Source organism: Diadema antillarum, unplaced genomic scaffold (assembly GCF_040938485.1).
Source record: "Diadema antillarum isolate AM-2024a unplaced genomic scaffold, OU_Dant_1.0 seq00001002_RagTag, whole genome shotgun sequence".
Classification (NCBI taxonomy): Eukaryota; Metazoa; Echinodermata; class Echinoidea; order Diadematoida; family Diadematidae; genus Diadema; species Diadema antillarum.
In genome coordinates this window covers 31290-175468 of record NW_027271840.1, presented here as the reverse complement: position 1 = coordinate 175468, position 144179 = coordinate 31290, and the positions used below count along the sequence as shown (strand labels likewise).

Here is a 144179-nt window from a genome sequence, read left to right as displayed (position 1 = left end):
ACAGAAAGAGAGAGAGAGAGAGAGAGAGAGAGGGAGAGGGGGGGGGGGGGGATTGTCATGAATAGAAATTCAGCCGTAAAGTATGATTGTTTGATTCATGGAAAAACCTGGCAAAAAAAAAAATCAAAACTTTCAAAACTAATTCAATATGGCAATGAGGGGTTGTCTACAAATCAAAACAAGAATCGTACTTTGATGTTATGTGCTGTTTCTATCGATGATTTTCGTATTCTTTAAACGTAATATCATTTCGAACTTTATATTACAAATTTTGACGCAAGTAAAATGTCATGACTTCGGGTCCGACTCCTCCCCTCACGGTTAAATTAAGTAGAATAATTACAGAAGTAGAGTGCAGCCAAGTCTCTGCGATGTCAATAATTGAAGAAGGGAAATCAACAAGCTAAGGTGAACAAACTAAAATTCCTAGCGCTTCCAAAATTCTTTTTATGATAAATTCCCTACTTGCATGTATGTTATTTCTAGAAGTTGAAGTGTTTTTAAAACTCAAAACAGGATTGTTGCATTAAACCACTTAAATACTACACATAATACGTAAATATATCTTTTCTATAATCATTGGTAGTTGTTTAGTGTGTGTGTGTGTGTGTGTGTGTGTGTGTGCGAGGAAGAAATAAAAACGGAAGTAAGGATGAGGATAAAGATGATGATGATTACAATAAAGATGAGAAAAGAGAGCGAAATAACGAAAATCTTGTGATTCTAATCATCCCTGGGCCACTTTCGTGTTCCCTCATCATGTCTTTTGTCAAGCATATCAGTACTTTAGCAGTGATTGACAGATGAGGTCATAACAGGAATATTGGTTTAGAAGGACGTATCCAAGTAATCTGAAGAAAAATAGAAGAGAGAGAGAGAGGGAGAGAAGAGAGAGAAGAGAGATACAACAGAATCTTATACTTGCTGAACCATCAATGTTCATGTGCTGGTCTAAATTCCACATTTATTAAATCGATATCATAATCATTTTATAAGCACATAAACCGCATTTGAAGAAAAAGATACCCCCCCCCCCCCCACACACACACATAATTATATAAGCAGCAGGCAATGATCACACTCCGATATTGCAAATTGCATTACACGGTAGAAGTGCGTGCAATGCATGATTACAGTTTGAAATAATTTATTCTTGGTACGTGTGAAAGCAGCTTCACTGAAAATGCGAGTATCCCATCAAATTTTGGCAAAATGCCCATCGAGCGCCTGGCTACCTGTTATATCATACCGCGCAAGCTGTAATACCAATACTATGTTAATTGTAAGATCCACAATTCACTAAAAACAACCAATGAGATTCAACTGGCCCTGTCATTGGTTTATTCCTACCCTGGTTTGTGTTGCAAGCAGTCGATTTTGGCTTGTCCTGCAAGCGTTTTGTTCACACTTAATCCAATCATCTTCAGCGCTGAATTTTCAAAGAACTCCTGAATATCATTCAGGATTCGATCGGACAGATGTCTTCAGTTGTGTTTGTGAGTACAGTTCAAGCTTGAGTTTCATGTTCGGTTGACTATTCAAAACTTAACAAAAGTAGGCATCATTCAATGTTTCACCAATCGGAAAAGGAGCAATGAAGACTAGATGTGGACGGAAAGTCAAAAATGTAAGTAGGTATCTGAAGGCCTTAATAGTTTTCTTTCCATGAAACGTGTACATGTAATTAAATATTTCTGCTGTTGTGTCGCGCATGGAGACGGGGTTAGTTTATGTCCAAACATATATTCTAAGTCACTGAACACAATGGATGCCTGTACAAATATTGTTCATACTAATTTCATTTGCATATAATGAGAATTAGGTGTACAACTGTAAGAATTGAAGAAATAATCAATTATTTTTCTTGATTTCAAATTTGAGCAATCAAAGTGTTCAAATCTTTAAAGAACGAATTCATATTGCTCAGTGTCAAAGTGGATTCTTTCTATATTATGTAATGTCTAAAGTCTGCTTATTGAAAAAAAAATCAGGTATTTAAATAGCCATACTATGTTATGACTAAAGTCTGCTTATTGGAAAAAAAATCAGGCATTTGAAAAGCCATTATGCAGGGCTCGACACTAACGGTGGCCCAGTGGCCCAAAAACGCACGTCGGGCCACCAAAATTTCAGAAATGAGGAATTTGGTGGCCTGATCGGGCCACCAAAAAAAGGTCGGATGTTTACCTTTAGGCCATCAAAAATATAAGCTAGTGTGGAGCCCGGCATGCATTATGACAATGTGCCCTATCGAAATAAAGCGGAATAATCACATTAACCAATCGTTTCTATGACAGATTGTATTATGAGCAAACTATATAAAGCATATACTTCTATGTGAAGTGATCTTTTGAATCAGGTCTCCCTAACAAAATATTTTGTGCCTTTGTTTGTAGTTCCTCCTATTTTTTTTTTTTTTTTTTTTGGGGGGGGGGGGGAGTGGTTGGTCCATGAATCCAAAAAATGTGGTGAATTTACGTGTCTTTTGCAATGAGATGTGATGGTATGAAGTATTATGATGAACAAGGAAACACTTGCTATACACAGAAACAAATAACTATTTGGAAGTGTTTTAAATGCAATTATTTGGCAAATTTTGTATCGGGGTTGACATAGTATACCGAGTGCCTTTTGATGAATTGAGTGTCTTCTGTGACAGTTAAGGTAGGAACCATTTTGAGGGTAGAAATACTTGCTATGTATTTTTCCACATCGAGGTGTAGACAGAAATGAATTGTACTCTTTTGACGGTTTCGAAAACGATGAGCATGGCAAATTCTGTAATGTGTAGACATGGTTTACAAAGTGCCTTGAATGTGGAAATCTACATTACAAACGCCTCATCAAAGGCCTGCAAGGAGAGGGGGGGGGGGGCATATCGAAAAAATGTCGAAAGCATATTGTTGTTTCTATGTGCAAACTGGCAAGGTATGCGAGAGTACTATAATCCTGCAATAGAATGATGCTATTAAGCAAATTACACAGTGATTGGTTTTGCAGGTGCCTCACATAGCTAATGCAGAATTTACTATCGCAACAGGCGAGGTATTGTGATATCGCGTTCGCGTATCGCAGAGAAGTATGATGAAAAAATAGCAACATAAACAAAGCAACTTGAAAATATGTATAATATAGGGAAATCTGGTTAGAGCCTCATATCCAAAGTTCAGATTTTAGTCTGCACCGTTGTGACTGTGGCTCTGATTCTTTTCTTCATTGATGTTTCTAATTGGCTGTTGTTAATTGAAAGTTGACAATAAATATATATATTTTTTTTTTGTAACGGGATGACATGGTGTGAAGTATTGTTTATGTGGAAACATACCTGACATACCTGAGTGCTTAGCACTCTCTGTGATTTAATTGTTTTGAAGTCATACAAGCACTTCTGACTTATGAGTGCAGAGAACTATGCTTCTCTTGGTTTATACTCATGAGAACTACTTTTGCTCGGTATTGGAATATAATCTTGTTAAGCGGATGTTTGTTTGGGTTTTTTTTAATAATTTTTATAATTCTTTTATACAAGCAAAGCACTGAGTTAGGTTTCTAAAAGTTTCATTGAATCACAATAGCTTTCAGATTGGGAAGGAAGGTTTATTTAATTCTATCTATTTGTTTTTACGGAGCACCTTGTACACAGGGGCAACGCAGTTTATATTTATTATACTATAAAGTTATAGTACCATAAATATAACTTAATACATGATTTTTTTTAATGTGAATCAATTTGATTAATAATGTTGAAATAAAGTTTAAGGACTTCTGATCTTTCTTCCGATAGAACTTCTCTGTTTACTCGGTATCAAAGGCAATATTGTTAGTGTAAAATAAAACTTTTCTCCCACAAGTTGTGTAAAGAATAGAATATGAATAACGCACACGTTGAAATTTAAAAACTTTGTCCCAAAATCTTTCAAATTTTAGACTTAATGTAACATTTCTATTAAAACGTCTGTCCCTGAATGATAAAATGATTTCACCGCGTCACCAACGAATCATTCACAATGCCAACAATGCACATGACAATCATGCGAAAAACCTAAATACGACACTAGACCCCCCCCCAAAAAAAAAAAAACACAAAAAAAACACAAAAAAACCCCCAAAACAAAAAGGCAGTCATTGAGCGAGAATTTTGCTGTCGATTGTATAATTATTGCGGGGAGAAAGGGTACACGTAACGAGACCGACACCCACGAGCCATACAGCCCACGAGTCATAGAGCCCATGTGTAATACAGCCCACATGTTATACAGCTCACGAGTCATACAGCCCATGAGACGAATTAAGCGCAGTGTTATAACAATATACTGACGAACTCGTGGGCTTTATTTGCCTAGTGTCGAACTCATGAGCTGTATGACTCATGGACATGTTTCCAATGTCAACTCGTGGGCTGTATGAATCTTGGGTGTCGGTCTCGTGGGATGACCCCGGAGAGATTGTGAAATATAATATTTTGTAAGGATCGGGAAATTCTCGTAAACCCTGCAATGTGTGAATGAGAGGAGGGTTTGTTATGTCCTCCCAGTGGTTACCTCCTCTTATCATCCATTTTCACAGACCAATTACGAACTTCATCAGTGTTGTAGCGGTATGTTGAAGACGGTCGCCATCCTGCTGGTTTTGGCAAGTAAGAAAAAGTCTGTGTTTACAGGGGAGATTACGCATATTTGCATTAATTTCTTTTGTGCATTTTTTATGTATCTCCTCTTCCCTGCCCAGCATATTTCATTAATCATAAAATGAATAAAAATCATTTGCTACACTAATCAAAAACCTTCCGTACAACCTCCAGCTCAGTCTATACATCCCTCAAAACTTTCCTAAACCTTACCACATTTTCAATCAATCTAATCAATCAATTAAAAAATCCAATTAGTATATCATTATCATTTTTTATCTACATATTTTCAACAACAAAAATATCATCTTCTATTAAAAAAAAAATCCATACCTTCTCACCAACCTCATCATTACATCATTCCTATCTAAAACCCTATCAATCAAATTAATAAATTCAAAAATATTATCATAAATTATACCTATATACTTTATATATCGATATATATATATATATATATATATATATATATATATACATTACATGCACATAAATAACATTCCAGTGACATGTAAGCGATTAAAAAAAACCCCATATTTATCAACATTACAAAACATAGAAAAAAATATATATATGATTCACTACATCTTTCATCATCATCAGTAATCCATTAGATTTATATCCTGCAGAGACCCGGATGTAGACTGTGAGTACAGGGTGTGATGGTATTGCAACTGAACATGCAACACTGAATTGATGAGGGTTACTTATTTTCATGTCTTGGGGGTACCATAACACAATGCACATGAAATATTCTACAAATCATTTAACAACTGGATGGAATAAGGCACAAAAGAGTTCAGGTAACCGGAAGTTCTTGCTCTGATTGATTTCAATGTCCTTACAGACATTGTTCCAAGTTATCATATAGTTTTGGTTGCACCTAATTTCAGGTTTCTAACATTTTTTGGTGAGATAAGGAGAAACCTCGTATGAAATATGAAAGAGCATGTAATTTCATGGGGAATGTAACGCTTATTGGATGAAAATTGGTTTGGAAATGGCTGAGATATCCAAAACAGAACGATCCTAATAAAGTGGGACCCACACTTTTTTACGATCTCTTTGTTTTACTTTGTTTTGGGATGTTCCAGTCATACCAAACCCGATTTTCATCAAATAAACTTTGAATTCCTCTCAGAGTGGTATGTTCTGTACTATGTCACAAGTGTTTTCTTGGTATCTCGCAAAAATTTAAAAGCCCAATTCTCATCTTCACCAATACTGCAAAGTGTTTTTTTTTTCTCATTCCCTCCCGTTCCTTTCTATGATAATGATATTGCATACATTCATTAAAGCGTATACCTTACCCCCAAAATAGGCATGCTACAGCCTTTATTCTCTCTTGCACTGTCACCTGCACACACGACGCACTGTCACTCGCACACACCTACACTTTATTGTCTACTATACCATGCAGCAGTCAATGGTGCTGCGTGCTGTTTTTTTCCCTTGTTTTAAAGCGCCAAGTCACTATTTTTCTTTTCTGTTTATTTTTTTTTTGTAGCAAAATGTGTTTTGTGTATTACGATTAAGAGTTTTATGAGCACATATATAATTGGTGTTGTATTACATTGGTATCACATATTCAGATAGGGCCTCATCCACGTCAAGCTCTGCTTATGATGACGGTCCCCTGTGTTGATTTCTCCTTTGTTAATAGATACAGTATGCCTTAATATGTTATTTTGATTCATGATTATGCCACTTCAGACTGAATGTTGTTACGCAAATGATTTTTCTTTGTATTGATTTGTATGTATCTGTATCATTTTGTTTTCATTTGCAATTGTATTCGGAGAAAGAAAATGCAGAAATAAACCAAACAAACAAACAAACAAACAATACTGTACCATCCATTTAAGTCAACTCTAGCTTTGGTTATTTTTCCTGCCTGTTTTACAACTCTGTGCATTTTTACCAAATCCTTTTGTTTCGCACTGTTGAACCACACAACACTATCATCGGTAATTATGCTCTGGATTACTGATGTGTAAAAAAGCCAGAGGATTTTTTTTCACTCTCATTGAAGTGCTTCAGTTTCCGAAAAAAGTACAGTCTCTGATTGCATTTCAGAGTCACAACTTTCATTTGTTCTTCCCAGGTTAACTTTCTCATGTAAATTTCAGTGCTTAGATATTTATAGCTTTGTACAATTTCAAAGGGTCCCCATCAAATACAATTGGCAATGTGTGAGGTTCAGAGTCTTTCTTCCTTCTGAAATCAAAGATCATTTCTTTCGTTTTCTTTGAGTTCACTACAAGATGGTTATCTTTGCACCAGTAATCAACAAGTGCAATACGTTCTATGCACCTCCATTCTGTTTGATCAAGCCAACAATCACAGTATCATCAGCATATTTCGGGATGTGCAGTGAGGGATCCTTTGAGATAGAGTCATTTGTATACAAGATGAATAAACTCACCAATGTTTGTTATGAGGTCATAAGACAGAGCATCATTAACTTTTACTTTTTGCATTCTCTCATGAAGAAAATCATATACCCAATATAATATACAAATAAAGGTAAATTTTTGAATTATGGTCAAAAGAAGCAACAGTTTTCTTATCATTCTCTTTATTTTTCTTGACCTTTGATCGCAAATATCTCCATTTAGCAAGTATGGACTTAGGCCTATCGGTTTTTGCGAAAAAAAACTCTTCAAATAAAGAATAAATATGAAAAAATACGTACCTTCCAGACAAGGAAAATTCGGAAACGGACAAGCGATGAATACAATTATCATTAGGGTTTACTGTTTGAGACTCAAATTATTCTTATTGTTTTGAGCTATGTATAATTTCTGGATGCGATATTTCTCACCACCCTCAAACAACAACAGCAACGTGCTAGAATAGACCAATAGAGCTTCCAAGTCTTCATCTTGATTTTGAAGTTGTGGATGTAAATGTAATATTTTACACGATTTACTTAATAAGATGGTTACACTATGCGGTGATGCAAACTGACTGCCATCATAAGATTTTCTCCGAGGTTGTGTTTTCCTTCCGATTACATGTTTTGCATTTGTAACACCTTCACAAAATCCTTAAAACCATCCTTGTCCATTGGCAGCTGCAATGATTTGGGGAAGCTCCTTATCTACTACACGGCCTCGCCAGGGGAAACTAGTTCCGATATCAGGCTTGTCAGACGTCCTAGACCTCGGCGTCGAGAACCCTTGTCGCAATCTCACCGGAAAGAATGGAGAGGTCATAGAAACTTTTCCATACGAGATTCTTCCACCCATCGACGACCCTGACTTTCAGCGACATGTCGCTTGCTTTCCTGCAGAGCTTATTGGTATGAGACGAAAATCAAAGGGTCTTATCTACTGTCAGTGCAACATGATTGTAATACAGGAACTGAATGAGTTGTCTATATCACACGCCGAGAGGATCAAAAGCGTCCTTAAGAAGGATAGTGTCGTAGAATTGTTTCTTCATCTGAAACTTCCATCTGTATAAAATACTCGATACAAAATTATTTTCTTCAATGGCAGGACGGCTCCTTTTTCGTTTCTCAAACAATGTATCTATGAAAGTCACTCATAAAGAATTCGCCCGTATAGAAGATTGAAAAGACGATGCATCCCGGCACTATGCATATCTAATCACTTATCACTTTCAACAGTTACACTGCATTTGCATTTGTTTCACAATAGGTCTACATATTGATAAACCCTACAAAGAGATCTCTAATTTTAACATTAAAAAATGTTTCACGTTTGTTGTCTTTGTCTTTGGTTAAAATTCAAACAAAGATGAGTGCGAAAGCAACCCATGTGAGAATGGTGGAACGTGTCAGGACGCAGTCAACAAGTTCAATTGCTCATGTGCAGCAGGTTATGATGGACCAAACTGTGAAGAAGGTAAGATAATCCTGGCAACGTTTGTTTATCTGGTTCTCTTGGTATTTTCTCCTTGTGCATCTTGCGTGATAAACATATTAAAGGTAGGGAATCCCATTTGCACGCCTTAAATGAAGAGTTGTATAAATACAGTGGTATGTTGAAGAGAGTATCATATTAGAAACTCCCATAAAGTATTGAAAGTGGAAGGTAACATTTAGTACATTTTTTTGACCGTTAGATTTTGAATTGAATTGTTTTCGGGGCTCACCGTAAATTCCAGTACATTACTAGGCTACCTTTGCAGACCCATGTACTGCATGTGTGTCCATCATGTATATTTTGTGAAGAAAGTTCTTCAACACTTACTAACATTTCTATATACATTCTTGCCACGCACTCTATATGTTATTACATCAGCTCTTGTACTTTTAGATTTGTGTTTATAGATCACAAATACAGAAGAATGCAACAAAAAGGCTTAAGTGTGGCTGACACACAGAACTACTGAGAAGTTGAGTTTTGTGCATTATTCAAATTTTAGATAACTGTTGACTTCCAAATTTCTAAGCAGTGGCCTAAGCAAGTCCCCTGAGGTTCATATGTAATGTTTTGCTGCATTTTGGGAGGTCTGTAAAAGGTATCCCCTACCTTTAAGGGATAACATTCTCTATTACTAGTAGAGATGGTTTATTTCACATGATAGTTTTTAACAAACTGTATAGTTTACGCCGTCTACAACATCCATTTTCTCTACGTCTTGTGCGGACCTTTAATTCATTCAACATCTTGAAAATCCTTACTTTGAGCGACAACACGTAATGTATATCTATGACTATCCAAAATGTCTTATATTGCCGTATTGCCCTCTGGATTTCAACGCTGTACCTTCACAATGTGGTAACACATGATTTAAATCTGGAGGTTTATATAGTGAAAATGTATAAAGCTTTCCATAGCTTTGTGTGTTTCGTCGCTCTTTTGCATTACGTTGTTTCAATTTCCGTTTCACTTTTAAACCTTTTCCATTTCCATTTTCTTTGCTGTTTATTTGTGGTGTTTTTTTATTGTTTTACAGATATCGATGAGTGCGAAAGTAGCCCATGTAAGAATGGTGGCACGTGTCGGGACGCAGTCAATATGTACTCTTGCTCTTGTACAGCAGGTTATAATGGATCCAACTGCGCAGAAGGTAAGGTGATCCTGACAACGTGTTATATTTCTTATGTTCTCCGGAGACCTGGTATATTCTCCGTGTGCATTTTGCATAATAACATTGGACCTACTCACTCTTCATAACTGGTAGACACGATTTGCTCGACACAATTAGTGCTTATTGAAAGTAACTGTAGATTTTACGCTTTTAGAACATACCTATACCTATACATCGATGTAGATTTTGATTCATCCAGGTATATGCTAAAAGCATGTAAATTAAATCTGCTCGACTGGACTTACTTGTGAAAATCACGGAGAAAACAGTTTCTTGACTCGTCCGAGTCACTTCTTCAGTTCTGTTTGGCTGGCGAGCATTCACCCGTGGCGGGTGAATGGGCGATGTTACTGCCTTTATTGTCTGTACGTCGAGGAATTTTTCGGATCACTGACTTACCGTGGTTTTGAATAAGACTGACTATGATAAGAAAGTTAACAGTCTCTTGAGCGACAACAGCACCTATGAACGGCTGAAACGAGATCCATCACCAGCCTTCAAGAAGCGAGCACTTGAATGCCTACAACAACAACAACAGGAAAGGGGGGTCACATAGACAAACCACTGTACTACAGTCTCTACCCTAGGGATGACATCCCAGCCTTCTATGGTCTCCCAAAGATCCATAAGACGGATACACCCCTCAGACCCATCGTCAGCAGTATCAATAGTGTCACCTACAACATCGCCATCAAACAACTTACATCCATCTTGAGCCCATTAGTTGGTTTGTCGGACCATCACATCCAGAACTCAGGGGACTTCATCGAGAAAGTGCGGGACATTAAGGTTGAGGAGAATGAGACCATTGCCTCCTTTGATGTGTCCGCACTGTTCACGAGTGTACCTCCTGACAAAGCCATTGAAGTAGTAGGGGGAACGCCTGAGCAGTGACACCAGTTTACATCAAAGGACCAAACTGAGCCCGGAACAAATTTGCCAGCTGTTAGAACTGTGTCTGTCCACAACGTAATTGTGTGTACAATGGTGCCTTCTTCAAACAGAAACATGGCTGTGCCATGGCCTCACCCATATCTCCAGTCCTAGCCAACCTGTACATGAAACACTTTGAAACATCAGCTCTAGACTCATTTAATGGAACAGGGCCCTCCCACTGGTACAGGTACGTTGACGATACATGGGTCAAGATACAATCTACCGAACTGGACAGTTTCTTTCTGCACATTAACAACTGTGGTCTGTTCATTAAGTTCACCGTGGAGAACATCAGGGCAACAGTCTCCCTTTCTTGGATTGCTTGATCACGGTCAACAAGGACGGCACTTTGTGTTTCTTCCGTTTATCGCAAACCCACACACACAGACCAGTACTTGTTGTTTGACTTACACCACCCACTTATTCACAAACTTGGAGTTGTAAGAACTCTGCTTCACAGAGCATCCTACCTCCCTTCCTCTGAAGAGACAAAGGAAAATTAACATCAACACCTACGAACCGTCCTGAAAAACTGCGGTTACAAAAACTGGAGCATTGAGAAAGCCCTTCACCCTCGCAAACGGGACGTCAGAGACAGAGCTTCCAGTAGCACAACCCAGCAACGAGGCAGCGGGGTTTCAGTCCCATACTGCCAAGGACTGTCAGAGAAAAATCCAACGGATTTTCAGACTAGTTCATCCCAAAGACAAAATCCCAAAACACAAAAGGAGCAATGTAATTTACAGGATAAAGTGTCAAGGAAAAGATTGTAAAGAAAAGTACATCGGTGAAACCAAACAACCTCTCCACAAACGTCTCTACCAACATCGTTACGTAGATCCAGCTCAGCTGGGAACGAGTCGGCCGTGTTCACCCACCTGAAGAACACGGGGCAACATTTTGAGGACAAAGATTTCGACATCATTGACAAGGAAACCAGATGGTTTGAAAGAGGACTCCGTGAAGCTGTGTGTGTGTGAATGCGGAAAATCCTTCACTCAACAGGGGAGGGGGACTCCGACACAACCTTTCACCAACATAACAAGTCGGTGATCCGAAAAATTCTTCGACGTACAAACAATAAAGGCAGTATAACATCGCCCATTCACCCTCCACGGGTGAATGCTCGCCAGCCAGACAGAACTGAAGAAGTGACTCGGACGAGTCACGAAACTGTTTTATACCTATACCTATCTTTTTTTTACTCTGTATTGTGGAAACCTTCCCTAGAGACTTCTTTAAATCCCTGCTTGTACTACAACAATTGACGTACATGTATATGTATATATCCATTCTGCAGCAGCTGTAAACACATTTGCGTCTTAACACTGCATCCATTGTCCTATGTGTTGCAACACTTCACCTCCAATTTGATTACATTTACAAAATTTTGAATTCGAAAGTTTGAGAAGGGAAAATGTATACACCTTTTCGTAACTACGTTTAGGCCTTCTTTCGCATTCCGTTGTCTCAATTTCTATTACATTTGTTTAAATGTTATTTATATTTTCTTATTTTTGTCTCCTTTCTGCAGATGTCGATGAGTGTAAAAGTAACCCATGTCAGAATGGTGGAACATGTCAGGACGCAGTCAACATGTACAACTGCTCATGTACAGCAGGGTATGGTGGAACAACTTGCGCAAAAGGTGAGTTGATCGGGGAAACATCTGTTCTGCAGCTTTCCACATTTTTTTTGTTAATGTGCATCTTTATATTAAATCGTGTCCGTGTACTTACCATCAGAGGGCAATTACCCCCCCCCCCCCGCTAAATACTGTACATACTGGTTAGTGGTAAAGTTAGAGTAAAGATTAGGGTTAGGTTTAGGGTTAGGAGTTTGGGTTAGGGTTAAGATTAGGTTCGGGATTAGGATTTGGAATAGGGCCATTGGAAGTGTCCGGGGTAATTACCCAGGGGGTAATTGCCCTAGACCCTTTAATAGAAATAACCTTGTCTCCATTACTGCTATTTGACATCACAGTTTGATACTTCCTTAGATTTTATGCCTTTCCACATTTCATTTATTCAGACATCTTATGTGAGCCTACTCTCTAAATTCTTTAGATTGAGATGAGGGACCAATCCAAAATTAGATTGAAAATCTCAGTCTAATAGATTTAGAAGTCAACCTTTTTTTTTTCGCAATCTAATTTTGGATTGGTCCTTCACCAAATCTATAATAAATATATTGATTTCCAATCTAAGGAATTTATGGAGTACTCTAGACCATTATGAATTCTAGGGAACACACATCAACAAACAACATACACACTCACACACACACACACACACACACTCACCATAAGGCATATTTATAAATACAACTAAGGCTCGACACTATCATCTTTTTTTTTCGTCATATTTCATTTTTTTTTTGGTGGCCCGACAATTAAAATCTAGTGGACCCTATATAATGTCGGAATATGTATCATTGGCTTAATAAAAGAAACCATGATAATCATGTGAAAGTGCAAATTGAGAAAGTGCTTAAAGTACTAGGTTTGTGACGAATAAATTAAAAAGAATAGAATAAAAATTACATGATTTAATAGCATATTCAGATAGTCATGAATCACGATCATTACGTGAATTTCAAAATGGCAGCCATAGCAAACTGAATTTTGACCTTATATCCTTCATAATGTGAGTATTATAGAAGGTTCAAATTTGGTGCATTAAAGTATGCTTGCGACGTCAGACATTCTGATACATGTTTTTCCTGATATTGTGGATCGTTTTGATGCAATTTGTAGTTAAAGTTTGCTTAATCCAACTTAAGTGATTATTACTCCCATACAATGAGCCTATTCATCTATATATATGTTGTGATTTATACACCCTTTTTCTACAAACCAAATCAATGTCGGCATTTATTGGCTCGTTTTTTTTTTTCCAATAGCTCTTCCGAGGATGTTCGCCTCCGACAGGGGAAACAAGCGGATTCTGATGGCTGACCTTGAAAGATTCGAATTCACCGTGTTTATTACTCTAGAGAAAGCGCCGTTCGACGTATCGTACGACATAGCGGACAGGAAGCTTTATTGGTCCAGCGTATCCGGCGTGTGGCGCTCCCGTCTTACGGACACGGCTCCAGAGCATGTTATCCCAAGGAATATTTACGGTAAACAGAGTATTGCACTGTGTAGCTAAAATACACACACAAACATGAACGCACGCACACACACACACACCCCCTCACCCACACCCACAGACACACGCACACACTCTCTATCTCTCTTTCTTTCTCTCTTTCTCTCTAGGACTATACGTCCATGCAAACATTATCAAAATATTCATACAAACACATAGATTAGTTGCCAGCCAGTGACGTTTGTAATTTATCGAATGAGGACATGAAAAGAAAGTTTTAAACCTTTAAAGAAGAAATCCACCCCCAAAAATAAACAAACTTCAAAAGAAAGAGAAAGGTATTCTCTACAGTATGATAACAAACGGACAAGAAATCCCATATTACATATTACATTTTGTACGTAGTTGTAACGTCACATTTTGTTTGTTTGTTTTTTGGAAAATTTCTTGAGCAGCCCTTATGAATATTCAAATCAACGAGTTGATGATGTCATAACCTCACAATTTTTCATGTATATTATATATGAAATCATTTAAAAATGTTATTTTTAGCTAATGCAAGTAAACGCATATTCCCATTTACAGATACATGTATATCAGAGTTAACATTATGTTCTTTTTTATTTTCGGTGGTTTTAAGACATATTCATACACCTGAAATATGAGATTTTTGTCATTTCTGTATCTGAAATGAATAAAAAATTGTGCGAGCATGACATCGTCAACTTGCTAATTTCAATATTCATGAGGACTAGTCAACAAATGTTTTCGAAAAAAAAAATGTGATGTTTCAAAATGTCAGATCTTTTTCCAACTCCCACTCTCACAGTGCAGAATAAACATGGGTGTAATCTATGGTCAACTTTAGTTAATATACAAGCACACATACATGTTCGGGGTGATTTCCTGCCATACCCACCCCTCGTTTTGTATATTTTGTCATCATTTTGTTACTCTCTAAAAAAAAAAATCGAGTGAAAATATTCACTCTTAAAGGAGTGAATACAAAAAAGAGTGAAATTAGAGTGAAATTGGAGTGAATTTTGAGTGAAAATGTTCATTTTCACTCGTTTTAGAGTGACGTCAGGGATCACTCCAAAATCTTCGAGTGATCCCTAACGTCACTCCAAAATTAGTGAAAATGAAAATTTTCACCCAAAATTCACTCCAATTTCATTCTAATTTCACTCTTTTTTGTATTCACTCCTTTAAGAGTGAATATTTTCACTCGATTTTTTTTTAGAGAGTACTTTGTAATATGGAAAAGTGTAAGCAAACCAACATTTATTGAAAATAATCTACGTGTATTTCATGTTAAAAGATTACCATCAGTTGATGAAATTGTGACTAAAGTAATATATCATTCTATTATCTTTTTCACTTTATTTTCTAGAAGAAAGTCGTATCGCTATAACACAATCACCGGGGACGCTTTACCTGTTGAACGGAAACAAGCTCACTAAGATGTCAATCGTCCCAGATGGAGAGGAGACGGACGTATTGACACTCCCTGGCTCTGCATTAGGGTTTGTCCTTCACAACAGGTAAGAATATAACTTCTCTGACCTTAAGCATTAAACATTACACGTTTGAGTGGGTCAACCACGGGTTCATAGATCACTTTTTAACCAGGAAAACATCAATTGCATCTTTTTAGAATTCGAAATAGGCCTTCCTTCATGAACATTACGGGAGTACTAAAATGAGCCTGAAATTAACAAACATAATAAAATTCTTCTTTTTTTTTTAAATTCATTTTTATAAATCGGTGTCATCTTGTTCATTTTCCATTTCTTCAGTTCTTGGTGTTTCCTAGGTGAAGGCATTACTAAAAAAGTGAAGAAATGTAATTACCAATGACACACCTTTTTTAAAGAAAATATCCACTCCAAAATTGTTTTGATTGAATAAAAAAGAGAAATAATTTCCCTACAGAACAGTGCAAAAATTATAAAACTCGGATAAGAAATAAGGAGGTTATGACATTTTGACATTTCAAACATTTTCGGAAAATACTTCTTGACCAGTGGTAATGAATATTCAAATCAGCAAGTTGATGATGTCATACTGTCTGCAGTTAAATCTCACCAAAACCAAGGAGATTGTGTTTGATTTTCGGAAAATGCCCCCACAGCCCAAATTCATAAATATTGGTGGTAGAGATGTTGAGATAGTCAAGAGTTATAAGTACCTGGGGACAACAGTGGACAATAAACTTTCTTGGATTGAAGAGTGCGAATCTGTTATCTTAAAAGCCCGGACTCGTATGTACTTTCTGAGAAAACTGAGATCACTGCACATTGATAGAACTATTCTCAATCTTTTCTACAAATCAGTTGTTGAAAGTATTGTATTGTTTAACTGTGTCATCTGGTTCAGGGTTTGCGGGAAACAAGACTTCAAGAGAATGGAAGCTATAGTGAGACAGGCTAGCAAAATGACTGGGGAAATGTACGACCTTACAAAGGAATGTACAGATCGGATCGTCAATATGGCAGATGGTATTATGTTAAACGAGAATCACCCGCTACATGATTATTTTGAATTCCTACGATCAGGCAAAACACTACGGTCTCTGAATTAATGTACAAATCGATATGCAGATTCCTTTGTTCCATACGCAATCAGGATGTGCAATAACAGCTGCTGATTTTTGCATAAAGTGAAGAGGAGCTGTTGTGTGTATGAAGGCAGGCGGGGGGGGGGGTATTTTTGTGCATAATTAAAAAGACATGGAAGAAATTATGGTTTGTGATTTTTTTAATAAAACAACTTTTAAGTGAATTAAGATTATAAAATGTGTTTTTTAGGAAACATTTTGTTGTTGTTTTATTTTTCAGTTTTTGTTTTGTACGTATATTTGTAACAGTGCATCACAAAATGAACAAAAAGTCGCACGCAGTGAATTTGTGTGAGGACTGAAAATAGGTGAAATGGGTCAACCTAGCCAATCTTGAGTTTCTCATATTTTCTGAAAGAGCAAGTCTTCTTCTACATTATGTTCAAGTTTGGGATCATAAAACAAACTGGAAACTGTGTTTTTAGCACTTTTTGTCAAACGCGTTATTGTAGAACAGTGTGAATAGATGTTTCTAATAGAGTCCACTAAATCCTGCACACACTCTTCACTTTCAACTATAATAACTTTTGAAAGGATAATGCTACTGCTTTGAAAGTTGTCATAAATCATGAACAGAATGTGTTAATAAAGCATGCCTAATTGTTAAGCTTAACATGACAGTCCCTTCAATATTATCGTTCCGGTGGTTGTTGTTGTTGTTGTTTTTTTGTCCCATTCATGACACAGCTAGCGTGGCTTGGAAAAGATTCAGCGCTTGAATAGACTCTTTACTTCAGAGCCTCTTTTCTCAGTTCACACTTTTCCATAGTGTGTGTAGCTTTCTTTCCAACATTTAGATAGGTTAGGAGAGTCCATTTGAATTGAGTTATGCATCATTTTAAAGCTTAGAGTCTGTTCTTTTAGAACTGCTCTTAACTAAAAATCCATGTCTGGCGACTTTTTGTTTGTTTTGTGGTGCAGGGTCACATTTTGTTATGAAATCACCCGATGAGTTCATTTTGTACCTCTGTGTTTAAGCTATTTAAAAAAAAGTGTTTTTATGGTATCTGAAATGAAGTATTAATAGAAATGCATTTTTTATTTGTTTTGGAAATATCCCGTGATCCCTCACAGTATATTGGAAAAAGACACATTTATATTTGATTCATATACGCATTATGTACGGATATTTTTTTTTTTTTTGCAAGTTAACGTGCAATAGTTGTTTGATTGTGCACATCAGGCGTGTCAGGGCATCAGTGAAAGGAAGCAGATTTTAGCTGTGTGTGTATGGGGGGGGGGGGGGGTCGCAAGGAACTATGTGCAATATGTGTTATAATATATGGATTATGATGTTGGGGTGGTCTGTATAAAGTGAGGTGTTTTAGAATTTGTGGTTACTCTCTAAAAAAATCGAGTGAAAATTTTCACTCTAAAAAGAGTGAATACAAAAAAAAAGTGAATTTCGACTGAAATTGGAGTGAATTTTGAGTGAAAATGCTCATTTTCACTCATTTTGGAGTGACGTTAGGGATCACTCGAAGATTTTGGAGTGATCCCTGAGGTCACTCCAAAATGAGTGAAAATGAACATTTTCACTCAAAATCCACTCCAATTTCACTCGAAATTCACTCTTTTTTGTATTCACTCTTTTAAGAGTAAATATTTTCACTCGATTTTTTTTTAGAGAGATACCTTTTGCAGCAGTTGACTCTTCCGTAGTTTTCTGTGTATATATACATATGATTTGTTCCCTCTTTGCTCGTTCAACACATGATGATAGTTTGTGTGCTGTGATGTATGTTTAGTACCCTGTATTTCTTTTTTGAGTATTCATTTGACGTTTTATGTGTAACGTCATTTGTTATTCATATTTTGTCAAAAGTATGTGTTTATGAATGTATGACAAAATCAATTTTCCACGCCATGTTTTTATACATGATTTGGACAATAGAGAAATGAAGTGAAATAAAGTGAAATGAAATACTCTCTCAATTTCTTATCCATTCCATATGGAGAAATGACAAAAATCTCAGATATCAGCTGCATAATTTTGAAACTTGCCTTAAACCCATCCAAAATAACAAAGAGCAAATGTTAACTCAATATATTTTGGCATGGGAATATGACTTTACGTCTATCAGCTAAAAATAACAATTTTCCCGAATTTATTACATAACATACATGAAAAATTCTGAGGGCATGACATCATCAACTTATGTATTTGAATATTCATAAGGACTGGTCAAGATTTTTTTTTTTTGGAGAAGAAGAAGAAATTTGATATTTCGAAATGTCATATCTTCCTGTATTTATTATCCTATTTTTGTCATATTTGCAATTCTAGACTTAATCTGTTTTCTGCATGGATTTCATTTTTATGGAGACAGGCATAGGTAATTGTATTGGAGTCCCGGGGTTTTATTCTCATAACATGATAATATAACCCTTAAAGGGGATGGCTAGTAACCGATCAGTGGGAATCAGTGGGAATGCTGAGGGATGATTGTTCCAATCCTTGTGGGATTTATTTAAGAGTACATTATATATCTACTGTTGTGTGAAAATTATTTGCTTCAGAACGGTCTCATATTCAAGTAAATGTGCAAATTTCCCTTCTTATGCACACACACACCTGTAGACACATGTATACCCACGAATGTTATAAGTTAATTGCATAGCCGTTTTGTTCAGTTCGTCAAGATTTGTTGTCTAGATTCTCTTTTCATTCCCCCTCTCACTCACTTTTTTCTTTCTCTCTCTCTCTCTCTCTCTCTCTCCCTCCCTCCCTCGCTCTTTTATCAAGGGTACTCACTCAGTGAGACAGATTGGGCTATCTATTATTTTATGTATTTACACATTGTGTACTCGTATTTTGGGCAATTTTGTTTGTATTTGCATATCAGTTTGATGAAAATTTTAACAATAACAATGGAATTGCATTTTTGTGTGTATGTGTTTTTGCATTACTTTGATATAATTGTTCGTACTGATTATAAATCCCAATGGTATAAGAATTAGTTATTTTGGATAGGCGATCCGACTACCAAAAAAACCCACAACAATAACTGGTTCCTTATTTTGTCATTAAGTGGTCGAGAAGTTTAATATGCTCGTGGACGCTGCCTAGTACGTGTAGCACACGTCTTTGTTTGTTAAATAAGTTTATGTTAGGTATTGTATACGAGCCCATGGCCTTGTGTACCATCCGCAACGATGTTGATTCTGTGTCATCTGTGTTCATGTTCGTTTCCTTGTTTTGTCTGTGTTTCATGTTTCTCTGCACGCATTTCGGTTTCCTTTCTTCTTTTAGGTCTGCATATCCCCACGTAGCTGCTGAGTTAGGACCAGGCGGGAGGCCAGTTATTAATTCCCGAATGTTTTATATTCTAACCCATGGCTGACACAATAAATTTTGCTTTTAATTCCTTGAATAATGATGAATTCTATAACACAGTAAGGCACTTTGAATCTGATCATGCAAATATGATCTCCAGTTTATATGAAGATTACATATCCGATAAATACAATACCTCAGCACAAGAATTTGAATATAACTTTGACTCAAATGATCCAGTCCAGAGTCCATCGTGTGTTTATTTGACCGAAAATCAGTATAAAAATCGGATCACGAATACAGTTGATGAAACATTTTTGTTAGCTCACTTTAACATACGCAGTATCAATAAAAATTTTGATAAGTTGCGCTTACTCTTAGAAAACCCAGATCATAAATCTTGCTCCATCATAGGGCTAACAGAAACATGGTTGAACTCTAATATCAGTCATTTATTTTCTTTACCTGGATTCGAATTTGTATTTAGAAATAGAAATGAGAGAGTTGGTGGAGGAGTTGGTTTGTACATCTCGAAAAAATTTAAATATATTATACATGAGGAGATTAGTGTTATGAGCGATGTACTCGAATCCCTTTTTATTGAATTGATAAATCCACATGGAAAAAACATTATGATTGGTGTAATTTACAGGCCCCCTCGGTCGAATTTGAATGATTTTTTGACAGTTTTGCAGGATTTAGTACAAAATCCCATGATATCTATTAAAGATACATTTCTGATGGGCGATTTTAATATCGATCTCATGAAATGTAACTCCCAAAACAGTTCAAAAGAATTTATAGAAACATTAATGTCTGCTTCGTTTTTACCATTAATTTCCAAGCCTACCCGTGTCACCAGCCAATCGGCTACCCTCATAGATAACATTTTTTGTAATGTTCTTCCACTTCCTGAGTCTGGTATCGTCCTCTCAGACATCACTGACCATTTTCCTATATTTGCTCAGGTTCCAATTAAACTGAATAAACAAAATAATTATCATAAGCGTCGTAAGATTACTGCAGATAATCTTACAAGTCTCCAAAACAGTTTAAAAGAACTCGATTGGTTTTCTGTATACAACACTACCGATGTCAATTTGTCTTATGATTATTTCATATCTACTCTTACCTCTGAAATCGATAACCATATTCCCCTGCGTAACATAAAAAATAGATATAAGCAAATTCCAAGACTCCCGTGGATAACCCAGTCTATATTACGATCTATAAATAGGAAAAATAATTTGTTTTATAAATATAGATGTAATCCCACTGAAAAAAATAAGAAAAAATATGTTTCATACAAAAACACACTCATCAAATTATTGCGTACGCAGAAGAAATTTTTTTATGTTAATCAGATAAGTAAATATAAAAATGACATTAAAAACACATGGAAAACATTAAAGAATGCTATGAATACACCTAACAATTCATCTAATATTTCTGAAGTTCGGTGGGGCAATGCCTCCAGCAACACTCCCGCTGGCATGGCTGAAATTTTTAATGACTTCTTTTCTTCAATTGGAAAAAATCTTTCTCAAAATATTCCTCTTTCTAGTAAATCTTTTAGTGATTTTTTAGATACACCTAACTCTAAAACTATATTTCTTGACCCAACATATAAAGAAGAAATAATAAAGATTGTTGCCAATTTGAAAGAAGGTAAAAGTCCTGGCCACGACGGAATTGACAACTATTTGATAAAAAACATAATTCCTCAAATAGTGGATCCCTTAGTACATATTATCAACTCATCGCTTGCAACTGGCCATGTGCCAAATAGCATGAAAATTGCGAAAGTAATTCCTATTTATAAGAAAGGGGAGAAGGATGATGTCAATAACTATAGACCCATATCTTTATTATCTTCTATTTCTAAGATTCTTGAAAGAATAGTCTACACCAGGACAGTACGTTTTCTTAAAACCTGCGACATATTTTCAAACTTTCAATTTGGATTCAGGGAAAATCACAGCACAACACACGCACTACTTGCCCTCATCGACAAAGTCACACACGCACTCGACACACGTTCACACACAATAGGTATCTTCTTGGACTTCTCCAAGGCCTTTGACACGATTAACCACGGAATACTTCTCGCCAAACTGTCTCATTATGGAATACGTGGAAAGGCCTTGGAGTGGTTCACGAGTTACCTATCAGAAAGATCCCAATTTGTACATGTCAACGGCTTTGACTCTCAAAGTAAAACAATTGCATGTGGTGTTCCACAAGGGAGTTTATTAGGCCCATTGTTATTCATTATTTATATTAATGATTTTCATAGATCCTCGGAGAAACTATCATTCATATTATTCGCGGATGACTCTAATCTTTTTTTTTCCCACCCTGACCCAAATATCTTAATAAGAACAGTCAATGAAGAATTGATAAAGGTCATACAATGGATATACGCAAACAAATTGTCATTAAATATTCAAAAAACAAAAGTTATGCTTTTTAGTAATTCTTTAGATAGCCTCCCAGGCAATATAACATTTGATACTACTCCCTTAGAAGAAGTTTCTTCTTTTAAATTTCTTGGTGTTTGCGTTGATAACAAGCTTTCATGGAGGAATCATATTGATAACATATGTAAAATTATTTCACGTAACATTGGCGTAATGAATAGATTAAAATATTATCTTCCTTCATCTGCATTATTAACTCTTTATTCTAGTTTGATACTCCCTTATTTAAACTACGGGATTCTTGCTTGGGGTAATACATATCAGATGTTACTTGATAAACTTCTTTTATTGCAAAAGAAAGCGCTTAGAATTGTTTTTAATTTACATACCCGAGAACATACAGATGCTTTGTTTTCTGACCATAAAATATTAAAAGTAAATGATTTGTATGTGTTTCAACTTGGTCAGTTTATGTTTAATTACAACAGTACCTTTTTACCTAAAATATTCCACGATTTATTTCATCGAAACAGTCATGTTCATAACTATCCCACGCGACGATCCGACGAATTCCATCTTCCGTTAATGAGAACCGCACATGCCCAAAATACATTTCTTTATACTGGACCCAGACTTTGGAATAATTTAGATAATAGTTTAAAAGATTCCCCCAAATTTGTCACATTTAAATATAAACTCAGAAAACATTTACTTTCTACTTATAATCTTAGATAATTTAAATTGCTATAATTTATGCTTGAGCTTTCACCTGTCCTGATGTCGCAGCACTTGGCGTGTTCTGTGTGCAGACCTCTCTTCTTTCTTCTCTCCTTTTCCTTTCCTGTCTATTGTTCTTCGTAGACTTGTATTGTTACCGTCTTCTCTCCTCTCGGTACTGTCTCGCGTCCAACAGTGTATATGCGTGTGGGTAATTGAATGTGTGTACGAATGTATTGTCCTTGTCTTATTTTCCCGGTACATGTGGTTCAATGAACAGTGTCCGGGCACTATAGCATTGGTATTCTATATTTTTTTTCCCGACCTGTGTATCTCAAAATAACTACATGTATATTGTTATAGAATAGTATATCATTCACTCATTATTTATCTAGCGATCCACGTCCGACAAGCTTTGCTTTTTAGTGGATCACTATTTTCCATGATCGAATTTACTTTCCGCTCGCCCACGTAGTATTTGTACAGTGTTCCTCTTTATTATTGTACATATATGTTGTTCTATAATTTGTCTCGTATATTACATGAATCTTTTGCAAGCGTTTGAACAATATCAGTTAATGACATGTATACATTGTACTATGTTTTTGATTTTCGTTGATTGGAAATAAACTATGATTGAATTGAATTGAATTGAATTGAATTAATGCCCCGTCACTGACCAGGGACGCTTACCTGGAAACATTAAACTGCACATTACTTGAATATGAGACCATTCTGAAGCAAATAATTTTCACACAAGAATAGATATATAGTGTACTCTTAAATGAATCCCACAAGGATTGGAACAATCATCCTCCAGCATTCCCACTGATTCCCACTGATCAGTTACTAGCCATCCCCTTTAAAAACATCATCAAAATGATATTGCGTATTAGTTTATTTTGGACATTTTTGCTTACAGAAGAAATGGGTCCAGTCTCTTCACACAATAAGTAAAGTGTTCATTAATGTAATGTTTATTAGCTACATCAGTACGATTGCAGATAAATCACCATCTTTTGACACTTCCAACATGCTTGTTTCAACTTTAGGAATGACTTTAAAAAAATAATTTTCCATGATTTTGTTTCAATTTTCCTCTACACGACTTGAATTCTTCACAATACCTAAAAAAACACAAACAAACAAACAAACAACCAAACAAACAAACTAAAAATATTGTGTTAAGTTTGTTTAGCATGTTTCTAAACATATTATGTAATATATTACCAACACATTATGACCCGTTGTATGACGCGCGTCTTAAAGTTTAAAAAACCTGTTTATCATTGTTACAGTGTTGTCTCATACTGATTTCCAAAGGCATAAAACAAACTGTAAAAAGCCAGTAACAAGATAAGACAGTATTGAGAAAATCGGCTGTGAAGTTTATATTCAGCAGGGGTTGTGACGAGGGAGATTTGGCATTTTCAGACTTGAAATACAGATATGTAGTGCACTTTTTTCGTTAAATGTCCGATTTTTGTTTTCTATAAAAAAAGTAAGTGTTGACGTGTTGCCTATATGAAAAGAGCCCGTAGCTTATTGTTCTCAAAAGGTAAGCAGGTTGGAATTCTGGCCATTTTTTTCCAAATCTGTTTTCTGATGAACATCGCAAAAATTAGCCCCCTATTCATGGCAAATCGCTATCAATTAAACGGACCATCTAATTTGCCAATCTTGACAACTTTCTACTGAATCTAGATTTTATTTTTCTCTCTTCATTACAGTCCTGACGGTTTTTAAAAAATAGACACTAAGAAAAACAAACATTTATAATGAAAACATATTATACAAAAACGAGAAGTTCCGGTTGAAATTATGTGATGAAATGTTTGCTTTTAGACTTATAAACCTTTCTTTCTCTCTAACTTATTATTTTTCATATCTATTTCGGCACTGGTACAAGACATATCTGATGATATAGATTCCTGTCACTTCATCCGCGAAACACACTGACCGTATTTGTGAATTTGTGTATGTACTGTACTTTCGTGTTTTTTCTACGTTTTTAGTTCTGTGTACTGGACGAGTTGGTATAACCAACGAATACTGTGCAATAAACTGCAAGACGGAGCTGACTGTTCTCCTCTATACACATCTGGTAACATGTACATCTTTGCCGTGTCCATCGACGAAAGTGGTGAGCAAAAAATTAATGTACAATGAATAGTCAGTGCAGTCATGGTTTTGAATTTTAAAAAAAGGGTCAACTAGTGGAAGAGATGAAACATTGACGACGAGGGGATATGTTTCGATCGATGTTTGATATATGATTCTAACCTTATGCACTGCCATTTTTTTTTTATTGTTATCATCATTGAAACATAGCTATTGCGACGGCCTGAATGTGTCCAATCAACAGCTCGAACGGGCATATTACCAATGTATACGCAAAACTGCCATCAAGCCTATTTCAAGCGCTTGAATAGAATGTGTAAAAAAAGACATACACAATGACTTTCATAGATTTACAAGAAAAAAGTTGGACATTCTTTTTAAAACGTGTATAATGATTCCATCAACAAGGGGAGCTTCAAGCTAGAAAAAAAAAGTAATGTGAACTCATAAAGAAATCTAACAGGTAATTAAAAAAAACCAGCACAGCAGCACCACTGTGTGTACGTCACCGAGCGTACTTGCAGGACTGTGTCCTACAAAATGAACAGTATTCAGGGCAGTGTTGCCAGATGGTGATTTTGGTAAGCAAAAATGGGTGAAATTTGGTGCTTTTTGAAATTGTTTGGTGACAAAATCTTAGCCTGGTAACCAAATCAAAATTTGGTGATTTTTAGTGATGTTTGGTGATTTTGAGACCAATGAAAAAAAAAAACAATAATGACAACGAAAATGCATTTTCCAAAAAGTGTTTCCCTTAAATTACACTGCAATTACCTGTACAACGATAACATGGTGTGTCTTCTGTCGCCCAGCACACACATACACACATACACGTCGAGTATTATCCATGAACGTTGTACGCGTTGTGCGTTATGTGTGTGCGTGACCACGACGTGTAGTGCGATCAAACTGCACCGAGACTCGCACAATGCAATCGTGTAGAGTTCTTGATAATGGTTTATTGACATGATCGGTCATAAACCTGTTTGTGAAGCCACTGCTACACTTCTCAAATTTTGTGATTTTTGATGAATTTTGGTGAGTTTTGACATGCCTTTTGGTGAACTTGTTCTGCTGGGATCTGGCAACGCTGATTCAGGGAAATTATCAATATCATAAAAGACACAACACAACGCTGATATTATTAATGGTTAATACGTATGGGTATCAATAAAATACATCGTTTTGCCATTGAGCATCATATTGTTTTGATGTATCGATTTAGATCAATGAGGAGAGAATATTGTTTTTCTTTTCAGTGCATCAGCTTGAAATGAAACACGTAGAAATACACTCTAAGAACTGTATATTATGCGACCTAGCTTTCCAGTGCTGCGAAAAACATGCTTTGTAGTTAGATCTGCATAATTTTTCCAGCTCTTTGCTGGAGAGAAGTTCTAGTTTATGGATTCAGTGAATAGAACTGCCGATAAGTACTTTCAGAACATTTTGACCATTATGGCTAGAAAACAAACACTTGACACCCCTTAAAGGGGAAATTCATCTCTTTGTATTTATGTTTTTATTGATTTTCATGAGGGAAAATTAGCTTCCCAAAAGATAACGAGCACAAATTACTGTTCGGTACGTCGCTTATCTAATTACATGGGCCCTATATGATCGTATTTTCTTTGAACTTTTACGTATAGAATATACACATTTTCGTAAATTATTTTGTCTTCTCTTTCACTGACAGCTGGTCGACTACTGTATTGTAACAAGTTTGGAATCGGCGCAGCCTACTACACTAACCTGCCGCCAGGGATCCCCCGGCACACTTGGGTACAAGGAGTTGGCATACAGAGTGATGCCACCAACAAGGACCTGAGGGATGTGAACATATTTAACGATACAGTGTACTGGTTGAGGCAGGACGGTGTAGTGGTCACCACAGACTACGCTTCGGACAGTCCGACTTCCGTGCTGTATCCCATAACACAGGATGAACTCGGAGGTACTCAAGTCACTCGCTTGTCGAAAATGGCCATTGTTTATGATGGCCAGCTGTAACCCCCACAATCTCGTCTTTTAGTCACTTTAGACTATACAAAACGAAGCTAAACAAAAGAAAAATATCTAACGAATCTACTAATATTCCAGGAATTCCATATCCTCACAATTGGTGGAAATAATTGTAAATTTTAATCACTGCAGATTCCTAGCTTGCAAAATATTATGTAACACTTCAATGACACTGCGTAATAGCATTATAATGCTATATCGTAATCTTTTCCACGGTATAGCTAGTACGATGTATAATTGTCAATTTGTTCATGTATATTGCTATTGACGTTCATTCCACGAAGGCTGCTATGGGAGATTTTATTCGTTGCTGCGGATTTCAACAGGTTTGATGGCCACCGAGCTTTCGGTACGTCAGTACACCTTCATATACTTACAGTCAAATCTGCCACCTGCCGTATGCCGTATTTGCATATAATGGCGGTTTAAAAAAAGGAAAAAAAAAACAGTATCAATGAGTTATGACTGGACAACTGAGCGGTCATTCCAAAACCATTAGTTACACTGAGTAAAATGCAGAATTCATATGAAGTTGATCATTGAAATGTTAATGTTGCCTATTATCGACTGCTAAACTCACCTCCTCCCACAAAAAAAAGATATAATGATTAGACCTGCTCTTGATGTTTTGTGAGTCATTTTCCACTGAAGAAATAATGCTGCCAGTTGTGGATGTAAAGGGAGTATATGAGTTTAACAAAGACACGTGATTAATGCATTGTTTGTTTCATCAATCGTTTCGATTAGCATAAAAGTATTCAGAGTGAAAAAGGCTGAGTGAATGAACAATCTATGTTGCCCATATATTTCGTTCTCTTGTTTATACGACGAGGAATATAATTGGTACAGATGTTGCACTAGTAATAGTTCTTATTATAGGTCTTGTAGATGAATATTTCACAAGCACCTATCTTTTTTTGTTCACACAAGTTTTGTCGCAATATTGATGAAATTTACTTTCATTATTAAAACGTGCAAAATAAAGATGACAACCATGTAATATTCATAATGCATTATAGCATTAGATACATTAATGTCGGCAAATTAATGTTGATGATTATTATATCATGTATGTGTGTCATAGTTTGTGATATGTAAATATTAGGGTTTTGTGTTTGTTTGTTTTTTCACTAAAAGTAGTATTTGCCTCCATTGTTGAAAAAAAAGAGAAAGCGGTGAATTAAAGTGAAATACAACAGTGTAGTAGATTAGTAGCAAAATATCTAACATCGGATTATAGCGTGTGCAAAATATTTTTTCTGTTTTTTTGTTTGATTGTTTGGTAATAGCCGTGTTGTAGGACTAACGTCGCAGATCACTAAAGCTCGTTACAGACACAGCTTCGACGTGACAAGACCTTTTATGTCAAATTTTGGTGAAATATCACCTATTTCATCAAGATATTGTAAGATGATCATAGAGTCTGTATTGTCAATTGTATATACCGAATTTATTGTATCGCTTTGACTGCATGTTTTGCGCTCTCCTGAACACTTGACATTTTGAGACATGGGGTTTTGTCGCCCCAATAGTTAGACAATTATATGTTCGTGAGTCGAAGAAGAAACAGATATGCTAAAAAGAAGTGTCGTTGATTATTACAGTAACTCGGTTGATGAAATATTTGAATTTTTAATTATTTCTCCCTCACACCTTCTCAAGCATTTATCCTCATGAAGGTGTTTTTTTAATAAGTGAAAGCAAAATTATAAAGATTATTCCTAAGGGATTTGTCTGTAATTGCGGTAAAAAAAAAATCGGTAAAAGTGAGTCTTGGTTATGACTACAAAAGTGACTTGTCATTCCAAAAACATTAGTGACATTGAATAAAATGCAGGACTCACATGAACATGATAATTGAAATGTTTGTGTTGCTTAGTCCATTGCTTAACTCACCCCTCCCCCCCCCCCAAAAAAAAAAAAATAGTAATAATAGACGTGCTCTTGATGTTTCATCAGGCATATGAACAGAATAATGCTATGTACCCCTGTGTCTTCGAATCGTTCGGAACAGTGATCGTACCATAGAAAAAACGAGCCCGTCTACCTAAAGAATATTGAATTTGTCGAGTCACCTCATCACTGTTTGGGCAGGAAAAAGTACTTTCTTCGAGCACTATACGGTGACAAGAACAAAATACAGGTTGTTGATATTATTTTTGTATTCATTTAGTTTTCCACTGAAGAAATAGTGCAGCCTATAGTGGATGTAAAGGGAGTATATGAGTTTCACAAAGACACGTGATTAATGCATTGTTTGTTTCATCAATCGTTTCGATTAGCATAAAAGTATTCAGAGTGAAAAAGGATGAGTGAATGAACAATCTATGTTGCCCATATATTTCGTTCTCTTGTATATACGACGAGGAATATAATTGGTACAAATGTTGCACTAGTAATAGTTCTTATTATAGGTCTTGTAGATGAATATTTCACAAGCACTTATCTTTTTTTGTTCACACAAGTTTTGTTCGCAATATTAATGAAATTTACTTTCATTATTAGAACGTGCAAAATAAAGATGAAAACCATGTAATATTCATAATGCATTATAGCATTAGATACATTCTAAATGTCGGCAAATTAATGTTGATGATTATTATATCATGTATGTGTGTCATTGTTTGTGATATGTAAATATTAGGGTTTTGTGCTTGTTTTTTTTTCACTAAAAGTAGTATTTGCCTCCATTGTTGAAAAAAAAAAGAGAAAGCGGTGAATTAAAGTGAAATACAACAGTGTAGTAAATTAGTAGCAAAATATCTAACATCGGATTAAAGCGTGTGCAAAACATTTTTTCTGGTTTTTTTTTTGTTTGTTTGGTAATAGCCGTGTTGTAGGACTAACGTCGCAGATCACTAAAGCTCGTTACAGACACAGCTTCGACGTGACAAGACCTTTTATGTCAAATTTTGGTGAAATATCACCTTTTTCATCAAGATATTGTAAGATGATCATAGAGTCTGTATTGTCAATTGTATATACCGAATTTATTGTATCGCTTTGGCTGCATGTTTTGCGCTCTCCTGAACACTTGACATTTTGAGACATGGGGTTTTGTCACCCCAATAGTTATACAATTATATGTTCGTGAGTCGAAGAAGAAACAGATATGCTAAAAAGAATTGTTGTTGATTATTACAGTAACTCGGTTGATGAAATATTTGAATTTTTAATAATTTCTCCCTCATACCTTCTCAAGCATTTATCCTCATGAAGGTGTTTTTTTTTTTATAAGTGAAAGCAAAATTATAAAGATTATTCATAAGGGATTTGTCTGTAATTGAGGTAAAAAAAACCCGGTAAAAATGAGTCTTGGTTATGACTACAAAAGTGACTTGTCATTCCAAAAACATTAGTGACATTGAATAAAATGCAGGACTCACACGAACATGATAATTGAAATGTTTGTGTTGCTTAGTCCATTGCTTAACTCACCCCTCCCCCCCCAAAAAAAAAAATAGTAATAATGGACGTGCTCTTGATGTTTCATCAGGCATATGAACAGAATAATACTATGTACCCCTGTGTCTTCGAATCGTTCGGAACAGTGATCGTACCATAGAGAAACGAGCCCGTCTACCTAAAGAATATTGAATTTGTCGAGTCACCTCATCACTGTTTGGGCAGGAAAAAGTACTTTCTTCGAGCACTATACGGTGACAAGAACAAAATACAGGTTGATGATATTATTTTTGTATTCATTTAGTTTTCCACTGAAGAAATAGTGCAGCCTATAGTGGATGTAAAGGGAGTATATGAGTTTCACAAAGACACGTGATTAATGCATTGTTTGTTTCATCAATCGTTTCGATTAGCATAAAAGTATTCACAGTGAAAAAGGATGAGTGAATGAACAATATATGTTGCACATATATTTCGTTCTCATGTATATACGACGAGGAATATAATTGTAACAGATGTTGCACTCGAAATAGTATTCATATAAGTCTTGTAGAATGATGAATATTTCACAAGCACTTATCTTTTTTTTTTGTTCACACAAGTTTTGTCGCAATATTAATGAAACTTACTTTCATTTTTAAAACGTGCAAAATATATATGAAAACTATGTAATATTCATGCTGCATTATAGCATTAGATACATTAATGTCGGCATAATATGTGAATGATTATCATATCATTTATGTGTGTGTATTATTGTTTGTGTTATGTAAATATTAGGGTTTTGTGTTTGTTTTTTCGCTAAAAGTAGTATTTGTCTCCATTATTGGGAAAAAAAAGAGAAAGCGGTGACTTCAAGTGAAATACAACAGTGTAGTAAATTAGTACCAAAATATCTAACATCGGATTATACAATGTGCAGAACATTTTTTCTGTTTTTTTGGTTTTGTTTTTGCTTGCTATTTCATAGCCGTGTTGTAAGACTAACGTTGCAGATCACTAAAGCTCGTTGCAGACACAGCTTCGACGTGACAAGACCTTTTATGTCAAATTTTGGTGAAATATCACCTTTTTAGTCAAGAAATTGTAATATGATCATAAAGTATATGTTGTCAATTGTATATTTATTGTATCGCTTTGGCTGCATGTTTTGCGCTTTCCTGAACACTTGGCATTTTGAGACACGGGGTTATGTCGCCCCAATAGCTATACATGTATGTGTTCATGAGTCTATTGAAAGAAGAAACAGATCTGCTAAAAAAAAAAAAATTGTCATTGATTATTACAGTAACTCGGTTGAGGAAATATTTGATTTTTTAATTATTTCTCCCTCACACCTTCTCAAGCATTTATTCTCATGAACGTGTTTTTTTCTTTCTTAAATGAAACCAAAATGATAAAGACTATTCCTAAAGGGATTTGTTTGTAATTACGGTAAAAAAAAAGATCGGTAATAATGAGTCTTGGTTATAACTACAAAAGTGACTTGTCATTCCAAAAACATTAGTTACATTGAGTAAAATGCAGGACTCACATGAACATGATAATTGAAATGTTTGTGTTGCTTAGTACACTGCTAAACGCACCCCCTTCCCCCTACCTCCCCCCCCCCCTCCAAAAAAAAAAATATATATAGTAATAATAGACGTGCTCTTGATGTTTCATCGGGCATGTGAACAGAATAATACTAAGTACCCCTGTGTCTTTGAATCGTTCGGAACAGTGATCGTACCATCGAGGTGTTCGTTACCATAGAGGTGTTCGTTAAACAAATCCCCTATACCTAGAGGTTCGTTAATCCGAAAATGAAAAAGGGTTTGTTAATCTGAGCATTTGTGGTGTTATTCTGAAGGTTCGCTATTCCGAAGGCTCGTTTATCCGAAAATGAAATAGGGTTCGTTATTCCGAAGGTTCGTTAATCCGAAAATGAAATAGGGTTCGCTATTTCGAAGGTTCGTTGATCCGAAGTGATATAAGGTCCGTAACAAACCTTCGGAACAACGAGCTTTGTTTCATTTTCGGATTAACGAACCTTAGAAATAACGAATCTTATTTCATTTTCGGATTAATGAACCTTCGGAATAACAAACCTCATCACATTTTCGGATTAACGAACCTTCGGAATAACGAATCTTCGGAATAACGAACCTTCGGAATAACGAGCTGTAACCAAATTCGCCCCCCCCCCCCCAAAAAAAAAAAAAAGAGAAGAAAGATGATAGTAATGACAATAGACATGCTCTTGATGTTTTATCAGGCATATGGACAGAATAATACTATGAATACGCTTTTGTCTTTTGAATCGTTAGGAACAGGTTTCGTACCATAGAGAAACGAGCCTTTCTGCCTAAAGAATTTTGAATTTGTCGAGTCACCTCATCACTGTGTAGGAAAAAAAAAATTGTTAGAGCACTATACGGTGGCAATCGTAAGGTTGCTGGTTCATATTGTACAACATATTATTGTAGGAAGAAATTGTGCAGTCAATAATGGGTGCAAAGGGAGTATGAGCAATTCTGTCATCAATCGACTTGCTTAATAAACAATCTGTCAGAATGAAAAAGTCTGATGAGCGAATAATGTTGCACCTTTATTCTGTTTTCGTGTCCGATGAAAACATATTAAAATTGGCACAGATTTTGCACACGAAAAAGTTCTTACTTTAGTTCTTGTACAGTGATGAATATTTTTCAAGCTAATATTTACTATTTTGGTACACACACGTATTGTCGCAATATTTGAAATCTACATTTATTGTTTTAACGTGCAAAATAAATATGGAAAATCTTCATCAAATTAAGTATGATTATAGTATTCATGATGCTTTAACAGAGGGTATACATTAATGTCGGCATAGTATGTTTACAATAGTTATGTATGATATAATATGTATATTACTCTGTGTGTGTGTGTGTGTGTGTGTGTGTGTGTGTGTGTGTGTGTGTGTGTGTGTGTGTTTGTATTTGCGTATGTTATGTGAACGTAAGGGCATTGTGTTTCACGCTGAAAGTTTTATTTGCCTCTTTAATCTAAAGTGACAGACAACAGTGCAGCAAATAATCTGACATCGGATAATAGCATGTGCAGAACATTTTTTTTTTCTAATAGCCGTGTTGTAGGATTAACCAGGGAGGTGGAAGAGAGAGTCCACCTCCCTGGATTAACGTCGCAGCTTCAGTTACGACTGCTCCAATTGCTATGGCGAGGAAACCTAGAAGAAAGAGCGCCCCCTCCGTTGCACAGATCCTCCTCGAGCAGCAGGGGTTGTACGAGCAAGGTATCACCCCTTGCTGTCCACTTACGAATTCGTATTTGCACGACTTTTAATTTATATCCCAACACGAGCTTATACAGCGACGGTCAATTACTGTAGTGTGTCATTCACAGTAGTAAAACCTTTCTATATATAATGCGGGTCGAAGGAAAGAGAAAGAAAAGAGTTTTAAGTTCACAGACGCCTCAATACAGCTGCCTCAATCCAAATACCACGAAGAAAGACGTCTTCTTTCTGGGTGCTGTTCGTTATTCCGAAGGTTTGTTATTCCAAACGTTCGTTATTCCGAAGGTTTGTTATTCCAAACGTTCGTTATTCCGAAGGTTCGTTAATTCGAAACACACAAATTCCCTATACCTAAAGGTTCGTTAATCCGAAAATGAAAAAGGGTTCGTTAATCCGAACATTTGTGGCGTTATTCCGAAGGTTCGCTATTCCGAAGGCTCGTTTATCCGAAAATGAAATAGGGTTCGTTATTCCGAAGGTTTATTAATCCGAAAATGAAATAGGGTTCGCTTTTCCGAAGGTTCGTTGATCCGAAGTGATATGGTCCGTATAACGAACCTTCGGAACAACGAGCTTTGTTTCATTTTCGGATTAACGAACCTTAGAAATAACGAACCTTATTTCATTTTCGGATTAATGAACCTTCGGAATAACAAACCTCATCACATTTTCGGATTAACGAACCTTCGGAATGACGAACTGTAACCCTTCTTTCTTGGATGTGTATCTTATAAGAAGTGCTCCCATTATTTTTGGATTGCTGATTGAAACATTTGCAAAAGAGGATTCTGTATTAGACGTTCACATAAAAGATGGCTATCAATAGGACATTCATGTAATTATTATAGATTCATCGATCACAACATTAATGTGATAAAGATATATACACTCAGCCAAAAAAAAAAAGTAAACACTTTTTTCAAGTTATTTGCCTCCTTGGCTTGATTGATTACTTCAATTTAAGTTGATTAATAGCTTAATTGACTTGAAAGTAAGAATAACAACAGCTTACCCACATTTTTTTCTAGACGGTTCCACTTCCGGGATGTATTAAGAAAAAAGAAAGAAAGAAAAGGAGGGGGCGTATGGCTTCGCACAGATATAATGCGATTTGCGAAAAAAAAAAAGAGAGAAAAAACCGAAGGTGGCACTTTGAGCGTTTGGCAAAAACAAAGAAAGAAAGACAGACAGAAACAAAGAAAGAAACAAGCAAACAAACAAACAAAAAATAAATTCTGAACTCTTCAAGACAAAAGTTATAGACCTCTTTTTTTGAAAGCCGATTTTAGATCCAAATGGAGCTATCCAACATTCTTTTTTTGTGTGTGTGTGTTTAGTTAGAGTAACTCAGAAATGTTGGATTTGGCGCTTGTCGGTTTTTGTGATGAAACTCTTTATATCCTTCTAAATGGTAGCAAAAAATTGACAATATTGGTGATAATTCACCCTGTTTTGAGGGTGCTGAATCTGAATCTAGATGATGCAATCCTTATATATTGCATTGCAGAGAGTTTGAGATAATCAAGGTGGTCGCCAAAATGCTTACCAAAATAGGGCTACTCCCATTTTTTTTTCAATAAATCAGGGAGACAAATTTAGAACAATTAGTAGTTTTACCCTATTTCGAGGGTGCTGAATTCGAATCTGGCTAATGCAACTCTTGCATCCTTGATGGTTCTGAGATGCTCAAGATGACTTCCAAAATGGCTGCCAAGAATTGAAATGCCAATATAAGCATGTTTCGTCATCAATGATGGAAAAATAGAAAGAAATTGATGGTCTTACTCTATTGCGAGGGTGTTAATTGTGATGGATGATGCAAGTCTCGCATCTTTGAAATATTGAGGTTTTCAAGAATCTGCAGCATGATTGCAAAACCCTTTATGTTTTCTTATAAATGGTGGAATATTTAGGTCTTAAGAGAAGAAGGGATTGATCTCACTCAAGGAAAAGTTCCAAATAAATGGAAGATAGCAAAAATCATTCCTCTACATAAAAAGGGTGATAGATTGATGCCAAACAATTACAGACCAATTTCTATTTTATCGTGTTTATCAAAAATTCTTGAAAAGATTATACAAAAACAATTACTTCAACATTTAAGTAGAAATGATATACTCAAAATGGAACAATCCGGATTTCGGCCAAAACATTCAACCTCCACGGCACTGATTAAAGTAACCGATGAATGGTTGAAGTCTTTGGATAACGGATTATACACTGGTGCAGTTTTTGTAGATTTGCAAAAAGCTTTTGATATGATCAACCCTAAATGTCTGCTGCGTAAACTTTTCACAATAGGTATTAACGGCCCCACCCTTAAATGGTTTGAAAATTATTTATCTGACAGAAAAATAGTAACTAGTATAGGAAATTGTACCTCTGAAGAACTGGATATTAAGCTCGGTGTGCCACAGGGATCGATATTGGGTCCATTGTTGTTTATCATATTTATTAACGACTTACCTTCCATATTTGATTCATGTAATGTGCATTTATATGCGGATGACACAGTTATTTATTTTTCTCACAAAGACCCACAAAAAGTACAAACAATATTGAATAAGGAACTATTTGTATTAGATAGTTGGATGTGTAAGAACAAATTGAAAATTAATTATGATAAAACTGTGAGTATGTTAATTGGTAATCGATATATGTTGAAAAGATATAATAGTTTGGATTTCAGTATAAAAGGATATGAAATTAATCAGGTTAAAAGTTTGAAGTATTTAGGATTGTACATTGATGATGAACTCAGATGGGACGTTCATGTAAATTATCTGTGTGAAAAAGTAGGCCGTATGATTTCCTTCCTTCGTCGTTTGACATATTTCATAAACAGAAATTCTTTGAATTTGATATATCGCAATGTTATTCTTCCTCATTTGGATTATGCAAATGTTATTTGGGAGTCTTCTTGTGAAAAGCATATAAATCAATTGCAAAAACTGCAAAATAGAGCAGGAAGAATTATTCTGAAGGTTAATCCTAAATTACATTTTTCTGTCAGGTTAATACATGATATATTACAGTGGGAAATGTTAAAATCCCGTCAAAAGTTTCATGTCGGAGTAATGATTTTCAAGATTTTGAATGATTTAACACCTACCTATTTACACGAAAATATATTTTATTCCCCCAAACCCTACCAATTTCGGTACTATAGCCTCAGCCTTCCAAAACCTCGGGCAAACTTTTGCAAACGTGCATTTTTCTACAGGGGAGCCAAACTATATAACAGCCTTCCTCATGCTGTCCGTGACTGCAAGTCACTGAAGGATTTTAAACGGTCCCTTTTTGAATTGGTTTAATTTCATCTTTGTAAACATATTTATATATATATACTTTTGTCTGATACACGAGAAATTTATCTACACTTTTCAATAAAGCGTACTTTGCCCTGAGATTTTGTATGATTATTGCATTATAAATTTTCATGAGACTATAAATATATTATAATGTTGTATTTATATAATTATGTAATCTTCTATTCTTTTTTTCTTTTCCATAACCCTTTATAACTGGTCCCCATGGAAGACCAGCGGCACCAGAAAAGTGCAGCTGATTATGGGCTATCCAGCCGTTATCTCTCTATATAATCCTACTGTACATTCTATTTCTTCATTTTTTTTTGTATATCGATGATGTGTCACATTATTCATTTGCTTTGTATGTATGCTTCATTTTTATGCATGATGTATCATTTTCCCTGTACCTTATATGTTGTCTTTTATATCTGTATGTATGTTTATGACGGAAATAAAACAAACAAACAAACAAACAAACAATCTCCGGGAAAAAAAAAACCAATATTTCTCATTTTTAGATACAAGTCAGTTGAGCGAATTTGTAATATCAACCAAAAATTAATGGTACGAAAAATGGCCGCATTTGCTGTTTTGACGAGTGACGGAAAGATTATATTACCATCATACTGAACTTACAAAAAAAAAAAAAAGATAGCACTGATAATTTTATTTTGCCAAATTGAACTTGAAAATGGCTTTATGGCCGCCAAATATGGCTCCAAAGTAAATACACGTATTTGGCCAGTGACACGACATTGCTTTGCTCTTGCTGGAGTTACTCCGGTTTTATTTTTCTCCAAGGACTTAGCCAAAGGCTATAGTGTTAGGGTTGTGGGTTTTAGGTTTATTTGATATGACGATTAGGATTTCATTAGTGTTACCGATATGTTCGTGGGTATAATTTATGTTTGGTTTATAGCATGCAGATATTTCATGAGATCATTATTGTCTATAGCTTTTTCGCGCGTTTTTTTTTTCCAACCATTCTCTCTCTCCCTCTCCAGAATATACTATAGATGAATCACGCGTTACCCCTGGGTACCACGTTGTGTAGCGCCACCTCACGTCCACTCGAGGACAGCCGCAGAGAAATGCATGCACTATGTGTGCGTGTACAGTCATTCCCATGCCAGTGCATGTGATACAGCATGCATGGTATGCTGTGCTAGTGTTATAGCGTGTGCTTCCGTGCAGTGCAGTGCAGTCCCTAGTGCGCGCTAACTCCAGCACCAAAATAATTTTCCACCTTTTTGGCACCCAGGGTATAACCTTAAAAAAAAAAAAAATCCAACAAAATGGCTGATTTTATTTGGTACCCCGGGATACCATTTATGTCATCTGGATGGTATATATGAAGAGTTTGCTCGCAAAAACCGATAAGTCCATATTTGCCAAGTGGAGATATTTGCGATTAAAGGTCAAGAAAATAATGAGAACAATATGAAAATTTTTGCTTCTTTTGACCATAACTTCAAAAATGTACCTTCATATGTAGTGACCAATATATCATTTAAAAGGTATTATTGTACTTTATGACAGAGACCGTTCTTCAAAATCTTAAAAAATTGACTTATCGGTTTTTGCGAACAAACTCTTCATAAACATCATTTATATTCATATGATGATATATATACATGATTATAATATATGCCCAAAACATAATCCCTTTTAAATTGCCTGTTGTAACAGTTTCATAAAAGTATATAGCGATCCCTTTCATACACTACATTATGAAAGGGTGCGAGTGAGAATAAGGCGAATTTTCTACTGCATTCCCCTCCGCCTCGTAATTTTTCACTTTATTTTCCGTTCTTTTTTTTTCAATGACATATTTTTAGGATTCGGTCATTTCAAAAGAAATTAGATGGAGTGTTGATTGAAGTATATTGATATAAAACCTACAGTTAGATAAAGGATAACTGTCTATACTAAATCAACACTCCAAGTTGTGGTAACGATATGAGTTTAGGTGTGCGTAATGAGGCGTGCCACGACGGATGGACGAGCCGCAGGCGATTTGTTAGTACCTGAACCGCCCGAAACCGCCCGTCCGCTTTATCACAGTTGTATGCTTTACGTAGAGTATATAATTACGTAAGTTGAAAGAGGTCAAAGGTCAACAAAAGTATATCAAAGTCATTTCTACAACACACAAGTCTCTGGGTAAATTTTTAAAGATACTGTTTACCTTTGGGAGCAGTGAATTTAAAAATGTTTGAGTTATCACATTAGATGCATAATGTGTATACAGGTCAGTTGTTTTACAAAGCATGTACCATATCAAACTTTTGCAATAAAGCCTAAAATAAAAGGAGATATTACTATTTCTCTCACTATTACAACCACAATTGTAGACGGTTTAGTCCGGTCTTATTATAACTTTTGTTCACAGTTTGTATATTCAACAATAAACATTGATCATACTGATTAACTTTGCACAGTTTGTTTCTATCCCTAACTCACATTTCGGAAGTATTTTGAAGCACTAAAGCTGGGTTTTTGTTTTATCTGCAAATGGTAAACGATTATCTTTAATAGGTTTTTAGACAAACGTATATCATGCGGTTATCTATTTTGCATGATTTAGAAAAATGTCGAAATGAGAGTAATAATTATTGTACCTTCCAGGAAACAATAGACCATTAAGCAAGAATCTTCAGTTTCTCTCGACCGGAGCTCGAGCTTAGTGCACTGCAGAGTAGCTTCATTTATAAACCAATCTAAGTTATTCTTTATTAACAATCATGGAATGCGAAGATTCCTTTACACTTTTTTTCTTTGTAATACTTGTGTCATTTTTGTACCTCAACAAAGGCGGAAACACCGGACGAAGAAGTTTGAGCGTGCTTAAACGCGACCCCCCCCCCCCCGAAACAAATATCGTAGAATTTTATGACATAAACCTAAATGAATTTGCCCTGCCCCATACTAGCCATCGCATATTACATAATCAGCTTCTAAAGAAAATTACAAACTCTTTTCCCTTCGCCGTTAGTATTACTGGCTGCCTGCTTGCTGAATTACTATTACTGCATTCTTGTGGCATTAGATACAATGTTGCATAACATGAAATTACCATTTACTTCCTACAGAAATTCTTAGGTGCTGTGCTAGTTCACTTCTCATCATCGTTACAGGACACTGACCTTGTAATGTCCCTTATACCACGATTTAGAAACCGGTTCAATGCTGAACGAGAGTCGATGATAATATTGATGGATTACTGTGTAGCATGGGAACCTACGAGTAGGACAGTCCGTACACAATTTGTATAGATGGTTTTCGTTTAATCAAAATAGAGTAAAAAGATACGAACGGACCGTTTGAAATGACAGACTCATTTTCAAATAGAATTAAGTCTGTTACATATAATATCAAAGATATGTTCTTATGTTGTTATTTTTGTTATTTTCCCCTTTCTCTCATATAATCTTCATTTAATTATTTCTGATTTTCAGCAAAGAGTATATTTTACAGATGTAGGTGTACAAAATATACTTTCATGCAAACAAAAAAAAGGTATATTCTGCATAGTAGGCCTACGTAGAAACATAATTCTAATACGCGATAAATAATGAAGCTTATAATTTTTTATAAGGAGCACGATTTTAAAATGTTACAAATGTTGAAATGGGGGGGGGGGGTCGGAGGGGAGTGAGATAAAAAGTAGAGGTTGTAATATGCATTCCTCTCAGTATCAATATTAACAAGGTACACTTTTTTGTGCATAATACAAAGGAAGACATAGGGTCTAACCACTCATTTGATGAGATGAGGATCCAGCTTTTAAAGTTTTGCCAGATACTTAGAAACCACTTCATGGAAGAGCATTTCTGAGGTTTTGAAATGGCTGGGATATCCAAATCAAAAAAGTAAAACAAAGCGAACCTAATAAAATGGAGGGTCCTATCTTTTAATAAGATCGTCTGCTTGTTTGATTGTTTTTATATCTCAACCATTTCAAAACCAATTTTCATCAACCTTGCGTCATAGAATTGAATGCTCTTTCATGTTTTTCTCATTATCTAAAAAAATATAATAATAATAAAAAAAATCGTTGGAAACCTCACATAGCTACATGGATAAAGGCGCTGCCTTTGGCGCCAGAGACATAAGTGTGTACATTATCAAAGTTTGGACACGTGCAGGTTCAAACCCCAAGGATGCGGAAAAAGCTCCCCTCTTATGTCATACGTCAGTATGAAGCGCCATATAAATGATCGTAGCGTATCAGCCAGAATTCAACTTTGTCAGCAGCTGGCGCCCGTAGTTTTGGTATCATGGTGCGCTGTCGCCACTTGTGAATTCCCCCTAACACGAACCTGTATGCCGAGTTGCTACAGAACTATCGGTGTCTATGACGTCATCGCTACTGGATAATAATGTCGAATGGGTCATCCACAGGTGTCTCATTTGCATATATTTTCGAAACAAGTTAATTCTGTATAGAAAGTCTATTTCTTTTTTCTTGTTTTGCAGAGACATTGCTAGTTATCCTACACCTAAATTGGTAGAAAATTAAATCGAGTTAACCAGTTTCCATAGTTTTCTTTTTGCTAATCAAAAATATAAAAACTCAGCCACCCTTCCTTGTGCGTGCTCTGCATGCATGCAGCGCAGCCAGTCATATTCATCATGCAAATGAGTATTCCTCCAGTCACAGAGAAACAAAATGGACGCAGGTGTGAACACTAGTTAGAACTACATGTATGCTGTAATGTCACGGGAATGCGACAAGACGATTAAATTCATGGAAGTTTCGTGATATTTTAGTGTGAGGTTGTGGCTGTACGATCCACTAAGGAATTCTCACACCCTCCATGGATGTTTTAGGGGAAAATGAAGCGATTCAGCAGATACTAAGTAAGTATTTTTGTCAGTGCGAGTGTCAGTGGTAGTATTTTGACTTCACCGTGTTTAGTATACCAGTGCCATTATTACCAGTCTAGACCGTACCGCAAACCGAGGTGATCACACGTAAAATATTACGGAAGACTAGCGGGCAGCAGCACAGTGAGATGTGACTCGCTGTCTCTCTGCTCTGCCGGAAAGAATCTAAACTTCACCTCATGAATTTTGTACTATTGATCACGTTCTATCGTATTGAATAACTTCGATGTCTGAAGGGCAGTAGAAGCCAATCGTAGGGGTCTCTACTATTGTTTGCATGCTACAGAACGAAAACGATAAATTTTAATAAACGTAATGTAAAATTAGCAATGTTATTGTTGGGCCTACAAAAGCCCCAACTTGTGGGGGATAGTGTTCCGTGCCGTGGAGACTGCCCGCGTCTGGCTTCACGGAATAGAACCTAACTTGTTAGGACTATTAGGCCTACCCCTTCCGTAAAAACTCAAAGTTAAAAAAAAAAAAAGGAAAAAAAAATGAGAAAAGACTCCACATGATAGCAGTAACTGTTAGAGATGGATTTTTCTGTCTAACATCCCGCATTGCATCTCTAGGGCCTAGATCTAGGCCTACTGTAGATCTACACATTCTTTTAATCTGCCTTTTTGACTGTCCTTCGCTCAGGCCATAATGTTGCAGGAGCGGAGAGAGGGCAAAAACAGAAATCAAGAAAATAATTTTAGATTTATTTCCAACAAGTAACGTTAAACTCTACTACATTATAGTACTACTACTAATAGTAGTACTACTAAGCTTGTAGGTAGGGTATAGGGTGCTGGAAAAGTGGAAATTTTCATGTATTTCGTGCTACCAGATCAGTGTGAAAAAAGAAAAAGTTTAATATTTTTGCATGTCATCCACTAAAAAAAGATGGTAAAATTGATAGAACCCTATGCGTGTCCAACACATCGACACTGTGCATTGTACATATGGGTGCTGTTCGTTGTTCCGAAGGTTCGCTATTCCGAAGGTTCATTATTCCGAAGGGTCGTTTAATCCGAAACATGCAAATTCCCTATACAAAAAATCCGTTCTACCTACAGGTTCGTTAATCCGAAAATTTGTGGCGCTATTCCGAAGGTTCGTTATTCCGAAGATTGGTTGATCCGAAAATGAAATTCGGAACAATGAACCTTCAGAATAACGAATCTTTGGAATAAAGAGCCTTCGGAATAACGAACCTTGGGAATAACGTGCTGTAACCATGTACAGAACACATTGTACATTGTACATGTACAAGTGTATGATACTGACACCCCTTTAGTTACACCTTGTATACAGTACTCTCCGCGTAATCGGGTATCGCTTAAACGGGTACTCCGCTTACACATAATGTAATTGGGTAGTAATGTCAAAAATCAGTTCCAATGCACATTAAATTTACCTGATTAACGGGTTGCCCCTCCGCATAAATGGGTAAATAGTTTTCTTCTATTTGAAATACAATTTCTACCCACATTTTGTCGCAGATAAAACACTTTAAGAAATCATGAATGTCAAATTTTCCACGGGTAATCGTATTCTCTTTAGTTTGCAAAGAAGACCGATCATTTGGGGAGTGATTAAACAAACAGTGAAAACATATTTGTCCGTAAAAAGAGTGTAAATTATTGCTTCTGACTCGGCAAGTGTAAATGTAAGGTACAACTGTATGTACAATGTATAATGTGCCGTGCAAGCATGCATAAAAGCATTCAGTGTACATGTAGGTGTTTGGTGCAGTGGACAATGCATATACTGTACGTGTAATGTACATCGTACATACATGTACACACATTGTATGTGTCAACTGTGAATGAGCGTTTTCTTCTGCTAATCGGGTACTCCGCTTAATCAAGTAAGAAACGCTCTGCCCGAGCCGCCGATTAAATGCGGAGAGTACTGTATGGCGTTGCGCATAAAAAATGAACTTTCACGCATGAGACTATGCACAGTGCAGTGGTTTTGCGTTCTCCACAGTTCACTGGGGATTTGATGATGTCCAAATATAACTAAAAAACCCGATAATAAACAAGATCAACAGCAAAATAATGATACCATAGATCATAAATGCACCATTGGAAAAACACTACATTTGTGTACACGTGCATTTCACACGTATTGTCAATGGAGAGTAGGGGTGTTGGTTTCAAAACTATGGTGAGTGAGTCAAAATAACAACCCACGCGTTCGAAGTCAGTTATCTTGGAACATGTACAGCAAATTGCATTTTTAATGAGTGCTTGTGAATTGAGAGTATAATTATCTTTACATGTGAGTATTAAAAATTTCAGACAAATTGTGACATATGTATACAATGTATTCTAAGGATCTATTGGTATACAGACTGTGTAAAAAGACGTTTTATAGGGTGTCGATGTGTTGGACACCCAACCATACATCCTACATGTCTAGATTCCTTGTAATTAAAAACGGGTGAAATTCAAATATGAAAAAATTACTCACACGAAAATACAATTTGTAAGCACTTTAAACATTACAGGTAAATTTACCTCGATATTAAAGTGCAACGTTTAGAGTAGAAACCTCTCCCAGAGCCTAGTCTACAGTAGACAGGCTTCATGTTAATTGTTATGTGCATACATGTGTATAATGTTTATACCCAGTGTATACTTGTACACTTTAGGCCTACTGTCAAACCAGTGTAGTACACTTGTATGTATATTACAATACACTTTAGGCCTACTGTCAAAGTGCATAATGTCTGACAGTGCAAATGGGCGAACTCAATATGACTGGATTTTGCTGCTTGACCTCATCTCCACAATGACAACATCTCTTCAAATTTTACCCTAAGTACAACCTTTGTAGATCGTATGATATAACTTTACATGTATATGTTATGCATCATTACACCTGGATAGAACTCTACTGTAAAGGTGTACATTGTATACCCTACAGGTACATATTTTTATGCCTCCGCCACGAAGTGGTGCCGGAGGCGTTATGTTTTCGGGTTGTCTGTCCGTCCGTCCTTCCGTCCGTCCGTCCTTCCGTCCGTCCGTCCTTCCGTCCGTCCGTCCGTCCGTCCGTCCTTCCGTCCGTCCGTAATGAATTTTGTGGACAGGGTAACTACCAAATCCTTTTGAGGTATCCTAATGAAACTTGGCATGTATGTGTATTAGGGGGTGAAGTTGTGCCTATCAACTTTTGGGTGCACATGCTCAAGGTCAAAGGTCAAAAGGTCAAGGTCAAATGCTTAAAATTTTACTATTTCCCTCATATCTATGCAATGCCTGAAGATATTTTCTTGAAACTTAGTGTATACATGTACTACCCAATTAAGATTCTCTGGTGAAAGTTTGGGGTCATGAGGTCAAAAGGTCAAAGGTCAAAAGGTCAAGTAAAATGTTAAAATTTCACTTTTTTCTCTGTATCTTGGAAATTGTTCAAGGTATCTTCATGGAACATAGTGTATATGCATCTACTGACTGGCAGTGGTTATCTAGGGAATTTAGGGTTCATGGGGTCAAAGGTCAGGGGTCAAAGGTCAAGGGCAATACTTCAAAATCTTACTATTTTCCTTATATTTATGCAATGCCAGCAGGATATATATTTTTTTAAACTTGATGTATGCCTGTCTAACCCAATAGAGATTCTCTGGGATTTTTTTTTTTTGCCAAGAAGGTCAAAGGTCGAAAGGTCAAAGATCAAGTGAAAGTGCTGAACTTACTTTTTTCTCCATATCTCGGAAGTGGCTCAAGTTATCTTGAAACTTAGCACATGCTGAATTTATGTATGGGTCAATCCACGTCAAATCATCCAATTTTCAGAAAAGTTGTCACCCGACCCCCTCCGATTTTCTTTGAAATCGCACCAAATGTTCCCCAAAGTGTCTGACGGAAAATCCCAAAATATTTTGCCCCAAGGTCAATTGGTTGCTAAGATACAGCCTCACATAGCAACCGTTGCGCATTCCAAAATATTAGTTAAAAGAAAATTATGCATTTTTGATTGATTGTGGTAGCATGGATATTTATGCAAAAGTGTTCATTATCTGGAAATTGGAAGAACTTTATAGTCTTTGCAAGAAAAAGTGACTGTGACGCGAAATTGACTTTTCGTTAACATGCACGAGGTCACCGAAAATGGCGTTAAATGTTAATTTCGAAAATTTTAGTGCATATTTAGAGGCTAATATCTTCCACATTTTCATCACCTTAGGTTCTAAAATATTATGCTGTTGAAGGCTTTGACTTGCTCAGTGATTTTAAAAAAAATCAGCGGATTCGTGCCCACCGTTTTTACGGAGAGCGCCCTCAAAGTTGACAAAAATGAAAAATGTGCCAAATTCAAGGTCACAGATCACCCTTCGTCCCACCTAGGAATGGCATCAATTTTTTTGTATTGATAGACATTTACCTATATTACCTTGGGTTACCAAAGAAATTTTGCTACCGAAATGTTCAATGGTAAATTTACCCCACTGAAAATGGTCGTAAACGGCCAAATTCCCATGTAATATCACATATTGGGTTTAGAGGGCATTTCAAATGTCCATGCTTTCAAGATGAAAAGCCCTAGCCCTGTGATATTTGCAGTAGGGGCAGTCTGTTATACATATTTTAGTAATATATACCACAAAACACTTTTATTACATTATAATGACCTTGAAATTTAATCCAAAATTTGAGAAAAACAATAAGTCGCTCCATTTTCCTCATTGCACTGCATGACATGTGTTTTGAAAGACTTTTCACATAGCAATATTTCAAGAATTATGAAAGCTGACAGCCTAACATATTAAGGTTCTAAACTATTTGTGCTCTTCTTTCAGATTTAGTGTCAATTTGATCATGAATGTTATACCCTTGACCTTGAAGTGCTTCTAAAAATAGCTGTAAATTTGTTAACTACAAATTACACACACAACAGGTGTTTTATGGCATAACATACTAGGGATTCTTTCACAAGCACAAAAGTTTTTATGGTGTAAATGTTATATACTGGAATAAATCTACAGGTTCTTGTAAGATATGTTACAATTAATTACTTTGTTCTGACAATGACCCTGAATTTATCACCTTCAAAATCAGGAGAAATGCCTATTCCTGCCCATACAAAAAGTACATACATGTAATAATAGTTGATTATGGACATTGCACCCAACACATAAGAATGATTCTTTTTCTAGCCTGTGAAACGCACATTAAAAGCACTGAGAGTCATCTTTTTGGGGGGATTTGTTCTGTAACTTATGACAACATCCAAAATCATTTCCATTCTTATGTATTTTCTTGTTTTTGGAATATTTGTTATGTATTTCTTTGTTTTTTATTTTCTACAGCATTCGTGTTTTGTTTTTATTGGAAATTGTCACAGCCCACTTTTTCTACCATAATTTGAATAGATTTAATCAATCAAAGTGATAAATAGTAAAAATAGTCAAGTTTTTATGAGTTTCACCACAAAGCACTGTTTTCCATAGGAAATGCACACAAAATCACAAAATATTACTGTTCACTTTTGTGATTGAAATTGAGGGTCATTGTCAGAACAAAGTAATTTATTGTAACATATCTTGCAAGCACGTATAGATTAATTCCAGTATATAACATTCACACTATAAAAAGCTTTTGTGTTTGTGAAAGAATCACAAGTACATCATGCCATAAAACACCTGTCTGTGTGTAATTTGTAGTTAACAAATTTACAGCTATTTTTAGAAGCACTTCAAGGTCAAGGGTATAACATTCATGATCAAATTGACACTAAATCTGAAAGAAGAGCACAAATAGTTTAGAACCTTAATATGTTAGGCTGTCAGCTTTCATAATTCTTGAAATATTGCTCTGTGAAAAGTCTTTCAAAACACATATTACATGCAGTGCAATTAGGAAAATGGAGTGACTTATTGTTTTTCTCAAATTTTGGATTAAATTTCAAGGTCATTATTATTTAATAAAAGTGTTTTGTGGTATATATTACTAAAATATGTATAACAGACTGCCCCTACTGAAAATATCACAGGGCTAGGACTTTTCATCTTGAAAGCATGGACATTTGAAATGTCCTCTAAGCCCAATATGTGATATTACATGGGAATTTGGCCGTTTACGACCATTTTCAGTGGGGTAAATTTACCATTGAACATTTCGGTAGCAAAATTTCTTTGGTAACCCAAGGTAATATAGGTAAATGTCTATCAATACAAAAAAAATTGATGCCATTCCTAGGTGGGACGAAGGGTGATCCGTGACCTTGAATTTGGCACATTTTTCATTTTTGTCAACTTTGAGGGCGCTCTCCGTAAAAACGGTGGGCACGAATCCGCTGATTTTTTTCAAAATTACTGAGCAAGTCAAAGCCTTCAACAGCATAATATTTTAGAACCTAAGGTGATGAAATGTGGAAGATATTAGCCCCTAAATATGCATTAAAATTTTCGAAATTAACATTTAACACCATTTCCGGTGACCTCGTGCACGTTAACGAAAAGTCATTTTCGCGTCACAGTCACTTTTTCTTGCAAAGACTATAAAGTTCTTCAAATTTCCAGATAATGAACACTTTTGCATAAATATCCATGCTACCACAATCAATCAAAAATGCATAATTTTCTTTTAACTAATATTTTGAAATGCGCAACGGTTGCTATGTGAGGCTGTATCTTAGCAACCAATTGACCTTGGGGCAAAATATTTTGGGATTTTCCGTCAGACACTTTGGGGAACATTTGGTGCGATTTTAAAGAAAATCGGAGGGGGTCGGGTGACAAGCACTGGATGATTTGACATGGATTGACCCGTATGTTCTGCCTGACAGTGCTTCTCTTATAAATCAAAGGCCAGATGAAAATGATAACAATTTACTGTTCAATACAGAAATTGCGCTTTTTCTCCATACCTTGAAAATTACTCAGTGCATAAACTTATGAAATGGTCAAAGTCAAGTTAAAGTTCTTAAATCCCCAAATACATGCTCTCCTATTCATCCAATTAAACATAGGTCAAGGAAGGTAAACATTCAATACATTTGTGACAAACATGTCATTTTAATATTTTGCCAATTTTGTGAAAATGTAATCACACATTGTCCACATGTACTATAGACCTATTAGGAGAATCATGCATTATGGCGGAGGCATACCAGTCGCCATAGCGACATTTCTAGTTGTTATTATTATTTTGTGTGTGTACAGATGTGTGTGTTTTCTAGGGCCACTCTTGTTTCATTGAAAAAGACACATGAGCTTATAATACTTCGGTAACTTTTGGCAAGATGCTCATTATACTGATTTTGAACTTTTTTTTTTTTTTTTTTTTAATATCGTATCGCTTTTTATCTAGACTACAGTTTGTTTCGGGTCTTCACAGTGTCAACATCCTTAGCCCTGGCCGTATAGCTGGATCATGGATAGACATGATCTGTACACTGTACATGTACATAGAACGTAGCATAAATGGCACTCTCTAGTGCAGCGACAATATGTACAATAAGTGTATTAAAAGTTATTTTTTTCATGCTCATGCAGCGGACATAGTGCATCTTAATGCAATCAAGAACTTTTCGCTATTTCAGCTTGAAAATTGGTCAAGGGTCTAGGGCGGTACAGCTACAATGTAGTACAGGTCAACAAAATAACAAAACCAACAAATGTTGCAAGTACACAAAGTTCTGTACAATCCTGACAGATACTACACGTATGACATTGCAAGGACAGTTTTTCTGGTGGATTTTCTTGATTTTTATTGTCTTTTAAAAGATATTTTTTTGTTACAATTTATTTTTTTCAATAAAAAATTAAAAATATACTTTGAAATGGCCTCAAAATGTAAAGGGGCATGGACAAGAAACACATGTTTATTTATTTGATTTCGCCTTGCCACTACCCTTTCCTTTGTTGGTTTTGTTGTTATTGTTGTTGTTGTTGTTTGCTTGCTTACTTGTATATGAGATACAATTCACGTTTCATTTTTAATATTGGAATGTCTTGCAGCTAATTTCTTATGCACCTCTTCTCTGGTTTCTTCTCTTTCTCTGCAGACCAGGGCATTGATTTGGATCAACTAGAGAACTTCTTGACAGAATCTGATGCGAATTTGTGAGTTCAATGCTGTAAAAAGTATTCTTGATGAATTGTTCTCTACCTTGTACTTGTATACTTCTCCCCTTTGTAACTCCGTGTTTGTTTGCGTGCACATGTACATTCATTGTACAACGTTCTGTTAAATCTGTACTGTGTTGTATGTTTACTGCCTGCAGTGTTAATTACAATGTATGGAGATCATGTACAACAGTGTACACTGCATCTGTATTGAAAGCCCTCAGTACATGAACAACCACGATTGTGATTGTTAGAAGTAGAAAGGGAATTGATACATTTAAAGGTGCATACTGGAATATACAGTACATTATGTGGGCATACATTTTGATATTAAAAACACACACACACAAAACAACAAGTTTACAAGCAGACAGTTAAAACAACCAAACAAACAACAGTGTGACAGAAATTGACTTACTTTTATACCAATGTTACTTAAATACAAGTACCTATAAATGAGACAAAAACCTTTTTTGGGGAGAAAAGAATACATTTTCTCATATACTGTATGGCCATTTTTACAATCAGTGGTGTAAAATGCAGTATTGACACTAATTGGTGTATAACTTTCTTATACACTGACAGATATGCATTATTTTTTCTCATAAACTTACCACCCACAGTGTCTACCTTGGGTACCTTAATGAACTTTCCTCTCTTTTTCTTTCAGATGTGGCAGGCACTTACATGCTTGAAATCCAACACTTTTGATGTACTCACTCTGACATAGTATTTTTGTCAGAGCTAGCATATTAAATTGTTTATTCCTTTTCATTATGTTTGTTGCTGTTGTGATAGACAGGTATCCAACATTAAGACCTATTATGTTTACCAGGTTCTGCTTCTGTCTTCTTTAAATACTGAAATTGTCCAAACTTTATGTTTCGGAGGTGACATTTTCCATTAACAATTAACCCCTCTTTTGAGTTAGCTCTTGTTCACAATTCTGAAATTCAACTTTGCTAATTTCCATCAAAACAGAATAGTAATCAATCTGAGTTAACTTTGATCCAAAGATTATTTAATTCAAATAACTTATCATTTTTTGGTGAGCGTTTATAAATTTATGTAACTTTTCCGTTAACATTTCTGTCACCTCCGAGACAACAGATTTACATTTTTGTATGTATTTAATTTTTTTATTCTTGACATCAGTTATACATTACATTTGCAAAAATGTAACATATCCCCTCACATTATCTCTGAAGGAAGGTAGTAGAAATATAGCCTGTTGTTTTCATTTCGGAGCAATTTACAATTTTCCGTTAACACTTGTCACCTCCGAAACAATTGTCCCCTCCGAAACAACAGGCATATTATATTTGATAATTTCTCGAAGACAAAGCAATTTTGTTTGATTCTGTCCAATTGACAGGAATCTCTTTTGGATGACAATAGTAATATGGCAACAGGAAGTGAGAATTTTCTAGGGATTAATAAAAGATTCAATAAAAACTAAAAATTACTGTTTCGGAGGTGACAAAACACTGTTAACAAGATTTTTTGTTCATTTCTGTTGAAGAGAAACCATATCATGTACTCCAATGGTTTCATTTATTTTAGTAACATAAGTTTGAAAGTGGAGAAATCAACTACCACACTCTCACTCTTTTTTTTATTACTAGACTGTACGTTTTAGGGCAAATTTACATTTTTTCACTTTTTTTAACAATGAGAATGCACAAAATACACCCATCTGTTATATAATATTGTAATCAAGATCATTTCTCCTGCTTTAGTTAAGTAAACATATAGATGCTTTCATCTTTAGAAGCTTGATTTCCAACAAGCAATTTAGTTGTGAAGATTTACCAATCACAGCTTTCCTTGTAGGTTGCTTTTTCTTGTGTTTCGGAGGTGACATTGTTTGTTAACACCATATTGTTATGTGATAGTGAAAGGCAAGACTTCAGTTCCTTTTCACTATCTATTAACATTTTCTAATACATTTAATATACTACAAAATTATCACAACAGAAGTGACTTTTGTATACATAGCTCACCAGAATTCCCTTGATACCAAAGTAATACATGTGGCAGTTCATGCATGCCCTAGTCCACCATCTTAAAAAAAAAGAATGTAAAAAAAAAAAAAAATCATCAAATCATCAAACTCCACAAAAAGGCCACATGCCTATACATGTAGCTGGTGCACAACTTGTTCTTGAATTGTTGTTTTTCCATGTACAATGTGGTAATCATAAACAAAATTATGTGATTTTTTTTTTTTAATATGACAATAATTATTACATTTTCCAAGTTGAACCAACTGTTTATGACATTGTATTTTTTAAGATTATTGAAGTTATGTGACAACTATTAGTGAACAGAGGAACAAGTCCCCAGGACTGGAAAGGGAAAGATAAAAAAAAAACAAACAAAATTTGTAGTTCTATTTCAGTACTTTTGATGAGGTGTTTACCTTGTTTTGTTATTATGTTTTATCTTAGAATTTGGCTTTAAGTACTGGAATTTCAAGGAAAAGAAAATAGTTTCTTAAAGGACAAGTCCACTTTCATATACATGTGGATTGAGTGAATGCAAATGTTCAACAGTAAAACATATCATTGAAAGTTTGGGGGAAATTGGACAATCCATTCAAAAGTTATGGGTTTTTAAGTATCTGGGCAATCACTGCTGGATGAGACGACTACGACAGTGTATGATGTCACATGCATACAACGATATAAGGAAAATATAAGTGAATTTCACAAAACTTTACTTTTTGAAAAAAGTGCATATTTCTTGAACTTGCTTCTGATGTATTTTAGGGCAATATTATTCACCCTGCCTTCCAAAAGAGAGAAGTCATGTGTTCTTTTGTTGTGCAAGAAAAATGAAAATACAGAATGTTGAATTTTCTTGATACTTTCTCTATATCCTTGTGCACATGTGACATCACAAGCTATAGAAGTCTTCTCATTCAGCTTTGACTGAGCAGATACTTCAAAAATCCATAACTCTGGAACGGATTGCCTTACTTCCCTCAAACTCTCACTGATGTGTTTTACTAATATTGCTATATTTACTCAACCCTTATGTCTATTGAGGTGAACTTGTCCTTTTCCAGTTTCGGTCCCTTATAGGTTTATTTGAGACCAGTTTGTGTCAGGGACCTTCTGTGAAGTTGATGGGGAAAATTACTGAACAAAAACAAATTTTCCCCTCAAGTTCACAGAAAAGCATTATGCTGCTCTCTTCAGCTGGGAAACACAAACTGTTGTCTTAACCAAACTGTAAAAACCTGTTAAAGATTAGTATGAATTACAATCTCAAACAAAATATGAGCTGGTATCCATTATCATGAAAGAGAATAACCAAACAAAATAACAAGTAAAAACTGAAAGAAAGAGCTTATATTTGAAAATTAAAGCTATGAGGAAAGACATGAATGTTCACTAAATATTTAACACCTGAGAAGTTGGGTTGTCTCTGTGTTGTGTCACCTCAAAAACAATAAAATGTTTTTTCTTATCATATACTTTTTACTCTCAAAAGTGACTGTTAAATATGCATGATTTGCAGGTAATTTTCAATCAATTCAAAAAATGTAAAATATATTTTAGTAATGTCAACAGTTTAAATGAATCTGGTGTATAGAAAATTTATCCCAGATGAACCAAACACCTTTCACCAGTATCATAACATTGGTATGGTGGCTATCAAGGATGATGAAGAATTCATGAACATCCTTGAATTAATGTATTTATAAAACTACCTGCAAACAAAAACGTACACAAGTCAAATAAGAATTTTTGCCTTTGGTATTCATACCGTATGTCCCCGCCAAAAAATTACAGTGGTACCCTCCGCAACGATAACTTTAAAGATAGTGAATCAATCTAAAATACAATGTAAGGGATTGAAACTATAACTCATTGCCCACGCCTTACAGAAAACCCCATTCACTTTGCTTCAGAGGTCAAAGAGAATTGAGGATTTTTGTAGAGCATGTGAGGATTCCCTTCCCTCCAAGTTCTGTATATTGTGCTTACACATTAATATGCAGTTCCAAGAGCATCCAAGTGCTGAACTTGGAAGAATCAGACTCCTGACATCCTTTATAACAATCCACATTTCTTTGAGATCAATAACCAAATTGACTGGGGCTTTCTGCAAAATAGAGCTAAGATGTTATAATTTAAGACCCCAAAGTAGAATTTAGTTGATTTAATCATATTGGGTGCTATCAATGCAAAAGTCTAATTGTAAATTTTTTTGGGGGGACATACAGTTGTAGTATATGAATACATGAACACAATGTTAACATTGAATGTCACCTCCGAAACAAAGTTATTCTTCCCTGGTGTTGTGGAATAAAATATTCTGAGAGTAAAGAAACATTACTGAAATGATCTTACACCCTCATTTCAATTTAAGGTACAAGTAGAACATGGAATGCCATGTTTCTTCAGGTTACAATATCTAGCTTATGTCCATCATATTCTTACTGTAAATTAATATTCTAACACAATGTTAACATTGAATGTCACCTCCGAAACGAAGTGATTCTTCCCTGGTGTTGTGGAATAAAATGTTCAGAGAGCAAAGAAACATTACTAAAATGATCTCACACCCTCATCTCAAGTTAAGGTAGAAAATGAAATGCCATGTTTCTTCGGATTACAATATTTAGCTTACATCCTTCGCCCAAATGGAAGGCACACTACCGGTACCCATGCTAATTAATGAAGTGTAACAAAACACTTGTTCTGTGTGGTTTATCTGCTTGAAACAGGAGTTAATTTCTTGTTCTCGAATTATAATTATTAAAAACATTGATAAAAAGAAGAAGTTTTTGTGTTATTGTCACTTATTCTAAAAAAAAAAGTGAGTGTTAATATTAATGTCACCTCCGAAACATTCTAATATGTTAACTGTCACCTCCGAAACATCCATGTGTGAAAAATCCAAGTTTTAAAGAAATGATTGGAATTTTATTTAACCTACATAGGAAGGTAGCCCTTCTTAAAGACTTGTTATAGTAAGAGTTTGACCTGGCCTGCCCTCAATTAAATAGTTAAAATCTTAAAAATTGCATGTCAATTTGTATTTTTAGCAAAAATTTATAAATCTCATGTATTTTTTTTTTTTAAATTCACTTTATATTCAACCCCCAAATAGTTTTGATTCACAAACTATATATTGTTGTTAACCATATAAACTTTGCATGGTGAAGTTTGACTACAGAGTTTTGTCAATATGGTGCAATTCATGAAAGCAAAATTTTGCTTAAATTTACTTCAGGTGCCAGGGTTTTCCTTAAATTACACCAATAACCCTTCAGCTTTAACGTCTGAAATGTTATTTTTTCAAAAATTTGAATACTTTCAAACAGGAATCAAACAGAATAATGAAAAAATATTTTGTTTGAAATTTTGACCCTCCGAGTACAAAAGTTACACCACTGATCGTAAAAAAGGCCGTATACGCTATATATTTCGCGGGGGTTTTATTTTCGCGAATTTCGCGAGTCGGGAGCTATTCGCGAAATTAACAACACGCGAAAATATTACCTTCCAAAATGAATCCCTTGCCTTGATGATACGAACATTTCAGTACTACAGCATGTCACAGCTTACCGAACAGACCATACTGGCTATAAGCTTGTTTACGCACGTCCACGTCTACTTACGAATACTGTAGAGAGCCAATCCATTATCGCAAGGGGACCACTCGTCAGAAATCTAGCGCGATGGACTTAACCACTTCAAAAATGTTGAATTCTAACTTACTAGTTCGCAGAGTTTGGTAAGTTTTTTTCGTGCAGTGTAACTAGTATCATTCTTATTTGCTAGTAAGTTGAAAATTCACACTTTCTTTGCCACTTCATATTTTCTCTGGTCCCCCAATCGCGAATTTAACCACTCGTGAAAATATGTGACAGCAGCAATTCGCGAAAATTTATGTACGCGAAAATTATAGCGTATACAGTATTTCCCTCTTTGGCAAATTATGCCTATGGGATTTGCGTGTTAAAAACGAGGGAAATGTAGCATCCGCGCATGTGAGCTCCATGTGATGAAAATTTGCTGTTGATGAGAGTTTCTCGCGGAGAGGTTTCGTGATGAAGGGCAAATTCCCATACATTAACACGTAAAATTAGAAGGCGATCGCTGCACCATGTGTATGGGTGTGTCTGACTGGGCTGTTTCTGTAACGTGTGCATCATACATGTATTGTACCTTCAGGAGTTTCGCGACAGAGGGCAAATTCCCATACGTGAGCACGTAAAAATAGAGGACGATTGCTGCAACTGTGTGAACTGGATGTTGCACGCGCCGCATATCTGAATTGTGCCTAGGGATTGTGTGCATGCGTGTGAAAGTAGCGTTGACCAGTGGTGTGGGGTTGAACCTACTGTAGCGTCGAGTGGAATTATTACCGTAATTTGGGAAGTTTAGATTGTAACGATTTAATTTAATGTTCATGATGCCCGACATGGGTAATAATAATAGTTACGTTCAGACGGCAGGCCCTAACCTCGAGGTAAGGAAACCTCGAGGTTTAGCTCTTGCCCCCTAACTACAACGTGTGTCCACACGACGAATCTTAACCTCGAGGTTACGAAACCTCGAAGTTAAGCTTCTGCCCCCCGTAACTACGAGTGGGTCCCACCCGATGTTAAAACCACAAAACCGGAAGTTTCAGCCCACACTGCTAACAAGGCGTCTATTTGTTCTTTAGTCCAACCCTGTCGGACTCGCTTACAGTACTCTTTTTCTCTGTCATGGTATGCAGAGATAGCACTGCACTGATGACTTTATGCCTTTATGAAGATATTCATCGAAAACATTTTTTTTTAGCGTCGGAGAAGAATATAGAATACAGTAGCGAGTTCGACGTGTTCAGTTTCAGAGATCAAGCGCATGGGAAGAAAAGATGATGTTGTTGTGTCGTGCGTCATAGGTTTTTCACGTGTAGTGTATTTGTGGTGTACGTTTGGGAGGTTGACCCGGAAGCAGAGAGAAATTGTGGGGGCTGGAGCTTACGGCGAGGTCACTCTTAAACTTCGAGTTCGTTGTTTTTTGTGTCCACACGGTGCTTAACTACGAGTGGGGACCCCCCGCGGCTCGTGGTTAGAGCGCTAACCATAAGATTTCTCGTGGCTCGAAACATCGAGCAAACTTCGAGGTTTGCTAACTACGAGTGCGTCTTCACGGTCCCTAACTACAAGCTCTAACCTCGAAGTTTCCTAACTTCGAGGTTAAGGGCTCCCGTCTGAACGTAACTAATGATATGGACTGGCTACTTTCGGGGGATATAGACATTACCAGTAATTAGCCTCACTTGAATTGTATTGCCCAATTCTAGTTCAGGCAATAAATGTCATCATCCCCTCAAGGCCAGTCCATAATATTAATATTCAGGGTGCTGCACACATTGTACATGTACACATACATGTAACTTTTTATACCACTTGCCTGGTTGGGCAAGCAAATTTTCAAATTTGCTGCAAAATACTTCCCCAAATATTAATTTTACTTGCCTGAAAAGAAAGCCCAAAATAGAAGGAAATGCAAGATTTAGAAAATCAGGTGTGTACAGTCAAGGGCTGTACAATGTAAATAAAACACAATCGTTTGAATTTGGAAACAGCACACATTGATTCGCACACTTAAACACAATGGAGTATTGATCCAATCAAGTGTTGCTGTTGCATTGCATTGGGCTTTTTCATGTGTTGGAAAGTTGCTGAAATGAGATACATACATGTACAGTACAAATAGCCATTATCTTTGGGCTTCTGTATGGTTGACTTTGTGGGTTTGTTGAGGGGAATACAGTGTAACCAAAGGGGGGCTACGCGTATCAAAGTGGCTTCAGAACTTTTTGCTTGCCTATGAAATTCGGGCAAGCATTTGTTCTCATTGTTCAAAAGACACTTGTCCAAATTTGATTTTCACTTGCCTCAGGCAATCGGGCAAGCACGTACAAAAATTGTATGTGCGCGTGTTTGTAGCATGCTGATATAACAGACAAAGCTTTAAAGTTCCAAATTATGGAAAGAAGAAAGGAGATTAAAAGAAGGTACAGTGTATACTGGTAGTACAAATGTATTTCCATAAATTACAGTATGCCTTGGCAGCGACAATGTAATTTTGTGTGTGTGTTTACCACTGTGAAGATTTCCTGCAGTGACAGGCTGTTATGGAAAAAAGGGCTCCAGTATGAAATACTGTAAACGTGGAAATTTTCGCGGTACATTAATTTTCGCGGATTTCGCGCTACGTTCGTCTAGCGCGAATTCAAAAACGCGCGAATATACATTTGTATCTTCGCAATTTTCTATGCACATTTTGAACGGCCTGAATTGTGTGCGCTTCGTCGATGATACTGCTACGTAGTACAGACATGTTTACGCATATTTATAGCAGTATCATCGCACGCACCGAACGCAGTGAGCCCATGGCCGATTGGTGTGCTACATCCACGCGACTACAGCACTAGTACTACAGTACATGTATCGAGTAAAATACACATGTACTACGTAGTTGAGCGCTTGTACTCGCACTCGCGCCGTTCGCTACATCGCTTATCGTACATGTACGCTGGCATCGCTGGATGAAAACAGAGACTGTGTATTAACCCGCTGCGGAGAGCGAATTTAAGAACCCGCGAATATGTTTTCGAGCCGCTCAGCGCGAAAAATTAGTCGCGCGAAAATATTGACGTTTACAGTACAGTACATACAAGTTGTAAACTGATGCTGTTGAAAATGCATGTGTACAGTACCATCCATGTACCGTGTATCATTCAATACCAATTTCACTAGTTACTACAATTTGTATCACAGGTACTGTACATAGGCATGGGATGTTGTACACTGGTACATGTGTACAGTGTTCATGTACATACAAAAATGTACTTGCATGTACAAACTGTTTACATGTATGTATTACGTAAAAATGTACATTTGTAGTGTATTTACACAAAATGTATGTACACTGTACACAATAACTGTACAAGTGTGTATATTGTAGATGTACATGTGTACTTAATACAGCATGTAATGTACATGTGTACACTTGTACATTTGTACAAGTACAGGGCCCCATTTCATAAAGAGTTGATATGATACACTGTAGCAACTCTCGCTGGAATGGCAATTGTCATGGTAACGACAAGAATCCAGCTTCCTGATTGGCTGTTGCTATTGGAAGTTGCCATTCCAGCAAGAGTTGCTATCATGAAATGGGGCCCTGATGACTTGATGTACACGTACAAGGTTGTACAATGTACACTATAGGAACCACATGAAACCAGTGTACATTGCACATGAACGTACAGTACAGTGTAGGTTTGACAGGTGTGATGTACATGTAGAGACACTGAGTTCATCAATTTTACACATTTTATGGCTGAGCGTTGTAAACACATGCCTGTGACAATAGTGAATGAAAGACTTGTACTCAGTATTAAAAGAACATTGTTGTACACATGCACACTGTACGTAGTACATTACATTGTACTGCAAGCCCAACTGGATGAGTGTACATTGGTACCTTTTAGAGCAAACTTTCTTGCCAAGTATTTTCTTGTTATTCTGACTGTTCAAAAGCTGACTCAAGGCAAAGTTTTGCACAACATTTTTTTATGCTGTTCAAAAAATCTAGTTTATACATAGGCTATAGGTTATACATTGTAGATTGTACAGCATGTCTACTATGTTTGCACATTTTTTCATGTTATCATATGGTACCATGTAGTCCATTGTAACAGAAACATTGTACAACACTTGCAGATAACATCCAAAACAGAAGTCGCATGACAGTGTCCAAAGTCCAGTGTGCTCTGCCCTTGTGCAGCGCTTTTCTATTGTGTACACATAATGAATGGAGGAGACTGCAGCTAGAAGCTATTACTGTGTGCATATTTACAGTGTGTTCTGATTTTATAGCACTCTTTGTATGCAGTCCTGTACACCCCCTTTTCACCCCCCCCCCCTGCTATAAAAACACAATGAACCAGTGGTTACCAATTTTTGTTATGACAGGTACAATTTGTAGTTCATTTTGTTTTGTTTTGTTTGTTTTTGTTTTGATTCATGACATTTCAGTGTGCACTGTGCATTGGGCCCTACAGTAGGGCCTTCAATGGCATTCTTCTCTGTATACTGTTACGTACATATCTTGTACATACATGTAATGTAGTACAGAGTTCAGTCAAAAACAAACAAAAGAAAACAATCCAGAACAAATGAAAACCTTTTGCTCGTGAGAAGTAAAATAAATGGTCTGCATGTAGAATTGTAGTACACTAAATGTACATGCTGTACTGTACATTTTTATGAAACTGAACAAGTTTAATCTTTATATTACATAGTTTGAATAGTACAATGTACACCTGTACTTGTACAGTTTGTACAGTACAAGCTTTGTGTAGTGGATAACCCTGTAAACATTGATATTTTTGCATGATTATTATTATTATTTTTTTTTTCCACTGAGCAGCTCAAAAACACATTCTAGGGTTCCTCAATTTGTGCTGTGCAATTATCAACCCATTCAATATTTGCAGAGAAAATGGTGAAGATATTTTTAGGGGTTTTTGAATTTGCGCTAGCTGGAAGTATAGTGGCGTGAAATACTATGTACATGTATGCGAAAATATATGTACAATGCAAAATTATACCGTGAACATTTTTGCATTATATTACCTGTATACAGTATTAAACTGTGATTTGTACATTTGTATACACATACATGTAATGTGTACATGTAGTCATGTCTATTATCTACACGTGTACCAAATCTACAGGGTTTGTCCTCTACGTACAATTGTACAAAATGTACATTTGTACACTTGCACATCATACAGTTGTACAGATTGTGTACACAACATTATGTATAGTGCTATACAGCCTTTACAGACATCTCTGTTTTCTCACTTTAGTTCTGTAGAGTGGTGTTACCATGGTACTATGTTAATTCCTTGAGGAAAAACTTTTGGTGTACCCTGTCCCTCCAGCCTACTACTGTACATTTGTACTTTCATTCCTTTTAATCTACAATGTACAATCTGTACATAATGTAGATCAAATTGATGTGGCCTTGTAACAGCCTGCAAGTGGTAACTTTTTGAGGGATGGTTCGAATTTAACTTACAAACTGTAAATCATTAACCAAAAACATGACTATCATATTAAAGGATATTTTGGGGTAAAGACCAATTGCAGAGTTGTGCCAGCATGACATCATCATACATACCTGTATCATCTATCAATAAACTTTTAATAGTACGCATGGTTGCAACCAATACATGTACATTTGTATCTCTTCATTCTAATCGCAAAGAAATGAGAAACTTCCTAATTCCATATCAAATGTCCTACATGTACAGTAGTAAAAAAAGAATTTTCAGAGTAGTTGAAACCTACAAATTGTAAAGATTTTGTTGTTTTTTTTTTTTCATCTCGTTTCTTATGCCCTATTATCAAAGTCAACTTACAGTTTTGTAAACAAAATGTGGAGTTCCATGCTTAAGTCATCTTCTTATTTGTCTACAACAGAGCACTATCCGATATAACCAACGATGGATCCCTTGGCCTCACCCACGGTGGTCAGGGGCCGGCTGGGCAGCTGCTGCCCCCGAAATCACAGCCCATACCTTGCATGACAGACAATGGGGTCTCCGTCTTCGAGAACCTCGGCTTCAGCAGCGAGGTGGACCTTGATGGAATTCCCACAGTTCCAATGAGGTGTGTGGAGTGATGATGATGGTTGTTGTTAAAACTGTACATGTATTGTACATGTATCCCATGCATTTAAAGGGACGCAGTCCTCACGAAATCTAAAAAAAATATGTTGTTGTTGGTACCTCCAATGAACCACTTTCATCAAAAACAAACTTTCAAATCACCAAATAAGCTCGTACATTTCGGTTTAAAAAGTGTGACTCTGCAAATGAGCAAGTCTTGGCGGAGAGTCATACGTCATCGATGCACAACTCTTTCCAGCGGTGTTCTGCTCGTCATCCCTAGTTATTTATAAATTTATACATGTTTACTATTTATTTTTATATTAATTGTAAATAAGCTTGAAATATTTTGTTTGAAAAAATAAAACCACATATTGTCACATTTTATGAAAAAATCAGATATGATCATTTTGAACACTTAAATTGGTTTTCTGAGGCACGGCTGTCAAATTGAGATTAGGGCATCAATGACGTTGCACCTTTTGGCAGGCTCTTAAACGATCGCTTGCAGGAATTATTTTTAAAAAATCGCGTACGGAGACAATTTTTGATGTCCACGTGTATAAATTGGTGAAAGGTTATATTTTTTACTCTTCTTAATTATCAGTACAGTGAAAATCTCAGGACTGCTTCCCTTAAAAGGCACATGGACCTGGGATTTATTATCAAGAGGGTGCTTTTAGGATGCAGTGGCGGATCCAGAGGGGGGTGCAACTGGCGCATGCCCCCCCCCTTTATTTTTCGTTAAAAAACAAAAGAAAAAAAAAGAAAAAAAATGAAATGAAACCTGGAAGTGGCACCAGAAATATTATTTGCGCCCCCCCCCCCCCCCACCCCACCCCTTTACAGAATTCCTGGATCCGCCCCTGGGATGGATGGTTTAATGATCACTGCCTTCTTCAACAGATGTTGCAAAATGTATTAAAAGCTACAATGTGAAATATCCATTATAGATATTATGTTTTTTAAACTGTCAATGAAAAGTACAAATTGTAGGTCATGGGCAGCGTATTATTGCTTGTTCTAGCTTTAATAATCATTCACAATTTGCTGTACAGTACGTGGAGCAAGCCATAGACAGCAGGCAAATCAATAGAGAAAGTGAGATCGGCATTGTTTTTAACCATTTTCAACATACTCACCGAATGAGTCAATTTAATAATCAGATATCAGGAGCATGGCAGATACGGTACCTGAGCATCAAACTTTATCCAACAACACCCTCTACAAATGTAGAATCAGAGGTCTTGTATGTGCCTTCGATCTTGATGAGAGATACAATGTAAGATCGAGATTGTAAAAGAGGTGCAGCAAAGTATGGTTTATTATCACATGGAAACTTGCATAGGATACGCGTACAAATGTACAATCTACATTGTACACTGTAAATGGTCTCGTCATATTGTACTAAGTCTCTCAGATTAAAAAATGTAAGAATATGTAGATGAACGGTGTAGACATCAACTTCCGGGAGATGTGCACTCGCAATGTACAATATAATACCACAGACAAAGCTGTAGAAATGGGACCCTGTGTGATATACATGTATTGTATGTAGTGTACTTCTGTGAGGTTCTTTCATTTGATGGCTGTTTGTTGTAAAGCCATTCACTAGTACATTTGTACACGCATTGTACAAATCTTACATTTGTGTATAATTCAGCATTGGTGCGGGTGTACAGTTTTATGATGCTGAGTGCTGGCTTGTGTACCCATGCAATTTTATGTGTTTTTTTGTTGTCATTTCTTTTACTGTGTAGTCATATTCCGGACTCCCCTCCCGACTCCGGGTCCGAGCCTTACTCGCCTCCAGACAACAAGCTGGACCAATGTCTGTCCCACTACCAGGGTGGCGCCTTCAACTCTCAAGGCATGCCAGGGCAGGGCATGGTGAGCCAAGAACACCCAGTGACAAACATGAACAGATCCTCGGTTCTTGGCAACCCCCAACAGCAGCCGCAGCAGCAGCAGCAACAGGTTCCCATGGTGACGACAATACCTCACAGCAGTGCAATCCCCACGCCCATGATAACGCAAGCCTCGCTACCAGTGCCTTCTGACCACACGTTACCGCTGACCGGTATCCCGGTACCGGCTGGACTGAGACTGCCAGCGGGCATGGCGCCCTCTGCACCGGCCCAGGTACCAGTCACCCTGGGAGTGTCCTCCATTTCGGCCGGAGTGCCACAAACGGCGCCGCAGCAGTTCACAAACTTCCTGGCAGACTCGCAAACAACTGCCGTTACCTCCAGCCTGTCACAAGTGCCAATGAGGGAGACAATTAACACCACATTGACGAGAAAAGATAGGTATGAAAGGTGATTGGTTTTAGCAGTATCACATAAACCTTTGTGATATTGAATGCCTGACGTGTGTGGACTCTCATTTCTTTTTGATACCAAGGTATTTTGTAGTCACCAACAAACCCTGCCACTACACACAGAGCTGTAATCTGTTTTTGTTTAGTTTTGCTTTTACTTTTGTTTTTAGTTGCTCTTGTGAAGTACTTTACCTCCATGACTTGCACATCTCTATAGGGCAAGTCCAAGATAATGTCCCCTCAGATGCTCAAAATTCATGTTGTAGCCAAAGAGTTAAATTATATATTTCCAGCAAAGAAAATATTGAATTATGCAAATTTATGCAAGAAATATGACCTTAATTTGCATAAAGTAAAAACAAACCTTACGTATGGGACAAATTAAAAATATTCATATAAAATCAGTTGAATTTGTCATTGACCTAGTTCCTTTATGGACATGACCCCTGTATGAGCTAGTATAATTTCCAATTGGTAAAACAAGGTCAGCACATTAATTATGCAAATTATGCACTTTCCCAGAATGAAGTGTCCCATACGTAAGGATTTGAGTATGTTTTTTTAAGTTTTCTCTGAAGATTTCTAACATTGACCAATCATACTTCAGGAAGTTCTAATTTATTCATTTTAACTCCAGATTAGCAAAACTAAATGTGGAAATTTAATTAGTCCTTCGTCTTATAACTAATTAAAGTTTGCTTACGTATGGGACAAATGCCTTACGTATGGGACATTACATGCAAAGTGAATGGGAAAACCGCCTTTTGACATGGATGCTATATGTCGTTACATTTGTTTGGTTAATGGTTATCTTTGCACCTACTCTGAAGGATATGTCTATATATCTGCCTCTCCTACTCAGTTGACCTCAGGGAGAGTGTAAGAACAGCTTTATTGAGTCATTCTATGATTAAGAAAGGAAAATAAAGATTATTCATTTATTTTCTTATTTTCATTACAGGCTGTGCAGCTGGTCTTCAATTAGCATTCCTCCCTTTAACATTTTGATATTGGATATTTTCTTAATTCAGTTATCATTTTCAACTTTACCTCTCTACAAAATGACTTTGTCCAAGAGAATGGGATTCTCTGAGTGTCATTTTAGGTGCAGTACATTGTTCAGCATGTACTACAGGCTGTACAGCCTCAAAAGGGAAATCGTGCTTGTGGAGCTCATCAATGACAACATTACAGGTCTTACTGAATAGAAAAATCACTTGAGGTGACAGCAGGTAACTTTGTCATTACTAGAGTTGATAGCAAAGGAAAAACCCTACGAGAATACTTTTTATTTTGATATGATGTTTAATATTTCAACTGCACACCCTCAGAATATGTCATGACTTTATCAAGGTCATGAACATGATTTCTGAAAATCCGGTAAAATGAAGACTATAGTTTACATTTACCATGAACCACAATATCAATACTGGTTCTCTGGTTGGAGTGCTAAAAACACAAACCACACAAAAAATGGGGAATTCATTTTTTTTTTATATTTTGTGTTTGAGGAGACAGATGTGCTCTGAGACACCTTCATCAAATCATACAATGTACTTACTTTGTACCCCACATCTACACAATTATCACCATACATTGCAATCAAATGAGGTTATTAGAATTTATCAAAATTGTAAGTTTCAGATCAGTGAGTTACTTAAGTGTTTCAAATCTAGAATTACATTTTCTCTTAAGATTTGAATACAAATGACAATCTTTCCTGTTTCACTACACAAGCATTATGTATGTACAAAGTATCAACACAAATTTTGTGGTCTTTGGTTTCATAGACTTGAAGCCATGCAATTTGAGAAAAAAAGCCAGCATAGGTACATACATTCTTCTATCTCTTTGTTCTACCACGGCTTTTAAAGTCTAAAAGTTTCATTAAAATTTTGATTGATTTTGCAGAAGCTAAAATTCACATGGCAAAACATGATGATTACAGAGCAAAATGAATTACTCTTGTTGTTGTGTTTTGTGCTGCATTTCAAACAATTATAAAGCTCTATAAAAACTTAGACAACTTGCAAGGTAAGCCTAGAACTACTGAAAGTACCTACTTCAAACTGTATTTGCAAATTACACTGTACATGACATTTGATTTTACAGTTGAAATTATCAAGACTACAAATTAGTCATGGTACATGTGCATGTATGCTACATCAAGGTCACAAGCTAGAATTCGCACATCTTTTTTTTTTTTCAATTGATAAAAATATTGACAAGAGTATTACAAATGGGCTAGAAATAGAGTGTCAGTATATACTGTATCTGTATGTATAGACATCATGACGACAGTGTTAATGCATGACGGAATCCAAACTAAGATATTTAATTGTAAATTGGTAATTACTTTTATTTGTCTTATTTTAGCTTTTGTTAGGTGCCTGAACTGGGAAAGCACCTACTTAGCAGTCTATTTCATTTGTTAAATGTTGTAGTATGATTTGTGGAACTGAATATGACACTATGGGAAAATTCAAAGTCATTCCCATGAATACACTTGTGCACTAAAGACATATGTCCCATACGTAAGTTGAGCCATGTCCCATACGTAAGGTGTACTTTCGTTAATTAAACCAACTTCATGAAAAAATGCTGTATTCTTTTGCAATGAAACTTTGCTGAAAGATACTTCAGTATTGTACCTTTCTTCACTTCTAAACAGAACTTGATCAATAAGGTACTTTCAGAGAACTTTCAAGTCAAACCTTTTTTTGAAAAATCCAGTTTTTCTCTGGTCCCATACGTAAGTTGCCATATTTTTCTTAATAAAATAATTAACCCAAGGTCAAATGACATCAAACTTAGACACAATGTTCTTCTCAGGGATACCAGTCATCCTGATGATACATAGTAAAATCCAAGTGCTCCTTCATTACTTTTCAGAGGTTTGAAATCTCTGAATGTCCCATACGTAAGGTGCGCGATATCTTGGACTTGCCCTATATTCAAGTTTCATTCACTTTTTGGACACGGTCAAGAGCTCCTCAAATCTCCATGACACTCTGTTTTGTAGCCTACATGTTTGAACAATGCTTTCTATAGAATTAAATCCTACATTGGTGACAACAGCAATGTATCAATGTACACTGTACATGGTCTTCAAATTTACAGATCATTTAGAACTGCAAAATTTGTGTGAGTCTTTATACAAAATGTACATCAATTCAACAGGTTGACATGATGTGTAGGTGAAGTGCTGCATCGATTTAATGCAATCATATTCATCAGTTTTGGTTGGTCCTGTAAGATGAAGAATGTTCACATGCCTTTTAATTTTGCAAATTTTGCAAGAGCCAAGATTTTTTGAAATTATTGAAAATGCACACAAAAGCTTGAAATTTGTTTACACTCTCTGCATTGAATGCCACTGGCAACTCACGAAAATTTCTTGCCGCGAAAAAGGCCACCATCAGCTCCAATTCGCGAAAATCTTGATGCCGTGATTATATCATGTGTTAAAGTAGTAACACTGCAGTATCATGCAGTGGTAGTCCTTATGTTTTAAGATTTTAGGAGTGATAAGGTAGGAGGAGTGCTGCAGCAAACGTGAAAGTGTAAAGGAGATGGTGCTGATTATGGACATTACAAATCATCCACACTTTTGGATACTGGTATAGACACCATTGGGGAGAAGCTCAGTTTGAGAAAAATTTTCACCAAGACAGGCTGGTATTTGCAGCCAATGTGCGCGGTGATGCAGTTCCACTATTCAAATTCCAGTCAAGTTTACATTACCATACAGACTTTTTGTACCTCCAATTCTAACTACCATTAGCCTACAAGACCTGCACAACTACATTACTGCAGTAGCGATGAGCAAGTGCATTGTTATACAATGTACAGTGCACCCCTTTTTAACTGACACGGTTGGAAAAACAAAAATCCTGTTACAACCAAGTGAAAAATCAGGGCACTATTAAACTTATTATCTATACATGTATATTGTTTGGCTATCAAAGAAAATTTTGATGTAATGAAAGAAAACTGTCAGTACTGACGACTTTGTTATAAGATTAATGAGAGTTGCCTGTACCTTATAACAAAAGTTAATGAATGTGGAACACTGATTAAATTTAACAGACACCTTTTTTATAATTATAGTTACTCAACCCCAGTTGTCATGTGGGATAAACTTCTTTTTAGAGTCCACTGCTAATTGAACCCAAAACTCTTCTGCTTGCCAGTGCAAACTGAATATTTTGTGGTAATTGTCATTTTTGATAGTGAAACACCAGTGTCAAGAGTTTGCTATCTTGCCAGAAACATACATTGCATGTGGCATGACACTCACGCATAGATAGAGACAACAGCTTTTTTTTTTTTTTCGCGTCATGAAACTTTCACAAATTGGCGACTGACATTCGATGCGCTGCAAAAGTTTCATGCTTGCGAAAATGTGTGTTTTTATAGTATCTCTTTTTGCCCGTGTGTGGCATCAACTTTGCGTTGTCATGGAGTTCTTCCCCAAGCAAAGTCTGCAGTGTACATGCGATGTGAATACATTTCAGCAGGGTCTTCCTTCTTCGGAATATTGTGGATGTATCAAAAGTATTTAAGATGTACCCAGTAATCCTTTGTACTCACCACAGTCACTTAGCAGTGATTCACCTTTATATGTAAAATAAACAAGTATGCTTTCCAGAGTTACTGTAGTTGTGCTATTTTCCAGTATTGACATTTTTTGTTTTGTTTTGTTTTGTGTTTTGTGTTTCTTGTGACTGCAGTCTGATTGGCCACACGCAGAAGAAGAGGCGGCATTCAATATCTCCAGAAAACACCATCAACCAGAACATGCTCAACAAACTGATGCAAGTGAAACAGGAGCCAGGTAAATACAATGTAGCTCCCTCCCTTCCCAACTCTCTGTGTTCACACTGGCTCTCTGTATCATTTCATGCTGAGTGTTGGCGAGGTATTGCTAGCCAGCCATTCACTTGAAGTCTCTTGTGTGTATCGATCATTTCTGTGTTCTTGTTAATGTTACCTGTTGCCATAAACTTAAAAGTAACAACAAAACATGCTGATGAGGTATCTTTAGTGATATTCAGCTGCCCTGGTGTGATATTCATGTGGAACTTGCTGCCTGGATTCAAAATTTCTTTTGTCACAGTACTAGTTTGAAATATTTGTCCCATCAGCAACATCAGACTGCTATAGACAAAATTTGTGTACTGTGTATGTTGGATGTCATCCATTAAAAAAAAACAATCTGAATGCTTTTTGGCCCTTTTGCTGTGGTAGGTCTTTCATTTTTTTTACCTGTGAGAAGACTCTTAAAATTTTTGCAACAGCAGTGCCACATTATAATGTGATTTTTTGACACATGCTTGTACATCATGCTGTAATACACAGCATATATACACAGGTACATGTACAAAATCAAATTGGCTACCCTTAAAGCTATATTTCGCAAACAAACCCAAGATTCAGCTTTGGGTGATTTTATCTTAAATCTTTCTTTTTTATCTTTCTGGTGTACAAAAAAAAAGTGGTTGCTAACAGCTATTTGAGTTCATTCCACACTGAGATTTGAGTCAAATGAATGAAGTGGGAGTGTAGACACAGACAGTTTTCAGCTCAGCTGTGGGCGCCAACAGGACTCTGTTTTTTGTTGATTGTCTGTACGTCTGTCTGTTTAAGTTTGTACTGTAAATGTCAGCTACACCTGTGCAATGTTGGGACTCAAGTTTCAAATAGCAATTAACAAATAAGCCTCACGTTCTTATCATGGTTCAGCATACAGTGTAGAGGTCATGGTCAAAATACTATATGAATAAACATACTATCTTAAGTGCCACCTTGTGGCATCACAAGAGATACACACATGTATGTAAATGTAGTTCCTTCATTTGATTTCTTCTGTAGACCGATTGCTAAAAGAGAGACTTACAGGTAATACAAGGACAAGAGATTGTGCATGCTTGATCTACACCATCTTACATTTTTGTACCTTTATTTTATAATCTTTATTCTTTTTTTTTAATCCATAGTATTTTTCATTTTGTGATATTATGACACAATAATCATCCATTATATTTTTGTAACCTGTAGTGAAAGAGATGAAATCTATGCTTAAATTGATTTATTTTTTGATAATAGAGAACTTGAATGGTGAGCATCTGGCATGTTTTGATGCAAGTCGCCAGTACTTCACACTTTAGTTTTAAAGGGATAGTACAGTTTTGGTGGAGATGAGAATTGGGTTTTTAACTTTTTGCGAGATACCAAGAAAACACTTATGATTTAGTACAGAACATACCATTTTAAGAGGAATTCAAAGTTTATATGACGAAGATCGGGTTTGGAATGACTGAAACATCAAAAAACAAAGTAAAACAAAGCGATCGTAATTAAGTGTGGGTCCCACACTTTATTAGAATCGCTCTTTTTTGATATCTCAGCCATTTCAAAACTAATTTTCATCAAATAAACGTTGAATTCCTCATAGAATTACATGCTCTTTCACATTTTATAAGAGGTTTCTCATTATCTTACCAACAAATGTTAGAAACCTGAAATTAGGTGTCAACCATAGCTGTACAATCCCTTTAAGAAATTGTTAATATTATAAGAAATCGTTATGTTACTTTGATTTTAATGCCCTACATGTACAGCTAAATACATTGTACATGTATAGTCTCAGATATGTAACCTCATTAACTGAAATTATGTATACACTGTACTGCACACTGTTTATTGTTTGCAAAATCATGCAAGTGTATGTTTTTATTTCATCTTCACGCAAATATCCACATGTTTCTTTAGTCATGAATTTTTATGTAAAAGATTTAATAGTAGGCCATGTCTGCATCATTTTCTGTTTTTTTTAATTTTTTCATTGAGAGAACATTGAAACACAATTGTATCCATCAGAAGCACAACATTAATTCATCAGATTATATCACAAGCTTGAACACAAGCACAATAGCTAACCTGAGGATTGGCATGGCTTTCATATAAAAATGGACTTCTATGCATGTGATTCCAATTTCAAGTCATCTACAGAGAGCAGTATTGTCTTGATATTTGGGTTTTTTTTTCAGTGTGATATTTTTCATACATGGTGCTGATTTACAAATTGTAGTCTTTTCAATCACCATTGTAAATGGTGACACTACCTGAATTGTGTTTACCTTCAGAAAACATTGTAGGAGTTTTTTTTTCTTTTTTTGAAAGAAGTGAGTTTAGCTTTTAAGATGTACATATGTACACTGTATATATGACAAGTTGAAGTGTTCCATGTGTAATCTTGATAAAACATGTACATGAATAAAGTAATGAATGACAAATTGTGCGACCCAAATCCTGTTAGGTCTGACAAGAAGAGAAAAATGTGGGCACTTATAGTACAAGTAAAAGGAATATTAAAGGAATGCATTGAGTTTCTTGGCTGATTGCTGCCGAACATTGCACAAAGCCTAATAATTTACTATGTAGGTCATACCACAAGCTGAAATCTCTACAATGTAGAAGAGGAAGTTGGAATGGATTGTGAAGGAGCCACTACACTTGTACCACCATTGAATCAGTTCATTAAAGCATGACTAAAAACCAAAGCCTTTTTGTATGACATCCTGCTGCAAATTCATGCTTGCCCTGATTGACAGCTACCCCCTGAAACTCATTATTGCTTGATTTCGTGATGACCTCAAACTGTCCAGGGCTGCAAAATCTCATTACATTCATGTCAGCTTGATGGTTTAATTATATTGACAGCAGGCATGACAGTTATGGTCATCTTTGTTTAATAGCGCTGCGTTTGTAATGTATGAATATTTATTTACAGCTGTATCTACAGTGTACATGTTGTAGGGCATTTCCACAGTAAAAGGGCACATTTCAGGGATGTTGCTTTATTTTTTTTTTGTTTCCAGTGTGCATTACCCACAGTACAATATGATCTTGTAGAATAGTGTAATAAGAGATAACTTTGCCCCAAAATTGCCTCGAAGAAGAAATGTTATAGAAATTTTGCCAAAGTGAAAAATTTGGGGATAACGTACATGTACACGTATGTAATGCTGGACAGGAAGCTGTGGACTAACAAATGAAAGTCAAATAATGAATGCTCACTGAAAATTTGTTTTTCAACTGAATGGCCTACACTGTAATATTGATAAGATAATAATAGTGAGCCCTCACTAAAATTCTTTTGAACACTGTGTTCTATACCAATTTTAGAATTAGTGGTGAACATACATACTGTATGTAACATGGATGGACAAAAATGTGACAGTTTTGTCTGTTCATGTCACATTGTACGTTCACCACTATTAAAGTCTAAAGAATAAAGATGAACAACAAATGGCTCCTGTAAGAGAAAATTATTTCCTTTACATTGTGAAACACTAACAATAGATACAAGAAATTATGATGGCAAGATCTAGCACAAAACCACATAAATGTGTTTTTTCTTGGACTTGATACTGTAGGTTAGATGAGCAATGGACAAATCTTACGTGAATAAAGCCTCCAATTCAAAGTGCTTTAATACTGCCCTGATTTTCTTGTGTTCCGTTTCAGTTGATCCTTCACCGTGCCCGCTCAGCAACGAGGGAGATTACAATTCAAGTAAGTGTTTCTGAAGACACCAACATTCAATATTAAATTTTACTGTACAGTTTTAACTCACAAACTGCAAATTGAAAGTGGTACTGTACACACTGCTTGTTCTTCAACTATTCAAGGGTCTAGATGCAGATGTGACACTGCATTGCTTAAGTCCAATGTACAGCTGTCACACCATGCTCGAGATGGCTTTCGATAAATAGACTAAAATCAGACCATCAGAATACTTCAGGATCCTCACAGTTGTGTTTTGTCAGAACTTTCAAGCCAATATCATTTGTCATGGTTAATTTCTTTCATTTTGTATCCTTTGTTATCTTTGTTATCAGGGATTTCCCTTTGGGGTGAAGAGGCTGTAACATTCAGTTTCCTGTTGCTAATAAACCAAAGTCTTGTGTGTGTGTGTTTTGTTTTGTTTTGTTTGTTTGTTTGTTTGTTTTGTTTGCCTCCTGGCAGGGCAGTGCTGTAGGATGCATTTGAGCGCTCTTCTGAAGTGAACTGTACCGTACCGTACCCACAGCAGAGGAGCGCTCGAACGCTCCTAAAGTGTACAGTACCCTCCTAAAGTGTACAGTACCCTACTGAACCGAGCCAAAAGTGAACCACTTCCTGATGTGCTCCAAAAGGGTACCAAAAATGCACCAAATGTTTGTATGTGAAGAGTGCACATAAATGCACATATGTCATAATGTAAAGAGTTCATTCTCTTTGTTCGGGACAGCTGTAAGTAGTTCAAGTGCGCCAGGTGAACGACCCTCTTCCTGCAATATGCACGACCCCCTCTAAAAATAATTCATGAGGTACGCTTTCTCAACAGAGTGCTCAAACGCTTCAAATCTGGCACTGTTCAATATGGTACCTGTATGCATATTAAAGTTCAGTTCGTTTTGGTACGCTTTAGAGTGCTCGAACGCACCCACAGTCATCTTTGCAAAACCATGCCTGATACATCACTAATAATATATTTAGTGAGCCAATTTTTCATTTTTTTTTTTTTTTAAATCTGGACTTCCGGACAATTTTGTAATTGGCTAAATTGGCAATCATGGAGTAGGGTGATGAAGGGAGACACCAACGTGTGCATGTCACATTTACGTCAATGCCAGAGTTCATAATTTTGCTTGATCTTAAATTCACAAATAGCACCTGACTCCTCAAGAAATTGCAAAAATAAAGCTCTTGCAAAATCTCCAGCCTATGCTTCCAATCCATGTTCAGCTACAGCTTGTATGTATCTCTTTAAATTTTATTGTGTTAAACCCCCCAACAGATCTGGGAAGTGAATATATATATGACCAGCCGGCTGGTGACGGCTTGCCTTACACAGACGCTGTCTACCAGTTCCTGAAGTGGCAGCCGTACCAGACGAACAAGTGGCACAAAATTCTGGATGCAAATGGACAAGAAATGTGAGAACAACAACAACCTCTTCTTCTTCTTTTTCTTCTTCTTCTTCTTCTTCTTCTTCTTCTTCTTCTTCTTCTTCTTCTTCTTCTTCTATTTCTCCTTCTTCTTCTTCTTCTTCTTCTTCTTCTTCTTCTTCTTCTATTTCTCCTTCTTCTTCTCCTTCTTCTTCTTCTTCTTCTTCTTCTCCTTCTTCTTCCTTTACTTCTTCTACTTCTTCTTCTTCTTCTTCTTCTTCTTCTTCTTCTCCTTCTTCTTCTCCTTCTTCTTCTTCTTTTCTTCTTCTTCTTCTTCTTCTTTTCTTCTTATTTTTTTTCTCCACCTTCTTCTCCTTCTCCCCTCCTCTCTTTCTTCTTTCTTCTTCATCATTTTCCTCCTCCTTTGCTTCTTTTGTTTCTTTTTTTTATGATATATTTTGCTCTCATTGGCAAGATTGAGTATCTAATGAGGGTATTCCCCAAGCACTGTAGACCAATCAAGTTGGTCTACTGCTACTTTCTATTTGCTTTCTTCCTGTTAAACTCTGACATACTGTACTTTGATCCTTGTTCATTTTAGCTATTGGTGTTGAATGTGAAACTAGCAGACAGTGAATAGGGATGATCTCATTCTCTTGATCAGGAATGTATCAAAATTGTGTGTGTAATAGAACTGCCAGGTCTCCCTAAATCTGCAGGGGGCTCCCTAGAAGCTTTCATAATATCTTGCTGTTGAGATTTAAAAAAAAGAAAAGAAAAAAAGTACAGTACAGTACATGCACCTCTGATTCGGGAATTGTTACTCCCTAATGAGATGCATGTACACTATAACACCCAGGCATCTCTTTGAATGCTCTTTGGAATTCCCCTAATTTCCACTGGTTCAAATTAATGCTCCTCCATTTTGTTGGACTCTGTTTGTTATGTAATCGCTATCAATATAACATTATTCATATATACAAAACCAAGTTAATTTTTGTAATCATAAACATGACTGGTGTTTGTACGTTTGCTTGCTTGTTCTGAAGTATAGATGAAAAAGAATTGTTTGCAAGGCTGCTGCTACATTTTGTATGTTCAAGGGCACATGTCAAGTCTTGTACATGTGTTCATATACAGTAATGAAGGTTAATAAATTGTTGATAATGAAACACCCCCCCTCCCCCCATTCAACTGATACATCATATAAAAGGTGTCAGCAAAACGTGACAACTGGGGATTAAGTGTGAGCTTGAGCTCCAGCTCAGCTTTAGCTGTTCTCCTGTAAAACAGCAATGACCTATTCCAAACTGTATGTAAAGAAGTTCATTTCTTGTTTACAGGCAAACAGTAAATTTGATATCTTAAGTTTGCTTCATCTCAGAACCAGCATTTTGAAAGCTGTGGCAATACATAGATTCTATTCCTTACAGTTTGACTGTTACATGTACCATGATATGAGCACACTGAAATGATTTACATGTAGTCATAGAAACATGATTATTTGGGAAAGGCACACTGCTGAGGTTTGTTTCAAATTTTGTGCTGTTTTGTTTTATTTTGTTCTTTATGGGGATGATTTTTTTTTACCAATTTGCCTGTAGACATTCTTCAAGTACAGTCACATAAAAGATCTGAGTTACAGAAACACCTGTGTATAATACAATGTGTACAAACCTATGTAGTCGTACTTTAGGTTTCTCATGTGATGTTGTTATCTTCATTCTCCAAACCATTCACAATGTATTGTTGGTACTTAACTGCTGCTCCCATGGTGTTCTTCAAATGAATGTCCAATTAATGAAACTTTACACTTCTCAACCTGCAGAACAACTCTCAGCTATCGCGTCGAGGCTGACAAGGGCTTCAACTTCTCAATACCAGACGACGCGTTTGTGTGCCAAAAGAAGAATCACTTTCAGGTAGAAAAGAAATTTTGTTTTTCCTCACTACAGTATAGTATTGTAGTTATTCTGTGACTCGTAAAATTCTATAATTCATATCATATATACATCTTCTAATGCTAAATATATTGCAAGCAATCATTTTGCTTACCAAGTGTATTTACTACCCTGGGATAAAAGATAGATCATCATTTTTTTATATTCTTAGATTAGTCCACTATCCCTCCCCCCCCCCCCCCCCCCCCCACACGCACACACACAAAAAAAAAAGCCTTGAAATGATACCTCACTTTGTACATAACAAGGAATATTATTCAAGCTATGATGAAACATAATTCATTTTTTTAATACTATTTTCATTGTTTTAAGCGGCTTTGATCGCAATTATCTCAAATTGACAAGAATGGACTATAAAAAGATAAACTGTTTTGCAATGAAATTCTTCATGTATTGGTTATCTGTGCAGACCACTGGACAAAGTTTCATTCTAAACTTTGCTGGAAGTATAGTACAGGTGTTCTGTGTAATTTATGTAGATTTAACCCTCGCTGCATACATGTGGAAATGTAAGATCGCTTGGAGTAATTTAGGGGAGCTGTGATGATTGCAGGTGACCGTCCACCTATGTGTCAACGGTCAGCCACGGCTGGTGGAGACGGAGTCTGGGCTGAAGGCAGCGGACAATTTTTGCGTCCATGTCCATGGCATCAAAGTGGAGGCCATGAACTCGTACATCCGGGTTGAGCAGTCCCAGGCAGACCGTAGCAAGAAACCCTTTGTCCCGGCCAAGTGAGTAGACGTGAGATTGAGTGTATGCCTGGCAAGGTGACATCCATTACTGGTGTGCGAATCAGTGGTTGCTTGCCTCCCATGTTAAGATGGTCTAGTAAATACATAGTATGCCTTTTGCCCTGTTGATTTTACTGGTAAATATTTACTGATTCAGAAGTATGGATGCAATTTGATAGCTGTGTAAAAGTGGTCAAATAGGAATTCTTCAAATGCTAACAAAAGATGTCATATTTGAGATACTGTACTCCGTGTCGTAAAGAATGTGATGCTGAGAGTAAAGGATGAGGTGGGTAATGTAGAGTGCTCTCAGAGGAAAAATAAAACTGAGTATGTGTGGAAGAAGGCCAAGAGTAAGGAGACAACAGGAGCAAGCCGATAGTGATTAAATGTGATCTTTCTTCATGCAAATTTGTTCCTGGAAAAGCAAGATGCCATCTTTGTCAGATCTACATTGTACTCAGAGATGACAATATAGAATCTGTGTCCATTCAAACCATTTCCTGCTCCTCTGTAATGGTTCCAGGCTTGACATCATCCCGGATAACGTTGTCAAGGCGACCATAGGGCGGCTTCACTTCAGCGAGACGACATCCAACAACATGCGTAAGAAGGGTAAGCCCAACCCGGACCAGCGCTACTTCATGTTGGTCGTCGCCATCCAGGCTCACGTGGGAAACGAGATCTACACCGTGGCGTCCCAAGTCTCCGAGAGAATCATTGTCAGGGTAATGACTGTTGTCAGAATTCTTGTGTCCTCTCCTATCCAACTTTTGTTAGTTTGTTGGTATAGTATGGTATTCATCCATGAGTAGATGGTGTGAATTTTACATGTCAAGTTCCATTATTTTCCATTTTCTTGTATGCTGTTGAATATCAACAGAACTTGCCTTGAATTTATGTCATGCATTCTACACAGGCATGATACACGCTTTTACATTGCAAAATTTGGGACTGAAATGATCTAATCTTATATTGTCTCTGAAAGCATAATAGAATGAAGTCCCCCCCCCCCCCCCCTTTCCTATTGTAAAATTTGAACATGTTGTTGTTCATACGCAATGTAACTTTGTAGAGCATTTGGTCTTTGTACATGTATGCTTCCTAGCACTTACAATTTTTCTGTTGATGTTGTCTAATATTTGGCTATCCTTATATTGACTGCAGGCATCCAACCCGGGCCAGTTTGAGAGCGATGTTGATGTTTTCTGGCAGAAGGGATCAAGCCAGGACTCCATCTTCCATAATGTGAGATTCGCCATTTTTTACAGTATTGCGGATTAACATACAAACTCTCCCGCTTTTGATGGGAGATCTCCCGCCGAAAGCCCAGTTTGCCAAATCTCTCATTGTCCCGCTTAAGATGCAATTTTTCCCGCCCTAGCTCTGTGTCTCCCACTTGAAATGATCTCTTACTTTAGTGTCATGGTATGTCGAAAAATAAGCCTGAGATAGCACGAGAGAGCATCTGGAACCCTAGACCTTCCAGGGCCGGCTTAAGGGCCCTGGACTCTGGCTGCAAGGAACTTTGTGCTCATGATATGCGCTTTGCACACATTAAAGTTGGAGCCTCTGTTTGCCAGGGGTTTCAGGCAGGGGGATTTTCAAATCAGAAAGTGCTTGCGGTTGGAGTCTCTGGCTTACTGTTGGGTTAAAGAAGGTGCTATGATCAGTGATGTATGTATGTTTTTAGCTCTCTGTAGTTATGATCACATTTATCGATACAAAGGATGATAGTCCAAGCGAAAGGGAGGAACCACTGGGGGATTTGAACCTTTTCGCTGCCTGCTTCCAGGTCAGTGATGCTACCATGTGAGCTAAACTAGAAAACAGTAGTGACATGATGAACCTGGAATAGAACTCCAGATGCCTTTCCTCATTTCTCTTGCTATTTAGTTTAATTGATGATTTTTAAGTTTCCAGATTGATTGTTACTTAGTACATGATTCAAAAGTAAGGAATTATTACTGCAGAGAGTGCAAGATATACATTCCTTGTTGTAGATGTGCTTCCTTTAGGTGTTTGTCATTAAGATCACATAATTGATCTGCATGATAACAGAACAAATGAAGGTGATGTAGTAAATCACATTTCCATGTTTCCATATCATCGTTGGGGCGACAAGACCTCATATCTACTAAATGTCAAATGCTCAGGAGAGCCAAAATACATGGCGGCCAAAGCATTGAGGCAAATGGGATAGCCTTTCCTTTGACATGCCGTGGTGGCTTCTTTTTTAGAGGAAGACAGTTGGGATTTGGACAGGACATCACTTAACCCATTATTTGACCATTAATCCAAAAAAGTTTTTTTCACCAAAATTGCAGATACAAGGTCTTGTCACCCCAGCGACGATATACTAATATGTCATGTCCTTTCTTTGTGTACACAGTACTTATAAAATCTTATGAAGTTATGATGTTAAGCGGTACACCTTCCAAGCCATTTGCTCTATATTTCACGTTGTTATATTGTAATCATGTTCATACATTTTCCTACCAGTGTGAACTTGCCCACCAGTGAAAACTTGCCCACCAGTGTAAACACTAGCAAAGATTAGTGTGAGATAGGCCTAGGGCAATTACCCCCTGGGCAATTACCCAGGACCCTTCCCCTGGCCCTAATCCTAATCCTAATCCTAATCCCTATCCTGAACCTAATCCTAGCCCTAACCCAAACTCATAACCCTAAGCCTAACCCTAATCTTTACTCTAACCTTACCACTAACCAGTATTTACATTGTAGCTGGGGGGTAATTGCCCTCTGGGGGAAATTGCCTGGATCGGTGTGAAATATCTGTAATGGTCAACAATAAGTATGTTACCCCTTGTCCAGTCTGTTGGCCAGTTTTGACAGGTCCAGTGCAACAATTGCTTTATTCTACAGGGACGAGTTGGCATCAACACTGAGAGGCCGGATGAGGCGCTGGTTGTCAACGGCAACCTGAAGGTCACAGGTCATGTTGTGCAGCCCTCTGACAAAAGGGCAAAGGAAGATTTCCAGGAGGTGAGATCATTGTTATGAATTCTAGCAGTATTTCTAAAAGTAAGTTACATGTAGGTTTGAGGTAGCCTCTAGATTGTTACTGTCTGGGTTACATTTTTATACCTCCGCCAACGAAGTGGCCGGAGGCATTATGTTTTCGGGTCGTCCGTCCGTCCGTCCGTCTGTACGTCCATACGTCCGTCCGTATGTCCGTCCGTCCGTACGTCCGTCCCGTTTTGTTTTTGTCCATATGTCAAGAACCGTGTGGTGGTTTTACATCAAACTTGGTATGAGGGTATATCCTGGAGGGATAATACTTTGTTTGGATTTTAGGGTCACGGGGTCAAAGGTCACAGGTTATTTTGTGAAAAAAAAGGTTGAAAATTCATGTTTTTCTCCATATCTCGCAAATGGTTCAAGGTATCTTCATGGAACTTAGTATATATGCTTGTTCCAATGGGCAGTGGTTAACTAGGGAAGTTGGGGGTCATGGTTTAAAGGTCAGGGGTCAAAGGTCAAGGTCAACTCCTCAAAATATCACTACTTTCCTTATATTTATGCAATTCCTGAAGGATTTTTTTTTAAACGTGATGTATGCATGTATTACCCAATATATATTCTGTGGGAAGTTTCTTGCCAAAAGGTCAAAGGTCAAAAGGTCAAAGGTCAAGTGAAAGTGCTAAATTGCACTTTTTCCTCCATATCTCGACAGTAACTCAAGGTATCATCATGAAACTTACATATTTATGCATGTTCAACCTAACAGTGATTCTCTTTGGAACTGTGAGGTCAAAGGTCAAAGGCCAGGTTTAGATAATGCTATTTTACCATTTGAGATACTGAAATTATACTTTTTCTCAATACCTTGAAAATTACTCAATGCATAAACTTATAAAAGGGTCAAAAGTCAAGTGAAAATCATCAGTTCCCCAAATACCTGCACTCTGACGTTTTAATCATTCATCCAATTGAACGTAGCTCTAGGAAAGTGAACATTCAGCATATTTGTGGCAAACCTGTCATTTTAATATTTTGCCAATTGTGTGAAACTGTCATCACACATTGTCAAGACATTGTACTATAGAACCATGAATTATGGCGGAGGCATATCAGTTGCCGTAGCGATATTTCTAGTTTGTAATGACACATTGTCGTTTGCTAGTTTGCGCTTCTTGCATCACTCTCAGAATATTCAACAAGCCTGTGGCAAATATTATACAGCAACCCTGCAGCATTCTCCCTGTGACTGTCTTGTCCAGAGTGTGAAGTGCATGGCATGCATTATGACAGAGACAAGGACAACTAGGCATATGATGGAGTTCTTACATTAAAGACAGAGTTCCTTTAATATCTTGAGCTATGGGCTTCACTGTAGCGTAGCAGGTTTATTTGTACATACTCATTGGAAGTATGCTGCTTCCTTCAGCAATGTTCATGTATTGCCCATCCGACCATAAATGGGTACTCAGAGCTGACTAAGAACTCTCATGTTTCAGTGCAGCAACTTTAGAGGTTTTGATCAGTTTGTTAAGTTTTTCAATAAGTTGTTTAGTAATACAGTCTGTAAATTGTCCAAGTATACAAATGATGTGATAGTCATTGTATGAGCGACCATGACAGGCATGACACACTGAAATGACACACGATGTACCATGGCCAAGATGGACTTGACACCCTAAAATATTCCTCCAAAATTATTCATTTGTGAAGGTTTGTCCAGTCCTCTCATTTCAATACGAATACAATGTGATGGCAAACAATGGAAATGCTCCAAGAAGAGCCTGCCCTACATTCTCTACCGTGTGTCCCCCAAAAAAATTACAACGGGACCTTCCGCAATGATAACTTTGAAGATAGTTAATCAAAATACGATTTCAGGGTATGAAACTATAACTCATTGCGCACATCTTACAGAAAACCCCATTCAATTTGCTTCAGTGGTCAAAGAGATATGATGAATTTTGTAGAGCATGTCAGAAATCTCTTCCCTCCAAGTTCTGTCTGTTGTGCTTACACAGTAATATGCAGTTCAGAGAGCATCCAAGTGCTTAACTTGGAAGAATCAGACTCGTGGCATGTTTTACAAAAATTCACATTTCTCTGGGACCGCTTAACCAAATTGAATGTGGGTTTTCTGCAAAATAGAGCTAAGATGTCATATTTTAAGACTCTGAAGTAGCATTTTGACAGTTTAATCATATTGGGTGTTATCAATGCAAAAATCCGATTGTAATTCTTTTGGGGGACATACTGTATATTGGGATTCTTTTGGGGGAGATGACTAAAGCGAAAATATGTGCTGTCTTTTGATTTTTGTAGCTGGACCCTCGAGAACAGCTGAAGAACATCGGCAAGATGCGGGTGATGCGGTACCGCTACATCCCGGCCTTTGCCGAGCAAGCCGGTCTGCCTCAATGCGACCAGCTGGAGACGGGCGTCATAGCCCAGGAGGTGATGGACGTGCTGCCCGACGCCGTCCAGAAGACCGGCACCGTCCACCTGCCCAACGGGGCCAAGATCGAACACTTCCTGGTGGTCAACAAGGACCGCATCTACATGGAAAACGTGGGCGCGGTCAAGGAGTTGGTCCGGCTGACGGACAACCTGGAGACGCGCATCGACGAGCTGGAGAAGATGAACCAGAAGCTGTCCAAGCTGAAGCGCATTGACAGTCTGAAGTCAAACACCAGTATTGGCACCCTCAGGTGAGCACCTGTCTCATAATGGACAGCCATTTATCTCTGCAAAACCTGTGACATATCCATAGACATTTGGTGGTGGGTGGTTTCACGGTACACCATGTATTCTTTCATTGATCTGAGTGAGTGTGGTCCTGAAAAGAGCCACTCAGAACTGTACTCATATCCACAAAAAAATACATGGTGTATCGTGAAATCATCCTTGTCAGGATCAGAATTCATAGTTTAGTGTGTTTTGAAATTGGCAAATAGCACCCGACTTGCAAAATCCACAAAAATAAAACCCCTGCGAAATATATGGCATATACATGTACATTATTTCACCTGTCTCTGAATCTATACATATCATACCTTCCTCGAAACATAAACACTCAGTCATGTACGTACATGTACTTACATTATAATACTCATTCATGCAGAAATACGTATACATACATACATGTCCATTAAGACATGTTTGTACATACATTTTCCACTATGTATACCGGCATGTAAAATCCACTTTTCTTTGAATTCTTTTTTCTTTTTCTTTTTTGTTATCCCACTTGCAGTCGTAACGGAAGCAATAAGTCCAAAGGTAGCACCAAAGGGAAGAGCTCCGGCTCCGGCAAAAATGGCAGCAGCTGTGAAAAGGGCAAAGGTCAGCAGGACATCGGCTACTGCCTCTCGCCTCGATCCATGCAGATGCTGATTGTTGCCCTCGTCTTGATCATGCTCTTCTGGTGAGATATTGCCACTCCCAGTCTTAAAGGGACTGTACAGTCCTGGTTGAGGTTCGGAATTCATGTGTTGAACATTCCTCAGTGAAATAATGAGAAACCTCTAATGAAATATGAAAGAGCATGTAATTTTAAGAAGGATTCAATGTTTATTTGATGACAATTGGTGTTCAGATGGCTGAGATATCCAAAAAATGATAGTAATAAAAGGTGACAGCTTTTATTAGGATCTCTTTGTTTCACCTTGTTTTTGGGTATCTTAGCCATTTCGAACCGATATTCATCAAATACATGTAAACGTTTGATACCCCATAGGATTGCATGCTCTTTGACATCTCATAGAATGGTTTCTGAATATCTCGCAGAACGTTAAAAGCTTCATCCTCACCTCAACCAGAACTGTACACACCCTTTAACCCTTTCTTTGCCAGGAACATGGCACAGTGTGTACAACGCTGTCAGGTTATCTGTTCCAATCAACACTCAAGGCACATAAAGTGTTGATACTCTCAAAAGCATGTTTCTGCTTTTGCTTTGTTTTGAAGACACCATGGCAGAGGGAACCCAACTTTAGAGCAAAGCGGTGTTGATGGCCAGAAAGCAGTGCGATCTGTGTTTTCATGTAGTCAGGCTCTGTCAATTGTAGAGATAAGTTTTGGATCAAATGTTATAAAAGGATGAATGCAAATCTGATCTGTCATGTTTTGACTGCGTGAAGCTAGGCTACATCAGATTCTTTTAGGATTGATTTGCAGGTAGCATTTGATTTTAGTTTGATATCAGTTTTTGTTTTTGCCTGTCAAGTAAGAATGTGATCGTGTCAGATGTGTGAGATGAACAAAAAAATGCCAAGTACCAGTATCATAGAACAACCACAATGGTTATATATGGTCACCACAAAGTAGTGAAAGAGAGGTAGCTGAAAAAATGATTTCCCTGATGTTGATAATGGTTGCATTGATGTCCATGTGTATCTGTCTTGCCAACATCTTATACCCACATGCTACCCTTTATATCTCGTTTTGTTTTTGTCTGTGTTTGCTTGTGTGTTTTTTTTGTTAACTTATCCAGTATTGTGATATAATAATTACAGTGGATTCTCAAGATCTCACTCTCTCTGCCCTCCCCTTTTTCTTCTCAACTAAAACAGCTTTGCAGCAATCGCCACACTGTACATCATGGAGAGGAACAACAATCTCCCACAGACTGAGTAAGTGTGAGAAGGCACCGTCCCAACAAGACCCCATCAAGCGTTGTTTGTAGCTCATGCAGGGGCGGATCCAGGGAGGACTGCAACCGGTGCACGCCCCCCTTTATTTTTTTTTTGAAACAAAAGAAATAAAAAGAAAAAATGGGGGGAGGGGTGCGTGCGCCCCCCTTTTATTTGTAAACACGCCCCCTCTTTACGGAATTCCTGGATCCGCCCCTGTCATGTCCTTCCAGCCATCACCTAAAGCAGAAAGAATTCATTTGGTAGAAAGCAGTTGATCACCCTGACCCTGTGAAGAGGCTCAGCAGAAGCATTAAAGGCCCTTGGAAAATTTCCAGTATTTGATATCAAGCAGTTAGAGTAGCCCAGACCGTTTTTGGGGACATTGCAGTGTCCATTGTAAGCATGGCCATTTGTGAGGGCATTGTACTTTGATGCTGATAAGTTCAAAGGTTTAAATGATCTTTCAATAATATGTTCGTGCAAGACGAAAGTAATCTTTGAGCAGATTTCAAATGTATTGCCGTGAACTGAGCTACAATGAGGCCTTCCATGCATGCAATGTCCCTTTATTTTTGATCCAGACCTCTGTTTTAATGGCAGCAGTATTTAAGTCCAAAATATTTACTTTGCACAGCTTGTGTTTTGAATAACGAGGTACAGTATGCTGGACTGCTGATTACTGTATACGCCAAATATTTCACGGGGTTTGGTTTTCGCGAATTTCGCGAGTCTGGCGCTATTCGCGAAATCAAAGACACGCGAAAATATTGAATCTGATCCTGGTGTGAATGTGATGTACGCATGTATATTTCTCCCTCCATTACAGGACTCTGCGATCGCGAATTTAACCACTCGCGAAATTGTCAGGAATTCCCGATTCGCAAAAATTTAGACTCGCGAAATATATGGCATATACAGTACTTCTTGAACAGTAGAAAGGAAGTGACATTTTTGATCTTCGGAAAATCTCAGTTATTTCTCTTTTTCCTTGTCGTGTGTGTATTGAAACGTGCTGTTTGCAGTCATTTATGACACTTTTCCTTGACTTGATAAATAAAAACATCTTCTGAAGACATATTTTCATGCTATAACTTCGTCTACATTATGTGCAAACAGTGCTCTCACAACAGTGACGAGTTCCCTCACCGCGACTTCTAAAGCGTCCACCACGGGAGGCTCTTCCACTGCCAAGAAAGGTGAGTAAACATTGCCAAATCTGCCTATTAAAAGTGACCGGTAGTGACCGTTACTCAGAGAAGAGCAGCTGTGAAGCTTTGGGTCTGCGCACTCCAGTACTTCCCCTCACAGATTCTCTGCAGATGTTTCAGTGAGCTTTGTCCTGTGTTGAATTAGACTGATTATGTACCATTTTCAGCCACCTCTTCACATGGATATTGTTTTTTTGCTGTTGCAACTCCCATTTTGTGGAATAGGCTGCCAGACAGACTTACATGTAGGGCAGAGACAGATTCAAAGCAATTTGTAAAATCTGGGGAAACTTAATTTTTTTTAATGTATAAAATGAAAGTTTTGTAAGGCACATAGGGAGTCTTTTAGATTATTATGTGCCATATAAAAGGAAATGATTATTATTATTATAATTAATGAAAAATTGAGTCAGAGGTTTATCATACAGCCAAATACATTTACAGCTGTAGCATAAAGAAAGAGAAGAGAACAGACAATTTGCATCATTTGACATACATTGACTCATTGTCCTGTCTCACTTGAAAAAGAACAGAGAAAAATCTCCAAGATATAGTATAGATATAAAATACTGAAGGAACTAATATTTAAATATTTCTCATGGACAGATTATGGCCTATTTTTTGGTGTATTGATTTGATGCCTCTTTTCCATGATTTTTGATAAGACACCCACATACTGAATCCTTCTAGAATTGATGTCAAACTGGGGCTTCTGCCCGTATCAAGTGACTGATACGGTCAGCTGACATGAACGACTTTAATCAGTGAATGTTATAGAATGGATGGAGAAATCTCTGCAGCCTCATTGGTCGAGAGAGGTGCGGAAATATTCATTATGGAAAGTAGTTCAAATCCATGAAGCACATGCTCAAACCCAGGCACCATTTGGTGCACCATTTGCATATTAGAGTGCTCTATGTCTGGCCCCTGACTGACAACACTATGGCCAGAATTCCAACAAAGTGGCTTAAATTCAGACCATGGTTTATGCAAATTTCATCTGTGTAAATATGATTGACAGATTGTGTACACCAACAGACATCCAGTAACAAATGCGCGTTGTTGATACACGCATGTCAAAGGATGTCTATTTCACGCTTATTGTAGACCATGGTCTTAAAGTTTAAACCACCTTCATGAATTCAGGCCTATGAGGTTTGTTTGGCCAGCCTTCATCTACTATCTTGTCATGAATTCAACCTGTGAAATTTGACGCATTCCCTCCCATCTAGACATCGACCCAGACGTTCCCGTGGTAACGCCGAGCGTCTGCACAGGTGATGGGTGTAAGGTGTACTGCTGCGATGTCTCTTCTCTGGGCAACTTACCCATGGAGATCTCCAGTATCCCCACGCTCAATTCGACATACAAACCCTCGGGTAAGAGTGTTTCCCTTTAAACCCATTCAATCCTGTCAGAATTGCACTTCAGAAATAATCAAATTGTCTTGAGATTTGCACCTCTGACTGTCATTGCCTATATTGCTCTGAAAAAACGGAGTACGTGGACCTGGTTAAGGTTACCAATTTGAGAGTAATCAAAAACTTGATATATTGTACATTGTGTTGCCACTTTAAAAATCATGTATGAGTGAAGCAATTTAGAGGTGTTTGAAAATTCTGGAACCAAAATAAAGCAGTTACATACAATCCAGTAAAGATGCAAATAGAAGACCTCCCCCCCCCCCCCCCCCCTTTTATTTTTTTATTACTGTACCTTACACATAATCTTAAGAGTGAGTAGTAAACAGTCTGATATTTAGATATTCAAACCAAACCACAGAAATATTGGGTTTGTGGGACTGGATGGGTTTAACTGTCAATTGTGTTGAACTATGAAACATAGTTTGGAGGTCTGCTGCATGTCTTTTTCACAAAAACTTAAAGCAAGCAATGAAAGATGATCGTTTTGTACATTTATGATATAGATGATGTGATATAATATATGCGTACTTTAAAGACTTTGAAACTGCCCTGTACTGTCTCAAGTTTACCCGGAGATTATTGCTACTTTCTGATACATCATATGATTGATATTCTCTGAGCAGTTCCCCAGTACCTGAGAACCACTCGCTGTGTCTTTGATCACTCTTCTAGCAGAATCTTCCGGATTGCTTGTAACTCCTTGAACTTTTCTGTATTTTTAACATTTGTTGTGTTTGTTTTGGTGACTCATCCAATTCTTTGAACATTCTGTTGAGAACCTTGTATCTTTCAAGATGAAGTACCAATTCAGATGAACTTGTACCCTAATAAAACCTTGTAATTAATGGATTTCAATTGTTTTCCTCCCCAACCATACCAACTCACATTATCCTTCCCCGCCCCATCCCTTTGCTTTACCCTCACTCACTACACTTACTAACAACAACAACACAACAACAAATAAATCTCTCTTGGCACTGGAAATGATTGCTGGTACATGTCCAGTCGTCCTGCCTGTTGTCCGACCAATGGCGGAGGTGCCCTCCGACACTGTCACGTCAGCGAGTTCCGTCTCAGGGGGCTCGGCACCATCCCCCGGGGAGCCAGGGGACATGCCGGCGAGGGGCAACATGAGTACTGGGATGGAGAGCGACCTGGACTCTGTCGCCATCCAGTCTCGCCGACGTCGCCACCTGGCCACGCTTCTCCGAAACAAGAGGATGACCAAAGTCGGTGAGATATCAGGAACTCCGGCTACATTTCCCACTCTAGTTTATTCAATGTCATGGTGCTGCATGGTAGAGTCAATAGCGACTTTGTTCTTTGCGAGCTGATTCTGTTTTTAATAGCATACTTCACTTTCAAAGATTGTTTAGGAGATATAGAGTCTACAGAGAGAGTGGAAAATGTGTATAGCATAATTACAGTTATAGTTATACAGTATGATAGATTTAGAAAGATCAAACATGTTTTTCTCTTAATTGATGACTTGTTTTGTGATGTATGTACCGACTTTTGGCCATTAGGCATATGGAAACGTGTGAGAATATCTGTGTCAAATGGTATCTTTTTTACACTGTGACTCTCTCCTGCCTGGGGAATGTAGGGTAAAGTCTACAAATCTGCTAATTTGTTTGTGATTGTGGAATTTGTTCATATAGTCAACACTTCCATTCTGATACCCAATGCAGTTGTGAGGCAACACTTTTGGGCATAAATAAAAAAGTTAACAATTCATGTAAACCTTTAAAGGGATGATATAGTTTTTGTTGAGATTGGGCTTTATTTATTTATTTCTTGGGGGATGGAGGAAGGGGGTAAATAATGAGAAATTACTCATGAAATATAAAAGAAAATACAATTTCCAAAGGAAATCATTAGTGTATTTGATGAAAATTGGTTTTGAAATTGCTAAGGTATCCAAAATTAAAGTGTTCCTAATAAAAGTTTGGACCCATCCTTTATTAGGACCACTTTGATTTTTTGGATATCTCTACCATTTCAAAACCGGATTTCATGAAAAAAGTAAACTGAATTCCTATTTAATAGAATGGTCCTTTCTTTCATATTTCATATTTACGAAGTGCTTTCTCATTATCGTGCCATCCCTTTAAGAAATCTTGAAGTTTATTTCCATATGCAATATGCATATCACTGATGGTGTTTGTCCACTGACTGGTTGTGGATGTTGAATACACAGAATGGTCGATCAACTCATGCATTTTCCTTGTGTAACCTTTCGTACCCACAGATGTAGACATTACATCAATTGTTCTGGATGACACGCAGAGTGTAGTGGGAGATTGTGCATCACCATCAGGGTAAGTTCAAAAGCCATCAGTTATTACAAGCTTGTCAAATTTGGAAAGCTGTTATTCTGATATTAGAACAGAATGCGTGTCATGAATGTGAATCGCCTGCTACGTTTATGTGTAGCTATGAAAATTGTGTATGAAATTTTGTTCTTTTATGTTTTAGAGTTATGAATAGGTAAATCCCCTCTACTATTACTCCACACATACCTACAAGAAATAGCCGCTCTTCTGATAAACGTTTTCGGACTGTACCAGTTTATCCATCTCTTCATATTGAGATTGTTCTTTTACAGTTAGAGCACTGAAGTGTGGAATAACTTTACACACACACACACACACACACACACACACACAAATCCACAAATATTTAGGACAGCTCTTTGTAAAATCTCTCAGATCTTTTTTCTTTTTTAAAATGTGTATGGAATTTTGTTATGCACATCCAAGAGGGTCTTCTAGATCATGTGCTATTATTATGCATTTTACCATTCTGACATAAAAGTTTTACCATTAATGTGTCTCTTTCCATTATTCCCACCTCTCCCTTCCCGTTGTAGGAATGGGAATTATTCTTGTGGAATAACTGTGCCTCCCCATTTCCCTGTGAAGTTCACCCAGTTGGAACTGAAGTAAGTAATGCATCCTACACAGTAATATGTTGTATAGTGCGTTATGATTTGCCTGTATGATGCACAATGCTGTACTGTTGTGTACCTCTCCCCTACTTTGGCAAAAGGAAGCAAGTGACATTTTTATGAATATCGACTTTTTTATTGATTTGGCATATTTGAGGCATGCTCTATTTAACTGAAAAATCCAAAAGCTACAAGTTTGGTCCATTTCTGAGATATTCGGGTGGCAAAAGGAAGCAAGTAACAACCTCATGATGTGATTGTCACATGCTTCCCTTTGCCAAATCATTTATATTTACACACAATCTAAAATACTTTGGCAAAAGGGAGCAAGTAAAATCCTTATGATATGATTGTCACTTGCTTCCTTTTGCCATTTTTGTCCCCGCCGAACGAGTTCGAGCAGGGGACTATGAAACGGGCTCCGTACGTGTGTGTGTCCGTGTGTCCGTCTGTCTGTCCGTCCGTCCGTCTGTCTGTCTGTGTGTCCGTGTGTGATCAAAATGTTTAATTTGCTACTTCTCTGTCATTTATGAGCCAATTTTGATTCTGTTTGCTTTATATGATAGCACTACATAGGAGCTTTGAAACTTCTACACAGAATTTCAGTTGTGACCTTTGACCTTGACCTTTGACCTATATTGTACATTTTGCTTCAAAATGCTACTCCTTCGCCATTTCTAACCCGATTTCGATTCCGTTTGCTTTATGTGATGGCACTAGGTGAGGGCTTCAAAACTTCTACACAGAATTTTGACCTTTGACTTCTTTGACCTTTGACCTTGATTTTTGACCTATATTGTACATTGGCTACAAAATGCTACTCCTTCGCCATTTCTAACCCGATTTCGATTCCGTTTGCTTTATGTGATGGCACTAGGTGAGGGCTTCAAAACTTCTACACAGAATTTTGACCTTTGACTTCTTTGACCTTTGACCTTGATTTTTGACCTGCATTGTACATTTTGCTACAAAATGCTACTCCTTTGCCATTTCTAACCCAATTTCATTTCTGTTTGCTTTATGTGATGGCACTACAGTCTGTAGGTGAGGGCTTCAAAACTTCTACACAGAATTTTGACCCTTGACTTCTTTGACCTTTGACCTTGATTTTTGACCTATATTGTACATTGGCTACAAAATGCTCCTCCTTTGCCATTTCTAACCCGATTTCGATTCCGTTTTCTTTATGTGATGGCACTAGGTGAGGGCTTCAAAACTTCTACACAGAATTTTGACCTTTGACCTTGATTTTTGACCTATATTGTACATTGGCTACAAAATGCTACTCCTTTGCCATTTCTAACCCGATTTCGATTCCGTTTGCTTTTTGTGATGGCACTAGGTGAGGGCTTCAAAACTTCTACACAGAATTTTGACCTTTGACTTCTTTGACCTTTGACCTTGATTTTTGACCTGCATTGTACATTTTGCTACAAAATGCTACTCCTTTGCCATTTCTAACCCAATTTCATTTCCGTTTGCTTTATGTGATGGCACTACAGTCTGTAGGTGAGGGCTTCAAAACTTCTACACAGAATTTTGACCCTTGACTTCTTTGACCTTTGACCTTGATTTTTGACCTATATTGTACATTGGCTACAAAATGCTCCTCCTTTGCCATTTCTAACCCGATTTCGATTCCGTTTTCTTTATGTGATGGCACTAGGTGAGGGCTTCAAAACTTCTACACAGAATTTTGACCTTTGACCTTGATTTTTGACCTATATTGTACATTGGCTACAAAATGCTACTCCTTTGCCATTTCTAACCCGATTTCGATTCCGTTTGCTTTTTGTGATGGCACTAGGTGAGGGCTTCAAAACTTCTACACAGAATTTTGACCTTTGACTTCTTTGACCTTTGACCTTGATTTTTGACCTGCATTGTACATTTTGCTACAAAATGCTACTCCTTTGCCATTTCTAACCCAATTTCATTTCCGTTTGCTTTATGTGATGGCACTACAGTCTGTAGGTGAGGGCTTCAAAACTTCTACACAGAATTTTGACCCTTGACTTCTTTGACCTTTGACCTTGATTTTTGACCTATATTGTACATTGGCTACAAAATGCTCCTCCTTTGCCATTTCTAACCCGATTTCGATTCCGTTTTCTTTATGTGATGGCACTAGGTGAGGGCTTCAAAACTTCTACACAGAATTTTGACCTTTGACCTTGATTTTTGACCTATATTGTACATTGGCTACAAAATGCTACTCCTTTGCCATTTCTAACCCGATTTCGATTCCGTTTGCTTTTTGTGATGGCACTAGGTGAGGGCTTCAAAACTTCTACACAGAATTTTGACCTTTGACTTCTTTGACCTTTGACCTTGATTTTTTACCGATATTGTACATTTTGCTACTAAATGCTACTTCCGGCGGGGACATATTTTACGCACTGCGTAATTTCTACTTTTCCTTGTTTATGTTTGCTACAAATCTAAAATACTTTGGCAAAAGGAAGCAAGTAACATTCTCATGATATGATTGTCACTTGCTTCCTTTTGCCAGATTTTTCATGTTTGCTACAAATCTATAATACTTTAGCAAAAGGAAGCAAGTTACATGATAATGAGTTTCTATGGGAATATCAAAATTCTTTGAATTGTCATAAATGCATCACCATATGACTTGCACGAATACCGACATTATTTCTCATCACAAATGTCCATGCTGAAGGGCCTACCCCAAAACATATTTTCTTCATTTGTAGCATTTGTACTCTATGTCACTCGCTTCCTTTTGCCAAAGTAGGGCAGACCTGTGTAGCTCCGTCAGGTGTAAGATGCACAGTTACATACTGCCATGGTGGCAGCCAAAGTGTAGCAGTCAACCATGATGATCCCAATGCTAATTCAGACCAATTAGGACTTGTAAAACTTTGATACAATAATGTAAAGGATATTTGTTTTTTTGTACATTTTTGTTTTTTCAAAGCATGTTATCACAATTTTGAACAGTAATTCAGAATGACATCATTTAAATTTACAAACTGAGGTCACTGGTGTACTTGTGTGATGAGCGCTCATGCTATGATGTTGCTGCATTATTGAGCTCATTCCCCCCCCCCCCCCCCCTCCAAAAAAAAAAAATTAAAAAAAAGAATAAATAAATAAATAAAAAAATAAATAAATGAATCGTTCATAAAGCATAAAAATTACCATCACCAATTGTTTGGTAATTCAGGGTATGGGCACTGGAAAAAAGAAAAAAGAAATCAAGAAATTGAGGATTTCTAATTGGTACCCTAGGGCACCAAAAACCATATGTACATGTAATGAATCACATCCAATAAAGAGTGAAAAAGAATGCTTGAATACTGACACCTCTACCCCACTCTGCCCCTTCTCTCCCCAGCACGACGGGAATGTCAGTCATGGTGCTGTGTTCTTGGACCAGTGGCTCCTCGTGTCTCGAGCAGATCGAGTCTCCCGAGTCAGCCAGCGCCACATTCTCCACAGTAAGTCCTGATTTATTCATTTTTTATTTATTTTTTTTTAACTGTGATTCACAATGGCAGTAGAAACAAACAGAAAGTTTGATACATTATACTGGGTTGTGAAAGTTTGATCTGATTTCAGATTGTTGTACTCTGCCTAAAACCCACTTTTCAATTTTTTGAGCAATTTAGATGCATTGAAATTGTGCACCTCATACATTTTTATTTTTATTTTTTGCATAAGTCTCAGATTTTTTGTTTTTTCCGCAGTTATTTTGACACCTTGATTAGAACTGGTAGAGAAAATCCTGTGATCTCTTTGGTGGAGGGTAGGGTGTTGATTTGTACGGGCCGCACAGTGCCTCACTGACAATAGCTACCGTGAACATGCTATTGTGCACTAAGTAAAGCATTCATGTACTTGGTAAAAAAAACAATGCCTGTTGGCCAGCTAACCATGCATAGAGTAATTACTGGATACATTTTTTGTTTGCTTGTTTGTTTGTATGTTTGTTTATTGCAAGCCAAAGAGAAATGTATCCAGTAAATTTGCCTTCCGGTTACTGTCTTACATGGCCAAAAAAGGTATTTTTGGCAAAGAAATGGTCTCGCATTCTATAAAACAAATGATGCCCATGTCTTTTAATGTGTCAGGAGGGAAAGTATGCATGCAGTAACTGTAGAATTTAGCCTAAGTGTACACCATCACATCAATATATTGTGTCTGTGCCTGAGTGTATTTGATGGGGGAGAATTGTCATTCATCGATATGATCTGCTTAATTCTCACCAGTATCTCCTCTTGTCTGTGTGTTTCTGTATTCTCAGGGCTTTTCACACACCTGGGACATGCCGGTTGGGGTCTTTCAAAACAGTTCCTACACATTCCGCATTATGCCACTATCAGAGGTAAGGACATATGGCCGATCATGTGATTTACAGTAGGACCTCGATTATCAGGCCTCGTCAGGACAGGCGGGCCTCCGGATAATTGATTTGGCCAGATAAGAGCGTTATGCTCAAATTCATTGCTTTCTAGCACATAATGCAAATGTTATTACCAATTTACCAATCATTATGATTATCTGCATGACATTGTCATGTGTGATACTTCACATGATACAGAAATAAAATGAAATATGAGTAAGATATCCCTTCATGTATTGTCTGTTTGATTAATATTGACTGACAATGAGATTGATATTGCCACCCGTCGAATACTGCCGCTGCATTGTACTGTAACCACTGCTGTGCACTCAGTGCCAACGACAAGCGTGGCACCACTCATTGATATATTGTCTTTAATGAACTATAAACTTAAAGTAACGGTTCGCTGTGATGATTGAAATATGTCCCGTCATGTATGTGCATGATAATAGTTGAACGTGTGTTTGTTTTGAGTGAGGTATGGCGCTGAAAATATGTGAAAACATAAAAAAAAAAATGTCAGCCAGTCCACGTCTGGATAATACAGGAACCGCATGATCGATAGCCAAGTAATCGAGATCCTATATTCTTTTGATCCCCTCCCTGGCAACCTGTGATTATCTGCAAGTATCTTATGGCAGTCCTTTTAGTTTGTCTTGACCGTTACTCTTTCCTTTATGCGTCTTCCCTTGTAGGTGCAGACGTATGACTGCACACAGGACAGCAGTCTGATAGGAATGGATTACATGGAGTATAGCTTCAACTTCGATCGGGACCTCTCCCTCTGCCCCGCGTAAGCGAGAACGCTCTGCACCCCATCACCGCCGGCTGGACATACCCCGCGGTTTCTGTTCCGTTGGGTCCGCGAAATCAGCGACGGTTATTTTGGATGCAGATATCAGTGGGAATAGCATCTAGAGATAATGCCTTTTCCATGTTTACGTGAATTGTATCTCGACTCAACAATAAATAATCATCATGGATATCTTCTGCCACAGCTGCTTTTCATTGAGTGTATGATAACTCTCAATTCATTCTATATTTCTTCATCTCTCTTCTCTCCCATTTAACAAAGAAAAATCTTTGGCTGAAAGGTATCAGGAAACTATTTACCTTTCAGTAATTATCTCTCTAAAATTTAATTGCTGTTATTGTAACCCATTGCGTATACACAGGTCCCAAGACGGATTAGTACTACCCAATCCAAATTTCATTCTACTCACCAGTACTGCGTATATCACACATTCCTAATATTACGTGACCTGTCATATGAAATTCATTTTCATTTTCTTCATTATCAATGCAAGTTACCATGGCATGTGTATAGTAAGTGAATGCCCTGCCCTCAGTAAGGGCTTGTAGGTGGTGAAGCTAACAAAAATATATAGAATTTTGTAAAAAAAAGCAAAAAAAAAAACATAAGTTCTGCGTAGCAGATGTTATACTTTTGTTCATTTTCATACCGTATATACTCTGTGTGAAAGGTCACTTCTTTTAATGCAGTACTAGCATCTATATTAAGAATTGTTCTCGCAAGTTTGTTCAGTACATGGGCAGCCCTTTGGATCATGAATTTATGTCAAGACTTTATAATCAACTGCAGCTTCTTGCAACAGTAGTGCCCTGGAGTTTGCGTAATTTGAGGAAGATTCTCGCGAAATTGCATCAAATTTGTTATGATGCTGAAGAAGTGTAATCATGAGTGTGAACATGCATGACTTTTAATACCATGAGTCATCAAACACATGTATGCAGGCGGAATGTTTAACAAGGGAAGCTGATTCGTGCAGGGATCACAGTGCATAAGGTTCAGGAGTGAATTATGAAATATTAATGGGGAAATGTAATTGTACCGTGGAATTTGTTAATTGTTTGCAGCAATACTGTTGTTGTGCACGATCAAACATAGGATTTTTTATTTTGTTTTTTTCCATGGACAATGTTTTATGCAAGAGACATTTATGGAGTGTCTATTTCAGAAAGTTTCAGAAATTCTTTTGCATGAGCACACTTCATGTTATTGAAATGATTGTTTTCACAAGTAGGTATATCATTTTTAGAAGCATGTGGACTGTGATCATTGGATAGACATGTAAATTCAAAGAACACCTGTAGGTTGTGTGCTCAGCCATGACGCAGGCACAATGTTTGATACGATAGCACAGAAGACCTGGATGAGACATGTGATTCAGGTAATATTTCAAGCAGCACTAGATAAAGGTCAGTACTGCTAAATTTTGTCTTAGCATTTTGCAGATCGACGACATGCACTATGGCCTTGTCATGCTCAATTTAGATGTGTTTCTTCTAATACATTGAATGTGTACATTGTTACGTTGGCAAGGATACTTACAAATATATATAAAAAAAACAATTATGTGAGCACATTGTACAGTTCATGTGTTTACGTATGTAATCACCATAGACAACTTAATAGTACTTTTGAAAAATAGAGCCATATGAGATTTTTATACTGTGATCAATTTTATTAGAAAATGATTATGATCAAAAGAAAAAAAAAACTATTCTTTTGTTTGTATATATTGCATCTGTCAGAAATAAGTGTATTTTTATAGCCTCTAGGGCACATATTTGAAAGTGCCAGTTTTTAATGGTATTGTAATTTCGAACTGTATGTGTGACAATGGTAGAGGGTGTCCCTGTTTGCGCGTTTTATATCCATTTGCGAAAGCCATGACCTTTTGTGGAGAGCAATATCCTTTATTAAAAAGTGATACTTAAGTCATGTGTGTGTACATAATGTAGTGTAAGTTTACTTATGTATTAAAGAATGTGATTGAAAGGAATTGTATGGTCCAATTTTCAAAGGCTTTCTGCAATTAGTGTTTCATACGGGATGGTTAAATGTAATACCAGTGGCGGATCTGGGGGGGGGGGGGGGGGGGGGGGCACACCGGGGGCCTGTCCCCCTCTTTATTTGTTGTTAAAACAAAAGAAATAAAAAGAAAAAAATGAGATGAAACCCGGAAGTATCACCAAAAAATATTGTTTGCGCTCCCCCCCCCCCCCCCCCCCCCTCTTTACAGAATTCTTGGATCAGCCCCTAAATACATACATTCATCAAACAATATCAGAGACCACACTAGATCAGCATGTTCAGTTGAAATGTATGGTCAGTTGAAGGGGTTCGCAGTTGTGAAATTTTGTGGTGAAAAAGGTTAAACTCACACGTGGTAACACTGCTCTAAAAGTCACACACTTCAAACCACAACTAGCACATTCTCTGTTTCTCTGTAACATATTGTAAATACTAAGCTACATGTATATCTGTATGACCATGTGATTCTGTAATTTCATTGAGTTCCCCCCCCCCCCCCCCAATTAAAGTCACAGTAATTATACTCTTGTTTTGAAATGCATTGTAAATAAATTGATAGAATATTATATACAAGACATAATTTTTAAATGTAAGCAAAGAGTGCATATCTGTGATTGGGAGAATTACATCCAAAAGTATGTTCTCTTACCCGCATTGTCTGATTTGATCATGTGTCTAAAAGATGTAAAATCATGGAGAAAGGAATATATTGATAATAACATATGAAAATGTGTTGGACTTTATCCTGGGTACTTTAATACTACTTTCAGGGTGATTGAGTGAGGGGGGAAAAAAGTTTTAATGTTTGAATTTTTTTCATTTTTCCCCTTTTTTCTTGTACAGTGTATTTCTCTCTGGGTCATTTAAGTACACCAATGATATCAATACCTGAGATGTAGACAACATGTACAGAGTTTTCCTGCTAGTAGTTCATGGCAAATTTGGATTTATGTAGACATCAGCTCAGTTTATGCTATGTTTCCCCCACACAGAATATTACAGAGTGGTGCCACCTTGATGTAGGTCATGCATGCTACAAGCGTCCAACATAGATACAAATATGTGGGACTATGTGTAGTACTGAACTGTACTGTAGTACTCAAGCCAATGCTTTCGGGGAATCATATGTGTAATGTAAAAAAGGATTTGCAGTGAAACTACCCAGAATAATTAGTGTACCTCAAACTGTCGACAAATTCCAAATCTGCGTGTTCTACACTCCATTTTGTACATTCCAAAACATTTGAATGAATTCATTTATAGGTTTTTATCTTTCTCTCTTTTCCATCATTCATTGCATCAAGCACAAATGCAGAAAAAAAAAGAAGCTTTATTACGGAAAGTGTGCCACATTTTCAGAAATAAGAAAATAAAGGAAAACAAAACAAGTACTTTCCGTTTGGTTTTGCCTGCAAAGAAGTCCAAAGATTAGTCACTGTGTACTGTTGATGATACCTGCCATATTCAAGTACATATATATTATCGTTCCTTTGGGTCTCTTACAATGACACTGTATAATGGAATGCAAGTATGTGTATCTGTGTACCGATGTGTTGATTTTCAGTGGCCTTGAAGGTAAGGCTTGTGGAATTGTGATTTTCTGTGTGACACATTGTCAAAGAAGAAGGAAAAAAAAAAAGAGACACTGACCGTAACTTTCACCACTCAGCCACATGTTCGAGAATGTTTTACACAAAACTGGTGTGATTTCGAACCAGAAAAAGTGCCGATACTTGTATTTTGTACTCTTCATTGTCCTGTATGGTTACACTCTCTCACATGGATGCTTACAAATAAATTTCAACACAACCACAGTCACTCTCCAAAATGCTTGTTTTGTCGGAGTACTGTATGAATTGTTTTGTGTGTGTGTGTGTGTGTGTGTGTGTGTGTTTGTTTGTTACATACTTTTGTTCCAAGAGAAGGTACATTGTACTTTCAATGTACTCCCATTACAACAAAGTCCTTGGGACCAGCATATTTCTTTTGTTATGATATTGAAATTTTGTTACAACTGTACAAGTAAAAATAACAAAAAACACACAGCCGATGATTTTGCGACCTGGATTTTTATTTTGTTGTAACCAGAATTTTGTTATAACTGTGTTCGCTGTAACGGGAGCGCACTGTACAACTGTAGCAGCATGGCAAATTCCGCAACGCGTGATGCTCTCGCCGCGACATTTTATGACTTTTTTCTTTCAAGTATCGCGCAACTTTTGAGACCAAATTTGTCGCTCCCGGGCATACCGTTTTGAAGCCATGACCCTTTGAAAAAAATTTGTCGACCCAAAAATTGCTCAAAAACATGATTTTGTGTACAAATGAAATGTAAATTGTGATTTTGCAATTAATTCATATAAAAATTAATATTTTTACTTTCAATGGCTGATAATGATTTACTTTAGCCTGATTATGCTTTAAAAAGTTTCTGAGACAAATTTTGACGAAAAAAAAAAGAAATACACAAGAAATTCAATAAACATGAAATACATAAGAAATAATTATGAAGCCGAATTTTTGCTTCAATATTATTGTTGAGGATATTGAAGAGAATATGTTCACCAAAAATTAGAAGTCTTGGAGCTTTATTTTTTGATTTATAGGCAAAAAAACATTAAATTAGCATAAATTAATTAATACAAAATACATACATCAAAATCTAAAAAATCTAACTATACAGTCTTGTAGATTACATTGGCCTTTACCTTAGTGCAAATTTTCGCGAGGATCGTGCGATCCACGACCGAGATCTGAAGGGGGGCCAAAAAGGCCCCCCGGTGGTTTCAAGTCCCTCAAAAAACCCGATGGGATTAGGGTTAATAATACCCCCTTTCCACCCTCAGAATTCTGCAATAACGTTTACGCAAGGTTAGCATCCATGGTCGTGGTCACGACAGTTCTTATTTCCCTGATTTGGCTCTTCCTACCAGACGCTGGCTGCCATTCTAGCATGAATTGTTATCCGAACATTTTTCATGAAATGAGATCTGTGTATGACAACTTCAAAGCACAGCATGAATACATGCACATCTCAAAACCGAAGCATTGCAATGTGTATTCAACAACCAGAAGAAGAAAGAAAAAAATGTTGAAAATATGAGCAAGAACACAATTACTTTATTGCGGAAAAGAACTCTGTGGTTTTACATGAGTTTGGCACAAGACTTGGATTTCTGGTGATGACACAGAATGTGGATAGCTTTTCCCGTTTAAAACCACAAAGTTTCTAGAGTGAACTTGAATCTCTGCGTGCATCAAGTACGTGTGAGTTCTCCTCCAAAGAAATTTGAAGAAAGACACCAAAGTACAGTGTAGTACAAATACACAAACAAACATCTAAACAGTACACATGCATGCACATTGTACATGTTTCTTATTGAACTTTTATCAAACAATATTCTCTTTCAATGACAGATTCAGAAATTATTATTTATGTGCAACAAACTATGTTTCACTTCTCATGCTACAAAGCAACTGCAGAACTAGCTTCAACATTTTCCAAATATTTTCATTTTATAAAAAATAATACACTTTATAAAACACACCCATGCACACACACACACACATACACACACACACACACACACACACACACACACACACACACACACACACACAAGAACAATACACATTATATGGCAGAGGCATTATTACACCAAATAGGGAAGAGATTGCAGGAAGTCAACTGGACCATTTTGCTCTATGAAAGTGCTTTAATACCAAACTTAAATAACAAACAATGGCTCTAATTTTATAGTAGACTCGCAATCGAATTCCTGTGATAAAGCTAAGAAAACGCATGTGGCACGACACTGCACACATCGCTGCATTTCAAACTTAAATTGTCACAATCCGCAGTCTCCTACACCCACCAGACACAGAAAGACATTCACACAGACATTGAGGCTCAAATTCACGAAGGTGGTACTATTGAAACAATTTGTATGGAGCGTCAAGTGTCGCATGGCCTACTTTGTTACGAAATTAGTCATTTCATTGATGAAATGATCATTTTGTAACGAAATGACTGATTTTATAATGAAATAGGCAATGCAGCACTTGGCGCTCCATACAAACTGTCCATGGTTTAAACCATGGTTTCAATTGTACCACCTTCGTGAATTCGGGCCTGAAAGTTTATGATGTGGTAGAGATTAGCAGGTGTGCTTCTAGAGAACTGAGTTTTGGTACAAAAGTAGTCAATTTTGTCATGCTACATTTCTTTGAAGATATAAGATGAACAACTGCAGCCGACTCTAGTAATGGAATTCTTCTTCATAGGAGTGAAACTGGGACACTGGGGGATTTCCCTAGCAAATGAAACTCGGCCACGTGTGTAATAATTGAACATGCAGAGATCAAAAGGGTTCAACAGAAAATTAGTGCAAGCCCACAGTGACTATCTGTAAATACGACTGACCAGAAAAGAAGTTTTGAAGAATTCTACCCGTGATCAAAGAGTCATTCTCCTGCATACAGACGATTTGGACTGAACAGGAATATCAAAGGAGGACTAATAAACCTACTGTATAGACTGAATATTCTGCGAGTTTTGTATGTCTGTGAATTTTGCAAGTCAGGTGCTATTCGTAAATTTTAAAGACACACAAAAATATTGACTCTGATCCCGACATGAATGTGACGTGAATGCATACATTTCTCCATTCAGTACTATACTCCATGATCGTGAATTTAACCACTCACAAATTTGATAGGAAGTCCTGATTCTCAAAATACTAAACCTGCTAAATATATATGGCATAATATTATACAGTATTCCCCGCATGATCTCATCATCCAACATACAATCAATATTGCATCAGATCCACCACCTTCCGGTTCGGCAGACTAGGGGTCAGTTTTCCTTTATGAGTACAATGTATTTTCAGCACATCTGTAGATCTGATATGAAGTGCACCAACTTGACCATGTCATCATCAGTCAAGAATGCAAACGAGCGGGTTCTAGGCTGATAATTAATATGGGAGATTATTCCAACTTTCCACACTAGCATCAACTAAAATAAGCCGAAATAATTCAAATTCACACTTCACTGTCTTTAGTTTTGATAGCATATTTAAACGTATTTATACTCTGTGACAACCATTGCAAATTCCCACAAGCAGCATTCACTTTATGAGCTATCTTTACTGTTCTTTTTTGTTTATTTGTTTGTTTGTTTGTTTGTCTGTTTGTTTTACAAAGTTTTTCACCTGCCACGGATACAATCTCTGGTAACCAGTGTTGTTGGTTTGAGAGAACAGATGGGCCAACATATGAATGCAAATTCACATCTATTACTAGAAAAACATTCGGAGAGCGCAGATGTCCGCCCAGCAGCTCGTTTCCACCCATTCACTAGTGTCGAAAATCACCAAATTTCCCAATATACAAGCCTTTTGTTTTCATCAGCAGCTTCCTGCATGCTGCATGGCGCCTCAAGCAGAACATGCACTTTATTAGTACGCCTAAGCAAACCTTGAATATGTGCAGCTTGATATCCAAAGTTCATTGACCCTATCTGCTAAAATATCAAAAATCCTTCAAAAACTCACAAAAATTTCTCGACCATTACCAAAATTTAATCATCTGTTCTTTGTGTCATTATCAACTTTTCCTATACGTTGCATCTGAATCCGTCCACAACTTTTTAAATCATTTTGCAAACAGACAAACCAACGTCGACAAAGACATAATGTCCTTCCTTAGCAGAGGTAACAAGGCTGTTGTGAGTGGCTTCAATAATGATGATGATAATAATATGATGATGAACAGGGTAATACAACTGTGATGGCAGTATATTAAAACAAAACAAAGCTAACCTGAGGCATACCAGCATCTTAAATTTTCACAGATTATAATATAACATATATATAAAATATGCTCTTGGACACAATTTTCACACTCTCTGCATTTTGCAAGCTGCTCTGGACTATATGACAAAACTGGCACACCAAATAGTGACTCCCCACACCACAGCCAAACTGTGTAACAATGGGGAATAGAATGATGTTGCACAAACCAAATGTAAGTGTAATGCAGCAGCATCACAACAGGTTCAGTTTGATACCAAGGATTGTGTTTCCACAGAAATGAGGCTTTATGGAAGGCAAGTGGTAAAAAGGGATGGTACAGTTTTGATTGAGATGGGGCTTTATGTTTCCAACTCTTTTGTGAGATGACGAAAATCTCTTTAATATGAAATATGAAAGAGCATATGAAAGAGAGGAATTCAAAGTCTATTTGATGAAAATCACTTTTGAAATGTCCAAAACACAGAGGTTCTTATAAAAGGTGGGACCCACCTTTCATCAGGACCACTTTGTTTCACTTTGTTTTGGGATATCTCAGGATTTCAAAATGGAATTTCATCAAATAAACTTTGAATCATTCTTAGAAGTGTATGCTCTTTCAGATGTCAGTTGTGGTTTCAATTATCTAGCAAAAAGTTAGATTTTGAAAGCCAAATTTCAACCAACATGTTATCCCTTTAAACTGCATGAGACCTATGTTGGTACATCTATCATTCTATAAGTTTGCCTAAATGGCCAATGGACTCGATGTAGAAGTCGGGCACCATCCTCCTCTCCTCCGGACTCTCGCTACCTTGGCAACGGAGGATCTCCTCCTCGTTGGTGATACCGGTCAGTACGGCCAGTGTCTGCAGGCTACAGTTCTTGCCGAGGAGAATGTCCGTGCTGAGGCGGTCGCCCACCATGACGGTCCGCGCGGGGTCAACCTTGAACCTGGAACACGGACAGCAAAGGTGTGAAACAGATGTCCAACTGGAGTTAGAAGAGTTTCTCAGTTGAGACTGAGCAGGGTGAACTTCGTTTGAATGATGCTATCTTTGGAAAGATAGCCCCAAAATATTCAGCAATGTACCTCAGCAAATAATCTCCTATACATAACAAGCTGCTGAGTGGCTTGTGACAGACATTTTTATCATTTCTCGAAGATGGTTTGCTTGGATTAAGCTTAGTGTTTCCATGCAGCTACTTCATAAATTTTTTGATAAAAAGCTCTGCTTGAGTGCATTGGAATGGCACCATTTCAAATTACTGAAATTGTGTTATAAACCTCATACTTGAGATTCTTATCACTGATTGGTCAAAAGTATATCATGTGACACGACGCAGTTCCGTCTATCATTGCCTCAGGGTTTTCAAGTCAAGTGATAGAAAGCCAAACCCCTTGTAATAGTAAGTCAAAACCCTGGTGATAGAATCTGTAAACCCTCCTCAACTTTTGCACACTTAACAAGTACACGCAGACTTTGCGCGCGGTGTCCGCACCCCCTCCAAGGATGTTCACTGTAATACGCGCATCCTACATATTTTAACACATGCACAATCATCACACACACTAGCTATTAGCGCACAGGCATGTTTCGACATGGCATGGTGAGTGCTCCTCCGTGATTTGAAGTGAGTTGAATGCGGAGCCAGAGGATTTGGAGCAGTTATACTCTAGGATTTGTATGAAGCAAAGACAAATCTCAACAGACAATGTTGGAAATATCGAATTAAATACAAGCGACGGGAAGTTGGATACTGTAATCTTCAGTCAAGATTTTATGCAGGTCACGGAGCTCGCAGAAGGCCAAGTGAGTAATCCTGGCTAGTCTACGAAATGTACGAAAACAATGCAAGCAAGCGCTGTGGCCTGTTTAGCTCTACGATAGAACTAGGCATACTGTAGGGCTAGACCAAGAATCTACTTCGTATTTGACTAGCCCAAGATCTTGACATAGCTAGTAACTAGTTAAACCTAGCCTTAAACAATGAGGTATATATCTTAAAGACAAATATTAATTGCTCTGTATTGGGATGGTGGTGGATGGTGGCTAACGCCTCAGGGTGATAGAAGGGTCGGTATGAAAAGCACCTTGGGAAAGATTATTTCCACCATCGTCCTCATGAGCAGTCAATATTTGTATTCTTGACTAGCTAATGGCAGACTGCAGCACTGAATGATCATTGCTACCTAGGGATGGGATTTGCTCAAGATGAGAGACCACAGATCTGAGAGACATTCATGACAGTGATGGGCCAGAAATAACATATCACTGCTACATGTAGGTTTCATTGCCTGACAATCTGGTTGAACACTCGAGGAAAACTGAACGTTTTATCTTCAGCATGATAGCTTGTTCAGTCTAGTACACTGTTGTTTCTCTCTATGTTATTCTCCTGTTAGTCCAGTTCACCAGATTGAATACACTGTAACTCGTCAAACTAACTCAAACGTAATTAGCAAAACAAGCGTCCCCATTTTTTGTCAATGTTTGAAAGCCATAAAATGAGGCAGGCAATTTTTCTTTCATTAAACGTCGCTGGCTTTTTACATCTGGCATATACACAAATCACACTTACTTCTCTTGAATGCATTCAAACATGAACCTCTGTGGCTTTCCCATGACAGTTGCTCTCCGCTTTGATGCAGTTTCAACTGGCACCACTAGTGAGCCTGTTCCTAGTTTTTGGATAAAACACACACATGCAAACAAAAGAAAAGAGAACAGAGAAAAGAGAAAAGAAAAGAGAACAAAACATTGTTTCCCTTGCAAAGGCAACTTTCTGTCGGTGAAAAACTCTGACATTGGCTTGTTTGACCTCAAAGATTCAACTTATTCTCTGAATTTAATGTTTATAAAAAAGGAGGATTCTGCAAGTCAATTTTTGTGACCAAAATCCCTCTTTTTATGTATTGTATATTGAAAAGCACTTCTTGAAACAGATTTTGTTTTCAAATGATAAACCTGGAAATCAAAGGAGTAATTTGAAATAAAGAAAAAAAAAAGACACTTTAATACTAGTTTGACTTTTTACTGAATACAAATAAAAAACAAGAGTTAGCATCACTAATGTTTCAAAAACACTTCTAGCAATATGCATCCTACACTTGTCAGGTGCTTTTTGTTAAAGTCAAAGATTTTTGTTGTTGTTGTTGTTGTTGTTGTTATTATTCTCTTCTTTTTCTAAATGCTATTCATAGTTCTTTGTATGGTGTACATACTGGTATAATGAGAAAATGTTGCTAATGTCACTGGACTAATATTATGCCAGTAAAAATTGTGTTAATTCAAGTCTCATTTGAATATTACAAAACTAGTTTCACGAGGCTTAGGGTTCCCTAGTGCTCATAAACCAATTACACATTGCACAATAACATCATGACTTATTCCTGTAAGAATAAGTGTATCTGGCTGGTATTCATGGGCCTTTTTAATGTTACTCAACCTTACTTGTTCATTATAAACAAAGTGCAAAAGCACTCTAGCATGAGGAAGTACAAAGTCTATGATGTTATGCCTGGGTACCAACACATAAAAGCAATTGATTGCTTGATTTTGCGTGTGGATGCTACCCTGATGAAAATAACGTTTGGAACTGTTTTTACTCTCACAATGCACATAATAAAGAGCAAGCAAAAGAAAAATGTCCCCACATGAGATAGCACCCCTGGGATACACAAGGAACATGAACTACAGAGTAGCTGCATTCATATGCATGTCATTATGAAAGTCTGGTCTTTATAAACTCACTGACACCCACATACATGTATTGCAATTTTCATACAAAGGGTTACTGTATAACATCCCTGTGTCCAGATAGCAATGAACACTGCTCCCTGTTTTATCCTTGACTATCTTCCCATTACAACTGTGGTGCATGACCTTTAAAGTGTGTTAACCCATTGGAGACTAGAGCAGAGTATACTCGCTCAGGTGTCTAAGGGAAAATGTGTGTTGTAGCAAAATCAGTCCGTCCTCACCTGGTTATTACAGCCTTCATGTGGTCAGGCACTCAGCCGTGTTTGCCATGCTTTTTCAACTTTTTCAATAGCATTCAGTATAGAAAACTCACCCAAACTTGACCTAATTGAAAGTTAAGCCAGTGCACTGAGGTGTAACAATGAGCCTCTCTCTATAGTCTATACAGAAAGGCCATGGAGACAGGAAGGGGATTACCTGGAAAGTGGATTACATTGTAGATGATCTCTACTCATTGGCCATTGGTTTCCAGACATCAACAAATGGTGCACTTCAGTTGATGTGCCAATCAGCTGACAAAGCCCAGTATTGTAAAGATTTAAAGCCCCTTTCAGCAACCACCTGAGCCCCACCCCTACTACACCACTCCCCTCATCCCCCTCCCCCCCCCCCCAACACACACACACACCCCTACAAAAGAGAACCCATGGTCTTCAAGGACTACCTGGTACAACGACATCTGAGCCTTTGACAGGGAACTGCGGGTCCTCGTTTGTTGCGATGAAGAAGCTGCCGGGCCTGTTGAGATATGATGCCGCCCTCATGATCTTCATGTAGCTGAAGTGGTGGTCGAAGCCCAGAACGACACCCTTCACCTACTCAGCATAGGAAAATGACGATCATTATTGCAATGACAGTACCAGGATGGCGGTACCAAATATCAGTCTGTGCAACTTTTTGTGGGGATGTTTACTGGTAGTCATGGTTACAAAATACTACCTATGCACAGCACTGAAAAAATAAATGTTTATGTATATTTGCAAAGACATTTAAATGAAGGAAACTTAATGATAGTTATGATATCATGATAAACAGACTGAAAATCAACAAGCAATAAACTGAGGTCATGCACAACTGCAGCGAAAGAGGCAAACAGTGTACAATGTGCAGGAAGCATTTTTTTTTTTTTAAATCCCATCAGATATTCCTGAAAATGTATACACACTGTATCTAGTCAATTTAATTCATCAAGTCCGAGGGGAATTTTGCCGCAAAATTTTCATCTTAACATCACTGAATTGAGAACCCTGAATTTTTCTGCACATCTCATATTTCAGAGAGTTTAGAAAGAACTAGTGATATTCATAAACCTCCACACAAACAGACATTTAATTTACAGAACTTTGTTACTATGAAAGAGAAACAGGACCATTGTCACAAAATATGTTGGCAATTCATAAATCACTTAATCATTCAAGATTTTTGTTTTCTTTAAATTAATAGTTACGACACGGTTTTGAAAAGCAGAATGTTTCTTGAAAGCATTCATGCATTGTGGTTGCTGAATAATGTTTCACTAGGATAGGGGGTTTACACCATGGCACACATGAAAGGGTAGAGTTAAGTAAAACTATCTACCGTTAGGTGCACATACCAACTCACCTCTGGATCAAGTGTTACTTCCCCTGTATGCTCCAATACATTGTCCGGTGAATGGTCAGGCTGTTCAAGAAAATTTTAGAGCAGGAAAGGACAGAAAGGAAGCCAAACATTAATTTGATCCATACGCTGAATTTTCACACCCTAGAAAATTCATGGAAAGAGTGCATACTCTCAGAAATGTAAAATCTGTTGCTTTTGCAGTCTAGAAAATTTGAAAAAATGGCATTCTCAGGGAGAAAGTATGTTCAATTTTTAATTTTGGAAGAAAATATCAGTCAACATGAGACTTGTAGTTCTGTGTATGTGACAAGAGTTTGCCTTCCATAATTCTTCACTGAAAAAAAAAATCACTTCAAAAATTTCGCATGTCACTATGTAATATCAATGTACAAACTGTATGAAGAAACAGACACCACATTGTAACTGGAATGAGGAAATGTTGAAAAAAAAAATCAAAAGTCGTGACTACATGTAGATAGATAAATCAAGACATCTAGATGGACATACAAACTATCAAAACGGAGTGACAACATGACACATGCTATCTTCTGTATTGAACAATAACTAGGAGGCAGGGTCAAAGGTTACCTACTCCTGTGCCTGTGTATGCGATGCCGTGAAGTTTCATCTCTTCTTCCATGCCCTTTGACCCCATCAGGTAGACCTTGCCGGAGAAGTTCATCTTGTACTTGAGGTACAGGGCTGCAATGTACGCTGTGCCAAATATCTCGTCCTGGTCATCAACCACAGAGAGAGAGAGAGAAATCACTGATTTTGGCAATAAAAAACAGAGTGCTACATGTTTTGTAACAAACAATATGTGGTACGTCATCAGATTACTCATACAAACTTGAAGATTACTGAAGGAAGAAAAATGCACCTACAGTTGACGTTGGAAATAATCTTACAATATACTTCTTTTCTAAGATATTTTTCTTGCAAAAAAGTAGGGCAAATTGGGTATCTATTTAAAGCTGCTTGATAACTGAAGTGTAATAATAATTGATTGAATTCTGAGAACTTTCTTGCAAGAATTTTCTGATTGATTAACTATGATTGTCACTTGTAATTGATTAAGTTATGAATATGTGTCATATTACTACTGTAATAGTAGTGACAGAATGATGATAGCATGATAATGATCATTATTTACTGGATCATAGTACTACATCCAATCAATATGTACAAAAAGAGTTGAAAATCACCTAGGTTCATCATCACGTTATGACAAATAAAAATATTCGGAATAGTCTTTGTTAATTTTTTTTTTCCAGACATAACAGTGAAAATGAGTAATTTTCCAAAATTTCAATGGCATATATGCAATATTAAAGGAACCTATCAAAATAAATGGTTATCTTAATATCATTTTTCAAGAGTACATGTATAAAGACTAAAAGAGTATTAACAGATCAATGTTGTAGTCATGCACCTGCCCTGACTGAAGTTGTACTCATGATTTATGGGCACACCTTGTATGTAGCTTGGAAAAATGACAATGTTATCAACAATTAACAAACATAATATTACTGTATCCTGCACTAAAACAGGCACTGGGGCTGACTGGGCACCACAATCACTTTCTGTACTAGAGTATAACAATTAGAAAACTAAACTGTACAATGTTCCAGGAGATCACTACTAAAGTGATATGAGCTTGCACTTGCTGACAGATGGGATCGTACCTTGGAAACCACAAATCCCATCTTGTTGAACTTCTCCAGGTATTGTGTTCTTGACTTTGTGCTGTTATTGGTGACAAACAGAGGTTGCTTTCCCTTGAAGGATGAAATTTAAAACAAAAGAACAATCAAAGTTAATCTCATCTCATAGAAAGTACTGTGCATTCTCTGAAGGATGGTATGCAAAGAGAGTGCACATAATTTAACTACACATAGGTATGTTCCTGGAAGAATTTCCTTTCATAGTACCATGATGCTCCCCCCCCCCTCCACCCCCCCCCAAAAAAAAAAAAAAACAAACAAACAAACAAAACAAAACAAAACACCGACAACAGCAACAATGAACTATTTTCTTCTAGATTACAGTTACATGACTTAGGTTTACAGGTAGGGTAGTTTTCTTTCTTTCTTTTAATATGGTACAATTTAACTTTTTCGATATGAAGAAAGTATACAAGATAACCTGTTGAATTTCCTTTCATTCTTGTCAACAGTACACAAATTCTAAAGACTAAATTAGGATTTGAAAAAAAAAAAAGGAGAAAGCAACAGCATGTTATCTTACTGAACCAATATTACAGTAGCCCCGTATATAATGATATTAAGTTGTATTCAGCTAGAAGAGTTGTGTCAACCCTCAAAATGTTTACCACAAGGTCTAAAGAGATTGAGAAATAGAATCCTGACACATGACATAGCAATGCAAATGTGTACCAGTATGTCAGTTGTGGCTGAATACACTGGAGTTCAAGGATTGTTTAATAGATACTTCAGGCAAGAGCTTTACAGTGGTCTAAAGCCTGGCTCTCTACATTCAATTGATCTATTCTAAAGAAGCCTTTGGGTTTCATCAACATGTTAAGGGTGCCACTCACCAAGCAGGCCACACACTTGATTTAGTCTTTAGTAGGAAATCTGAAGATATTATTTCCCATATCACTGTATTGCCATCTTTGCCATCTGATCAGTCCGCCATTCTTTCCGCCATTAATCTTAAAGGCCCACCAAATCCTAGAAGGAAAGTAAGCTTTAGAAAGCTTCGCAATATTGACACCAACTCTTTCCGCCAGGATATTAAACAGGCTTTGTTGACTTCCCAGTGTACATCTTGTCCTACAGAAGCAATTTCAATGTATAATGACATGCTGAGTAATCTGTTGGACAAGCATGCCCCTGTTAAAACCGTGACTGTGACAATTAGACCCAATGCCCCTTGGTTCTCTGATGAGGTTAGGGAGGCCAGGAGGCGTAGGCGTCGTGCTGAACGTCGCATGTTGAAGTCCGGCATGCAGACTGACATGGACCTGTATCGTCAAGAATGTGAGCTGTACTACAGTCTGATTACTGATGCAAAGTCCCAGTACCTGAGAAAAGAGATCGCCAATGCTGACTCGAAACGACTATTCAACTTCGTGAAGAAACTGTCCACCCCTTCTGACTCTGCTATTTATCCTGAACACTCATCTGACTCAGAACTGGCGCACAGGTTCAGTATATTCTTCATGAAGAAAATCGATGATATTGTGTCTTCCTTTGTATTTGACGTGAACCATTTGGAGTTATCCGTCCAGGCTCCTGAGAACTCTTTGAACTGCAACCTGAGCGAGTTTAATCCAGTCACTGATGAACAGCTTCGACGTCTCATCATGCTATCTCCACCAAAATCTTGCAGTCTGGACCCTCTTCCAACTTGGCTGCTCAAAGAGTGCCTTGATGAGCTGCTTCCGGTTCTAAAAAACATCATTAACACATCATTGTCATCGGGTATAGTTCCAATACCTTTCAAGACATCTCTTGTTTCCCCTCTGTTGAAGAAACCGAACCTAGATCCCGATGTCCTGAGCAATTACCGACCAATTGCCAATCTGCCATTTGTGAGTAAGCTTCTTGAAAGGATTGTGTCTACACAGTTAATGTCTTATGTTGACAGTAATCATCTGCTTCCTACAAACCAGTCAGCATACCGCAACCTCCACTCAACAGAAACTGCATTGTTGAAAGTGCTCAACGATCTCCTTCTTGCTGTCGACAAGGGCAATGAGGCTGCTCTTCTTCTTCTTGACTATTCGGCTGCGTTTGACACGCTCGACCACACGTTGCTACTACAACGACTTAGTAATGACTATTCCATCACAGGCACTGCCATCCAATGTATCAAGTCATATCTTCAAGATCGCACACAGAGGGTGATAATCAATGGGACCTGGTCACGTCCTAGTCCTATCAGCTGCGGAGTTCCGCAAGGATCCGTTGCCGGCCCCCTTCTTTTTCTCCTCTATACAGGTCCACTCACCAGAATCATCAATTGTCATCATGGAGTCAACTACGCTATGTATGCTGACGACACTCAAATTTACATAACTATGTCACCTGGCGATAGGATTGCTGCTGTTAATTCACTGAGAGAATGTCTCAACGACATCAAAACCTGGTCCACTGCCAACAGACTCCGTCTGAATGAAGACAAGTCTGAACTCATCCATTTCTCTTCACAGTTTAGGAGCACAGTTCCTCTACCAGATCTAACTACTCGGGATGGGATTATTAAGGTCTCTGACTGTGTTAGAGACCTTGGCTTTACTTTGGACAAACACTTAACTCTTAAACACCATATCACAAACATTTGTAAGTCTGCATCATGGGGTATTTTCAAAATAGGGAAGATCAGGCGTCTGCTTGATCAATCATCAGCTGAGCGGCTCGTCCATGCCTTCGTCTCCTCCTATCTGGACTACTGCAACTCCCTCCTTGCCGGCCTCCCTCTTTCTCACATATCCCCTCTCCAACGTATCCAAAATTCAGCCGCTAGATTAGTCTCCCTTAGTAGGAGACATGACCATATATCTCCTGTTCTCCGCTCACTCCATTGGCTTCCAGTACATTCCCGTATTACTTTCAAGATCCTACTTCTGACGTACAAAATCACACGTAATCTTGCACCCATATATCTTCAAGACCTTGTCTCTCTCCGCTCCTCCTCTTCTGCCAGACCCCTCCGTTCATCTTCCTCTCTCCAATTACTTCATGGCCCACGTACAAAAACCCGTTATGGTGACCGAGCCTTCTCTTCCATTGCTCCCACTCTTTGGAATAAACTTCCTCTTTATATTCAGAATGCCTCATCTGTCGAATCATTTAAAATTCTTCTTAAAACTCACCTGTTTAATCAGCTGTTGTATATATATATTTTTTTTTTTTTCTGGAGGCGCACACAGTTATCAATTATTGTACCATTGTATCACATGTATTTTTCTTTTCTTTTCTTTTCTTTCTTCTTCTTTTGTTACTGTTAACGTTAATTTTGTTAATGTTATTGTGTTTTCTGGTCTATTTGTATGAGTAGCAAAGTGCGCTTAGAAACGTCAGTATGAAGCGCCATATAAATGCAATTATTATTATCATTATTATTATTCATCTAGTATACAGCAAAGTTATAGGTTTGGATATGGCCAGAGCAGGCACAAAAAACAGACACTTACCATTGATCTAAGTTTGTTAATGGTGTCCACTGCCCCAGGTATTGGTGTGGCAGAGTGCCATAAGACCCCTATGGATGCAAAGAGAGAAAAATGAAATGAACAATTTGTATATAATACAAGCCTGTTATTGTCAAAATGCATATGAACGTCCCCAATCCAACAGCTGCTATTGATTGCTGATGTATACACTTTGTAGACGGCTTCAACCTCAAACTCTACTAGCAAGCATAGACCGATTCAGGTTCGTTGAGGGCAGCAGACAATTTGTAGCACTGGGCGCAGCCATTAGCTCATTTTGCGGTGTCCCATCCGACCCCCCCTCCTCTCCCCCACCCCACGGGCAACATGTTTATCGCGCACTTGTAACAAAGGTTCGCGCACTAAGCAAGCATTCGCGCACTCAGTACGAGACGCCCATTGGCTAAAGCAACCATGCATCAGTTTTTCATTCCGTGTGCGTGCTAATGTAGGGAGAGGGGTGGGGGAGTGGGAGGGGGGGTCGGCTGAGACACCGCAGTAATGGCGCTACCCATGCCAAAAATACACATAGCGCGTCACAGAATCGGTCTATAGTATTTACACTCGTAGCACTGATAGAAATAGTGAGATTCCTACACGTGTAGCAAGTGTAGGTCTATTTGCTAGGCTAGTGCAAATGACTTTGTACAATACAGGGACTCTATTTTTTAGAGTATTACAGTGGGGGATAGACTTACACTTGTTCATTCACTGGGGTTTCTAGTAGTAAGTAACACACAGCTGAACACGTCTTCAGTTCCATATCCAAGAGTGTGACTATGTGACCATATACCCTTAAGTTATACCCAATGTACATGTACAAAGGGATGGGATGACTACTGAATCTACAGATTGATTAATGAGATAGGTATTATACCTTGGAAATATACCTTGGAAGTACATGGTAGGCATTTAAAGTTAATAACTTATTTGCCTCTCATTATCATCAGGACGAAGAATCCAGATTAAAACACAAGTCTAGTGGCGCTGTACAGCAGTTGATGAACATGGACAGGCAAAGGAATCTTCTGGGTCAAATTGGTCTTTTCTTAACGACAAAAATTTCGACAAGTTGGACTTTAATTGATGTACTCTCCACCACAGCAGATGGGAGGTTGTTCCATTCATTAATACATCTCTGAGAAAAGGATCCATGCCTAAGCCTTGAGTAAACTCTCTTCTTGGCAATCCTATATCGATGGCCACGGGTTCTAGTATCTACTATCAGTTGGATGGTCAAAGAAGTGTGCCGGATCAAGATCATCTAAGGCCAAGTAAAAAAAGAAAGCAGTTTCTCGTCCGGGTTTTTTGAGCAAGGCGATGAGGGAGGTCCTTACTATTTGATATCTTACTATTTTTTCGAGCATTGTCAAAATGAAAGTAATATATGTTTCTCGTCCGGTAATTCTGAGAAAGGTAACGAGAGAGGGCTTTACTATTTTCTATATCCAATTTACGAAATGAAATATCACTCTGGTAGCTGTGTTTGCATGAGAGACCAGGTCCCAAGTGTATGTCTTGCCTGCACTATGTGCATTTTCAAACAAATAGATATATGTACCATACTTGAAATGAAACTTCATGCATGCAGAAATACATTTGCTTTTTCTTTCCACTACAGATGTCGAAGGGAAAATGGCCATCTTAATACTGGTATTTAGTGTTGTAATGGCATTTCTGATACCAGTGTACTTGCAATTCTGATGTATTGTGCTATAAATTGAAACAGGTATAAAACATGTCTTTCAACAAATGTACGACTGAAATGAATTCCATGATATTCAAAACACTGCTTTATTTATCATTTGTGTTTGTGACTTTTTGTGTCCACACAGCTGGTATGTATCTGCATTTCTTCACAGTACAATTATTGTAGCACATTCAACTGGAAACTGGCTTGTTCAATAATTGCAGATGGATGTCAAAATGATACTGACTGATATGGCATTATAGCATTAAACATTTAAAGATGTTTCTTCATGTTCTAAAAAGTCATTTGATAATCACTCATCATTTGGATGATGAATGATTGTATACCAAAACTACATATGTTGTAAAACATGTACCTGTGAAGGTAAGTCACATTCTCCCTTCATTTCTTCCATGGCCATCATTACAGTGCTACCAAGAAGCAGCAGTGATATAAACCACTTATCATTTGAGTGATGCACAATTTAATACCAAATCTGCGTATATTGCTGTTTATGCATGACAAGTATACCAATTTAACTACACTGTGACTGTATTCATTCAGTCATATCAAGGGTATGGAAAAGAAACACATTTTTTTAACATAAAATATACACATTTATGCATCACTTGTTGAACCTACGAATCCAACCATAATATCTCTGGAAATGCACAGCATTATTTTTGCCTTTCAACACAACACAAACTTACTGAGTTAGATCTTTTCTCACATGAAAACTTATTCGCTCAAGGATTTAAAATGCCGCAGACAGTACTGCCAATTGTCAACCCTGTGAAACAACCACCTGATTTCCTTTTTACTGAAAGACAGAATACGAACCAGTTGAATACTAAAGCCGTTCGCTGTGCACTCGTGTGCTTGAGATCGGTTCTCTCCATCACTCCACGATTTTTTTTTCCAGCTCCAGAACGATGCTATGCTGGCTGGCTGGTCTCCTCTACTACAGTGAAATCCCGTTATAACGAGTTCGGTTATATAACGAGGAACCGCTTATAACGAGGTGATCGCGTCGGTCCCGTTTTCCTTTGCGTGTAATGGCAGAACGAATCGGTTGTAACGCGTTCAGTTATAACGAGATTCGGGTTATAACGAGGACAATTTCGGTAAATCATGATAAAGAAAAACATAAGCAATTTGATCGGATATAACGAGGTTCCATTTCTTGACCAAATTGCTGCTTTCAAACACGCGACAAATGAAACATTGGAAACCGAAATCTCGCTATCCACGTCTTTTCCCGTTTTGCAGAGAACCGTTCCTTCCATGTTTTCTTCTTAATCACGCGATAAGACATAGGAACACCTTCCGATGTTCCTACTAAATCATTAAACATAATCATTCGATTTTCTTTTTCGCGAGAAACGCGTGCGTGCTATGAGGTCAGACCACAGCGCAACGAGAAAAAAATAGATAACGCATTCAAAAACTTTTCATGTAGCGACAATGAAATCATGACCAAAAATGGACAATTGGAATGTGTGTGCACCTCATCATTATATCCTTTCCGATTTTAGTTCCAACTTCCAGTTCTTTTGCTGGTTTTGAGCAAATATGAGTTTGGATGATTAAAGCCGAAATAATAAAATCATCGCCCCGATCCCGCCGGGTGACAATTATTGAGTAGCGTTAAAATAGTTGAGTAACGCATGTTAACCTATACTTAATCGGTGTTCAGAAAAAGAAGCAAACACATTTATTAGTTTGAATAGATCTGGATTTTTTCATTATCATTCAACAAATGACAATTTAAATATGAGTGTGTATGATCAAAGCAGAAATAATTAGTGAAATCATCGCGATCCTGCCAGGTGACAGTAGAGTAAAAATAGTTGAATAACGCATGTTATCCTACTTAATCTGTGCTCGGAAAAAGAAACAAACGCATGTATTAGTTTGAATAGATTTGGATTTGTTCATTATCATTTAACGAATGATAATTTGAATATGAGTGTGTATGATTAAAGCCGAAATAATTAATGAAATCATCGCGATCTCACCGGGTGACAGTAGCGTAAAAATTGATGAATAACGCATTTCAACCTACTTAATCGGTGCTCGGAAATAGAAACAAACGCACTCAACAGTTCAAGAACGGATGTACAAAACGCGAAGAGATTTTCGGAAGAAAATAAAGAACGCACCTTTAATCCCTTCGAGCGCAACCATCATGCATTGTATAAAATTACAGCCAAATGATTCATGAAATTATCGAATTCCCGCTGGGCACCAACAGCGTAAAATACCTCGCAAGTTAGCGGTAAACAACTACTCTGAAATCATCGCGATCTCGCCAGGTGACAGTAGCGTAAAAAAGTTGAATGACGCATGTTAACCTAAATCAGAAAAAGAAACAAACGCATTTATTAGTTTGAATAGATCTGGTACAGATTTGCGTAAACAGGATGACAACCTCCCACATTCAATACTGTCACATATAGATATTTTTTTAGATTTTTTTTTTTTTCATTTAGATATATTTTTCAAGAACGGTCGTACAAAACGCGAAGAGATTTTCGGAAGAAAATAAAGAACGCATTTTTAATCCATTTGGGCGCAACGATCATATATACATTGTACATGTGTACACGATTACAGCCGAAATGATTCATGAAATCATCACATTCCCGCTGGGCACCAACAGCGTAAAAATACCTAGCAAGTTAGGCCTATACGGTAAACAAGGCCTGTATGTTACTCTATATATTTGCCCCCATATTTGCGCTGGTGTTTAGAAAAAGCTTCACAAACAAGAATTACAATAAAGAATTAACTTATCATTTCAGCCTCTATTTCTTCGTCTAATTCACAAATCTCCCTTTATTCTCTCAATAATAACGCTTAATAATTGTGTAATAACAACGCAAAGGATATGTCTAAGTTTCATTGATGGGTATATGACGTCATGCTTATGTTTTTCTTTGTTTTTGATGAGTATGGTTATAACGAGGTACCGGTTATAACGAGGTGGTATCGCCGGTCTCACGGACCTCGTTATAACGGGGTTTGTGGTTACATTGCGCAATCAATCTAGCAGCACATGAAGCGGGCAACAGCATGAGAGAAATGTACAGAAGGTGCTCAACGTCCTGTCTACATCACGACGTACCGAGTGCGCTATACATCACAGCCCAGGCCCGCCTATCCAACTACAGTTCAACTGCTTTGTGGGTCATTCCTTCTTGCCGAGCTCGCAGTGTGAAATGCATGCATTATTACATACGCACTACAGAAGCTACAGCTGTACTACAGCTAAGTAGAGGACGCTTAAATAAGACATCACGATTGGTAGGTGAATTGTCAATTTTTTTTTTCGGCGGCCGAAAAAATAGTAAATAACAAAAAAGTCGATGCGGCAACTGAAAATCGATGCGGGCGGGGAGCAGGCTGGGACGAGAATTATGAATTTCTTGGTATTTTCAGCGCCATTTTGAAAATAGTAAATAGTAAAAAAATTGACGCGGCGGCCAAAATCGATGCGCGCGAGGACGAGAAACTGGTTTCTTTTTTTACTTGGCCTAAGCCATGCATTATTTTGTACATCTGAATCATATCTGCTCTATGGCGTCTGTAGGCAAGAGATGGCATTTTGAGATGTTGTAATCTCTTCTCATAACTCAGGTGTTGTAGCATCTGTATTTGGCGAGTTGCTCTACACTGCACTTTTTCTATTTTTGTGCTGGTAATGTGTTTGTGTTTACTTTCTAATAGATTGGTGGCGTAAAATCTGTATTGTTGCATAGATTGTCTACTAATATTGTGTAACTTGGTGAATTTATAAAAATCAAGATTACATCTACAGCAACTTGTATGTTGTATGAAATACACTAAGCATGGGACCATCATAGACCTACGCATTTGTTGGATAGTTTAGTACATAAAATGTATCTGTAATTTACATTTAAAGCCAACACGACCCGAGGAATTTTATAGAGAAATTTAACGTTACATGTTTGTGATAAGAAAATCAAGGACATGACCTAAAATTTATAAGACTCTCAAAAGACCAACACTTCGCGCAATCGCGCGTACTGAATGTCATCAATAATACACAAAAATGTGCGTGTCCGGAATTACCCTACCAATACCATTACCATGCTGTCTGGTAATATCATAATTTACCTGTGGCTGCGCAGTGGTCTAGACCCCCTGCCCTAGATTTCTAACTGTTAGTGTTAGTGTTAGAACTCTATATCTGTAACAAAGTTAGAGTTCTAACTTTAGTAATTTAGAAGTACTTCTACTTGGTACTAAAAATGGTAACCGTTTGGTCTAAATAAATATAGCTCTACCTAAAGACAAAAGTAAATTAATTCTGCTATTCAAATTCTAACATGGACCATTAATAGTTGATCACTGACATTAATCAGAGCCAGAGAGTGATTGGCAGTCACACACAGACATGTACTTTCAAAATAGCAGCCATTCCTCACGAAGTCTTTGTAGAAAGGCAATTGTAGGTATTTAAAACCGCTACACAATATTACATCATGGGGGGGGGGGGGGGGGGCTTTAACTCGCAAACACACGCCCACGCCTTTTTCAGTAAGTGGGACTGTAGATGACTATTCGTTGGACGAGCGCGAGTAAGACCCAGTCAAAACACTTTGAATATCATAATCTATGTTCACTACAATATTTACACTTACCATCGCAGTCAAGTAATATTGTGTCGATGGAATCCAGAAATTCTTTTACTAGTTGCTTCGTTAATTTGCGACAAGTTGCCATAATATTGTAACATGTGTCAGTTCAGCTCACTCAGCCACATATGCCACAGTACTTACTCAATCCACACGGCCAGTGCGCCACGGGTCGCGAGAGCCACCCCGCGCGCTTATACGAGCGTCGCATGATCGGCCGTATCTTTCCCGAGCAGCTGCAGATAGATCCAGAGGGTTCCTGGACAACTCGACCGCGGGATAAGTCGTCCGTGGACAAGTCGTCCCTACCCCTGGACAGCTCGACCGGGTCGAGTTGTCCAGGGTCAGGTTTGCGATTGGACAACTCGACCCAACTTTATTTGTGCCAGATTTTTGCAGAATGAAACACATTTTAGTCATTAAAATGGCATAGGTTAGTGGAATGATGTATGAAAAAATGTTTTATCGCATTTTTAAGGCAATTCCTATTTATTTTCTGATGCTGCGAAGCAATATTTCACGGTATCTTCCCTGCTCTGAGAATCTCGGTGACGGAGCTTTTTCTTGTGACGACAGCCTGTATGGTAAGGTGACATTTGTTGAGAAATTTCCATTAAATGCTTATAACCAGCAATAAAATATAGTATTTTACATAGTTATACGTGTTTTCTATCCTTAGTGACATTTTCATGAGCAGAGGAATCATTTCAGTATGAAAAATGAAACAAATGTCTACAGTATGTCGATTCGTCTTCGTTCGTACTTGTTCGGTTTCCATATCGTGGGACTCGCGCTGCCTAGCTAGCTGCTAGCTGAGAGGCTAGGCTGAGCGTGCCGCTCGCTCGCTCCCTGGCCACCAGACCCCCTCCCACCGATACCAGCCCAACTTGTGACGACATCCTGTTTGGTAAGGTGAAATTTGTTGAGAAATTTCCATAAGATGCTCATAACCAACAATAAAATATAGTATTTCATATAGGTGCATGTGTTTTCAATCCTTGGTGACATTTTATGGGCAAAGGAATAATTTCAGTAAGAAAAATGAAACAAATATATCTATGTCGAATCGTCTTCGTTCGGTAGGTGTCCACACCGCGGCACGCTGCTGAGAGTGGCTCACGCTACCACCGATACCAGCAGAACGGGATACCGGCCCGCGGTCCCCGCGGGCCGTAGGGCTGGCAGTCGTGGTGCTCGCTCGATGGGTGGAGCGAGCTGTGTCGCTGCGTAGCTACGAAGTCGACCGTGATCTTTTCTTCGACATTTGGACTAAATTCCAGTCAATGAAACTATTTCATACCTTTCTCTTAACTTTGAACGATGTTATACTGACTAAATGGTTTGAAAAGTGTCTGAAATTTTACCGTCACTGTATTGATTCATAAGTAAGCCATCAACAACATGACGACCAGGCTACAGTCTTTGTCTTGCAAGCCCAAATTCTCTGTACCACACTACCCACACTACCCACAAGCTATGGAGAACCTGACTCCGTATTGATACAGTACTGTGGGGACCAGTACTGTACTACTGTACTGTCAACAAATAATGGGGGAAAAAGATAGTGACAAAAAAGGAAATAAGATTTCTCACTCTTTTTCTTTTACTTTTTTGTGGTTGGTTTGTTTATTTCTGTTTTTGCCAAAAAAAAAAAAAAGAGGATTGCCCTGCATGTCTTGCATTCATTAAAAAAAGAAAAGAAAAAGAAAAGAACAGGGAGTACATGAAGTACTGGCTGTCTTAGCTTGTCTGAAAACTTCAAATATGTAATCCTCTATTTTTTTTTTCTTCTACGCACTTCTCTCTCGGTCTTTGCCAAAGATACTATTTTGAAGGAAAAAAAAAAATTCTTGTAACTTACACTTGAACACTTGTAACTTATATTTACCGGTGATTTCTGACAGTACTTTTCTGAAGTTGATGATATGATCTGAACTGATCCTTTTTAAGAAAAAAAAAGGGGGATGGGTGGGGGGGGGGGGGCATCCCAGGCCTGCATAGAACATCATTCTAATGCCCTGGGCAGAGTTGTGTCAGAAAAACAGAAATGTATATCTTAATTTGATTTTGTTACGTATGCATGATACAGGTTACATTGTCACTCTCTGTCAAACTCACAGGTACTTTTTTTTTCTTAAAATAGAATTATGGTCATAATAAAAAAAAATTCTGTATGGTACGGTACTTAAAATTCTGTCTTTGTCAAAGATATAAACTGCGAAAACTGTTTGACGTTACAGACAGTTCACTACACATCGGTTACGGTGTAACATTATCCTAAATTCCTAAGGCCACGTTAAAGTCCATCAAACCATCCAGATCTCTCTAAACCTTAGTTTCATCACAGAAAACAATGTCACACCTTTCTTCACAACATATTTTGGGTCTGGACATGACTAATTTTCATCACATTTCATTTATCAGGGCATAAACAAAGGTGCATTTTAAATTCCACCTTGTCTTATTTTATATGTCCCAGTTTGATGTGAGCTCATCAATCTACTTATCTGGTATCTAGATAGAACAACCTCAAATTTTGCTGAATAGCCCTTTAAAGACAGGAGTATAAACGAAAACCAGAAATGTCATTGTCAAAATGATTTATACCCCCTCTTGAAGTACTGGTGCCTATTTGACCTCAAAAAAATATCATAACACTTACTATATCTACAGATTGAATGTGCACAAATTGGAAAAGAATTTCATGACCCTGCATGGCATTCCTCATTTTGAGGCCATCAGAAATGTGCTGTTACCATGACACCACACTTTACTCTTTAAAAATGTATCTTGCACTTTGAATATCAATTTTTTTATGTGTTCCATATATCTGGTAATTTCTAATTGAAAAAAATGGCAAATTAAGTCTAATTTGTTAGTCCATTACCGCACTTAAAGGGTTATAATTTGCTATTGCCATGGCAACACACTTTCTCCCCAGTGCTGATTAAAATGTTATAATGTAAACAGGACTCCACAGCTGGGATATTTGGTTGCAGGTGCAAGGTGGCTAGCAGTGCATAAAGCCCCCCCCCCCCCCCCCCCCCCCCCAAATGCAATTTGGCCTATAAGGCTGCGTTCACATAGAAGTATACTATTCGGGTATAGTACGGTACGCGTTTTCGAGGGCACGCGAATATAGCTTGAATCGAACGATATGATTTTCTAACACGGGTAAGAGGGCACTATTTGAATATGCCGAATAGCACAGAATAGTAAAGCATAATGGGAATCGCGCTTGTTCGATTTTTGAGCAGTGTATACCGTCTTTCGATTTTGAAATGGTAACAACTTTGGTCTCGATTTGCCCTTTAGCAAAAATAATCATATAGACTGACATTCTGATGCAGTTTAGAAATTGTTAAAGGACAAGTTCACCTTCATATACATGTGGATTAAGTGAAGGCAACAATGTTAGTAGAACACATCAGTGAAAGTTTGGGGAAAATCCGACAATCCGTTCAAAAGTTATTACAATATGTTACCTATCACAAAAAAAGTCCAACTGTAACCTGTTTGTCCAGTTACCTGACAAAATTATACAGGGATCCCTGATATAGAATTGTGTTGACCATTGTTGATGAGACCACCAACAACAACAACAAAATGCACAAGGAATCCATGACAAAACTAAAGATCAAAGTCATTGAAAAAAAGTAGAGGAAGTGTCTCTGATTGTACGAGTCCTTTTGCATCAATCTGTCCATGTTATGCATTTGTTTATTTACCCTGACCCTAATGGTTTACACTGACGATTTGCTGCGTGAAGGATCGAGTCATCATCTATTTAATCAGTGTCACCTAAAAAGTTTGGTGCATTCACCTTTTATGCCATGATCATCGGTTGTCAGTTTGTTACTGTCAGCTCCATAGAAACACTTTCTTGGAATAAAATGAATGGGGTTAACACAGTTTTGTATGCTATGTTACCATATAGAAATATCTAATTATGACAATAATTAGAATTGTGTTGGCCATTGCTGATTAGACCAACAACAACAAAAATGCACAAGGAATCCATGGGGGGGGGGGGGTCCCTTTTTTATGCACTGCTAACCTTGCGCCTGCAACTGAACATCCCATAGCTGTGAGTCCTGTTTGCATTAGCCAGAAGAAGAGAAAGACACATTTTAATCAGTGGTAGAAAGAGAAAGACACATTTTAATCAGTGGTAGAAACTGTGTTGTCATGGCAACAACAAATCATAACCCTTTAAATGCAGTAAAGGACTAGCAAATAAGACTTAATTCTTCATTTTTTTTATTGAAATGACAGGAAAAAAGGACACATAAAAAAGATGATATTTGAAGTGCAAGATGCATTCTTAAAGAGGAAAGTGTGGTGTCATGGTAACAGCACATTTTTGATGGCCTCAAAATCAGGAAGCCATACCGACAGAGCGGTGAAATTCTTTTCCAATTTGTGCACAGTCAGTCAATAGCAATAGTGATTATGATAATTGTGAGATGCACACAATAGTCACGTCAGCCCAATTATTTTGTGGGAAATACCCCATGCGTACAGTAGTGTCCATTTCACATTTAAATGTATAGCACTGTATAGTACATCCCCATCTCCAGACCACAACAGGTGGCAGTCCCCAGGAGCTTAATGTAAGATAAATCCCCTGTCCAGGGACAAACATCTCAAAGGTCGGGTGGTCTTAACCCTTAGGGTAGGAGGCTAGCAGGAAATAGAGATATACATTGCTGGTCCAGACAGAGAGATGATTGGTTAAAAGTAATTTTCTTTTGTGTTTCTTTGAATAGATTTTCAGACAATGAATAACATAAGTTATGTAAGAATGACCTTCTTTATGATTGGTCAGAAGTGTAGATGCTATACAACTCTTTATTTCTCACTCCAGACAAGAAGTAACATAAGTTATGTAAGAAGGGATAGTGGTGTGATTGGTCAGGAGTTATTTTCCATGTTATGTCTTTGTGTGGAATCGAGACAAAACAAAAGTTAGTAGCAGCAATGTGCTGACTTGACCAAGGTAGTATTCTTTTTGTTTCCCTTAATGTACCCTTCCCCTTTCGTAAATGGCTGACTTGTCCAAATAGGACTATTTTACTCTCCCTTTATTCATAGAACCACCGTGACAGTCCGAGCAGAGTCCCAGGTCGCGTCAAGGGTGAAATATGGCCACGTCACTCTCCAAGAGGATCTCGATCGCGATCGCGAACTGCAGTGCGCACTGCCACGATGAGCTCCGGGTCGAGATGCTGACGTGTACACTGTTTGGAACGGGTGTTCGCCGCCTGGTCGTCGCCTGGCACTCACATCACTTAGCGCTGACACTAATGCGATTGTCAATGATGCGATCCCAGCTTGGAGATTCACATTTGCGCTAATTCGTCGTGAGCTGGAAATGGATGAAGTTCATCCTCAGTCATTGATGACAGGGTTGACAATGAGAGGAGATGCGAGACGAGCTCTGATGCAATAGCCTCATGCAGCATCCGCAAGTGTGACAGGAAGGCAACTCCTCTTCCGTAATAATTGTTCCAAAACTATTTCAAATCAATGTTGCTGGAACCAAGCACCTCACCGATGTGGTGTAAAATAGACATGTATGAACTTAGAGAATTTATCAAAACCGTCTCAATAAGGAAAGGACGTGACTCTGGAAAGTAATATTGCATCTCCTTTTTGTATTGGACGCAGGAGAGCTATGGTCTACTGTATGTCCATCTCCTTTGGAGGTTAAGGAGCCAGAGTGAGATAAAGAGCTTTGTCCACGGTTAATGTTAGGAAAAAGGGGCTATGTGGCAAGTATTATGGGATAAGCCTACATGTACCTTTTTACGTAACCGTGGTCAAAGGACTGGTCAGCGAAAATGAGCTCTTTTGTTTCTTTTTGCCATCAGGGAGCGTCCGGAGAGAGTAACATGACTATACTACCGATTGAAATGGCTCCCTCTCTCGGCCAGTGACTTACTGTCAAACTAACGGGGTACGTGCTGCTACAAAGGTGAGACATTGTTTTCTGTGATGAAACTAAGGTTTAGAGAGATCTGGATGGTTTGATGGACTTTAACGTGGCCTTAGGAATTTAGGATAATGTTACACTGTAACTAATGTGTAGTGAAGTGTCTGTAACGTCAAACAGTTTTCGCAGGTTATATCTTTGGCAAAGACAGATGTTTAAGTATATACCGTACCATACAGATTTTTTTTTTATTATGGCCATCATTCTATTTTAAGAAAAAAAAATACCTTTGAGTTTGACAGAGAGAGACATTGTAACCTGTATGATGCATACATAACAAAATGAAATTAAGAATTATACATTTCTGTTTTTCTAACACAACTCTGTCCAGGGTATTAGAATGATGTTCTACGCAGGCCTGGGATGCCCCCCCCCCCCCTTCATCCCCTTTTTTTTTTCTTAAAAAGGGTTAGTTCAGATCATATCATCAACTTCAGAGAAGCACTGTCAGAAATCACCAGTAAATATAAGTTACAAGTGTTCAAGTGTAAGTATTTACCGGTAGGCATTTTCTTTTTTTCAAAATATCTTCAGCAAAGACCGGGAGAGAAGTGCATAGAAAAAAAGAAAAAGAAAAGAGTTTTCAGACAATATTTGTAAACGTGGAAATTTTCGTGGTGTTGAAATTTTCGTGCATTTCGCGCAACCAGAAACTAGCACGAAAATAAAAGCATGCAAATATTTTTGCTTGCCATATGTTATTGTGCATGATGTCTGGATTCCGCGGAATTAAAAACAGGCGAAACTCTTCTGACCCGGCCAAACGCGAAAAATTAGTCGCGCGAAAATATCCACTTTTACAGTAGGTCCTACACCCGTTTTTTTTTTCTTCTTTTTTTTAATGAATTTCATGCAGGACATGCAGAACAACTCTCCTTTTTTTTTGGCAAAAACATAAACAAACCAACCACAAAAAAGTAAAAGAAAAAGAGTGAGAAATTTTATTTCCTTTATTTGTCACTATATTTTTTTCCCCATTATTTGTTGACAGTACAGTAGAACAATAAGTGTATCAATATGGAGTCGGGTTCTCCATACTAGCTTGTGGGTAGTGTGGTAGTACAGAGAATTTGGGATTGCAAGATAAGACTGGTCGTCATGTTGTTGATGACTTACTTATGAATCAATACAGTGCCGGTGAATTTCAGACACTTTTCAAACCATTTAGTCAGTATAACATCGTTCAAAGTTAAGAGAAAGGTATGAAATAGTTTCATTGACTGGAATTTAGTCCAAATGTCGAAGAAAAGATCACGGTCGACTTCGTAGCTACGCAGCGACACAGCTCGCTCCACCCATCGAGCGAGCACCACGACTGCCAGCCCTACGGCCCGCGGGGCCCGCGGGCCGGTATCCCGTTCTGCTGGTATCGGTGGTAGCGTGAGCCACTCTCAGCAGCGTGCCGCGGTGTGGACACCTACCGAACGAAGACGATTCGACATAGATATATTTGTTTCAATTTTCTTACTGAAATTATTCCTTTGCCCATAAAATGTCACCAAGGATTGAAAACACATGCACCTATATGAAATACTATATTTTATTGTTGGTTATGAGCATCTTATGGAAATTTCTCAACAAATTTCACCTTACCAAACAGGATGTCGTCACAAGTTGGGCTGGTATCGGTGGGAGGGGGTCTGGTGGCCAGGGAGCGAGCGAGCGGCACGCTCAGCCTAGCCTCTCAGCTAGCAGCTAGCTAGCAGCGCGAGTCCCACGATATGGAAACCGAACAAGTACGAACGAAGACGAATCGACATACTGTAGACATTTGTTTCATTTTTCATACTGAAATGATTCCTCTGCTCATGAAAATGTCACTAAGGATAGAAAACACGTATAACTATGTAAAATACTATATTTTATTGCTGGTTATAAGCATTTAATGGAAATTTCTCAACAAATGTCACCTTACCATACAGGCTGTCGTCACAAGAAAAAGCTCCGTCACCGAGATTCTCAGAGCAGGGAAGATACCGTGAAATATTGCTTCGCAGCATCAGAAAATAAATAGGAATTGCCTTAAAAATACGATAAAACATTTTTTCATACATCATTCCACTGACTAACCTATGCCATTTTAATGACTAAAATGTGTTTCACTCTGCAAAAATCTGGCACAAATAAAGTTGGGTCGAGTTGTCCAATCGCAAACCTGACCCTGGACAACTCGACCCGGTCGAGCTGTCCAGGGGTAGGGACGACTTGTCCAGGGACGACTTATCCCGCGGTCGAGTTGTCCAACCCCCATCCAGAGAAAGCCACCGCGGCGAGCTAGCTATCCTATGAGGGTTACGGCACTACCAGCACGCGTGAGACACGTCATACATTTCACACAGGCAGAACTGGAACAAGCGAACGAAAATAGCTACATATGGCTGTGCAGCCATAACCAAGATCTACATAGAGCCATTTTTATTGGTAAGTATATTTGCATTGACCCGATATACGTGAGGAGAAGACATAACTCTAGATATTATAGGTTTATTTGTTGTGAGATTGTTGTAGAAACTATGTCGATCTACCTGGTGTTGTCTAATGTGATCAGTCCCATATATTGATATTTGTGTTATGTGATCCATTATGTTTATGGGTTATAAACATCCATAGGCCTAGTAGTACGGTAGTAGAATAGAAGTAGGCATGGCATTCGCTTCTGTAGACTTCTACTCAGTTCAAAGTTCTATTAAAAGTAAAGACTATTCTCAATATTTTTTGTTGAGTAGAGGATCTAGGAGTCAGGAATAAAGTTTCTACATTAACTCTTAACGTGCCATGATGGTCGCCGAACGGCGACCTTGTCCTTAGTCCTGACGTGCCATGGTCGCCGATCGGCGACTAAGAACAGCGAGAAAAGCATTGATCATTCAAGTTCTTGTGGTACTGTAATGTGTTACACCAAGCAACTGCCAATGATCAATGATATGTACTGGTAGCTGATTAGCATAACCATCGTTTCCACTAAAAATATGAGTATGCTTACATTGGAAAATTTTGAGTAAATACACGATTTTTCATCTAGATGTATTTTTCTCACATCGGGAAAATCCGCAGCGGGCGCACCCTCTGCGAGATGTGTATAGATAAAAAGTCTCATAGGTAAACCACGCGTGTGTATGCTATTGACTCTGCTTGTATTGTCTATGCGGTTCCACTCGCATTGTTCCGCTTGGACGCTGTCCTGCGGGAAGCTGCTTTGATTTTGTCCCTCAAAGAGGGTCAGCTTTCGTTCGTCGGTCAAGTCTTTCATCCTTTTGTTTTGGGGAACGTCACTAATCATCCCCATGCTAGCATAGGAATTGCGCGTGGACAAAGGCCTGCCGATTTCAATAGAGTACGCCCGCCCGCGGTCCGCGTAGACAAAAGGAGGATTAGCAGGTTCTTCCTTCTCAGGTGGACAAAAGACACTATTCCAGGGCCCGGGACAATTACTTTAGTTTCAAATACAGGATTGGGACTAAAGGACTCAGATTTGGGAATGAATTACTTAGGCAGAAAGAGAAATTGCCAAGACAAAATAAACTGCTAGTATCTTTGGAATCAAACAATTCTAGAAGGCAATTTTGTTATCATTTGAAAGAGGAAATGTTGCTCTAAAACTTTCTCACAGAGTCAAGGGAGCGTTCCATTGAAGAAAAAACAAGACTGACTCTTTTTTTCCATACTACACAAAAATTTCTAATAATTTTTTTGATGTATCAAATATTTCTGCAATATTTCAGATTCAGATAGATATTGTGGCAAACTGACTGCATGACACGAAAGAGCAAACATTTCTTGATACATGTTGTGTAAAACTCAATTCAAAACAGTCAATAGTTTCAGAGATATGGCGGTTTTAAATTTCATTGTCAGTCCAGTCTCGAAACGTTCTGGCGTTAGGTACAATAAACCTCTGGCACGTTAGGGGTTTGGGGCCTGGCACATTAAGAGTTGAGAAGTGACATGACGATCAGCTGATCTAACGTTAGATCGTACTCGTAGGCTTAGCCAAGGGCGCTAGACTCTACGTTAGTTAGTTTCGTTTTGCTAGGGGCAGCTAGTAGTAGTAGTAGTACTAGCGAGGCCAGTTTTGGTTTAGTGTGAATGTGATTAGACCATCTAAATTAAGTTAAATATTATTGTTTAATACATTTGTAGTTTACTAAAAATGTAAAATGAAAGAAACTGTGGTTACATTTGTAAGTAAGCTCACCAACACTTTTTAGCTTTTTTGAACAGACGCCGCGCGCCATGCGCCCATGCCATGCAAAGTAGTGACGTGACAGGGCTGTGTAGACCACTTCTAGTTAACCTGCACTCTTAGTAGATTTTTCACATGAGACAGAGTCTTGAGTGGGCCTGGCGTGTTTTGGGGATTGGGCGAGGAAGGGAAAAAAAAATGCTGTACTCCTGTAGTTAGCTGGACTTCAGAAAAATTAAGAGTAAGACTGGATATTGCGCCCGTTGTAGGCCAACAAGCAATTGTTACCATAGTCTACGTACCTAGTATGAATTTTATGATCGTGTGCATGGCGCACGATGTTTTCGTAAATCTTTCAGTAAATCTTTATAACCAGTTTCCCTGTGGAGCTTGGTGTGCTTAGTTGTCTGTGCCATCTTCAAACTTCACGTCTACGGCAGACGGGTTTGAGAGGAGAGGGTACAGCACTGTCCAGACATCAGCTTGAACTGACGTACGATGTATGTATTTTTCTTTATCCAGAGATGGTGGAAGCAGAGTGTAGATGCCTGGGTCGGCCCATTTCCCACAAGATTCCGAAATCCGTGGTTCTGTAACGGCAAGCTCCGTACAACAGGATCCCACTCTGCGCTAATTCTCTCGTAGGGTTGCTTTTGACTCTGCAGACTGAAGATGAGGAGGCTGAACAGGAAGCAGACCCTGAAGGTGGTGAAGGAGCTGGATGCATTCCCGAAGGTTCCAGAGGACTACGTCGAGACGACGTCAACGGGCGGGACAGGTGAGTGTAGGAGGATGAGATGGCAGACAAAAATACAACAAAGTACTGTAGGTATTATGGTACGGGCCTATAATGTAATACCTAACAACTCACTAAATGGCAAACAGGACGACAGGGCTGAAGTAAGGTACCACCAGCAGGAATGGTAGCCGACCGTATGACAGTAGTGTAGAAAGCACCAGGGCACCAGTAGAGGTGAACAGTGTCCTTGTAATGGGTATTGCACTTCCCGAACGAATATGAAATGATATGGACTAACTCCGAATGCACTTTGGGTGTCCGAAGACGACAGTGTCCCATATAAATATGTACAAATGATCCAGCGACAGCGTGGAGTAGCCTCCGGGTGCCGCGGCTAGCACAAGCGAGGGTAGAAGCCACCGCTGGAGCGCTGGGTCGAAGAACTGCGAGGTCCCTGATAGAGTCTGCACACCACCGACAGCACGCTAGCAGGACCGATGCAGCGATGTAACGACGCGAATCGCGTTGAATACAGCTATGTAGAAAATCCCCAGGTTGGAGTGTAGAGCCTGAAGAAAGGGCGAGTCGCGATACAAAACGGAGCGAATGTCGCGAGGTATAAAATCCGAGGAAATGTAATATTCCGTATTGAGTATATGTGACTCTGCACCTCAAAGCAAACAAAAAGTCGCCAGACATGAATTTTTAGTTAAAACCATATTCTGAAAGAGCAGAATTTAAGCTTTAAAATGATGTATAACCTAAATCAAATGGACTCTCCTACCCTATCTAAATATTGGAAAGAAAGCACAAACTCAGGAAAAGTGTGAACTGAGAAAAGAGGCTCTGAAGTACAGTGTCTATTCAAGCGCTTAATCTTTACCAAACCGTGCTGGCTGTGCGATGAATGGGACAAAAAACGGGAAGTACACCACCAGAGTAACAACAATGAAGGGATTATCAGATTAAACTGAAATTAAGCATGCCTCATTAACACATTCTGTCCATAATTAATGCCAGCTTTCAAAGCAGTAGCACTATCCTTTCAAAAGTTATTAGAGTTGAAAGTGAAGAGTATGGACAAGGTTTTTCAGAAATGAAAAAGGGATTCTAAAGACACACCTAATCACACTATTCTACCAAAAATGTTCGAGATAAACTGCTAAAAAAAATACATTTTCCTGCCCGTTTTATGATACTAAATTTTAGAATAATGTAAAAGAAGACCCGCTCTTTCAGAAAATATGAAAAAGTCAAGTTCGGCTAGGTTGACCCATTTCACTTATTTTCATTCCTCACACAAAATCAGTGTGTGCGACTTAATGTTCGTTTTGAGGTGCACGGTCACATATAAATCCGTAAGAAGTGACAGTCCACGGCGCGAGGTATCGTCCGCGAGAAAAGACGTGGAAAGTAATGTAATGTACGGACGTGATATACGGACGTGAGTGACTCCAACGATTAGAACGTGCTTTCAGGATGAAAGCTAATCGTGAAGTGAGGAAGCGTGGAAAATGAAACAGCGTGATCGGAGAAAACGTGTCACGGACAGGAGCTTTGAGAGTGGTAATTGGCGGATGAGGATGTGCAGCTCGCCACTAATTGGTAGCTTGTTTCCGTGACAGCAAAACAAGGGGTGTGTTTATGAAAATCAGACTACTGTTGGAATGTGGAATACGCGTACCTCGGCACGATGACAAAGGCGGAGAATGTAATGCGCACCTGTCATGTGTCGGCGCACAAAGAAAGTTCGCGAGGATGTTGACAAAATACTGGGGTCGCCAGACAGCGTAATTTACAACAGCCAGAATGCCAGAGAATATGATACATAGATATAGAAAACCGCTACAGTACCAATATTTTATGATAATTAGTTCAGTGACACGAAGGTGGATGAAAGGAGACTCCAGATGGGATACTCGATCTTTACATTTTCTAATTAGAATGGAACAACCAGCATACATTGAGTCATGAATTTTTGTTTTTCTTCATCATGTAAAGAACTTGCTTACAAGTCACAGAAATGCCAGAAGTTCCAGAAATGCCCTAAATGCCAGAAAGGCCTTGTGTAGGGCTAGCCTCCCGATCACTTGACTCACAACTACATAAATTGTCTACCCTAGCTTTGAATTTTGTCACCACTGTCGTAACATACTGCATAAAGTTCAATGTCTTTCATAGACACCCATACTTTTATGGACGGATGTTGTCATCATCATCATCATCATCATTATCATCTTTCTCTCTCTCTCTCTCTCTCTCTCCCTCCCCTTCACCCTGTTAGTGTCTATTCTGACCTCTGTCCTGATTCTTGGACTGGTCATCTCGGAATTTCAGTACTACCTAGACACCAAGATGAAGTATGAGTATGACGTGGATACAGACTTTGACAGCAAGTTGCAGATCAACATTGACATCACCGTTGCCATGAAATGTGACTGTAAGTATTCTTTCAAGCATTCATCTACTCCCTGCACAACTATCCCCACATGAAGATCTGAGCACTACAGAATTGTAGGTCTTTTTTTTTTTTTGCACAAAATCATATTCTTGTTATTGGCTCATAATTTTTTTAATTTCACTGCATGATATTTGGAAAAATGGTTACAGCTGTACATCAACTCTTTAAATTCATTGTCAGTCTGCATGAAATCAGAGACAAATGTAAAACAAAAAAGTAAGTAAATAAATTAACAAATTTGTGAGAGAATGTGGAGCTTTTATTTTCAGAATTTGTTGTAATCAGGTTTGGAAATTTCTACAATCAAAACAAATAATCAGTAATGTGAGCAACAAAACATTTTTTGCCACTGTGTTATTTGAAACACCAGGGAAAATTATGAAAATTGCAATAAAGATACCTGTCTACAATACAAGACCACAGATATGTGGTTTCTGAGACTTCATAGCATACATACCACGATAGCAAGTTGATGCATGAAAATGCTATGAAGGAAATGTTCTAACCATACAGCATAGAGCATACCTGAAGATGAATTTCTAAAATATTTGCTGTTAGAAGTATCAACTTGTATTTTGTAAATTGTACACCATGTCTGCAGTCTTTCTACTATTCGTCATCATTTGTACATAACATGTACGTGTGAAGGATGCATGAATTACATTGTACATATCTACTATATTTGTTTATGAAATGTTGAAATTGTCTGTAGTGGTTGCTATAATTTTTGATCTCCTTTTCGTTGCATGCAATAAATGGAGGATCAATGCTGTGATCCTTAACTCCAAAGCATCTTTTCTCTAAACTAGCTTTCCCATGTAGCCAGGGCTCGACACTAACGGTGGCCCGGTGGCCCGGGGCCACCAAAAATGAAAGTTGGGCCAAAGGGCAAATTTGTTGGCCCGCCTTGGATCACCAAAATTTTTTGAAAAGTATGTCAATAAATTCATAGCTTTTTGCGCCGGAAATTAGCAGAAGGATGATTGAAAAGGACTGAATGAGTGCCTGAGAGTAAGTGTTGCGAGTTTGTTGAGGTTTATTTATGAATAGAACCATGTCCATCTTCCAATTCTTACTATAATAAAACTTAAATATTTGACTCATTAAAAAAAAAAACAGGACTTTGAATGTTTTTTATTGTTTTTTTTTTTTTCGGGCCACCAAATTTTTCTCTTGGGCCACCAAAAATTGGAAATTGATGATTTTGGTGGCCCCATTGGGCCACCAAGAAAAAAAAATTAGTGTGGAGCCCTGCATGTATCTATGTTTTCATCTTTTATTCTGATGTTGTAGCAACATCTACTCTTGATGAGTTATATAACATTTCAAGGCTGAGAATCTTGTCTTGAGCTGTCACCATTCTATCTATCTTAATTAGAATGTCATGTCAGGCTACTTTTCTTGTGAGTTTTGTGATACTGGGTCACATGCAGATAACTACTTCCTTCTCTCCCTTTCCATCAGATATAGGAGCAGATGTCTTAGATTCGGCTGGGGATTCCGCAATGTTTAAATTCAGTGGCAGACTCAATGAGGAACCGACAGTTTTTGACATGACACCAGAAGAAGAGAGGTGGCACAAGTAAGTAGATTAGGGGTCCATGAATACAATTTGCTGGTTTAGCTCTTTTTTCTCTACACAAGTTTTGCACTCCTATGCGATCAGAAAGAACTGAATTCCTGATATCTTGTTGGTGTTTTTGTTGTGTTTGGGTACTGGGTTTAAGTTGATTTTGCACTGGACTTTTTAAAGGTGTTTAAGTCATCGTACACATTTGTACTTTGGTAGTAATAATCTATTTTTGAAAACTGTATGACATCCTGCTAGATAATTTGTTCCTTTATGTATATATTCAATTTTTTGTCTTTCGAAAAAGGTCTGTCTTCACATTTATCTTTTCAAGATTCTCTAATAAGACTTTTTTCTGACAGAAGTGTTTGAAGTTCTTAGAAAGGGAAAAAATTCAATAAGTGGAGCTGAGGTTGCTTATTGACCAAGTCATATATCGCTCTAATGTCACTTTGTAGAACTCTGCAGACAGTGCGTAGAGCGTTGAGCGAGGAACACGCTATACAAGATCTCCTCTTCCAGTCTGGCTTTGACAGTAGGCCAGCGGCACATCCCAGGAGATCGGCCAAGGCGGGCAAGCCTGATGCCTGCCGATTACATGGCTCCCTCACAACAAACAAGGTACCATATGATATGTCCACATATATAGTACACCTCTAAATTAACTGCACTTCCATATTGTGGCATGTTTATGTAAAAAAAACCCACAAAAAACTTAGCTTAGCTTAGCCTGTTGAGGACAGACTGATTTTGCTACAACTCACATTTCCCATAGACCTCTTCCAGAGTACACTCTGGACTCATCTTTAAGAGGTTAAGTTCAGTGGTACTTATGACAGCCATGAGGAAATTTGCCACGTGGTGCTCAAGACTTCCCAATCCGAAACTGAGACAATAGTATTTGATATACCGGGTGTCCCAAAAAAAGCGGAACAGTGGATTTTCAGTACCTTGCGGTCTAAAAGTGATATATTTTTTGACATCATTAGTAAGAGCATCTTCAAAATCATTAAATTTGGTTTAGTACTTTTTATTCTACGCCAATTTCTGTAAATGCAGTCATTTTCAATTTTTTGCGACTTATGAGATAACAATTTGGGTGCGACACACGTTCCATACGGTGAATTGTGTACGCTCATTGATCCATGTCAACAAAATATAACGCTTTCTATTGGGCGCGTACACACATACACAGTGTCTTTTTTTTCTGGCCCGTGCCCAATGTGAAAGCTGTATCTTTTGTTGACATGGATCATTGAGCTTACACAATATTCACCGTATGGATCGCGTGTAGCACTCAAATTATTATCTCACAAGACGCAGAAATCCGGCTAAGTTTGAAAATGACTGCATTTTCAGGAATTGGCATAGAATAAAAAGTACTGAACCAAATTTTATGATTTTGGTATCATTGTCTTCTGCGGAAGATTCTCTTTCTAATGATGTTAAAAAATATATCACTTTTAGAATGCAAGGTACTGAAAATCCACCGTTCCGCTTTTTTTGGGACACCCGGTATTGCCTACTACGCTCAAGATTACCTCATTTTGCACTTCTGCACTTCATTTAATTAGGATGATCGCCTATTATTTTGGAGACCAGTTTTGCTGCACTCTCATTGTTTTAAGGGTCTCTACAATCTGCTAAAAACTGCAGTAAACACTTTATACCAGGTGTGGTTGAAAGACAATGAAAAGTACACTGTATTCTATGTAGGAGAGCTTTATAAGGGATGGCATAGTTTTGGTTGAGACCTAACTTCAATTTCTAACATTTTTGTGTGAGATAATGAGAAACCTCTTACGAAATATGAAAGAGTATGTAATTCCAAGAGGAATACAATGTTAATTTGATGAAAATTGGTTTTGAAATGGCTGAAATATCCAAAACAGAGCATTCCTAATTAAAGGTGGACCCACCTTTTATAAGAATCATTTCCTTTTATTAGGATCATTTCCTTTTATTCTAGTTTTGGATGTCTCAGCCATTCCAAAACCGATTTTCATCTGATAAACGTTGAATTTCTCTTTTTAATGGTATGCTCTCTATTACATTTGTACTTCATAAGTGGTTTCTTGGTATCTCGCACAGATACTCAGACCGGGGGGGGGGGGGGGGGGGGGGGGGGGGGGGGGATGGATTCCGCCGCCCCCCCCCCCCCCCCCCCCCCCCCCCCACCCCACCCCCCCTCGGCCATCAGCCATCGGTGGTGCGATCGCGATGAAATTTTGCATGCTGTGAACAAGATTGTGTCATAAGATTTTTTGAAACAATCAATTTCTAATTTTAATTAATTAATTATGCAAATTAAGCTCAAGATCATATTTTAGCCTAATTAAAAGCATTGAGAGTCTAATTTTTGATCTGTAAATCTGTTTTAGCATATTCAACAATTGTACATCACAAAAACTTCCAAAAGTCATTTCATTTCTTATGTATTTTATTGTTTTCAGAATTTCTTATGTATTTCCTTGTTTTTCAACTTTTTTTTTCTTTTTTTTTTCATTGGAAATTGTCACTGACCATTTTTCTACCATAATTAGCACAAAACTAATCAATGAAAGTGATTAATTGTAAAAATAATCAGGTTTTTATGACTTTCATGACAGAGCACTGTTTTCCATAGGAAATGTACACAAAATCATAAAATTGTGCCCGTTTTGGGGCGACATTCCGTTACAAAAATGGGCGTGGCTTCGCAAAAGTATGCGTGGACGTCGCAAATTTGGTGTCAAAAGTTGCGCGAGACTTGAACAAACAAAGTCAAGAAGCGGCCTTCTCGCGTTATAGAATTATAGCGCGAAACGTCGAGGGGGGGGGGCGGATCCCCCCCCCCCCCCGGCCCTTTTAGGGTTAAGACGGAGTTAATGCTGAGACTTATTGTGACCGTGCATCACAAAACGAACAAAAAGTCGCACACACTGATTTTGTGTGAGGACTGAAAATGGATGAAATGGGTCAAGCGAGCCGATCTTGACTTTTTAATGTATTTTGAAAGAGCAAGTCTTCTTCTACATTATGCTAAAATTTTGGATCATAAAACAGGCAGGAAAGTGCGCTTTTTAGGAGTTTTTCTGGAACATTAGTTGGCAGAATAGTGTGATTAAGTGTGTTTTTAGAGTCCCATTTTCATTTCTTAAAAACCTTGTACACACTCTTCACTTTCAAGTCTTTTAACTTTTGAAAGGATGGTGCTACTGCTTTGAAAGTTGGCACTAATTACAGACAGAATGTGTTCATAAGGCATAATCAATTTCAGTTTAATCTGATAATCCCTTCATTGTTGTGACTCCAGTGGTTTACATCCTGTCTTTTTGTCCCATTCATCGCACAGCCAGCACGGCTTGGTAAAGATTAAGCGCTTGAATAGACACTGTACTTCAGAGCCTCTTTTCTCAGTTCACACTTTTCCTGAGTGTGTGTTTTCTTTTCTATAGTTAGATAGGTTAGGAGAGTCCATTTGATGTGAGTTACACATCATTTTAAAGCTGAACGTCTGCTCTTTCAGAATATGCTCTTAACTAAAATTTCATGTCTGGCGACTTTTTGTTTGTTTTGTGATGCAGGGTCACAATTACATTGTAAGTACAGAAAGAAAGAAAGAAAAAAATAATAAAAATAAAATAAAACTTCACATTTTGACAGTACCAAAGCAAAAATGAAATAATTGATGGAGAAATTGAAAAACACACTTCTTGTCATAGTGATATTCATCTTCTCATATACAATGTGTAATATCCTCTTTGTAGTTGTTGACATCCGTTTCTTCCTCTCTCTCTCTTGCTCTCTCTCTCTCAAATAGGTTGCTGGTAATTTCCATGTAACCATTGGCAAGAGTATACCCCACCCCAGGGGACATGCACATCTAGCACTAATGATAGATCCAGCAAGTAAGTGAAAATGATGTGAATGTGAATGTTTTATTGATAAATTAGTAAAGCCTTGGCCTTACTGTATGTGAAAGTTTAAATATGAAATAAAATTTTGGAACTCCCAATAGGAAAAGAGCACATTTTGCTTGTTTGTTGATTTATAATTCACAGGTTAGAGGAGAAAATATTATCTATTCTACCTCCTTCCTCCACCCCAAGCAACCCCCCTAAAAAAAAAGAAGAAGAAGATATTAACAAGTCTTTTTCTCAGAGAAGTACAGGGAACATTGGAATAAGATGTCATTGCTTTGTTGCGTTGCTTAATTTTTTTTTTTTCCAACAAGTACATCTCAGGCATCATATTTCATTTCCATGGTAGTGTAAATTTTTAATGTATTATCTGAAAGATGACTACATTGTATACTATGGGTTATAATGTACATTGTCTACATATAAATACTTAGTAATAATGGAGTTGCTATGGTTCACAAATTGTATACAGGCACGTACAATAATAAAATATGAAAAAAAATGCATCAGAAAATATGAATATTCATTCATGCGTGCCATCTTTCCTCAGAATATAACTTTTCTCACCGGATCAATCATTTCTCGTTTGGGACCCCCGTGAAGGGAATTGTGAATCCGCTGGACGGAGATGTGAAGATAACAAATGAAAGTAAGTGTCACAAAAAGGTTTGACTCTCTCCTAGCCAAGATGGACTGCACAACATTGATGCACAGAGTAGTAGTCTCGATTGGGTTAAATTTCATTAGACGCCCAGTGGCAGCCATTATGACCATTTTGAAGACGTCTTTTTGAGCATTGACTGTCAGCTGTTGGAGACATTGTCACATTTTACAAAAATTAATCCAGATGTGACGTTTGGCAAACGTTATTCGATTTTCCAATCAAGTGGAATGTTTATCTGATTGATATATGAATGGAAAAAGTGTGTATAGATAAATGTTCAAATAATTTCTTTTACACACAATAACAGAATTATTCTTCATGGTGATGCTTCATGTTAATTTGTGCAGTGTTTTGTCATATTTGCATTAATCAATCTTTTTTAATAAATTCACCACAGGAATAATGAGTACTTTAGCTGAATAAGAATACCAATATCCTGTCAATCTTGGCGTCTCCTCCAGGTCTTCAACTGTATCAATATTTCATCCAAATCGTGCCTACCAAAGTAAACACGAGGGCAGCCCGTGCAAACACACACCAGTTTGCAGTCACAGAACAAGTAAGTATGCCATGTAAATCTTGTACTTGGCATAGAAATATTTACAAGAATGGATTCAGATATGTTTCATTGTGAAGAAAAAGCTATGAATAGCATTTTACATGCCAGTGTATGCTCTCCATACCTACATATTTTGCACTATTAGTACACTGTATATTTCATTTATACTTACTTCTGCTATACCATTACAGCAGACTGAAGTCCTCTATCTTCATAATGAGCTGACTGCTGTCAGCTGACTTACTGTTTATGGTGCAGTGAGTGTCTCATGGTAAATGCTTGGTATTACAGTGCACTCCTGTTATAACGAACATGGCTATAATGAAATTCCGGTTTGAATACAACAAAATAAAAATTCAGCTCACGACATTATCCTTCGTATGTTTCTTTTTTATTGTTTATTTGTTCGGTTATAACAAATTTCAATATGATGAAAGAGAATTGCCGGTCACGAGGACTTCGTTATAACGGGAGTCCACTGTATTGGCATGATGGGATTGTTGTCTGTATAGCACTTGTGTGTCTGGCAATCTGTCTTCTCCCACCCATATGCTCTCTCTCTCTCTCTCTCTCTCTCCTAAGGAACGTGCCATCAACCACCATAAGGGCAGCCATGGCGTTTCGGGGATCTTTTTTAAGTACGAGCTGACATCGTTAGTAATATCCGTCAAAGAGACATATGACCCAATCTGGAAGCTACTCGTTCGGCTGTGCGGCATTGTTGGAGGGGTCTTTGCCACATCAGGTAAGAAATGTTGCCACATCATTATACCCAATTGGGACTAGGCATATTTGTCTAGCTGAGTTTTTTGTTTGTTTGTTTTGCTTGTTTGTTTTTTTCTGGAAAAAGGAGGAAGGCTTTTATTCAATGAAAAGTATGTATTGTGTTTCTCTACATAATTTTGCAATGCCGTTAGCATGTGTATTTCCACTTTAGGTACTGTACAGTCAAGTTTGGAGAAAATAGGCTTTTATGTGAACACTGAAAGGACAATTAAAATTGCCACATTATGTCTGTTGAGAATGAGAAGAGCTTTGAGTTATCTTGAACACTATGGGTTTAGTGGCAACTTAACACCTTTATTATTCCCAACCAACAAATTATTATTGATCTTCCCACAATTACAAATTTTCATGGTATCTTGAAATATCTGAGCTGCAGAAATTGTGTATTGAAGTTACAAGTTGTATCAATCATTACGTTTTTAATATTGTTGAATAGCTTCTTGTTCAAAACAAACAAATAAACAGATCTGTAGTTTCTCAGCTTTAATTAGCTTGGGCTGTGCGAAGGTTTGGTGGAGGTACGTATGTCACATGTCACGGGATGTAACTCTGACCTGAAAGAGGCGATGGTACCATGGAAACCATGTTTCCTGTCAGGTGCATCCACACGAGAAATGACTCTTGATGATTAGCGGAATTGTCAACAGTAAATTAATGATTGTAAGTTATGAATATCATGCTCTATGAGAGTTTGAATACAAAAGTCTTGGCTCTATTGATGAGAGCTGTTGGAATGATATTCATTGTTAAACCATATTGGATGAAAGTTTATATTGTGTTTTTCGTCATGTTTTATTCTTTTAAATCCAGGTATCATCAATAATTTGATGGGATTTTTCATGGATGTGATATGCTGCAGATTCGACAGATTGAGAGCCAGAAATACAGATAAAAAGGTGGGTTCTGCACAGTAGCACAAAATCAAAGGATTCTACATGTAGGGGCATTACAGCTGAAATATAAACAATTTTTACATTCACAGCATTACCAAACATAACTTGTTTAAAAATATTAGTGGTTATGCACAGCACTGCAGAGGATTATTATTTTCACCATATTATTTTACCATATGTCTGATGCACGACTAACTCGATGTAGCAAGCCAATGTAAAAAAGAAGAAGACTTCAAAGGTATGGCCAGATTTATCTTCCATTATGAAAGCAGTCATTATGTGCCTAACATGCTTAATTCAGTATGATGAGATTGAAAGAATAGGAGATTATGCTCGACTTCTCAATACGTACACAGTGCAAGGATTCAAAACCAGGAGCAAAATGGTTTACCCGTTACATACACACATAAGGCAAAATATCCTCATTCCACATTCAGTGCATAAACACGCCATTTCTTTGGGGGGCATTTCAGCCAGGCCATCAAGTTACTCTGTACCTGGGATGTAAAAGACAATGTGCACAGTGCAGCTTTGGGGGTTTTCTTAAAGAACACAAGGAAATGCATGATCTGACCATAGACGTATACATCTGCCAGCAAAATGCCCATTTGAGTCACCAGTGAAGGGAAGAGTTATGTAGAATAAAATGTCTTCTGAAGAAGGCGCATGCCATACTGTAAGACCAGACATTTTTGTGTGCATCAGACTTTCGTGAATTTTGTGAGAAGCCAAGATTCGCAAAAGTAAAACGCGCAAGAGCGTTTTTTTTTTTGTGTGTGTACACAAGGCATTGAATGCCAGTACAATGCTGTACAATGTACAAGGAAGTTGAATTGTTGAAACAGTTGGAGGAAGCACACAATCAAATATGATTAATTTTTGTTTTTTTCTCTATCTTAACTACACAATAATTAGTAGTGAGCATTCAGTTTTGTTTTGTGCTTTATGTCGACCAGCATTTCATGTTCAACGAATGCCTGTTTTACTAGTCGGCATTACATGTAATATACTCATATCCCTTTTTTTTTTTGTAATGGCCAGCAGTTCCCGAAAGTTTCATGCCACGAAAGAAAGGCCTTCAGCCCCAATCTGCCAAAGCTTCATTCCAGCAAATGTTTCTGATTTTACAGCGTTAGGGCTTGAACTATTTACACTCTGAATGACATCACAATGCAAAATTCTGGAGACTCGTAACACCTGTGCATCAGAGTCACATGGATTTTTACTTACCATCAAAAAGTCATTTCAACATCAATCAACTGAATGAGAAGTTTTTACATGAGGAATAATAATTGCCCTTCCCCCTCCCTATTGTTTTCTGACAGGAGCCACTCCAAGGCCACCAACTAGAGACTTCACAGCCTCCACCATCCCCTACCCTGTTGTCATCTCCTGGTTCCTGAGTTGGCCTACAGTCCAACGTGGATCATCAGGCCCTTTCTTATCCAGAGTTCTCCATCATCTGGATGTATTCACACCATGAAGATGGATAAAAAGAAGAAGTGCTTTCAAAATCGATGATATCTCCTACAAAGTCGCAAGATTTACCTATGATATTCCAACAGAAACATGTTTCGTTGTGCGCACGGCAGATTGTTGTTAGCGCGCTTCCGTGCGCATGGCAGATTGTTGTTAGCGCACTTCCGTGCGCATGGCAGAGTGTTGTTAACCCTATGCGCACTCCCACATCCTAACGACAATCTGCCATGCGCACTCCCACAGTGTAACGACAATCTGCCAGGCACGTGGAAGCGCTGTAATGACAATCTGCCATGCGCACAACGGTTTTATCTTTTATTCTGAAAGGTTTCAATTTCTGTAATAAGAAAAGACTATGATTTCAAGTAAGCTAGCAGAGACTGCACAACAGTTACTGTGCATGCTACCTATTGATAACTACCACTGGATTGGCAGCTACATGTACATGTACATCAACATTGTATATCCCTTTATCCGGCTAAATCGCTTTTCTGAATGGGATCCAGTCCCAAGATAGCTTGATAACAGAGGTCGGACTGGACACGTTTCCCCTGCTTCACAGTCACACAGTGTTACATCTAAGAGCCTCAATCATGTGACCAGGATGGTATCAATTCTCACGTTTTTCTCTCTCTTTTTTTTCATTCCATCCAAACACGAATACTGAAGAACCTTTATCAGGAAGAGAGGAGATATTTAAGTTTAAAAAGAAAAGAAAGAAAAAAACTTTTTGTATCGAGGTGATTTTGCAGGTCCCAAGTCATTATACTTCTTTATTTTTGTATCCCAGAAATGTGAGAAGCCTGATATAATAAAGCAATTTTCCTGGTTTCTAGGTCTTGTTAAAACGAGGTTTGCAGTGAAGATGTACAGCTGCACCAGCTTAATAATGTTCAATTTATTCTTCTTTCATTTTCAACAGGCATCTCATTATTGTGGTTTTGTTGTTTTTGATAATTTGTTTGACCCTGCATTTTCTTCTCTCGCTATTCAAGCAATCAAGTACTATGTTGCAGATAGTCACAGAAGTGGAGTTACCTACGTAATGATACCGGGGAGCCTGAAACCATGACATATTGCTTTGGTAGGCCTATATCGGGTTTCTCACTATATCAGGATGCAAAAACATAGAATTATAAAAAGTTGGGACCTGCAAAATGAATTTACTGTATTTAAGAGGGTTTTGTTATACACGTACTGTACATCCATCCTCTTTTAACAACAAGATTCCCCTGTGAAAGCATTGATTGGTAGTTGAAAAATTCTGGTATACTGTGAGCATCTGCCAATTACAGAGGCAGAATAGAGCTTGTGTTCACTTTCTTACATTACTGTCCAGATATTAATATCTTTCAA

The 144179-nt window shown here is 37.7% G+C and overlaps 3 protein-coding genes across 3 annotated transcripts; 2 read left to right on the top strand and 1 right to left on the bottom strand.

Annotated features, from left to right (window-relative positions):
- The first annotated feature begins 41598 nt into the window (after positions 1–41598).
- LOC139742476 (myelin regulatory factor-like protein) lies at positions 41599–96958 on the top strand. The gene is made up of 23 exons (XM_071653014.1): positions 41599–41755; positions 49787–49844; positions 61360–61548; positions 63308–63856; positions 68601–68704; positions 72400–72447; positions 73715–73853; positions 75634–75727; positions 76320–76498; positions 77025–77226; positions 77666–77746; positions 79385–79504; positions 81803–82188; positions 82734–82904; positions 84052–84111; positions 85231–85310; positions 86555–86701; positions 87752–87979; positions 88998–89067; positions 89619–89690; positions 93055–93157; positions 93964–94044; positions 94758–96958. The coding sequence occupies exons 1-23, from the start codon at positions 41713–41715 to the stop codon at positions 94857–94859; spliced, it is 3306 nt and encodes a 1101-aa protein (XP_071509115.1). The 5' UTR covers positions 41599–41712; the 3' UTR covers positions 94860–96958.
- A 4347-nt stretch (positions 96959–101305) lies between these two features.
- On the bottom strand, positions 101306–119620 carry LOC139742483 (glycerol-3-phosphate phosphatase-like). Its single transcript, XM_071653020.1, has 8 exons — positions 119599–119620; positions 113224–113291; positions 109748–109840; positions 108655–108795; positions 108063–108122; positions 107125–107275; positions 105280–105379; positions 101306–103650 (listed from the first exon to the last, which is right to left on the bottom strand). Exons 2-8 carry the CDS (start codon positions 113224–113226, stop codon positions 103428–103430), a joined length of 771 nt encoding a protein of 256 aa, XP_071509121.1. The 5' UTR covers positions 113227–113291; positions 119599–119620; the 3' UTR covers positions 101306–103427.
- Positions 119621–130442: 10822 nt separating this feature from the next.
- Positions 130443–142787, top strand: LOC139742481 (endoplasmic reticulum-Golgi intermediate compartment protein 2-like). Its single transcript, XM_071653019.1, has 10 exons — positions 130443–130548; positions 132794–132949; positions 134435–134552; positions 134999–135161; positions 138343–138430; positions 138993–139091; positions 139568–139665; positions 140248–140410; positions 141262–141347; positions 142673–142787. The coding sequence occupies exons 1-10, from the start codon at positions 130443–130445 to the stop codon at positions 142745–142747; spliced, it is 1152 nt and encodes a 383-aa protein (XP_071509120.1). The 3' UTR covers positions 142748–142787.
- Positions 142788–144179: the final 1392 nt, after the last annotated feature.

What these genes read in the sequence shown, in the direction of transcription:
- LOC139742476 (XM_071653014.1), top strand. Translation starts at nt 41,713, where the DNA reads ATGGATGTTTTAGGGGAAAATGAAGCGATTCAGCAGATACTAA. An exon ending in GCAAGTGAAACAGGAGCCAG is followed by an intron (nt 68,705 to 72,399) that starts GTAAATACAATG and finishes GTTCCGTTTCAG; the next exon opens with TTGATCCTTCACCGTGCCCG. An exon ending in CTCTTCCACTGCCAAGAAAG is followed by an intron (nt 85,311 to 86,554) that starts GTGAGTAAACAT and finishes CCTCCCATCTAG; the next exon opens with ACATCGACCCAGACGTTCCC.
- LOC139742483 (XM_071653020.1), bottom strand. An exon ending in TCGCATACACAGGCACAGGA is followed by an intron (nt 108,123 to 108,654) that starts GTAGGTAACCTT and finishes TTTCTTGAACAG; the next exon opens with CCTGACCATTCACCGGACAA. An exon ending in TTTGAATGCATTCAAGAGAA is followed by an intron (nt 103,651 to 105,279) that starts GTAAGTGTGATT and finishes TCCGTGTTCCAG; the next exon opens with GTTCAAGGTTGACCCCGCGC.
- LOC139742481 (XM_071653019.1), top strand. Translation starts at nt 130,443, where the DNA reads ATGAGGAGGCTGAACAGGAAGCAGACCCTGAAGGTGGTGAAGGAGCTG. An exon ending in GAAGAAGAGAGGTGGCACAA is followed by an intron (nt 134,553 to 134,998) that starts GTAAGTAGATTA and finishes GTCACTTTGTAG; the next exon opens with AACTCTGCAGACAGTGCGTA. An exon ending in AGGGGTCTTTGCCACATCAG is followed by an intron (nt 140,411 to 141,261) that starts GTAAGAAATGTT and finishes TTTTAAATCCAG; the next exon opens with GTATCATCAATAATTTGATG.